The following is a 144,179-nucleotide window of genomic DNA, read 5'->3' as shown; positions in this document are numbered from 1 at the left end:
GACTGAATTTTTTTAAAGCTATGTTAAAAATCCAAATCACACACACACAAACACAATATAACCTACATGGGTTGCTGTGCCAAAAATAATCAAATCAAATTTCTATGTAGGGGCGATGCTTATTCTCCATAATATAGTTCAATTTCAACCTTAACTTTCACATCCAAATATTTGTAAGAATAATGACAAAATCTAGCTATGTCACTGTAACAACACTGGTACAACCAGTATCTGCAGTGTACCAACATTGTTACACAATATATAGCACAATACTGGATTATTCAGAATTTTCTGGAGGATATTTCTCAAATTTAGTACAGTATCAAATTATAAGTATTATCTTATATTCATCTGTTGTTGTCCACCCACAGAATACTGAAACAATACTGGGGACATTTTTAATAACCAGTGTGATCCACAAACAAGCATAGTAAAAGTAATTGTGTAAACTCCAAGGAAGTTCTTGATTTTACAATATTCCCCACACCCACTGAGAAAGAGTGGTCTAAAGCGCTCTCCATTACAGCCATCTCACCTCTGTCTGCGTGGGTTCGAGTCTTGGATTCGGCCAATGTGGGTATGTGAGAAAGCTTGCCAGTAGCTTCTCGTGGGTCAATGGTTCTTCCCGGGTTCTTGCTCCACCATTAATACTGGCCGCCATGCATAGCCTATCGTGTGCTGAAAAATGGCATTAAACCCCACAACAACAACAACACTGAGAAAGTAACACTTCCTAAAGTTCTGTCTTGAAATTTTGACTTATTCAATGAAGCTGCGTTATTGCTGTAGCAGTGCTCCAATTAATCACAGATCCAAGTGCTACTCGTGAACATACTGTGCTTCACCTTGAAAACCGGGACTATACATGAATAATTTATATTCTGCAATATGTCCATATGTTTTCAATATAAAACGCAGCAATTTTACTCTCTGAAAAGAATTCCGGGTGCCAAATATTCACCCAACAATCAACTTTGGTGAAAAATACGGCCACAACTACGTTATGACACCTTGCCAATAAGTTTTTCTCCGACAGTGTTTTTCTTAATGAAGTTTTTTCACTTCATTAAAATATGAAGAATGACAACATACCGTTGTTTCGTTAATGTCGAGACATCAAGCCCGCTTACTCCCCACACCCACCCCACTTTTTATAAGGTATCTTCAATAATTTGCATATATTACTTTTCATAATGTATATGTTCGTTATGGTCATATTTGTTTAAATTCAATGTATAAAAGTCTCATCTGGTTTGACTGAATGATTTCTTCGGCTATGTGGGGGAAATAAAAAGACAACAAAACAATGTTATGGCTCTTACACCGTGAACACCTCTGTCGGACGAACATGCTCTCGAGTAAATTATCGACTAGTTTTGTCTATACTCAGAACTCTAGGGTTGATTGCTGAATATACAAGTAGAATCCGGCTGCAAATTGCACAGACCCAGGTCTGCGGTCCCATGATCAAGTAACATATATGGATCTGTGCAGTTTGTTAGGAGTAGTCAGTAGAACAAGCAACATACACCCTGGCCTGCAGGCGTATTATGCTATAACAGAGCAGGATCTTTGATTTTGTGCAGTTTGGGTCGACTTATAAGCCAGTACATACGTTAATTTTCAGCCATGTAATATTGTCAAATCTTCACGTAAAATTAATGATTTATTGTGAAGCATTTGCATCAACGTGTAAGGATGCGTTTTTTATTAATGAAAAGAAAAAACTTAATCGTGAAGAAAGCGACATTTTTCACGATCATTACACATTTTTCACGGAGGAAGTAACTTTCTTGAATATTACACCCACCACTGCGGATACAGCGAGAAAAGTGCAATCTTCCTTAAGAATATCGTTTTGTCACAAAATTCCATTCTATGTTCATGCAAAATTTTCACTAAAATTATTTGTCATTAAAAAAAAAAGAAGATACTTCGTGAAAATGGTGACATGCCGATGCAAGCCATTTCCTATACGATTGAACACACACATACACACACACACACACACACACACACACACACACACAACACACACACACACACACACACACACACACACACACGCCCGCGCGCGCGGCGAGTACATACTGCGACAGCTAAGGTCGTGAATTAACTATTAATGTGTGTTACGTGTCAATGCTGTTAAAATAAGTAACAGAAAAGAGTGAAAGACAACAAGCTTTGTAAAATTTAACAAATAATCTATTTCACTAGAATACAAAATGAAAATGAGGGGAAAAAAAGAACTTACTGTATTGCGAATTAAATCCCAAAATAATCCAAGAATTACAGATGCAAGTCCTAATAATTTAAAGTCCTGAATAAAACTCAGTACAAGTCCCGAAGAAATAATTTTAAAAAATTTAAGGCGATGACGTGTCTGTTATAGCTTATAGAGTGTTGATGTGTCAACAGTATTTTATTAAATCACATAAATATAATATCAGGATTGAATACACTATACATTCAAGTGAATGTCTCTATCCAAGAAATTGTATCAGACCACTCTTGTATTTCCAGAGAAAATAATCACTTGAATACAATAATTTGAAGAAAAATCATTCATCCCAACATGACACAACATACTATAACTTCAAAGTGCTAGATGTTAAAGCACGAATGACCAAGTCCTCACAATTACAAGATTATATAGTTCTCTACTTGACCTCAGGTCACAATTAGCATTTTCTATAAATAAAATAAAAAATCAATTACCTAATGGAAAATAACCTTTTATAATGATCATGATGTTTACAAAATCAAAACCATAACCTGGATTACACTCAGGTAATTCCAAAAACATAGACCCAAATAAACATATTTCCTTCGTCTATTAATAATTATCATGATATTAAGCCCATAAACAGAGAGAATAATTTAGCTCTGTATTAATTGTTTACACAAAGCAAAATAAAAAACAGTCATTCAGGTGAAGCAGAAATAAACTCACCTTTGGACAAGGTCAAGTTCAGCATTCAATGTTACATTACAATAACATGTAAGGGATGCGGGGGGTAATGAGTTTATTCCCCAGGCGAGTCACACCAAAGACTTACAAAAATGGTACTAACAGCCTCGCTTGGCCCGCAGCATTAAGAGGTTAGTGTTAGGACTGGTCGGCCTGATATCAGGATAATGTGTATGGGTGGGGCATCATGCTACGTGTCTACGGCATGATACCCCAGTACTAGACATCGTTATAAACTGTCACACTTCAGACATCGTAGCGATATAAATAATTTTTTTTAAAGCTACGTTAAAAAAAATCCAAATCCAATAACATGTAATGAAATAAAAAAATTAAAACAACAAAGAAACAAATACAGTAAATATACATAACATGTGCCAAGGTGAGGTCAAAACTTTACTTCCTCAATCAAAGTATGTCATATGAAGGATGCACATGTACGTTGTTTTTGTTTAAACAGTGGAGATCACTGAGCTAAGCGGAAATTCGAAAGCTACATGCTCTTCATTTTCACCGTTTCTTATTTTCTTTATTTTTTTTATTGGGGTGTATATTTGTTTTCCATTTGGTTTGAAGTCTGCGCCACTGGAGATTGTGACTTTGAACATTACAAAACCGAACTTGCCATTGCAAAACCGAACTAGAACAAGCAAATATCATATTAAATCGAATACCAGGAAAGTATTTTTTTTTCTTCTTCTAATAATCTATCGGAGATTAATTTCTAATAACTAAGGGTTATATTGTATACCAGGAAGATATTATTAACTAAGCCAGAAAATGACTAGTATTCTACAAATTACAAAAACAGTTACACTAGGTACCTGAAAAATCAATACACATCGTTTGGTCATCGAGAACTTTGCAATAACTGCAAGTCATAGCAATTAGTGTGTTGCAGGTTACAGACTTGTCACGTGGTTTAACATAACTAATATCTAAGCATATATCTATATACAGATTAACCAGGTGTCTACAAATACCTATATACTTATCAAGTACAAATACATATAGAGAAACCAAGTGCCCATAAATACACGTGTCTCATAATAACGTTGTTAATGATAAATTTTATACACGTAATTGTTATTATAAATGCGCCTTTATTTAAAATGGTATGATAGGTAGTAACGTGTTCTTTCGTAGCCTGAATCCATATGCCATATTGTTCGGAATGTGACATCATTTAAAGAGTTAGTACAGACTTTGGCATAGACTGGAAATAAATGTACTCAGATGCAAAGTGGTAAAGAAAAAGTGGTGTTTGGTAATATAGAATAGGCAAGAGGTAGATAGTATTTAAATTTTCATTTCATACATGCCTAGTATTACGATTGGCAAGTCCTATCCTCAGATATTAATTTCTTTAATGAAGCATTAATCAACAGTTAATTCCCACAAAATATTCGCTTTCGAACAATTAAACGGGTCATGTGTTTTAGTAGAGTGTGTTGTTTCAAGAGAAAGTTACGATTAGTGTAAAGTTATTATGTTCTCGTGCCAGGAAATAGTTTATTCTCTCTCTCTCTCTCTCTCTCTCTCTCTCTCAAAAACCTATTAAATTTCTACAATGGTTATTTGTATTGTGAATGGAAAATACAACTAAAATGTTCTTTTAAGAAGTTTATTATCATGTATCTACATAATACTTCAACTTGTAAAGTATCACATGCGAATTTGAAGACACAGATTGGGTCATTCTCCTTGTTAACTCGAATAAAAAGAAGGAAAAAAAGAAAGAAAAATGAAACAGGAAAATGAACGTAAAAGAAAGAAGAGATCTAGTTTGGTATTAATGCTCGGTAGTCACACAGGGCAGTAGCTGAGATGTCCAAAAGCGACCTCAGTCTAACCATTGGATTTCGTCGGTAGCATTTGCATATAGAGCCAGATAACGCTTGTATAGTCAAAGCAAAGCGATAAAGAGAGTTGAGGCATTCGGAGTATCCTTTTCTTTGTTCCGATTAGGTTCAAGGTTCACTGATTGATCGATTAAAATGCAGATAGGACTGAACAAACGGAAACTTTAGCTTCCGGAGAATTCTCTTTATCTAATTGTCCTTTTATGCGCCTCATATGGATGCAGGGTACTAAATTACACGCATTTATGGACAAATTTTACTTCTTTTTTCATTAGAAGTTTCCAATACTTATAGTATTGTTTAAAAATATTGTTGTAAGGACTAGAAGAGTTATCTCTAACGCACTTTGTATTCCTGTCACACATTTTCGAGGATACTCCATATTGATTAAGTTGTAATGTCATTGTTGTACCAATTATAAGATAGGCTGTTTTTGTAATGAATATAGACATTTATGTCAACATGCAGATGCTGATGAGCAATTTGAATCCGAACAACTAACTTTACTTCAGAAATGCGACAAGTTATGAAGTAGACATAACCGGATGCAGTCGAAGGAATTGAGCGAGTCTGCCATGAGATAGAAGTAAATCATCTTGTATTTTTTCAGATATGATTTTTCCCCACCAGAGTACTGTGTTTGTTTAATTCGGTATTAATTGAACTTTAAAGAATTTATACTTCGACCAACAAGTTCTTCATCTTTTTCTTTGTTGACATGTAACCAATACATATGTATTGTAAAGGATGTATGTACAAAAGTATAGTGTGTGGTTAGATTCATTAGTAATTGAAATTTAAAAGTATTTATACTAGACGAACAAGTTCTCCAACTTTTTTCTTTTAACATGTCTGGTATCTAGTGGTCAATACATGTGTATTGTAAAGGGTGCGTGTGTGTGTGTGTGTGACAGAGAGAGAGAGAGAGAGCATGTAATTCTTGAATGACACCATTATATATCAGATATTTAATAATACATGATATTGCAATTGTTTTATCCTTTAGTTGGACGAAGACATTTGTGTGTGTTTTTAATTTTTAACACAGCTTTGGCAATTTTTCAGTCATATCGCTATGATGTCTGCAGTGTGACAGTTTTTTATAGTGATGTCTTGTACTGGGGCATCATGCCACAGACATGTAGCATGATGTCCCACCCAGTTATATTATCTTGACACCAGACCAACCAGTCCTAACACTAACCTTTTAATGCTGAATAAGAATTAATGTTAATGAATTACCTTATTGTTGGAATTTGTGGAGTTAACCCTTTACCTCATGCAGCGTCTTTGGATGCCTCTACTCCATTAACATGGAAGCGCCTTTTGACGCCTGCTGTAAACATCAGCCATTTTGAGCTGGTTTTCGTAGCGCCACCTTCAGGACCCCCCCCCACATTAGATACTACATTCATTTCTGCGAATGACAATTACATCAGATCACGTGGTCACTATTTATGCACTGGTCGATATCTGCTATTTAAAGTAACTTGGTCGTAATCTCCACTGTCCAAAATGGCGGTTGCAGATTTCATTCAGTACATATGAAGTTTTCACGATTAGAATCACAACCATGAAAGATTCAATAACTTAGGTAAAGGCTCTGATATTGATGTAGGCAGCAATTAATTTTTATAAATTATCAAATTCAGATGATTTAGTGATGTAGATGCAGACGAAAATCTTGTAAATTTCGAGTATGGGAAATGGCAGCTACGGTTGGTCACGCGGCCTCACTGACATGACGGTGAACAAGTTCTCTCAAGATTTTAAAGCACATACAAAATTCTTCCATGAAAAATAATTACACAGCTATAACAATCGGACTTTACTCTTAAATTTTTCCACATATAATAGATGTGTACCAAAAATGTAAAATGGTTAAAACTGCTGTTAAACATAACATACACTACATTGCTTAACAGTACACAGGCAGGCCTATGTGTATGCTGTCGACTAGGTAACAGGTGTTCTGTTTATAGCACGCTGCACTTTGTCACTATGCTTTATGAGGTAAAGGGTGAAAGCAAAAAATGTTATTAGTAATAAAGGGATTAAAGGGTTCCATGGTATTTTCTTAGCATTTGGTGAAAATTGGCCAACCTTTGGCAGAAGGGAAATAAAATGGAGGGACTTGATTTTAGAAACTGATTTTGGGAGACAAACATTAGTAAGTAATCTGAATTCTTTTTGTCTTGTTTTATTGTTATTGTATTCTTCAAGATGTTTTACAACGAATATTTGAGGACGGCTCTCACATTTTTGTTCAGTTCATATCAAATTGCCAAATGTGCACTGTTTCTCAATGCTAAGAAACTAGCCACTAATAAATATTACAAGTTCAACAATACATGTACGTGTACTTGGATATCATAGTTAAAAATGTACATGCAAGTATCAAGGTTCTAAGTTGGTATTGACTGTTTCAAAGGTGTAAATTAAGTTCAAGCCCTAGATAAAGTACACTACGAGATCATTCATTTGAAAGTTTGGATAAAGTATTCATAAAAACAAAATTAAATATTGTAGTTTTTTATTGTTTTTTTTCTTCAGGTCTAAATCAGTTGTTTACATGTGTGTGTGTTTGTGTGTGTTTTTTACAGTGGTGAAGCTTGCCAACAGATTTTTGGATGTAAACCATGAGGAGAACGAAGCCCTTAAGGATGAGTCTCATGAATGCATCTTAAGTCTAAGTTAGGAAATTCCTCCTTAGGGTGAACATAACTTGAAGGAGTATTGCAGAGCAGTTACCATCCTTATGTAGAACTTCTTTGCAGGCTGAGTGTGGTTGTTCTGTCATTAATCATTTTAATAATTCTTAATTATATACAAAATTCAAAGTGATTCAAGGGGAATTCTGGACCAGAAAAATATTGCTAACCTGTTAAGCGTGAAGACAAATAATCACAATGAATGTCATCAATGGTCACAAGAGTTCAAGATAGTGATCTAGTGAAGGAAACTAAAATTGCTATTGGATTTTTTAATAAAAAAGTCTTTTCAGTGAACTTTAAGATAAATAACTCTTCTTTTTGCATTAAGTGAAATACCCTGACTTGTATTTATTAATTATTATTGTAACATTATCCACCAGAATTTGAATCAGATTGATGTTCGAACCTTGCTGTTTTAGTATGGTATGAAGAGAATACATATTAGAGCAAAAAGTGCACTTGTTTTGTTTTCAATCCCTTTAAAATGTAAATGTAAAACTTACACTGACAAAAGATCTACTGGTTTAGAGGCCAATTTTCTGATAATAGTTTTCTGTAAATCAACTGGCTTGAAATTCAGGTTGTGTCACAAGTATGGAAAGGTGTTATTCATAGTTGGTGGAAGCACTTATGGAATGGTATGACTTATTTAATAAAGAATTTGCTGCTTTCCTCTGGATCTATTCCACCTGCTTGATCTGGGTCTTTTGTTGAGAATACCAGAAGATATCTGCATTTTCCAGCTTTGGTCTTATTAAGCCGAAGTAGACCCTCTCTTTTCTTTGGATGGATGACTTTTAAAATACCAGCACACTTGAAGCTTTTGTTGGTGGTATTGTTAATACATGTATGTAGGTTGTACTAAAAGTTGTAATTCTACTCGACAATGTGAATGGTGTTGCACAATTTCAAGCTCTTGACCTCCCAAGGTATAGGTAAACTGCTACTTGGATGTTTTACCAGAGACCTGCACAGTGGCATATTTCTTGATGTTAAACTCCATTGTCATGAATGGTTTCATTTAACTAAAGTGTCTACATGTTTCTGTTGAAACAGGTGATCAGTGTAGTCATTGATCTGTTGGTAGGCCATACAGTGGCAAGTAGTTGCATGTAGGTTTTTGGCAATGCCATTTATATAGATCAGACACAGTTTTGGGCCAAGTACTGCCCCCATGGGTATGCCATGTGGCATGATAGCAGTTATTGATATGCCACTGTCTAGCAAAATCTGTTGCCTCTGACCTTGTAGGAGAGAATCAATCCACCTTTGACTGTGTTGTGTGCCTCCATATTGTGATAACTTTCATGACATGTTCTGGCATGGGACATGGACAAAGGGTTTGGAGATATCTAATATGGCCATATCAACTCTGGTACCTTTGTCCAGGTTTCTGTCAATGTCATCAACAGTCATAATGATCTGGTTTCACAGGACTTTTCAGCTTAAGTCCATACTAGATTTCATTCAGGATGTTCTGTTTGCTAAGGACCACTCCGGTGGCCTAGTGGTTAGGGCGTCTGCCTCGAATGTGGGAGGTCATTGGTTTGATCCCCGGCCGAGTCATACCAAAGACTTACAAAAATGGTACTAACAGCTGCCTTGCTTGGCACTCAGCATTAAGAATTTAGTGTTAGGACTGGTTGCTCTGGTGTCAGGATAATGTGACTGGGTGGGACATCATGCTTCATGTCTGTGGCATGATGCTCCAGCACTAGACATCACTATAAACTGTCACACTGCAGACATCATAGTGATATGACTGATTTTTTTTAAAGCTACATTAAAAATCCAAATCACACTCACACACACTATTTTCTAAGGTGGTCCATTATATAGGAGACTATGGTATGTTGTAACGTTTTTGATACAAGTGCAGTTAGTGAAACAGGGTGACAGTTTTCTGGTTTGAATATGTCTCCTTGCACTGAGATACATATGAAGTAGACATTTTTCCAGTGGGATTGTACCTGTGATATGTCTAGAGAATGCGGATAGATTGACACAAAGACTGGTCCTCACTCTCTTCTCTTTCAGGACTAATATTAGCAGCTTATTTGGAACACTTGCCTTTTTGAAAAAAGTCTTCTCATGTATATTTATACTTTTTTGATAAAATTACAGATCTTTGACATAGGTTCACATAGATCTTTGACATATGTTCACATGGATCTGACCTAGGTTCATATAGATGATTGACATAGGTTCATATAGATCATTGACACAGGTTCATAAGGCTCTTTGACATAGGTCCATGTAGATCATTGACATAGGTTCATATAGATCATTGACACAGGTTCATAAGGCTCTTTGACATAGGTCCATATAGATCATTGACATAGGTTCATAAGGATCTTTGAAATAGGTTCATATAGATCATTGACATAGGTTCATATAGATCTTTGACATATGTTCATATGGATCTGACATAGGTTGATATAGATCATTGACATAGGTTCATATGGATCGTTGACATGGGTTCATATGGATCTTTGATATGGGTTCATAAGGATCTTTGACATAGGTTCAGAAGGATCTTTGACAGGTTCACATCAGTCTTTAACATAGGTTCATATCGATCATTCACATAGGTTCATAATGATCTTTGACATAGGTTCACATAGATCTTTGGCATAGGTTCACAGATCTTTGACATAGATTCATATAGATCATTGACATAGGTTCATATAGATCTTTGACATAGGTTCATGTTGATAATTTACATTGGTTCATATAGATGATTGACATAGGTTCATATTGATCATTGACATGGGTTAATATAGATCATTGACATAGGTTCACATAGATCTTTGACATAGGTTCACATAGGTCTTTGACATAGGTTCACATAGATCTTTGACATAGGTTCACATAGATCTTTGACATAGGTTCATATAGATCTTTGACATAGGTTAATAAAGATCATTGACATAGGCTCACATAGATCTTTGACATAGGTTCACATAGATCTTTGACATCAGTTCACATAGATCTTTGACATAGGTTCATATAGATCATTGACATAGGTTCATATAGATCATTGACATAGGTTCATGTTGATAATTTACATTGGTTCATATAAATGATTGACATAGGTTCATATTGATCATTGACATAGGTTAATATAGATCATTGACATAGGTTCACATAGATCTTTGACATAGGTTCACATAGATCTTTGACATCAGTTCACATAGATCTTTGACATAGATTCATATTGATCTTTGACATAGGTTCATATAGATCATTGACATAGGTTCATATAGTTGACATAGGCTCATATAGTTGACATAGGTTCATATGGATCTTTGACATAGGTTCATATAGTTGACATAGGTTCATATGGATCTTTGACATAGGTTCATATAGTTGACATAGGTTCACATGTATCTTTAACATTGGTTCATATAGATCATTGACATAGGTTCATATAGTTGACATAGGTTTATATGGATCTTTGACATTGGCTATTAACCTTCACTTGGGATGATATGTACTTCCTCCATTGTAAAAAATGATTTGAAATGTTCACTCAATGTGTCTGCTTTTGTTATGATCAGCTTCTGCAACTGTGCCATTTGATTTTTATGTTCCAGCACTCATGGTGTCTTGCTGCCTAAATTTTATTGTACCTGTTAACTCTCACACTGAGAGAAAAAACCTCCCAATTTGTGTGGTCTTTCCACACCTACCTCCCAATCTCACAATATCTCCCAATATTCTTCAGAGAATTTCTGACTATTACATTATGCCTGTCAGTGTTCATTTAAAAAAAAAATGATTATATTAAAAGATGCAATGAAAAACAATATACCAAGCAGTATATGTGCCCCCAAAGAGCTAATTCAGAGTAAATATTTTATTTAGTAAATAGTGTTACATGTCTTAAGAGTTGACCCTAAGGAAATAAAATGGGACATAAAATGTGGGTAAAACAGTTGTCACATGTAACTTGCGACTGCACATTTGAACTGTCAAGATGAAGTCCTAGACACCACTAGTCACAACAAAATAGGGCATTTATTTGTGAGTCAGTTGCTGGTGCTTACATACACACTATAAAACATGGTTTCTTTGAAATATGTCAGAGAGGCTTTCCATTTCACAAGATCAATGCAATAATAAGGATTAACTGTTAATTAGTCACACTGGTTTTATTGCTTGTGTACTTAAGTCTAACCTTTAGCAATTGTGCAGTTTAGCCACAGCAGACCAGAATATGAAAATGGGGCATGTCTTGGGGGGAAATAAGGCATGTCACAGGGAGAAATGGCACGTCCCATGGGCACTTGCACATTGGGGTAAGAGGGTTGGGGCAATAGTCCCGTCCGACAGATTCACCTTTAAACATGTTTAGGCTTGCATGTGTAAAATCTGTTGGCTGACCACTATATGCCCACCCCCTATGTCCCAAAAAGTTTCTGCGGGTGCCCCTGGCACATACTTTGAGAATTTCATGCATATTGGACCTGGAAGATCGGTCAGTATTGATTGAAACCAGTGCTTAGAAAATGCCACATAAAAACCTCCTGATTTTAGGTCCAAATCTCCTTATTTTTTATTACTTAATCTCCCTACTTGGCTTTTGAAAAGTTGACAGGTATGATTTAAATATTTCTCAAATTCTTTGAGTCAGAGTCTAATCCTGTATTCAGTAGGTCATTATGATTGCTGTAATAAGATGCATGTGCTTAATTCCTTGCCTTGTGGTGAAGGTCTTGAAATTGTTCTTTTTCTTTATTAGTTTCTTGTCTATGGTATATCTAGTATTCATGGTATACCTGGTTTACTTTTGATTTTCTTCTTTGGGATACTTTTTTCCATACTTTGGAAGTGTGGCTGAAAAGTCATTAGCCAGTAGCTTTTCCACCTGGCTTTAGCATTAATATATACCCATAGTTTGATGGTTGTGTTGAGGAGATTATATTTTCCAATAGATAATGCTGTCATCAGCAAATCACCTTAGACTGCTATATTGATGGTTTCACTGAAGTCATTTATGTTGACGAAGAAGAGGATTGGGATGAGGACCCTGCCCTGAGGGACAATTAGAGTCACACTGATGTAGTGTGACTGTTGCATTTCTAGAACAGTCTGTGTCCTGCTCTGTAGAAAGTCAGATACCCATGATGTTACTTTGGAAGTAATGAAATTAAAATGTAATTTATATAAAAGTCTTTTGAGTGTTGTTGTTGTTGTTGTAGGGTTTAACACCATTTTTCAGCACACAATAGGCTATACATGGCGGCCAGTATTAATGGTGGAGGAAGAACCCGGGAAATCCCTGGAAAGAACCATCGACCCTCTAGAAGCTACTGGCAAGCTTTCTCACATACCCACATTGGAAGAATCCAAGAATCAAACCCATGCAGACAGAGGTGAGATGGCAGTGATCCGTAATGGAGAGCACTTTAGACCACTCAGCCACTCGGGGACCCCCTCTTTTGAGTGAAGTACTTCATCAAATATTTGAGCAAACTCCATAACTGTAATATTTGTTTGGATATTTGAATTGTTGATTTTGGCAAGTGGAGTATAAAGTCAAGTTGTGTTTCATATGAACATTTGGATCTAAAGCCATATTGTTGTTATTGTGGGGTTTAACGCCATTTTTCTGCACACAATAGGCTATGCATGGCGGCCAGTATTAATAGTGGAGGAAGAACCCAGGAAGAAATCCATATTGATTTTCATACTGGATTTTCTTCATTCCTAAGTGAATTAATATGGAGGTAGGTTTTATATGTTCCATAAGTTTGTAGGTCATATATTAGAGAGATAGGTATAGAGTTAATAGGGTCATACATTTCACCTTTTTTGAACACAAGGCTGATATATGCTTCTTTCCAGTCATCTGGTATAATGCCTGTATTTATTGATTAAGAAATCAGCCTATCCAAAATTAGATTTTTTCTAGAATGCAAGCAGTGTTTGTTTTACCAAGTTTTGCATGCAAAATATCTAGAAGGCTGATGTACCCATTCCCCATGGACACATATGTAATTTTTGTTACAGTTTATTTAGGTCTGTGGTACTGTCATGATACTACTGCTTCAGTGGCCCAAGTGGTTAGAGTGTTTGCCTTGGATGCAGGAAGTCGTGGGTTCAAACCCTGGCAGAGTCATACCAAAAACTTATAAAAATGGTACAAGCAGATGCCTCGCTTGGTGCTTAGCATTAAGAGGTTTTGTTAGGATTGGTTGGCCTGGTGTCAGGATAATGTGGCTGGGTGGCATCATGTCTGCAGCATGATGCCCCAGTGCTAGACATTACTATAAACTGCCACATTGCAGACATCATAGCGTCATGGCTGAAAAATTGTTAAAGCTACATTAAAAATCCAAATCCAAATCACAACTGCCACACTGCAGAAATCCAAATCACACACACACACACAGAGTCATAATACTATTGTATCGAAGACAAATATCATGATGTATTTTTGTTACAGTTTATTTAGGTCTTTGATACTGTCATGATACTATTATATCGAAGACAAATATCATGACGTATTTTTGTTGCAGTTTATTTAGGTCTTTGATACTGTCATGATACTATTGTATCGAAGACAAATATCATGACGTATTTTTGTTACAGTTTATTTAGGACTGTGATAATCTTGTATTGAAGACAAATATGACAAGTACTGTAATACCTAACTGTTTTTAATACATGTACATGTTGGTTTTTTTACTTTAAAAAAAAGAATTCTGAACGTTTATTTAGAGATTTAGATTTAGAGATATCATTTAGGCACTCATAAGGTGAGTTGTATGAAAGCAGCAAATATGTGGTTTCAGATAAGAAGATTTTCAGTTATCAATTAGGTAGTCATCCGGGGAGATTTATGAATGCAGCGAATATGGGGTTTTCACATAGGGAAGATTTAACATTAAGTTTAAACAGTAACCTTCATATTTGATTCTTAGTATACATTTTCTGGAATTTATAATATTATGATTTTGTGTTTTTAATTTCAATCAGATAGATTTCCAGTATGGAAAGTGAGGAGCAGAAAGAACCAGACATTATCAGTACACATGCGGTGAAAACCAAATGTTTTGAGGGAAGTTTTGTTGATGATGAGGGAGGTTCTTTAAATGTCAGAAGGTCCTGTGACAGACAAGATGTACTGAATAAAAATGGAAAACCAGATGTTATCAATTCAGCAAAATTAGACAGTATGAATAAAGATACTACTGAAGACAGTAGAAAGGAAGATAAGTTGAGTCCTGACGGAGATGTGTTTTATGATGGTGTTACAGGTCTCTTTGTTCAAGAGGGACATTCTCCACATGGAAATACCATGGTTGTATCACATGGAGAGAGTGGATATTTAACAGATTCTGTCCATTCTGTTACACCTAGGGGAGACAGGCTTGAGTCAGTAGACTCCACTGAAAGTTCGGTCACCTATCGAGATTCTCGTTCACCAAATGACTTTAACAGTAATCGTGAGGAGGGTAGTTCGGATGAGAAGAGCACAGATACTCTTGAATATTTAGAGAGCAGTGATAAAAGTCCGGCATCAAAATCTAATCATTCAGAAAATTCAGATTTTATTCCAAGGCCAGATAGTCTTTTGCTCCCAAAATCTCTTCAAAATTATGAACAACCAAAAGAAAGTCCTGTGCAATCATTAGCCAAAGAAGCAAAGACAAGGAAACACCATGACAGACAAAGGAGCCAGAGTTCGGCCATTCCAATTTCACGGAACAAGGAGGGAGTTGATATTTCTGAGGAAAATCTGTCTAGAAGTTTGCCTCATGGCATGATCATGAGGAAAGGAGACATGATAGAATTTATTGCAGATGATCTTCAAGAGATGATTCGGAGAAGCAGTCCAAGATCCAGGAGAGGTTGGTGTTTTTCTAGTGGATACTTTGTTTTAGCTTAGTTCTTTCCTTCATGAATGCATTGATTAGGTATCATTGATTGAGTTGATAATGAGATATAAAGCATACTGCTGTTATAATTTCTGTGCAGTTTAAAAATGTTTGGACCTTTGATTTTGTAGTAAAATTAAAAGCAAAACTTACATGGGTCACATTGTCATTTTCAGCGTCTTTCATGATCTGTCCAGTCGGTTTTGCACAGCTGAAACTACTTGTGTTATATTCAGGAAAGTTACATATAGTTCACATGTTCGTACAATTTGTTTTTGTTGGTTTTAATTACACTTTGGATGCCTTATTAGCTATATCGTGCCAAGAGAAGTGGGAGCTAAATGTATTTCCATGGACACCAAGGAAGCTGACCCAGGCTTGCTTGGATGGGTATTGAACTCATGCCTCTTGGATAAAGTGCCTGATCCTTTACCAGTTGAATTGGGATGGCTGTCATGTTCTTAAAGAGTACAGATATGCAGTATACTGTCATATTCATTATTCTTAGGTTTCTATGATTTCCAACTTATAATGTAATAAAGACCCAACTTATATTATTAGGTGAAAATTGATAGAAACTATGAATGATAGGCACAAATAACAAAAAGTGTTGCTTGTATGTTATGTAGATTCATGCTAGGCACAAATAACACAAGACACACTTGTATGCTATGCTGAACTCATGATAAGTACAAATAACAAAAGGCTTAGCTTGTATTCAAACTCATGATAGGCTCAGATAACAAAAGGCATAGCTTATATGCTTTACAGAACTCATGAAGGCTCAAATAACAAAAGGCATAGCTTATATGCTATGCAGATTCATGATAGTGACAAATAACACAAGGCAAAGCTTGTATGTTATGCAGGCACATGATGTGTTATAGTAAATTCAGTAGAAAAATTTTCTTTCTAGGTTACCTAGAGCTATTAGAGGTGCAAGTTATGATAGTACTCCAAATGTCAGTACATTTATAGGAGTAAATACATATGAAAAGACTCACTGTATCTCAATCATTCTTTTTCTCCTTGATACTAAACAACAGTTTGTAGTGGGTTTCATGGTATCTACCCACCCACCTGCACCCATAGTGGAGGAGATTATAGGGGCAAACTTTGTACATACATTTACATTAGCTGTACAAGTTTTGTATAATTATTTTTAATTAAGCTGAGTTTTTTTTGCACGCTGTAAACATAGTTATACCTAGAATCATAAACATGGTCAGAGGATGCATTTGATGAGTATTACATCTTTATGACAAAAGCAGGTTGCTGTAACCCATATTTCATGTGTACTGACATTGGTAAAATTGAGTTTTAAGTTTATTTCCTAAGCTCTCTTCACACTAAAATCATTAAATTAGATAAATTGTAGGTGTTTCTTACAAGCACACCCTGAAAACAAAGAGTCATTGTAACCTACATTTCTTATTTTGCTGGCTTCATCAGTTAAGTTTTTTCTTTGAGCTTATGACCAAACATTGTGGATTTTTTTAGCATCCACTATAGATGAAATTTGGTGAACAGATAAATCAAAAAAAGGCCAATCACTGAGTCATTGAAATAAGTTTTTGTACAGTAACCAAAATGTGACCTCTTGTCAATCAGTAGGTGACAGTGTTTGCAAGAGAAAACCTGAATAGATTATTCAATGAGCATGAAAGGTCATGATGGGTCAACCTTTCAAGAAAATTGTACTATGGCTTGCAATGATTGATTAAGTAGGTTTATGCATATTTATGAGACATGGGGAAGTCTTACTGTGGGCAGCCCCAGGTGAAAGACAGCTTAATGGATTTTGACCTTGGCTTGCATGCATTCATATCCTCGATTTTCTGCATCAATACCTGTATTCAACTACAACAAATGGTTGGATATTACAATTATGTCATTTGTACCCTGATACCTAGAAGATCTGTTCCACCTGTGTAAACACAATCCACAGGTTAAACACTGTTCTGTGGAACCTTTATGCTCTTTTAACTTTGTGGGGAAATTTAGTATGACCTTTATTTTAATTTTATTTTAATTTTTATTAGAAGTTATTCTTCCAAAGTTAATATCCTTGACTCGTGTATGCATAATTACCAGATATATTCATGCTATTTGTTTGCACTAGAATCCAGTGGTTTGAGCAGTAGTACATCAAGTTTGAGAAGCATCAACAGCACTTCTAGTTCTGCCTCCTCTGCTATGGGAACATCCTTTACCTCTGGAATGTCAGGGTCAGCCAGCAGTTTTGTTCAGCAGAGTCCTGATTCCATTCCCCCAATTGACCCCCAGGCAGTGATAGAGTTGGAGAACAAGGCCAGAATGGTAGCAGATAGCTTGGACTTGATGATGGGAAATCTCAAGTCAAACTTACACAAGGTAAGTTCAGTGAATCATGTTCATTAAAGGACAGCAATTTGAATAGAATGTTTTTAATTTAAATGTTGTGTATGTGCATGCATGTGTTCACCTAGCAGGCCTATGATGTTATCCCCCATCATCATAAAGTTTGAAGAATTAATTTTGATTTTGAATCTCTGAGAACTATCTTTATATAAAGGAAAATGAATTGATTGGTTGACAGACCATAGGAAATTTGAATAAACAGCATTTTCCTGACAGATCATGATTATTACAGTAGTTGGGGAATGAGGATTTGTAAGTTGGGAAAACTGTTTTTATCTCTCTCTGTTTTTCAGTCTGTATGCTTAAGAGTGTGTATGCTCCATTGCATAATTTTGTCTACCACATGAAGTATTTCAGGCTTTATGGTATGATTCAACTGGTTTTCTTGATGTACAAAATTATGATGTAATTTTGACCTTTCATGGATGGACAAGGGATAAATATGTATATATATATATATATATATATATATATATATATATATATATATATATATATATATATATATATATATATATATATATATACTTTTACATAATGCACTGGTAGATCTGGGTCTATGCAGTTTGTTAGGAGTAATCAGTAGAACAAACAACGTAGACCCTGATCTGTCGGTGCAGTACACGATGGTAAATCAAGGTCTATGATGTGTATATTTGGACATGACTTTTAAGTGAGCATATACTGTATATGAAGATATAAAGATGGATTGTGGAACTGAGAGAACTGTTAGAACAATGATGCCTTGCTATAGAGATTTAGTGTAAGAACTAGATGTACTTTGCTGCAATTGTTCCAGTACATATTTAACATAAAGGTCACCTGCCACCTATATTGTACAAACGTGTGATATTATTATAGTTATAAACAAAACGCATTGGTTATGTATGCACACCATAAAAATGTTTAATTAGACTTAAAACTCAACTTTATAAAATGAAAAAATTATTTGGCATAAACAATCGGTAGTTTCTGCATGCCAAAACCGGATATGACATACATTTATCCCTTCTATTCAACCTAGCCATTCAAGTGCTTAATTCCCCATGTAAATGTCTGTGTGATATAGCATACGATTGTGCTTTTGTACAGCAAATATGGTGCACTGTGTTGCATATGGATGTAACCAAATGAGTAAAAATGGGGAAAAAGCATTCTTTATTTTTCCGAAAAACCATGTTTACCAGAAAAAAGCTTATTTAATCTGTGGGATTGAATTAGGGAGGGATGGGAAAGTTGTATCATTTATGCAGAATTATAGTGAATTTGGCCCAAAGACAATTCGGCCCAACTCGAAATACAACTTGGTCAAACTTAACAATAGTTTGTACATTCTTTTTCTTAAACAAAAAAGTAGATGCTATTTAAGATAGGTTTTAGGAAGAAAAAAACTAAATTTAAACAAACTATTTTGATATTCTTTGAAAGAAAATAATCATACTTTGTAACGTACATATTTATGAGAGAAAACACAAACTGACATATCTTGCTTGTCCTAATTAAAATATTTATATACATTTTTTATGCTAACAAATATATGCATCTGCACAACGACATTCTCAATTTAAGTCTTCCAGTCAAATTATCAATGATCATTTATAAAACAAAAACACGTAACAGATAATATTCTACATAATACGTATACATTTTGCTAAGGGTAGTGTACATGAGATATTATAACAAATACACTTAATTTTAGGCTTCACGTTGTAACACAGCTGCATACAATACATACTAGATTACACATGAGAGAGAGAGAGAGAGAGAGAGAGAATAATGTTGAGCATTTTGTCAGTATTTAGTTGCTGCAATATGAAGCTCTTACCAGTTAATTTTATTGTTTGTTTTTATTTTTCAAGTTGTCTTAGTCTTTGCACGTGTAAATTGAAAGCTTGTCATTACTGGTCAATATCATCAATCATGTTTGCTCCATTTTTCAGTACAAATTAGAAAGGAAATAATTTTGTATTTAATTTTTGCCCCCCCCCACTCACGGTACAAAATAAATTGATAAACATACCCTTGTTTGAAAATAAAATGAAAGAAATTTACCTTACATTGTTATCATATATTCCTTCTTTTTTCATCATGCGAAAATTATTTTTAAAAAATATATATCCATGAACTCCGTATATGTAGCGGATGCCGGCTTGCATATGCATCCTTAGTGTAGTGTGTATTGCTTATGTCAAATAACAAAATTGCAAATGAGACGAAAGTGTCACCCGATTGTTTGAAGGCACCTGCCATTTACGCATGATAAGTTACTTATTGCAAACTGACCCAGATTGTATTGTATCCAGGTTAACTATAAGTCGGTATCTCGCAAATAAAATAAAAAATTATTATTTTAAAATACATTCAATGTGAGTGCAAATGTTAATCTTTTTGCTAGCATGGGTTACAAAAGTATTATTAAAGCATGTTATTATTGTGTATAATATTTGCCCTGCAAACATCAATTATGATTACATATGGCAAATGAATAGAAGCCTAGGTGATAAGCACAACTGGCATGGAGCAATAACTCATTGTTTAAACTTACTGACAGGATATCAAATACATAGGTTATTTTATTACAATGCAAACCAACCTTGGAAATTGACTTTGGTATCTTTTTATTGTGCCGATTTTTTTCTTCTGAAGTTGGTTGACAAAAGGAAGTCAAGTTTTGGTTCCTTTGGATTCTTTAAGTGTGCCGATTTCTTTCATCTTTTTTTTTATAAAGTCTGCCGACACAGGGAATCCAGCATTGATTCTTTTTACCTGTATTAACAGGAATTTTCAAAATAAATTGAAACAATGGAACAGTTTTGAAAGCGACACAGTATAGTCCGTCGTGCACACATACCGATATAAGGCTGAAGAGTAAATTAGTTTTCATTTGTTTCATCTAAAATATTCCCTATCCATAGTTTATAGTGTTTTATTTTTCGACAGTAAGAAGCATGTACTTCATCTTGTAGGGATAAATGTACATCATTTCCAGTTGCGTCCTTTATAGGTGGGAAATGGTAACTAAGGGGAAGTAACAGTGTTGTATACTTCTATTTCGAGTAATTAAATTATTATTTCTTCTTTACCCTTGATAATTTTTAATCATGTAATGCAAATCTGATATAAATAGGAAAATGTTGGAGTATGGCCGGTGACCTTAAGTAAACATAAAGGCTGTCAGGAATCTCCTATCAAAAAGTTCACAAATGTCATGTATACATTTTTAGAGAAAGAAATATATTCTATATATGCAGTGTATTGAGTTTGAAATAAAACATATATGATTTAATAACTTACTGAACAGTAAAGTGTTTTTGTTTTTGTAATTAATGTCAGTTTGAATTGCAACTCTTTCTTTAAATCTTGAAATTTTTCTTTCAGATGTCAGCTATCACTGTTGGTTGTTTAGGAGCTTACAAGACATCAGTTGACCTAACTTGTGATTCTGTAGATGCGAGTATAAAGGTACTGATACCATTTTAAACAGTTAGCAGTCACTTTAATCACCTCTGCACATTCTCTAATTTTTCTGATACATCCATGATTTTAATACTGGATAGATTTTTAGAGGTTTATTTCTTAGGCTCTTGTTTTATTTTATTTTGTTTGTGTAAGGAAAACATTCCATCAGAACATTTATTAATAGTATTAGTGCATTCATTTAAAGCCAAGCAAATTACCCATTTAACTGTTGCTTGGTCCTGGCTACATTTTTAGCAAACATTCTTAAAATAAATGACATGACTTTTATCCTGATCCGAGTCTTTGATAAATGGTGGTTAAATATCACAGTGGCAGGACATCATCAGCAAAATAAATATCTTTATGTATGTTTGCTGTTTATAGTTGTTTACAGTTCTGTTGAATCCACTTGGCAGTATCAGTCATTTAGATGATTGAACAGCTGTGCTGGTGTTACCTCCCTTTACTCTATGATGTCATTCAAGATCTGTTGTCTCCATTGCAGCCCTCACTTGTTTCCTTACATTATTTTGAATATTGTAAGGGAATAAGTGAGGGCCTTGGTGAAGCAATGAATCCTGGATGTAAATAGGAACTTGATTTACTTTATTTTGAATATTGTAAGGGAGTAAGTGAGAGCCTTGGTGAAGCAATGAATCCTGGATGTAAATAGGATCTTGATTTACTTATTTTTTGAATTTTGTAAGGGAATAAGTGAAAGCCTTAATGAAGCAATGAATCCTGGATGTAAAGAGGATCTTGATTTACTTTTAATATTTTGAATATTGTAAGGGAATAAGTTAGGGCCTCAAGGGAGCAATGAATCCTTGATGTAAATAGGATCTTGATTTACTTTATTTTGAATATTGTAAGGGAATAAGTGAGGGCCTCAGTGAAGCAATGAATCCTGTATGTGAAGAGGATCTTGATTTACAATATTTTGAATATTGTAAGGCAATAAGTGAGGGCCTCAATGGAGGCAGTGGATATTGGATGTAAAGAAGATTTGATCATGATGACAGTGATTGCAATTTATTATTCTGATCATGTGATGTTAGAGAGAAGACTTTGTGAAATGCAGGAGAAATTAAATAGAAAAACTTTAACAGAATTTTTTACCATAAAACAATAAATATTATTATTCAGACTTCTTAAAAAATAAGAAAGTTTTAAACTTTGCTGTTATTTATGGAATGTTACATATAGAAATTCATCAGGTTATTGCCTTAATAATTTGTATTTTCATATTACATTTATATTTGTTAAAAAGGCAATAAATTGATGAAATTAGTACTTAGAACTAATATAGTAAATATCATAATTTTTCTGAGAGATTATTGAAATGTCTATGAAATTTCATAAAACTTTTTCAATAACATGGGTCTTGACAACCACCAATCCCTCCTTTTACTTAGTCCATTTTACCTTTTACTTCAGTGTTTATGGAATACCCTGATTACATACTAAATAAGTTTTCCATTTATCCTCAAGATAAAATATAAAGAAATATGCTTAAGAAACAACTTTTGGGGATGGCAGGTATTATTTTATATAAATATAAAATAAATTGAATATGAAAAAAATGTGCAAGCCCATTATTTATGAAAGGAGGAATATAACATTGATTGCATGAGTAATAGTTATTTGAATCAAACTGTAGAATTTACTTCCCTTGTATAGAACGTGCCTAGGTATTTACCATCTGATTTGTTGGTGTCCAGTAGGTTTGGATCTTATTGGCTTAAGTTAGATTCATATATTATACAATATGTAATTTTAATAACCAGTCAAGTGGTATAAAATGAAGGATATGATACCATATGTACTTGCTTATAAGTCAAGTCCAATTGTAAACTGTACAGACCCAGATCTGCCAGCATATTGAGTGCTGGCAGTTTTAATTCTGTACAGTTTGTTAGGAGTAATCAGTAGAACAAACAGCTTAGACCCAGATCCGTTTGTGGTTAGACTCAGCATGTAAGTGACTATATACAGTAAGTTAAACCATATATACTCATATATAAGCTCATTTGCATATAAACCGACCTCCCCAAAGGGGCCCAAAGTGGTGGAGTGGTCTAAAGCACTCATTATTACAGATCACTGCCATCTCACCTCTGTCTGTGTGGGTTTGAATCTTGGACTCTGCCATTGTGGGTATGTGAGAAAGCTTACCAGTAGCTTCTCATGGGTTGGTGGTTCTTTCTGAGGTTTTCCCTGGTTCTTCCTCCACCATTTATACTGGCTGCCATGTATAGCCCATCTTGTGCTGAAAAATGGTGTTAAATCCTACAAAATCAACATCAACGACACCTCAAACTGAATAGATATAAACCCTAAAAAGTGCATGCCCTGTGTATAAGCCGACCCACACTTCAAGAATAACAAGAGGCACAGGGTAAGTTCTAAATGCATTTATTTAGGCAAACTTATATTAACAAACATTACACATATACTTTTCTTGGGGTTGGCATGTATGATTATTAAAACGAAATGGTATAAACTTGTTTGAATAGTAATTTCATTTTCTGTTTTCTTATTGTTTCTGCCTAATTTAGATTTGTGTATAACTTGATTGAATGATGACAATACTTGAGCTTACTCAAGTTGCTGTAATGCTACCTCACCCTTTTGACTCAAATAATGCTTCAAAAATTATGCTAATACTGTAAAAGTTGTGTTGTAGTTTTCTGTGATGTAAGCGACCTTACACCATACCTGTCAACTCTCATGCCAGGAGGGAAATAAAACTCCTGCTTTTTTGGGTCATTCCTTAATATCTCCAGATTTTTGCAGAGAACTCCCGATTATTACATTATGTCTTCGATTTTCATTTCTCCTAAAAAAGAAATGTCCTACATAAATGGATATAGTGTATGCAATCCATCGAAGCCATGTTCTGTTTGTATCATCTGTGAATATTATTGTGACGAAATGCTTACTAGAAAGAATTTGCTTATTCACTAAATAGAATTTTAAGTTTAAACATTATTCATGGAAATTTATGTATTTTGTTTTACCTCTACAACAATACAAAAATCAGAAAAAAAGACCAGAATAAAAATAACCCACAGCAATAAAAATGTCGAAATTAATTTCAATCCCAAGAATGATCACTATGAATGCTATAACTCCATATGCTTGAGTGTGATTCCCACCAAAGAAACTTACACGAGTGAACATCTGGCATTTTTATACCATATATACGAACATTAATTACCATCATTAAATTAAAAGAAGGAATGAAAATCCATACCATGCATCATGTGTCCTCAAAAACTGATTCAGAATACATGTTTTATAGTAAACAATACTAAATGCCTTACGAGTTGACAAAAAGGAAATAAGGTCAGATATACACTGAATGGAAAATAGTTGCCACATGTGAGGCTGCCTATTTAGGTACCTTTAGTTCAAAAAAATTTTGAATTCTTTATTTGCCAATCAGTTGTTAGTGCTTGCATAACACAATAGTGTAGAACATGGTTTCTTTGAATTATGACGGAGAGCCAATCATTTTCACAAAATAGTTGCATCGATAAGGATTAACTTTTAATTAGTCGCACTGGCTTTCTTGCTTGTTAATTTAAGAGTAACCTTTAGCTATTGTGCAATTTTGCCACATCTGACCAAAATACAAAAAATAGGACATGTCCTTGAGGAAAATAAGGTGCATCACAGAGAGAGATGGTGTGTCCTTTGTGAATTTCGTGCGTATTGGACCAGAAGATCAGTCAATATATGGTGAAAACAAGGCTTTAAAAATGCCACGAAAAATCTCCCAATCTCCCTTTGCACAATATAGTTCAGCCTGGTTTCCTGGGTAAACTCATCTGGCCAGTGAATTATGAAGTCTGTATTTACCTTTATTTAATTTTGTGTTGGAGAAATCAGAAAATATGCACATGCAAAATAATAAGAAAATCAATCATAGTACTTTATAGCAGTTTCATGAGTGTCGGGATACCAAATTTTTTTTTTTTTTTTAACATGCATATGTGTTAGGAAACAGAAGAATCATTTTTTAGTGTCCCAAGATTTACAGCTAGTAGTCAACAAAAAGACTTAAATACTGTCAAGTTTAGACATTGGCTTGCAGATTAGCCGACCCCCACCCCTTATTCCAGGGTTTTATTTTTTACTAAATTATTTGGCTTATACGTGAGTATATACGGTACTAAAGTTGGTGTATAATAAAATCTGTTAGTTCTTAAGCAAACAGCCCTGTGATCAGGATGAAATGCATGGAGTTTTGCTCTGACACAGAATTTATAACAAATACCATACATACTTATTTTTGAACCTGTGAATACCATGTCTAACAAGTAAGGAATTAAGTTTGAACAGACTTATGATGGATAACAAATCTTGGTATCGACTTGGTGCTGGGAGGAGATTGTGTAATAATAGTGTTATATCACAAGATTTGTTGCTAACAAAATAAGATAGCCCAATGTCCAGTGACCCTCCAATTATTGATTGGATCCATCCTGTATTTTAGTTAGTTGCATGTTGGGCTTGTGTTTGAAGAAAAAAACCCCACTTCTTTATTTATATTAGTTACTTGATTAAACCTTGAGTGATGAATTCTGCATGTTTGTTTTGTACTTCCAAAATGAGGTTAGTTAAGTGATTAATCTTCAGCCCCCATTTGGGGCCACTGTGTTTAGTGATTAATCTTCAGCCCCCATTTGGGACCACTGTGTTTAGTGATTAATCTTCAGCCCCCATCAGGGACCACTGTGTTTAGTGATTAATCTTCAGCCCCCATCAGGGACCACTGTGTTTAGTGATTAATCTTCAGCCCCCATCAGGGACCACTGTGTTTAGTGATTAATCTTCAGCCCCCATCAGGGACCACTGTGTTTTGTGATTAATCTTCAGCCCCCACCAGGGACCACTGTGTTTAGTGATTAATCTTCAGCCCCCATCAGGGACCACTGTGTTTAGTGATTAATCTTCAGCCCCCATCAGGGACCACTGTGTTTAGTGATTAATCTTCAGCCCCCACCAGGGACCACTGTGTTTTGTGATTAATCTTTAGCCCCCACCAGGGACCACTGTGTTTAGTGATTAATCTTCAGCCCCCATCAGGGACCACTGTGTTTAGTGATTAATCTTCAGCCCCCATCAGGGTCTACTGTGTTTAGTGATTAATCTTAATGCCCCATTTGGGGCCACTGTGTTTAGTGATTAATCTTCAGCCCCCATTTGGGACCACTGTGTTTAGTGATTAATCTTCAGCCCCCATCAGGGACCACTGTGCTTAGTGATTAATCTTCAGCCCCCATCAGGGCCCCCTGTGTTTAGTGATTAATCTTCAGCCCCCATTTGGGACCACTGTGTTTAGTGATTAATCTTCAGCCCCCATTTGGGGCCACTGTTTTTAGTGATTAATCTTCAGCCCCCATTTGGGACCACTGTGTTTAGTGATTAATCTTCAGCCCCCATCTGGGACCACTGTGTTTAGTGATTAATCTTCAGCCCCCATCAGGGACCACTGTGTTTTGTGATTAATCTTCAGCCCCCACCAGGGACCACTGTGTTTAGTGATTAATCTTCAGCCCCCATTTGGGACCACTGTGTTTAGTGATTAATCTTCAGCCCCCATCAGGGTCCACTGTGTTTAGTGATTAATCTTCAGCCCCCATCAGGGACCACTGTGTTTAGTGATTAATCTTCAGCCCCCATCAGGGACCACTGTGTTTAGCGATTAATCTTCAGCCCCGATCAGGGACCACTGTATTTAGTGATTAATCTTCAGCCCCTATTTGGAACCACTGTGTTTAGTGATTAATCTTCAGCCCCCATTTGGGACCACTGTGTTTAGTGATCAATCTTCAGCCCCCATCAGGGACCACTGTATTTAGTGATTAATCTTCAGCCCCCATTTGGGACCACTGTGTTTAGTGATTAATCTTCAGCCCCCATCTGGGACCACTGTGTTTAGTGATTAATCTTCAGCCCCCATCTGGGACCACTGTATTTAGGTTCCTTCAAAAAATATAATGTTTCATCCACACAAAAAACAGCAAAAAGTTTAGAAATACAAGCCATCTGTGTTCTATCAATATGTGTTATTATATTTATAATAAGGAGACTTGTATTCTGCTTTAAAAATCTTTTCTTGGTCTTTATGGACAAAACATCAAACCCGAGTGATTCCTCCTGCACAAGAATATAGTCTCAATATAAATATAGTCTCAATATAAATATAGTCTCAATATAAATATAGTCTCAATATACAAAAGATTAAGTTTTTGCACAAAACAATGCATGTGACCCATGACCTACGAATGGTATTGATATCAAAAGATCATCATGTATGTCATAGATATAACACAACATTTGCTTTACTACCTTTATACACCCTTCTTAATAATATATAAACACAATCTTTTAAAAGGAGAAAGAGATAAGGGGTATCAGTTTTAATTTTATTTTGCACTTGAGTTTATAGTTTATAATAAGATGTTAAAATTTCCAATTTTTATTGGTGATTATTCTGTTACTATACAGGATCAGAAGTCTGATTTTTTTAAAACATGAAAACATCCTGCAAGCTGTAATATATACATTGCCAGTTTTCCTGATAAACAACAACAAACAACAGATGAAAATAACTGATCTTGACTCATCTTTTCACAAAATTATGTCTGAAGTGGAATACATTCACAGAGAGAGATTGAAATTTGTGTTGGATTTGAAATCTTTATATTTTTTATTGTTGCAGTTTTTCATATGATAGGATAAATTTCTAGAGTATTTCAGCTATAGAACACGATCACTTTTATCCATTAAAAGTATATAGGATGCTGTGTATATTGTGCCTGAAATATTTTATCAGTTTTCCAAACTAATGTTGACGAATAATTGTTTTGAAGGAGAGATAGATAGATGTTTCTGTTGAATTTCTTTTAAAATGCTGCAGTACCAAAGTTTCTTGAAGGATTCTGCTGAAACTTTGTAGACTTCATCTCTGTGGAGTGGGGAATGCTCTTCAGACATGAAATTAGTGTTTCCCTTGATTTGTGTTCACAAAACTGTACATAATTACACACTGGAATATTTTCTGCTGTGTGAGCATTTTGAATGTAGCTGCACTTTTATCCAGCACTGGTTAATTGTTTTGATATGTGCTTCAACACATGTGATAGATTTAAATAAGAATCCTACAATGCTGATCCCAATCTTTATTGAAGCTATTGAGAACAAATTGATAAAAAACCAATGAATGGGTATGTCAGACTGGGGTTACTTCCCTTTCTTGATTTCCCTATGAACCATAATGGCATAAACTTTGCTAGTAATTTCAGCATCAAAAGTGTGAAAGACTCTACTTTTGAGGTATTCAGTAAAAGTTATTTCTTTGCATGATAGTCTTTCAAATGCATATTGAGTAAAGTCAGAACATTTTCTTGTGTAAACGTCTTAATTTAGTTTAATGCCTGTAAATGTTTACAAACTCAGTAACCATGTAAACGAACATACATGTGGCTGTCAGTCTCACAGTAAATACCAATTCAAATTAAATGATAGATTGTCCACGTCTTGCTTGATTGTACTGTTTGGTGGGACGTTTTCTTAATTCTATTCTTAAAGGTTGGGTCAGGTACAGAATAGATATTGTCAGTATTTTAGATATAAATTGATGTACACTGTATCACAGGTAAGTGGGTGAAAGGTAGAGTTGTATCACAGGTGAGTTTGTGAAAGGTAGAGTTTGGAATTGTTTGATAAAATGGCATCATTTTGCTTGGTGTATACAATAAACCATATATACTTGATAATAAGTTGTGTCAAACTGCAAACAACAAAGATTCTGATCTGCTTTAGCTTAATGCACCTGCAGATCAGCGTCTCCTAACAAACTGCACAGACCCAGATCTATTGCACATTATGAGCCAGCAGATCTGGGTCTTTGCAGTTTACAGTTGGACTTGATTTATATGTGAGTATATATGATACACATTTAAAAATTTTGGTACACATTGCAGCCTGACGATTAAGTGACATACTTGTTAATCTTTTATGTAGTGAAACACCATGTGACTCTTTTCATTTTTGTTATCATCGATATTGATGCCAAATTTTACAAGAGGATTTGCATGTTCTAAATAAAAATATGACACCATAGTTCATGTCCCATCAAATTTCCATGGTGTCTAGGTTGTAAGCCTTTCACGAGATCAGTACCTACTCATCAGTTAAAGTAGACATTGTCGATATCTTCTTTACATTGTTCGTTGATGTAATATTTAACCATAGAAAACATGCAAGAGCCATGTATGACATTTAACCCATGTTGCCAAGGAACTAGGCTTTCATATACACACAGGATCTAAACACAATTAAAACTCTGATATCAGTTTCATTGATATAATCATGTACTGTATGCAACACATTATATTTCTGATGAAATTACATATACTGAGAGAGATGTAAAGTAGATAGGGTTCACATTTTCACACTTCAGACAATGCATATTTATTACAATACCAACTGCAAACAGCGTGGGTCCAGATTTTGGAGTCGCATTATGTACCACCAGTTGAGTGTCTTTGCTATTCATTCTTATTTTTTCACAGAACAGTACAGACTTTGCTCCACCATGTGATGGCAGATTCAGGTGTGTGCATTTAAAGTTGGGTGCAGGCTGTACCAAGAAATTCAGTAAAGTATTTTACTTTTATTTTAGTCTGAGTAAATGTATGGAACCAGTCTACAATACAATACATTTTTCTTGTTTCAGTCAATGTACACCACAATTGCCAAATGCGAATAGCTGAGAAAATCTATGGAGTCAGTCTACAATATTTTACTTCTATTTCAGTCAATGTATGCCATGATGGCCAAATGTGAAGAGCTGAGTAAATCTATGGATCCAGTCTACAAGCTTGCAGATCAAGTGTATCCTTTTTAAATGCAGCTGTTGCTAAACAAAGCGTTTGGTACAATATTGATACTTTTCTCCAAATTGTCATGTGTTTACCTTAAGAAGATGGGCATATTATGTCAAGGAATCCAGTGTCTGACCTTATGTAGTGTTTATTTTCACAATCATGCCTATACCTTACTTATTTGAACTCCCAGGGATATGACAGTGGTCCCTCACTACCATGCCTCTCACTATACTACAGAATACACATGACATAGGTTATGGTAGTTGACCTTGTCAGATTAGCTTAATTCGGTTTTATTAAAGCTGCTTATTGCAGTCATTTTAGCTCTCGGCTAAGATGAACCAGCTGTAGTGTAATTTCACATATAACATGCCCTGCTTTTGTCAAGCCTGCCTGAACCTGGTGGCTGTGTAGTGTAATTCCACATATAACATGCCCTGCTTTTGTCAAGTCTGCCTGAACCTGGTGGCTGTGTAGTGTAATTTCACATATAACATGCCCTGCTTTTGTCACGTCTGCCTGAACCTGGTGGCTGTGTAGTGTAATTTCACATATAACATGCCCTGCTTTTGTCAAGTCAGCCTGAACCTGGTGGCTGTGTAGTGTAATTTCACATATAACATGCCCTGCTTTTGTCAAGTCCACCTGAACCTGGTGGCTGTGTCGTGTAATTTCACATATAACGTCTTATTTTTGTCAAGCCCGGTAGCTTAGTTGGACTTAAATTCAAAGTGTTATGGGTTCGATACCTGCTTACCTGGGCTAGTTGCCATAATATGTCTTTGTGAAAGGCATTTAGTTCCCATTTCTTCAGCATGGTATAGCCAATAATGTGTAATAGTTTTTTTTAATAAAATGCAGTTAAAACACACAGTTTAGGTGATGCTTGACACAGCTGTCACTGTCATTGTGGCATTATAGGCATGCTGGCATTCATATGCATGTTTGTATGTTCTTCTTTATATCTGTGTGTCTGCCTACACCCTTGTTTAAGGTCAATGTTAAATCTTTCTTTATATTTGGAGCTCATTGTTAAAGTTTTTTATACTTTATATGTAATATGTAATAAAATCTGGCTTGACATAAAGAGGGTGTCTTGTAAGATATTATGACCAGATTGTATAAGTGACAAAACCTAGCTTGGCATATGGTTTACTTCACTGTAAACTGGTCTCATGTCTATTTTGGAACAGTTGTATAGCCTGCATGCATCATCAATAAGGAGGGAAGATTGTATTATTTATTTAGGAGATAACTACTTTCTAATTGTAACATGATTTAGGATAGCGATTGTATGCTATTTGGGAACTACTGTAATAAACTTGACACATATCATGGTTACATCGACATCTTTCTCTAAATATTGTTAATGGATATAGTGTTAAAGTTTTGTTTTATTATTATTATTTTATTAATATTATCTTTGATTCTTTTTTATGAATTATTCTGTTACATATGGATAATTTTCGTAACTGAGTATTTTTATCTAACTCAAGAATTTATATCAATTGACAGCACATTCAAGTTTACTTTCATCAGTTTTATATAAATCAATATATTTAAGGACTTCTCTCATTTTGAAATTTATGTTCTTAGTGGAGATAATTAGAATGTGTGCCTCACACCTCACTTTAAATTTACAGTAATAACAGGACAGAGTTTATTTTTGGGACTAAAACATGTAACCATATATAACTCAGTGACATTTTGACCACAAGAGATAGTTAAATAAATCTTTATCCAGTTGTGTATCAACAATAAATGCACAAGGTAGATTTCAGTATCAATATACTTATGCTTGGTCATGTGTAATTATTAGGGAACAAATAAATTTGGAGTCAATGATATTAGTCAACAGGAGGAAGTGATCAGAATATATTCACATTTTTATACATGTTGCAGAGTTTTCCTTAATCCAATCCAGAAAAGAAATCAAGCGACTGTTGGGCATATTTGAAAGTCAGCTGACTGAAAAATCTCCATAGAGGAAATAACATTGAAGAAAGGATATTTTAATGGTAACTGAGGAATTCAGAATACAAAAAATGTGTTATGCTAGTGATCCTGGAGCACATCAGTTGGTACATCTTGAATCAAGTACTACCTTTGCCAGTGCTTCTTTAAGTTCTGTTACAATTTTCAATGAGCCCTGCTATTCAGTTGTCTAAATCCTATTTTCTTATATTGTATATAATCTATATAAGTGATCAGGTGATAAATACAAAATTTAATTTATTTTGTTGTTGTTTGGATGCAAACTATTCAGTCATTTAATAATTGTCTTTTGGGAAGATATAAACCAAAGCTGTAGAATATTATTTTGTACGTTATGAATACCTTTTTGGGAGACCAGCTATTTTCAGGTGCCTCAGTCTTAAGAAAACTACATGTGATTTGAATTCTGATGTTTTTTTTGTAGAATGCCAGGCTGTAGGTTTATATTTTTATTTTCTAATCAATATTGCATATGTGCTGGTGATGTAAGCATGATGCAGATTTTAAAAAATGTTTATATGCATCACTTAAATCAACGTTTCGTAAATCAAAACTTGAATAACCTATTACTCCAGAATTCTGCCAAAATTCATTCTGCTTTTTTCTCCATTGGGTACAGTTTGGTCTGATTTCAGTTAAAGCTGATAAGAGGCATCATTTCAAAATGTCTCAGCAACTTGGATTTCAGCGATAGAACAATTTAAGGGCACAGGTAAACAATGTATGCAACTCCTTGTGCAATTTTGCTCCACTGAGAGCAGTTTTTAAAAGAAACTAAAAACTGAATATAATATCTGCCTAGCAGTAAAAGTCAAAATACATTTTTAAACATTTGTTGTAATTACTGTTAATTAGGGATAGATATTCTGCTAAGAGTAGCACAATACAATGCACACCAAGCTATACAGTTTTAGTTGGGGGGGGGATTATTTTTTTACCATTAGCTATGTAAAATAAAAACTTTCAAAATGTTAAATTTCCATTTCACAAGTGATCATATTGTATCAGTGCTGTTCACATCTCAGTAAGCATTATAGACATGTAAATAGGGTAACTTCTTGATAATCAGTGCTGTTCACACTTGAGTGAGCATTAAATACATGTGAATATGGTAAGTTCTTGATAATTGCAGTTCTCACTTGAGTGAGCATTCAATACATGTGACTGTGGTAAGTTCTTGATAATCTGTTCTGTTCATACTCAAGTCAGTGTTTTGCACATATAAATATAGTAACTTTTTGTAATGCATTTCAACCAGATAATTGATAGAACAAGATTTTTGGGATGTAAGCTCCCATGATCTCTGTTTAATTGTTTTGTACAGTATATCTCAGTCGTGTACATTTTCTGAAATACAGAGAATATTTTCAAAATAAGAAATGTGCCAAACTTTTTATGAGTGTGGATTGGTCTATAATAGAAAATCCATCAAAGGCACCAACTAAGGATTGAAAAACTCCACTTGAGGGTAAGAATTTGTTGCTGTGTTCCTGTCCTCAAATTCTGATTTCAAAAGTGGAGATTTTTGCATCACATTCAAACATATATGCTAGATTATTTTTATCATATCTAACCATAAGGAGTGGGGGGGGGGGATGCTGGAGCATCAGTGATGATATAGCTATAGAAATAAAGAATAATTTTAATTTATTTCTCAGAGCATAAAAAGTGTAGTTTTCAACAAAGAATTTTTTGTACACTTAAAACTAATATTTCTTAAAAACTTCTAGATATTTTTCATAGGTTCTTGATATCATCAATAGTGTTGCTAGGTTCACTCATGTGGATCAGTATAAGCTGTGTTATGGTTTGCACCGAGACAAGGAAATTCCAGTCAAGGGGTTACATTATTTGCCACCCATGAGCATGGTGACAAATAATGTAACCTCTTGTCTCAGTGCAAGCCCCAACATAAATTATATTTCTCACTCAAATTTCCTTCTTTCAAATTGAAATATCCCTTTAGTTTTTCAAAGTATTGTTTAGCATATTGAACATGTACAGTATTCATCTGGTACTATTTTTTTCTATTTGTTTTCTTCTATATTTCATTCCTTTTTAATATGCTTTATAAAAATCTACTGGTTAATAATTATATGAATAGATAATATCTACTGCTCTTTCATCCTAAATTTGTGTAATTTTTACATGTCTGTATTGTGCCACATGCATTCTAAGTCATGTGCTATTGTTTTGTAAACACAGTGCATTATTATGAATATATAAATGAGGGCAGTGGTGTGGCTGGTTGATCCAAAGTACACAAGTTCTGTGCATGAGAAAATAATAAAAAACATGGTAGTATTGTGATACTTTCACATTTAATCAGTGGATGTCCTTTGAAATAACATCAAATTAGTTTTGTTTATAAGAAAAACTGTTAATATTCGGAAAAATTACCGTATAAGGGATAACTTTTAACTTTAGAAGACTAGTTCCCACAAGTGCTATGGCTAGGGCATGAACACTATAACTGAAATAACCATACTAAGATAAGAGTAAGGTTAGCGAATCAGGTAGATGTCTCAGATGGGTGAGAAAGGTCTATGTAAGCTGGTTTTATCACATGGGCAAACTCTTTCACCTTAACAGAGGACTTTGACAATTTATTGTTTATCATTTTGAGGCTGATAGTGTTTAACATTTTATTGCCTGTAAATTTTTACAGCCATCAAGGTAAGCACTGCAAGTATTTTCAAAATCAATGTATCTGAAACAATGTTGTATGAAATTCCATTGTCAGTTTTATGTGAGTGCAGGAGATACCTATTGTTTGTGGGCATCCTGCAGTTGTTCTAAGAAATGTCTTTTATTCCTATGTTTATTAGTAATCATGTAAACTCAGATGGGGGTGGGTTGGGGTGTTAATATGGTAACATTGCTTATGTTATTATACAAAGTATGGCTTTTTAGAACCAATATCTAAAAATAGTCCCAAAAAATATTCATTTTTAGAACACAGATTTCTGTATGATTAATTTTTATATACTTTGCTATTGTGTAGTCCATCTGTCCTTTAATAGTTTTGCTTGTCTGACACCAACTTTTCAAACCTGGAGAAATTTTGGATGAAATTTTACCCCAGTATAAAAGATTACAATGTATTGCATGTCATGGCCAGATTCTTTGCCCAAAGGTCATGGTCAGAGCTAGGAAAAATGTCACTCTGTAACTAGTTTCTTTGTTCAGAAGAAACATTGCAGATATTTTAATGAAGCTTTACATAGATGTACATGTACATCATGACTTTATGTGTTATATACCAAAGTAATGATGCCTACCTAACGATCAAGGTCACAGCAAGAGAAAACGGACCTTTTTGACCTGTTTACTTATCAAGGTATTGACTTTAAACCAATGAAGACATGTTCATGAAACTTTATACAGATATACATTATTACTAGGCCATATGTTGGATACTACAGTCATACCTCCTGCCTTAAGGTTAAGGTCAGATCGAGAGTAAATGTTGTGACCCATTTCCTTGTCTAGGCTTTAACTTTTGACACGGAAAGATATTTTTATAATATATGCATTGTTTATTCATGTTCATAATGTCATAAATTATAAGAGGGCAACTTTGTCCAAAACTGCTGACATCAGATGGAATAACGTAAAGTTCATTTTATTTCAGTAACAATTTTTTTTTTTTGACTTCTGAAGCATAAATGAGACAGGGATAATTTTTCTGATGGCATTATCATCTTTGTTATTGATATCGGCATTAACATTTAAACTTTTGCACTTAACTCGGTTTCTCTGACACTGTTTACGTACAATTTTGAGATGTAATGAATGTGTGCCTTCTGGAAGATACTACTCACTAGGAGAAAGGGTAAGCCACAGAGCAAGTCACTCTTCATGATCCAGTGATGATGTATATTTGTTGTTGCACAGTTTCACTGACACTTTTGTTTTGAAGCAATGAAACTTGATGGGTGTGTTTGTCTTCGATGGCATTACTTACAGACAAAAGTAGGTTACAGTGACAATTTTTTCAGGTCAGAGTTACATTCTTTTCCTGCTTCTGTCATTGGTTTTATTTTAATTAATGTCAGTTTCTTAGACACTGTACATTGTACTGGATCTTCATCTTGGAGGGCACTACTCACCATGACCAAAAGTAGGTTGCAGTGATCTACTTTCCACACTTCTATGATTATGTTACATTTTTGCATTTTGCTCAGTTTCTTTGATAATGTTGTCATGAAACTTTGATGGGTGCAGTCATATATTTACCTACTTTTCAGGGGGGGGCCGAGTGGTCTAAAGCGCTCACCGTTCCGGATCACTGCCATCTAACCTGTCTGCGTGGGTTCGAGTCCAAGGCGCGGCTAGCATGGGTATGTGGGAAAACCTGCCAGTAGCTTCTTGTGGGTCAGTGGTTCTTCCCTGGGTTTTCCAGGGTTCTTCTTCCACCAGTTATACTGGCCGCCATGTATAGCCTATCTTGTGCTGAAAAATGGCATTAAACCCTAGAACAACAACAACAACAACCTACCTTTCATGATTGTATGGGTTTTTAAGGCTTTTGGATTATGCTAACAAGGCAAAATGAAATAGTTAATATTGTGCGGATATGACATAAAATGCTACAACATACATACATGGCCTTCTATGGAATTCCTATTTTACATTTGATGTCTTTAGGTAAATCATACAGTCTTTATATTTCAGGAATGAACAACAGATCTGAATGAGTGGATACCCATGGATTGTACTCTTTAGTGTATTTAATTTTGGTTTTGTTGGTAAACTTTTGACATCTGTCATAAAAATATGTCTGCCTTGTTTGTACAAGACAATAAATTGTAATATAGAGGTGCATTGTATTTTGTTTTGGTTGTAACTACCATATTTTTTCACCATACTAGTAATTCAATAGTTTATGTCAGTAAGGAATATACAGAAATTCCATAGTAATCTTGTTTCAAATATATTAACAGAATGTTTTCAGGTCTCATACAAAATAATTCAATGTTTTTTTTATTTTGTAAAAATGTCTATTTGTCAAAAATGAATTTCAGATGTTACAATCTAATTATATTAAGATCATTTACGTGTTTGACTCCTGTCAACATCATGGCCAAACTGGGTGTTGTGAAAGATATTCGGGCCAAATCCAACTTTTGGACCATTTTCAAGTCTAAAAGAAAAGGTCATGTTTTTAATAGTTATTTAATTGTGCAAGTTAATGTTAAGTACCTGTATTACTTTCAAAAACTGAATCATCCTGAAATTTTCAGGAGAGCAGTTGATTTGTATTATGTATTTTCTAAAGTCCACTATATATTTTCTCCTTTGTTGAGTATTTGTGTTTTATTATGTGTACTGGCCCATTTTGATAAAGATCTTTTATATATTAATATTAAAACAACAGAAAGATTTGTATTTGGGAAGTGATGAAATTGACATCAGTACCTTTATAATATTATCCATTTTTTAAAAACTACTTCCATAGTAACAAAGCTCATTGCTATCAACTTGAGCTACAATATTTATCTAATTACAAGCCCATGCTTGATGACAAGCCCATTGCTTGATTATAATGTAATATTATCCATTTTTTAAAACTGCTTCCATAGTAACAAAGCTCTTTGCTACCAACTTTAGTTACAGTATTTATCTGATTACAAGCCCATGCTTGATTATAAGCCCATACCTGATGATAAGCCCATTCTTGATGATAAGCCCATGCTTGATATGCCCATGCTTCATTATAAACCGATGCTAGACAAATGTTTACTAGGATACCTTTTTCTTCTAAGGAATTCATGCCAACTTTTCTGAAAAAATTAATTAGTCTGGCCTCATTGTCTTATGATAGGGAAAATGCTGTATAATATTTAAAGATAATTGTTCTGTATTTTGTAAATGATAATGATCATTTCAGTATATTAAAACAAAACACATAATATAAGGCAAAAAAAACCTTAAGATTTAAGTGTTCGACTTTAATAAAACTTGGCCAGTCTATGCCAGAAAATAAAAAATATTGTTTTCCTAATCATAAATTGAGAATAATAAAAGCATGATTATTTTGGTGGTTGTTGTTGTTGTTGTTGTAGGGTTTAGCGACATATTCAGCACAAGATGGGCTATACATGGCAGCCAGTATTACTGGTGGTAGAAGAACCCTAGTAATCCCCAGGAATAATCACCGACCCACAAGAAGCTACTGCAGCCTTTCTCACTTACTCATGTTAGCCAAGCCCGAGACTTGAACCCACTCAGACAGAGGTGAGATGGCAGTGATCCAGAATGGTGAGAAACTATTTTGGAATACAAAAAGAAGACTTAGTATATAATAATTTTTTTAAAGACATAATTTTATCATGAATTTCAGAAATTTCAGACAGGATTCGGGTGCTATGGCAATTGTCATCTCTTTTATGATGAAATAATGCATTCAGATTTTACAACAAATTACCCATTAGAAAGAACATTATTGTATATGAAGTAAACAAATACGCCATGCTAAATTAGTTACTTTTTGTACAAATTTGTGCAAATTAGGTAGTGCACCTGCGAACAGATTTGCATAGTTAATGGTCAAATAATTGCAAGGGAAAATGTAACAGGATGGGTTAAGATGTCATTCAGTTTTTGATATTTGTAGTATCATGAAGCCAAGGCTTATTGTCAACAAGAACAAAATGCATTTATAACAAGAAATAGCTTGAATTGTATATATATATATATCAGTGGCATTATGTTAATGAAATCTTGCCTTGTATAGTAATGTAATTAAAGTCTGTCTTACAAGTGTTAAATATTTCTTTATATTGTCATACTTTATTTCTTTTTACTTTTTTAGACCTTTGATTTTATTACATTATTTGCTGTTTTTTCTATTTGTTATTTAATATATATATATATATATATATATATATATATATATATATATATATATATATATATTTGTTATTTAAACTATTTTATTCAGAGATGGAAATAGCCTTAGGGTTTGACAGAGACCGAACTGAAAAATATGACTCCTATGACAACAACCCACATCAAACGTCAGTAGTGTAAACGATTTTAGACACCATGTGCCCACCTTCATTTGGGTGGAAAAAGCGTTAGTTACCTTGAATATTTGAAGAATATGAGAGCTTATGTAGTGACCACAGTGAAAGTATCCACATCCCACTTTGCAAGTTTGGGGCAATCTTTTATTTCACCCTCATTTATCGATTCTTTTGTAGTGTTTGGTAAGAATATTGCTAAATATCAGCCTCTCAGTCTTTTAACCAACCTAAACTATATCATATTATAACTCTATTAGGCTCGTAAAATGTATACACTGGGATTTTGTTTCAGATTGAAGTTTGAAGTCAAGTTCTTACTCATAGCTGTAAGAGGTTTCCTTTCATTTCATTAAATCACTAAGTTATTTGCTGCATTAATGAACATGTTGTAACTTGGCTAAGGAGTGCATAGCTTAGGCAGAGTTCAAAAACTAGGACATCATTATAGTTTGGGGCGAATTTTTACTTAAGTATGACTATGAGACTTTTCATCCCACTGTAATTTTATACATGAATATATTAGAGGCAATATTACATTATCATATTTAAAAAATACTTTCCATCACTTTCTTTTTATGCTCAATGATTTATGAACAAAATGTAGCAACTGTTGTCCCTGTAGAATTTAAATTTACATTTATATTATAAATGCGTTTCTTGGCAACCATAGCAATATTTATTTGGAATCTTGAGATACTTTCCTAGGGAGTAATATCTGGCTCAGGGTTAAAAAAAGAAACAAACCCCAAACCAGGATTTGATACTTTTTTTTTGTTTTGGGGGTGTGTATTAGAAACAACAGGATTTGATTCATTTTTTGAGGGTGGGGGGATTAGGAACAACAGGATATGATGCATTTTTGAGGGAACAACAGGATATGATGCATTTTTGGGGTATAAGCAGGACATCATTTTCTGGGGTACAAAATACTAGGATATGATAAATTTTTGAGGCAGGCTTTTAGTTACATATATCTCTGTATCATGTGACTCTTGATCCACTGGTCAATTAACATTTTATATGGATTCATCTGGAATTGTTGATACTATTGTCCACCAATATAAGTAATGCCCACCTTTTGATACAGAATGTTCAAATGTATATATTATATAGTAGTTTGAGTAACATACACTTTATTCTTGATATAAACCCTTCAGTCACCCTTGTACCCTTCCAATTCATATAAACCCTTTACTCACCCTTGTACCCTTCCAATCCATATAAACCCTTCAATCACCCTTGTACCCTTCCAATCCACATAAACCCATCAATCACCCTTGTACCCTTCCAATCCACATAAACCCATCAATCACCCTTGTACCCTTCCAATCCATATAAACCCATTAATCACCCTTGTACCCTTCCAATCCACATAAACCCTTCAGTCACTCTTGTACCCTTCCAATCCACATAGGGGCCCCGAGTGGCCGAGTGGTCTAAAGCGTTCTTCGTTACGGATCACTGCCATCTCACCGCTGTCTGCGTGGGTTTGAGTCTCGGATTCGGCTAATGTGGGTATGTGAGAAAGCTTGCCAGTAGCTTCTCGTGGGTCGGTGGTTCTTTCCCAGGTTTTCCCGGGTTCTTCCTCCACCATTAATACTGGCCGCCATGTATAGCCAATCGCGTGCTGAAAAATGGCGTTAAACCCAACAACAACAACAACAACCAATCCACATAAACCCTTCAATCACCCTTGTACCCTTCCAATCCATATAAACCCATTAATCACCCTTGTACCCTTCCAATCCATATAAACCCATCAATCACCCTTGTACCCTTCCAATCCATATAAACCCTTCAGTCACTCTTGTACCCTTCCAATCCATATAAACCCTTCAATCACCCTTGTACCCTTCCAATCCATATAAACCCTTCAGTCACTCTTGTACCCTTCCAATCCATATAAACCCTTCAATCACCCTTGTACCCTTCCAATCCATATAAACCCTTCAGTCACTCTTGTACCCTTGCAATCCATATAAATCCTTCAGTCACTCTTGTACCCTTCCAATCCATATAAACCCTTCAGTCACCCTTGTACCCTTCCAATCCATATAAACCCATTAATCACCCTTGTACCCTTCCAATCCATATAAACTCTTCAGTCACTCTTGTACCCTTCCAATCCATATAAACCCTTCAGTCACTCTTGTACCCTTCCAATCCATATAAACCCTTCAGTCACTTTTGTACCCTTCCAATCCACATAAACCCATTAATCACCCTTGTACCCTTCCAATCCATATAAACCCTTCAGTCACTCTTGTACCCTTCCAATCCATATAAACCCATCAATCACCCTTGTACCCTTACAATCCATATAAACCCATCAATCACCCTTGTACCCTTCCAATCCATATAAACCCTTTAATCACCCTTGTACCCTTCCAATCCATATAAACCCTTCAGTCACTCTTGTACCCTTCCAATCCATATAAACCCTTCAGTCACCCTTGTACCCTTCCAATCCATATAAACCCTTCAATCACCCTTGTACCCTTCCAATCCATATAAACCCTTCAATCACCCTTGTACCGTTCCAATCCATATAAACCCATTAATCACCCTTGTACCCTTCCAATCCATATAAACCCTTCAATCACCCTTGTACCCTTCCAATCCATATAAACCCTTCTGTGACCTGTGTACGTTTACCATTCCAGTCAGTCATTCATGTACCCATCCAATCCATATAATTTTAATGGGTTTCATCTTTAGACCCTTCAAAATATAAACTCATTGCTGCAGTCATTAATCGTCATAGTATTCAGCACTTCAGTCATCCTTCATATTCCCTTCTCTTTGGCATATGTTAATGGGTCAGTTGAAGGGTGTTTGTACATTGTAAAAAATTGACCAATGAAGGGCATTTGCATGGTTATGAAAGATGGCAGATGATGGGTGACTGAACATTATCTGAAAGTATGTCGTTTTGGCATGGGAAACTTGTGCTTTTCCAGTCACTTATATAGCATCTGCCTCTCTTTTTTTTCCCCATGTTACTTAACTGTATTGAGATGACAATACAGGAAATCAGTAATAAATGATCTTTGATCATGCCTGCCTTGCAATAGAAACTGAGGGAAAGTTAGACAAGGTAACCTCCAGTATAGGTCACATGTAACTCCCATCAATCAGCATTATAAAGATTAAGCAATGTAGACCTGTCAGTCATAATAATGTCCTTCAAGGGTGCATTTTAAAGTGGTATGTTTTAAGTAGTATTTTGGTAAACTGTAAGAAAACTCCAAAAGAATATGGTATGTAGGTAAGAAAACCCCACAAAGATATGGTATGTAGATAAGAAAACCCCACAAAGATATGGTATGTAGTGAGGTCAGACCATATTCTGATTGGCTTTTATTAGTCATGAACTAAAAAATTGAAAAATAATAAGTAACAATGACTAACCCAAGTCAGTTTAGTGGACTGATCATACATGCATTGTATGAGGGGCCAAAGTACACAGAGGGAAGAACCATTGTACTTGGACTTGATTACAGTGAAACACTCTGACAATATTACAACCTGAACAGTGATGTAACCACACCATCAAACATCCTTGAAATGGGGTCCACACATTTTGTGCAGACTATTGCTGTAACAGTTTCAGTTTTGGATAGTTTAAATAATTAGATAAGATGAGGCAAATTTTACACAGACTCCATATTTTATGCTGCACTAATAGTGTTTTTGCTTAGTTTTATCATTGTTTTTATTTATGACCAATTGCAATAATTTTCTTGTAATGTATGTTAAATTGTTTTTTGTAATTTTCTTTATTACTGTTTACAACACAGTGTGATTAAATATTGTTACAGTGCAATTTTGTTTGTTTTCTTTCCTCTTTTTTCTCAAATCTAACAGTTTAAAATATGCATTGTTTTGCTGTTAGAATTTCTCACTTTTAGTACTAATTATGAATTAAGACTTGGACACAGCTCACATGTTATAAAGAATGAATTCCATATTGTCTATAAGTATTTATAAAGTAAGACTTGGACGCAGTTTAAATGATCCAAAGAGTCAATTCTGTAATTATACTTTTAGATTTGAATACAGTTCACTTGATACAAAGAGTCAAATCCATATTACTCTATCTACAACAATGCATTAAGACTTGGATACAGTTTATATGCTACAAGGAATCCAATCATCCTGTAACATGTTACAAAGAGTGAATTCCATATTGCTCATAATTACACACAGTTCATATGCTACAAGGAATCCAATCATACTGTCACATGTTACAAAGAGTGAATTCCATATTGCTTATAATTATACATTAAAACTGGGACAGGGTATATATCCTACAAGGAATCCAATCATCCTGTAACATGTTACAAAGAGTGAATTCCATATTGCTCATAATTACACATTAAAATTGGGACACGGTTCATATGCTACAAACAATCCAATCATACTGTCACATGTTACAAAGAGTGAATTCCATATTGTTCATAATTATACATTAAAACTGGGACACAGTTCATATGCTACAAGGAATCCAATCATACTGTCACGTGTTACAAAGAGTGAATTCCATATTGCTCATAATTATACATTAAAACTGGGACAAGGTATATATCCTACAAGGAATCCAATCATCCTGTAACACGTTACAAAGAGTGAATTCCATATTGCTCATAATTACACATTAAAATTGGGACACGGTTCATATGCTACAAACAATCCAATCATACTGTCACATGTTACAAAGAGTGAATTCCATATTGCTCATAATTATACATTAAAACTGGGACACAGTATATATCCTACAAGGAATCCAATCATACTGTCACATGTTACAAAGAGTGAATTCCATATTGTTCATAATTATACATTAAAACTGGGACACAGTACATATCCTACAAGGAAGCCAATCATACTGTCACATGTTACAAAGTGTGAATTCCATATTGCTCATAATTATACATTAAAACTGGGACATAGTATATATCCTACAAGGAATCCAATCATACTGTCACATGCTACAAAGAGTGAATTCCATATTGTTCATAATTATACATTAAAACTGGGACACGGTACATATCCTACAAGGAATCCAATCATACTGTCACATGTTACAAAGAGTGAATTCTATATTGTTCATAATTATACATTAAAACTGGGACACAGTTCATTTGCTACAAGGAATCCAGTCATACTGTCACATGTTACAAAGAGTGAATTCCATATTGTTCATAATTATACATTAAAACTGGGACACAGTATATATCCTACAAGGAATCCAATCATACTGTCACATGTTACAAAGAGTGAATTCCATATTGTTCATAATTATACATTAAAACTGGGACATGGTACATATCCTACAAGGAATCCAATCATACTGTCACATGTTACAAAGAGTGAATTCCATATTGCTCATAATTATACATTAAAACTGGGACACGGTACATATCCTACAAGGAATCCAATCATACTGTCACATGTTACAAAGGGTGAATTCCATATTGCTCATAATTATACATTAAAACTGGGACATAGTATATATCCTACAAGGAATCCAATCATACTGTCACATGCTACAAAGAGTGAATTCTATATTGTTCATAATTATACATTAAAACTGGGACACAGTTCATTTGCTACAAGGAATCCAATCATACTGTCACATGTTGCAAAGAGTGAATTCCATATTGCTCATAATTATACATTAAAACTGGGACACAGTACATATTCTACAAGGAATCCAATCATCCTGTCACATGCTACAAAGAGTGAATTCCATATTGCTCATAATTATACATTAAAACTGGGACACGGTACATATCCTACAAGGAATCCAATCATACTGTCACCTGTTACAAAGAGTGAATTCTATATTGTTCATAATTATACATTAAAACTGGGACACAGTTCATTTGCTACAAGGAATCCAATCATACTGTCACATGTTACAAAGAGTGAATTCCATATTGCTCATAATTATACATTAAAACTGGGACACAGTATATACCCTACAAGGAATCCAATCATACTGTCACATGTTACAAAGAGTGAATTCCATATTGTTCATAATTATACATTAAAACTGGGACACAGTTTATATGCTACAAGGAATCCAATCATACTGTCACATGTTAAAAAGAGTGATTTCCATATTGCTCATAATTATACATTAAAACTGGGACAGGGTATATATCCTACAAGGAATCCAATCATCCCGTAACATGTTACAAAGAGTGAATTCCATATTGCTCATAATTACACATTAAAATTGGGATACGGTTCATATGCTACAAACAATCCAATCATACTGTCACATGTTACAAAGAGTGAATTCCATATTGCTCATAATTATACATTAAAACTGGGACACAGTATATATCCTACAAGGAATCCAATCATACTGTCACATGTTACAAAGAGTGAATTCCATATTGTTCATAATTATACATTAAAACTGGGACACAGTACATATCCTACAAGGAATCCAATCATACTGTCACATGTTACAAAGAGCGAATTCCATATTGTTCATAATTATACATTAAAACTGGGACACAGTATATATCCTACAAGGAATCCAATCATACTGTCACATGCTACAAAGAGTGAATTCCATATTGCTCATAATTATACATTAAAACCGGGACACGGTACATATCCTACAAGGAATCCAATCATACTGTCACATGTTACAAAGAGTGAATTCTATATTGTTCATAATTATACATTAAAACTGGGACACAGTTCATATGCTACAAGGAATCCAATCATACTGTCACATGTTACAAAGAGTGAATTCCATATTGCTCATAATTATACATTAAACTGGGACACAGTACATATTCTACAAGGAATCCAATCATCCTGTCACATGTTACAAACAGTGAATTCCATATTGTTCATAATTATACATTAAAACTGGGACACGGTACATATCCTACAAGGAATCCAATCATACTGTCACATGTTACAAAGAGTGAATTCCATATTGCTCATAATTATACATTAAAACTGGGACACAGTATACATCCCACAAGGAATCCAATCATACTGTCACATGTTACAAAGAGTGAATTCCATATTGTTCATAATTATACATTAAAACTGGGACAAGGTACATATCCTACAAGGAATCCAATCATACTGTCACATGTTACAAAGAGTGAATTCCATATTGTTCATAATTATACATTAAAACTGGGACAAGGTACATATCCTACAAGGAATCCAATCATACTGTCACATGTTACAAAGAGTGAATTCCATATTGTTCATAATTATACATTACAACTGGGACATGGTTCATATCCTACAAAGCGTCATATTCTCCATATTTATTTATTATAATATTTTAAGACTCCAGCCCAGTTCACATGGTACAAACAGTAAATTCTCTTTGTCTACAATTATACTTTAAAACTAAGACACAATTCACATGTTACAGCTTAGTCTAGAGTTATACTGTGAGACTGGGACACAGTTCATATGCTGCCAAGTTTCAATTCCATATTGTCTGTAATGTTCAGCACACTCTAATGTTTCATATATCAATCCATAACAATTATACTTTTTTCTTTTCTCTAAACACTGTTGTAGAGAGTTTTTTAATATAATTTTATTTACCAAAGGAAATGTATTTACTCTGGGAAATGACCATACAAATTTTCTTTTGATTATTTGTGCACCTAAAAATAATTCATACAAGGTGTGTGTAATTTGATTTGGATTTTAATGTAGTTTTAACAATTATTCAGTCATATCGCTACAATGTCTGCAGTGTGTCTAGCACTGGGGCATCATGGTCAAACCATGTAGCATGATGTCCCACTCAATGACATTATCCCGACACCATGTGGACCAGTCCTAAAACTAACCTCTTAATGCTGAGGGCCAAGTGAGGCAGCTGTTAGTACCATTATTATAAGTCTTTGGTATGACTATGCTGGGGTTCGAACCTGCAACCTCCTGCATCCAAGGTGGATGCTCTAATCACTTAAACCATGTGTGAGGAATGAGACAATACAATAGCATTTTGGTTTTAATTTTACTAGACTACAGACATGTTCTTCTTAAATAAATTTTTTGAAATAACACACCTTTATTTCACTGATGATTAGGAAATTAACACTGGATGCAGGTAAGATTTTTAATTTGTTTGGGTGTTTAATGGCACACAAACACATGTAAAATTAGATCATACTGTGGTAATTGGATTAAAGTACCTTGCCTGGGCAGTGCTGGATTAAACCCTGTGGAGGCTAAGGGCTAAGGGCTGTTGAGATCTTGGGGCCCCTCTTGCAAATTTTCTCCTAATGCATTTTTAATTTTACTAACCAACAATTTTAATTAACCAATTTTATTACACAAAACAAAAATGATTAAATATTATTAAACAAACATTGTCGCAGGGCCCCTAAAAGGCATGGGGCCCATATGCTGTTGCCTACTCTGCCTATTTGGTAATCCAGCACTGTGCCTGGGCACCCTTCACAACAGCCGACTTTGCTTGGTCTTGGCAGAAAATGAACCTCTTTCTAGTTGTGAGTCTTGTGTGCTAATAACCTTTGGGTCACAGTTGCTTTCTGCAGATAAAACAGAAGTGCTCCAAGTAATGCAAGCAATATTGGACTGATTGCCCAATTTAAGTTGAACATGCCTGGACTCCCATTTAAATATTGATGTTGATGTAGAGTATGTAACTGGTGTATCCAATCAAGTTCTCTATCTTTTCATTTATGGTGCTACTGGAGAGCTCTGGATTACTTTATGAATTTTATATCTAATAATGAACAGTTTTTGATGTTTAGACATGGGGAATTCTTTGGGTTATGGATATCCCTAAAGTGTTCCGTTATTGTCATTTTTAGTTTCATTTACGTATTGTTTGCCACATGGCCACTAAGTAGATCACATTTCGTGTATTACAGTATCCTCATAATTTTAGTTTATATTTGAGGTTACTAAATGTACTTATAAATATTTTAGATTTATCCATTTTCATGCAGAAACTGCAATTAACAATCTTGTAATCCTGTACTTTTAATATGCTATGGGTAAAGGAACGGCTGGCTAATTTCTTTGGGGTCTCAGAAATGATATCATTCCATGAGCTGACAAATTCAATGCAATTTTTAAATCTTGGGCGCAGGTTAATTTCTAGTCCTTGAGCTATTATTCTCTTTGGCTACACTCTTAAAGATAGTTACCTACCTTTTGTGATTTTACAAAATAGGAAAATTGTTTCCTGCCTTCTTTGTATAGAGGGATCAAATGGTTAGAGTGCAACAAATGCTTGGCTTCAGGGCATTCTCTGACCAGGTTTACCAGTTTTATCTTTTTGGTCATTACTGCACCTCTTCCAATGAGTAGTATTCACGAAAGAGCTGGATAGAAGTTATGATGCACTTCCATAAAGACTCATCTGGTTCTCAGTGGATTTGGGACCTACCGGATCCGATTCCTGCAGAGGGTTACCTTTTGAATAATTACTTATTATAAAATGATGACTGATGGGATGTGGAAGTGTTCCCTCCCATCTGCTGGGGTGGTGCAGTCACCCCCGGTCCCTGATCAGTTTCATTATCTTTGTAACTCATCAGAGTGAATTGATTTAGTTGATTCATTTGACTGACTAATCACCGTGTCCTGTCGATGAGAGGTTTATATACCCCTAGCTGCCGGAAGAGCTGCAATTTTGGTCATGTGACATATTCCTATTGTCAAGACCTAATACTGCAGCTGGAATATTAAGTTGCAAGCTCAATTGTTACAGCCAGGTTTCGAATTATACAAATGTCATACAGCTGGGATTCTGCTAAAAAGGAGGTAAAAACATAAAAACCAAGAAGTCTTTGGCAATTATATTAATTTTACAAATACTTTATTTTTTGTTTTAATTTGTTTGTTGTAGTAAAACAAAGTTACATTTTGTAATGCTAAACACAAAACCACCAGTCTATTTTACAAAGTAGTGGAAATGTTGATTATCCAGTTTACACTAATACAAGTGATGACATTTCCATGAGCAGAATCATTTCTTAATTTCAACGTAAGTTTATGAAGGATCCCAGAGTTATCAGATACTTTTGAATATTCATTTCTAATTTCATTTCTGTTGCATCTACATTAATGGGAAGTAAGACACTTCACTTTTTCAGAAAAACAGCAGTTTACGGTTTTGCTTCAAGTTTTAATTTTGTATGTTTCCTAAACCCCATAATAAATTCATACTTGGCACAAATCATTATGAAGCCAAGCTAATTCATTCAATGAAAAGCTATCTTGCCCCATAACCTTGGGATCAAGGTCACAATCAGAAAATTTGCATTCGGGTTTTCATAATAAAAAAATTCATTTGCTTACAGTTTCTAAACCGATTAATGGATTCTTTTCATACACTGGATGTCATTATGAAGCAAGGATGAATTCATTCAGTGACATGCTCACTCAAAATTTTGACCTGGGATCAAGGTCTCATGTTTTATAGCAACGCTTTGATTGTGGTCTCAGCATGCAGGCTTTCTCTCTTAGGCATGTGGAAGTTTATTCCAAAATAATGACAGCATCTGAGATGCAAATATTTAGGTTTAATAGTTGCCAATTTGAAAGATAATGAGACTAATTTGAAAGATCAACATCTAAACAAGTGTATTCCATCTTGAAACAGATTCAATATTAATCGTTTCAGAATTAGTATACATCTAGCCATTTTAATTTCAGCAATTCAACAAACATGCACTTCTGAATTTAAAAATCTGAAGTGTCATTGAGGCTACTGAAAGAAATCTTACAACCAGAAACCCCACTGATTTAAAATATTAAATTTATGGTGCAGACAAATTCAATGTTTCAACAGTAAGACTACAAGAACCCCATTCATCATGCACACGAGTGTCAGGAAGCCTACTATGACACATTAAATTTTAAAACATTTAGTCACAATGTTTCAGAGACATTTTATAGAATAAGACAAATCTGACAGTTATGTTATTACTGATCTTGAGATATGTTGGATTTATGTACATACTGTATTTTATTAACATCAGGGTAAAGAAAAACAAGAAGAAATTGCAGGAGTGTAAATATTTGTTTAAATGGTATACTACAAGACTAAATATTACCATTGTTTAAATGGTAGAGTTCAAGACTAAATATTACCTTTGTCTAAATGGTACTGTACAGGACTGTAAATATTACCTTTGTGTCAATGGTATTGTACAGGGCTGTAAATATTACCTTTGTCTCAATTGTATTGTGGGGCCCCGAGTGGCCGAGTGGTCTAAAGCGCTCTTCGTTACGGATCACTGCCATCTCACCTCTGTCTGCGGTGGTTCGAGTCTAAGATTCAGCCAATGTGGGCATGTGAGAAAGCCTGCCAGTAGCTTCTCGTGGGTCGGTGGTTCTTTCCGGGTTCTTCCTCCACCATTAATACTGGCCGCCATGTATAGCCTATCGTGCTGAAAAATGGCGTTAAACCCCACAACAACAACAACAACAATTGTATTGTACAGGACTGTAAATATTACATTTGTCTAAATGGTATTGTACATGACTGTAAATATTACCATTGTCTCAGTGGTAGAGTACAAGATTTAATATTACCTTTGTCTAAATGGTAATGTACAGGACTGTAAATATTACCTTTGTCTAAATAGTATTGTACAGGACTGTAAATATTACCTTTGTCTAAATAGTATTGTACATGACTGTAAATATTACAATTGTCTCAATGGCATTGTACAGAACTGTAAATATTACCATTGTCTCAATGGTAGAGTACAAGGCTAAATATTACCTTTGTCTAAATGGTATTGTACAGGACTGTAAATATTGCCATTGTCTGAATGGTATTGTACAAGACTAAATATTACCTTTGTCTAAATGGTGTTGTACAGGACTGTAAATATTACCATTGTCTGAATGGTATTGTACAGAGCTGTAAATATTACCCTTGTCTGAATGGTATTGTACAGGACTAAATATTACCATTGTCTCAATGGTATTTGTACAGGGCTGTAAATATTACCTTTGTCTCAATGGTAGTGTACAGGACTGTTAATATAACCACTGTCTCAATGGTATTGTACAGAACTGTAAATATTACCTTTGTCTAAATGGTATTGTACAGGACGGTAAATATTACCATTGTCTCAATGGTATTGTACTGGACTAAATATTACCTTTGTCTGAATGGTATTGTACAGGACTGTAAATATTACCTTTGTCTTAATGGTATTGTACAGGACTGTAAATACATGTACTACCTTTGTCTGAATGGTATTGTACATGGCTGTAAATATTACCATTGTCTCAATGGTATTGTACAGGACTAAATATTACCTTTGTCTATATGGTATTTGTACAGGGATGTAAATATTACCTTTGTCTGAATGGTATTGTATAGGACTGTACATATTACCATTGTCTCAATGATATTGTACAGGACTAAATATTACCTTTGTCTAAATGGTAGAGTACAAGACCAAATATTACCTTTGTCTAAATAGTATTGTACAGGGCTGTAAATATTACCTTGGTCTAAATGGTATATGAATTGTACAGGGCTGTAAATATTACCATTGTCTCAATGGTATTATACAGGACTAAATATTACCATTGTCTCAATGGTATTTTACAGGGCTGTAAATATTCCCTTTGTCTAAATGGTATTGTACAAGACTGTAAATATTACCATTGTCTCAATGGTATTGTACAGGACTAAATACTACCATTGTCTCAATGGTATTTGTACAGTGCTGTAAATACTACCTTTGTCTAAATGGTATTGTACAGGACTGTAAATATTACCTCTGTCTCAATGGTAATGTACATAACCATAAATATTACCTTTGTCTCAATGGTATTGTACAGGACTGTAAATATTAGCTTTTGTCTAAATGGTATTGTAAAGTACAGGACTGTAAATATTACCTTTGTCACAATGGTATTGTACAGGACTGTAAATATTAGCCGAGTACTCCTCATGATCCAAGATCTGTGGCTTAGCTGGCAAGACTGACCAATCTGACAAGACTGACCAAGTGGCAAGACTGACCAACTGGCAAGACTGACCAAGCTGGCAAGACTGGCCAAGAAGTCAAGCTAATATCAATATTTAATTCCTCAAACACAAAATACCACACAAACCTAATTTAGCTGCATTAACTGATGAAATCTTAGCTGTATGCATTGTAATGAAACCGGAGATCTATTAATAGTTACCTTACAACACCCTCAAGGGTCAAAGAGATGGCTCAGATATGCATAGTTATATATTAACTAATATTGAACTCAAATGTACCTATTGTAACCAAGGAAACTCTAAAGCATTCAACCATAAATTATGATTTGGATACTACAGCGTATTTACTCCTGAATATTATTACTATGAATACTCCCATGACCGATTGAGATGGGATAGTGTTCAGCTCAAATAATAGGTATTCTTCCATGAAAAATAATTTTTATCATCTTGCTGGTTAAACTTCCTTATTGGATCTTGATGTCGCAAAATATATGCTCAGTCATTCAGTCTGTCCATTTGTTAGTCAGTCAGTCAGTCTAGAGTTTGATGGCACATCCCTGGCTATATCATGTTAAGTAAGTTTAGGTATACTCCACCACCAACGCATACAACACAAAGTAAAAAAGAGCAAAATCCTTTTAAAAAAACAATATATTTTTTTTTTTTACTTAAACCACCCTCCTAAACAAACCAAATAACCTTCTCAGCTGTAACACAATCAAAGGATGCATCCCCGTGAAAAAACATTGCCTCCCTTAGTTGTCAGTACATTGGGTCTATCTACATCCAGGAGGGTAGGAGAACCAAAAAATATATCACAGATCTAACTTGGTTGGTAAAAAAAATAAAGTTTGAAGTAAACTGAGCAATGCTTTACCTGTACTAAAAACAACCGATTGCACATACGGGCTATAAGACTGAAACTGCTTTGATTACCATAATTATCATGTGGATTAACGGATTCAGAAGGTGTCATTAATGGGATGAACTATGCTTCACAACATGTGATCACAAAGTTCCCTACACAACACTGTCAACATCTGACACAAAATTCTTGTCATCTCAGCTTTATTAAATAGCTTATTTCCCCTATAACAACCTCATTTTGGAGTTGTAATAAGACTGGTCTTCAGACCTATAGTAACATTCAAGTATTCAGTGATTTAATTCCTGAACTGGTCAAAAGCATTTATTTGTATATTTGAAGAAATCCTCAAAATAATTGCAGTTGTCCTAAGTTTTCATTATGAAATGAGGCAATAAATTCTGTTGTCATAATCTTTACATGATGAAATGGGGTAATATATTCTGTTGTCACAGTCTTTAAATGACCAAAGGGGGCAATACATTTGTTGTCATAATCTTTACATGATGAAATGGGGTAATATATTCTGTTGTCACAGTCTTTAAATGACCAAAGGGGGCAATACATTTGTTGTCATAATCTTTACATGATGAAATGGGGTAATATATTCTGTTGTCACAGTCTTTAAAAGACCAAAGGGGGCAATACATTTGTTGTCATAATCTTTACATGATGAAATGGGGTAATATATTCTGTTGTCACAGTCTTTAAAAGACCAAAGGGGGCAATACATTTGTTGTCATAATCTTTACATGATGAAATGGGGTAATATATTCTGTTGTCACAGTCTTTAAATGACCAAAGGGGGCAATACATTTGTTGTCATAATCTTTACATGATGAAATGGGGTAATATATTCTGTTGTCACAGTCTTTAAATGACCAAAGGGGGCAATACATTTGTTGTCATAATCTTTACATGATGAAATGGGGTAATATATTCTGTTGTCACAGTCTTTAAATGACCAAAGGGGGCAATACATTTGTTGTCATAATCTTTACATGATGAAATGGGGTAATATATTCTGTTGTCACAGTCTTTAAATGACCAAAGGGGGCAATACATTTGTTGTCATAATCTTTACATGATGAAATGGGGTAATATATTCTGTTGTCACAGTCTTTAAAAGACCAAAGGGGGCAATACATTTGTTGTCATAATCTTTACATGATGAAATGGGGTAATATATTCTGTTGTCACAGTCTTTAAATGACCAAAGGGGGCAATACATTTGTTGTCATAATCTTTACATGATGAAATGGGGTAATATATTCTGTTGTCACAGTCTTTAAAAGACCAAAGGGGGCAATACATTTGTTGTCATAATCTTTACATGATGAAATGGGGTAATATATTCTGTTGTCACAGTCTTTAAAAGACCAAAGGGGGCAATACATTTGTTGTCATAATCTTTACATGATGAAATGGGGTAATATATTCTGTTGTCACAGTCTTTAAATGACCAAAGGGGGCAATACATTTGTTGTCATAATCTTTACATGATGAAATGGGGTAATATATTCTGTTGTCACAGTCTTTAAATGACCAAAGGGGGCAATACATTTGTTGTCATAATCTTTACATGATGAAATGGGGTAATATATTCTGTTGTCACAGTATTTAAAAGACCAAATGAGGCAATAAATTCTGTTGTCATAATCTTTACATGATGAAATGGGGTAATATATTCTGTTGTCACAGTCTTTAAAAGACCAAAGGGGGCAATAGATTTGTTGTCATAATCTTTACATGATGAAATGGGGTAATATATTCTGTTGTCACAGTCTTTAAATGACCAAAGGGGGCAATACATTTGTTGTCATAATCTTTACATGATGAAATGGGGTAATATATTCTGTTGTCACAGTCTTTAAATGACCAAAGGGGGCAATACATTTGTTGTCATAATCTTTACATGATGAAATGGGGTAATATATTCTGTTGTCACAGTCTTTAAATGACCAAAGGGGGCAATACATTTGTTGTCATAATCTTTACATGATGAAATGGGGTAATATATTCTGTTGTCACAGTCTTTAAAAGACCAAATGAGGCAATAAATTCTGTTGTCATAATCTTTACATGATGAAATGGGGTAATATATTCTGTTGTCACAGTCTTTAAATGACCAAAGGGGGCAATACATTTGTTGTCATAATCTTTACATGATGAAATGGGGTAATATATTCTGTTGTCACAGTCTTTAAATGACCAAAGGGGGCAATACATTTGTTGTCATAATCTTTACATGATGAAATGGGGTAATATATTCTGTTGTCACAGTCTTTAAATGACCAAAGGGGGCAATACATTTGTTGTCATAATCTTTACATGATGAAATGGGGTAATATATTCTGTTGTCACAGTCTTTAAATGACCAAAGGGGGCAATACATTTGTTGTCATAATCTTTACATGATGAAATGGGGTAATATATTCTGTTGTCACAGTCTTTAAATGACCCAAGGGGGCATAACATTTGTTGTCATAATCTTTACATGATGAAATGGGGTAATATATTCTGTTGTCACAGTCTTTAAATGACCAAAGGGGGCAATACATTTGTTGTCATAATCTTTACATGATGAAATGGGGTAATATATTTTGTTGTCACAGTCTTTAAATGACCAAAGGGGGCAATACATTTGTTGTCATAATCTTTACATGATGAAATGGGGTAATATATTCTGTTGTCACAGACAATCTTTACATGGAAACAATCTTGATATCTGAACTTGCTCAGCAGTTGTATACATTATTATAATCTGTGTCATGGTCATGGTAAGAGATATGTTTCATCCACAATGATTGAGACTTAATGGAATTGGTTGATTTTGTTAATACTAGATTATATTCAAACAGATTAAAAAATGCAATATCTGCCACAGTTTGTAAACTTTCGCAGAGTTTACAGAAATTAAAGTAGCTGTATCTTTTTAGGCTGGTCAATGGTGTTATTTGGGTATTGTGCACATTTATCACCAATAGCAGTATATTTTGTACATGTACAGCAAAACATTCTCCATTTTGAAGCAAAGATATAATGTAACCTATTTTACCTGGTACACTTTCAACAAGCACTGAATTGATATTACATTTTTTTGGGCAAGATACTCAAGAAAAATGATCATTTTCATTAGCAATCATATTGACGTGGTGAGAAAAGTTTTAATAATTTCCAAATATTTTGAATTCATAATGGTAACATATATCTAGCACCCTTGATAGTTCTGATGTTGTTGCTGTGTGTTCTTTGTGGTGGAGAAAACTAGTGAATCACAAGAAAATGTAGGACTTTGACCATGTATGAAAACCACACACCATTGCCATTTCTTGAACAAATGATAAAACCTCGGAAATGAAAGATATAAATCACATATTATCTTGAGATGTTATGGTTACTTGAGAAAGCCATGTAATTCAGAAACAGAATTAGCACCACTGGGTACTCGTTACAGTTTGCCTGACAGAGCTGGAATAAAAGAAGTGATATTGCAAGAGATTGAAAAAGACAGGCATTTGGGGCTAGAAGTCTTGTAAATGATAATGTGGAAAGCAGGAAATCCAACTCTTTCAAGGTTTCATCAATACAAATATAATAACTTAGTAAAGTTAGTAGGACTGGCAATTAGGGGCTATAACTCTTCTAAATAAATTGAACAGTTGAAATTAAAATTCATTCAAGGTCTCATGCATATAAAGCTTCATGCCAAATTCGATGGAAGTCCAACAAAGCTTAGTAGATTATACTGCAATAACCAAAGTCAGGAAGATGGGGCATCAGGGGACATAACTCAGATAAATGATGTCTTGTAAATCTGGTAATCAAACTTAAGGTCTCTGACAACAAATGCCAAATATGCTTAAAACTGAAAAAAGTTTTGATGACGTTATCTCGTAAAAACTAGTCAGGATGATGAACAATTATGGGGTCATTACTTGATCAAAAATGGAGTAGATAACAACAACACAATCGGCCATATTCTAGGTTTTCAGCCAACATACTCACCAGACACAATCAAGACACACTGAATTGTTTTGGAGCTGAGTCACTTACAACAAGATCCTAGCTAACTGTCAAGAGCTATAACTATACTAAAGATACATTGATGAGACAACCCCACCAAAGCACATCTTGGTCTTGAGACAATGTTCACACCGAATCAGAACATGTTGAATGGATTTTGCTTATTACATTAGACCTGAGAAGATAAAACCATTAAAAGGCACACCTACATGTGCTAGCAAATTTACCCACCAAAAATGTAAAAAATTATGTGTAATAGTCACAGAACAATACTTGTTCCAAGAAACAAACCAAGTGAAGGTATGAAATTAAATTGTCCTGAGCCATATCTCTAAAAAGAAACAATGGAGTTTACAAGACAAAATGAATAAAAGGCATATCTAAAAGACAATCTGCTTCCACCATCACATAAGCTGGTATCAAGGATCTGTTGTAGTGGAGATGTAATATTGATACAAAAAGGTCAATAACTTGCAAAAAGGGTCATAAAAAGATAAAACCTTTAAAAGGCACATCTAATTATTATAGGCAATTCACCAAAATACATCCAATTAAGTATAATTGGTGCTGAGCTATGCTGGTCACAAACACATTCCATGTAAAGCTATTAGATTATTTTTCAAAGGCCATAAATCTACCACATCATGGCCTATGAGACAATGTACACACAAAATTGCACCAAAATGTGTTGAATAGCTCCTGAATTATTCTGATTACAAGGATGGACAGATGCAATACTGATAGAAAAGGGGCAATAAACCTGAAAAGAGGAAACCTTTCAAAGGCACGTCAACATGGGATACTCAACTACCACATGACATCTAAGACGTGAAATGGATAGAGAGATAAGCTGGCTGCAAGAAGCATGAATGGACAGAGAGATGGAAGAATGGAAAAGGTGATTATGATTGGATTCCCATGTCTTGATATGAGGACCCAATTAATATCTTCAGAATGTTTATATGCAAGTTAAATTCAAGCATGTACTTGCATATCACTTCACTCCTGTTAGCTGATCTTGTCTCAAGATTTTGTTCAATATCTTCATCTTTGTTTCTTAATCTAAAAGGCAGTTTCTTCAAAAGACAACAAAACTGGGCTGATATCATGGCAGGATTTGAACCAGCCCCCTTCCTTTCTGCTCACAAGTCCAACAGTCAAACCACTGAATTATCATTACCTTTTCTTACTGTGGATACTTGAAAATTATTTACATATCTTTTGCCCTATAGTTACTGCAAAAAAAAAGATCCACGCAAAACAGTCTTTATAGGCCAATTCACAGTAGATTTTTGAAAGAATTGACTATCATAAGACTTTCCAATAAAATTATTTCCTCCAAAATGGAATTTGGGATGAGAAATAAACAAATTCTGTTTTAGAAAAACACAATTTATTCTGAATGAAAGCCCTCCTTCTTTCATCTGAACTACTCAGTCATCTGTGAGGAATCGTCTCTTCTTGGTTGTATTCATGTATGGCCTGTACACCCATTCCACATCAGCACTGTCTGCTGTCTCTATAGTTCCAAGTATAATCTGGTATGCTGCAAAATACAAAATGAGAAAAACATCTGAGTCTACAAGAAATACATGTTAATTAGGTATACCATATTTCAAGATACCAAGTCAACTTGTCATCATTAATTTCTGAAAACAGTAGAGAGAAATAAACTTATTTTCTTGGATGAAATTCTAAAGCATAATTTTATCAAAGAAAAATTTGTTTTATACCTGATTAGTATGAGAGGAAATCACTTAATCATCAAAGGATAATACTGATCATCAAAGGAAAATACTAACATGAAAGCAGCAGCAAATTCATAACAGAAATGGCACATTAATTAGGCATATCAATATTTTCTTCTCATTCATCTTGTTTAAATGTGTTATATTAAATTTCACAACCATATTTGAGGCATGTATTTTTGTGAGGAAAAAATGTCTGGCAAGAACCATTCAAATTTCAGGATATATATCTATCTTTATCCTCAAGCACCTCAGTCAAGAGACATAGACTGAAAACTATTGAGATGTTCACCTTAAAACCATTTGTGTACTTGCTGCACATAAAAGGAAAAATGTGCATACCCAACTGACATTTGCTCTTGGGCCAACCTAAGAAACTACCTAAGATGCTAAAACTTCAGGGTGGAGGTCATATGAATCAAACAGTAGTTTCTTTAGTAACATGGTCACCACATCTACATATATAAGTCTATGTTTTCAAGCAATAGATGTGATGTTTACTGCCTGCAATAATGTCAATAATTCAGTCATTTTGGGATCTGCATCTCCTTGAACATGTATACATGTGTTCCTCATTTTTATTTGTTCATTTTTTTTAGAATATTAAAACTAGACATTGTAAATACTGGATGTATATGACATTCTTTTTTTTTAATGAAATGAACTGTTTAAAATATTCAACTGAATAAAATAAAAAAGGACAGTAGGCAGTCTGCTTGTTTACAACGAGAGCTTCTGTTTGGTTTGAAATGCCAATACACTGACAGTTTTAGGGACTCCATGGTGATTATCAGGTTAGAAATTATAAATTGATGAATGAAATGACATAGATTTATGCTTTTAAAAATAATATCCTTGATGTATTTCATTTTTAAAATTGGTAGGGGGTACAAAAAAATAATGAGGGCATGCAAATACTATACAAGTGTCTGTATGATGCAGACTACCTGCAAGTTATTTATTTTCTCATCTCACCCAGATTCACAACTGGTCACCAGAAACAATTCACAATTATTTTTTTTAATACTTGGTTTCCACTATTTCATTTATTATCATAAAATATCCAATTTGTATTTGAAATTTACTCGATATACCTAAAAAATCCCACTGGCCAAGTAGGCTAGCTACTCATTTTTAAACCCAGTCCACAATGAAATTAGCTGTCAGTGGTGGTAAGTTTGCTTGCTGAATCCACCGACAAAGCAGTTTAAAGAAAGAATATAGTCTAAAATGAAAGTTATTTTGTAGAAACCACTATTTAAGTCACTATACCCTTGACATCTGACCTTTTCTTCATCCCGAAACCCATATTTTTCTATCTTATGTAAGATACAAACCATCTGCAAAATCTGGTCAAGGTACCGAGTCAAAGTAGTCAAATTAGCTTTAACAGTGAACCTTTTATTCCCCAAATCTAACTTTCTTCCTCATCAAAAAATACAAGCCATCACAAAAAGTATGGTCAATGTGCATAGTTTAAGACTAAAGTTTTTGTGCTGAAACCACATTTTTCTTCTCAAAGCCAAATTGATCTTGACTGTGGACCTCAGACCACAAAATTGGCAGATTTCTTTCCTATCCCAAATGAAAGCTATCTACAAAGTTTGGCTGACATATGGGTTCTTGAACTAAAGTTAGTATGAAGACCAAAATGGATCGGATGAACAGATGGATATCAGAACATGATATGCATTGCCTTACAGCGAGTGTACCCCCCCACTTAATGAACTCAGGGATAAGTGATCGTGTTGTGAAAAAGAACATTATATGCTCTGCCAAATTTTCATTATATCAACATTTTAGTCAAAGGGAAAATAACCTTTCTATCTCTACAAGTGTCCTAGACTAAACAATGGCTATTCTATGACATTACCTGATTCTATCTCTACAAGTGTCCTAGACTAAACACGGGCTATTCTATGGCATTACCTCTACGAGTGTCCTAGACTAAACACTGGCTATTCTATGACATTACTTGATTCTATCTCTACAAGTGTCCTAGACTAAACATTGGCTATTATATGACATTACCTGATCTTTTGGGGACTTGAGCACCATTAATTAAGATGTTTTTGAGCTGACATGTTCTGCTTGTGTATTAGTCAAAGTAGAAATCGTTTTGAGACAACTGATTAAAGAATGACTTTAAACATTAAAAGCTTGTACATACATTTCATTTCAAATCTTGGTCCAACCTCCTTCATTTCTATGTCTCTTCCATTTTCTGTTTTCTTGAATGTGTGGTGTCTGAAGAGAAATTACAATTTCCAATGAAATATACTCACCAAGGGTTAATTAAAAACCTGTTCAATAATATTGCTGCAAGTTGTACTTGAAATGAATGTGTAACACAAAGGACATTCCATGGCAGTGAATGTTTTTAAAAAGTACACAGTTTGGGTGGGTTTTAGGTGAAACTTATACCGTACTAAAATGCTTGTAAGTCAAGTTCAACAGCAAACAACATGGACTCTGATCAGCAATTGCATAATGCACTGGCAGATAAAAATCTACATTGTTTGTTCTACTCATTTATCTGTAAAATCTGCTGACCCAGATATGACACTGCATTATGTGACAGCAGTTGTACTTGGGAGTATATATGGTATTGTGAATTCTGTTTCTATTAAAACACTTACCAGATCAAATGAATATTAGGAATATAAGCACAACTAACTCCCAAATCTAGCCCTCCCAAAGATCAAATCTGTCTATGACATGTAAACAAAGGACAATAACTCTTGCCCATTACCTTCCCCTGCTGTCTACATATGGCACCAGTTTATGTTGAGTAGAACATCATGTAATCAGATGCATGCATTGCAGGGATAATGAGAGGTTATTAAAACAATGTGTCTGATCAATTAAGCATTCTAGGTGAAACATAATTTGCTAAAATATTTGTTATGTCCTTCGAATATGTTCCTAATCACATTAATGACTGGAAATTAGGTAATAGGTGGCGGGATGTTGAGCATCTAATGTTCATCTCAGGTAAACTCTGAGGGGAGAATACTGGATTGAAGGTTAACCGATTCTCCTAATTGCCATCAATGGAGGTGATGTGGCTTACATGTGGAAAGCAGAAATAATGAGATCTTTGTACCACATACAATTTTTATGGCAAATTCACTGAAGACTACTCTCAGTGCTCATCCTGAGGTTGTGATTGTATCAATTGGGTCTGGTAGCCACTTACGTGACTGGGACTTCCAGATAGAGTGTTTATCACTGTGCAGCCAATTGTAGTAAACAAAACTCTAGAAGGTTGACTGCACACCAACCTATGGCCATGATGGAGATATAAAGGACAAGGCAAGGCTCTCATAAATTACTCTTATCTTGCGAGCTGAGATCATCATGAGGCAACTCTGTTATAGTGATATGTCAAGAGTATGCAGTGCATATTACCCACTTAAACCACAGTAAGAGGGCTTGAAGGGTTATGTCCTCTTTCCCAGATTCAACTGTGAGAAAGAGGTGTCTTTGAACTTCACATAGGGGCTCAGACTGCTTCAGATGAAGTCTGAGCAAAACATACCAAGGCCTTTTTAACAGCCTCCTGGGATGTGTCAATTCTGGAGAGAAGCCATATGATGTTTTGAATGCCCATCAACAGCAAACAATTTCTAGTGATGAAACTGGGTTGTGCCCTAATGACGACCAAGCTATCTGACTGAAACTGAAGGTAGTCCCATTCAACTGAGACGGAATGTAGTTCACTGACTCTGCAAGCCGAAGCAAGCACTATCCTGAACAAGGCTTTGTATGAAAGGAAGGTCCTGTCAACTTGACAACTTAGCCATGTCAGAACCCTGGAAAGATACCATTTAGGACAACGATGTTAAGTTAAAACTGAAAAATGTGTTGGTGAAGTTATCTTGTAAAAACTAAAGTCAGGATGATGAACAATTATGAAGCTAAAGTTGGACAACAGTCAGATATGTCTTTGTTATGATCAAGATCCTCCCTACCATAATAATGGAACATAACCTTAATAGTACCTGGAGCCAACCCTTTCTCCTTGAACAGGCAAAGAAAAGATCAGCAGCTTACGGGGATGAGGCACCCAAAAGTGATGATGTTCTGACTTTGTGCCAGTCCTAGAAAAGGTGCCACTTCTCTTCACAAATCTTTCAAGTGGAGGGCCTTCTTGCTCATGCAATTCATTCAAAGGCTGAAGGGTTGAATTGTTTCTGCTGGAAGGCTCTCTGGACAAGGACTAAGTGTGAAGGAGAAGATGGTCCAGGATTGGATGGAACATCAGGGTTTGAGGGTATTTGAGACGTTCTGGTCCCACCAAGATCTTTCTGGATAAATCTATCACTAGATTGAGAAACTTGGTTTCCTATCCCCATGATACAACTGTCTCATATACTGAGTAGCAGACTGTCTTCATGCATATGATTGGGATCACAGCTGGCTTTAGGGATGAGCAGTGATTGATCAGAGATGATGTTTAAAACAATGGTTGCTGTGCAGAACAATTGAAGGTCAGTTCTTGGACTGTCAGCAATCCAAAATGCCTCTATCTTGCCACCGCACAGCAAAGACATTCCAAAGTGAGGCTCATAGGGGTCAAGGCGGATGTACATTGCTGACCTTGAATGCATGTCAGAAAAAAACTGCCATAGACACCTAGTCCAATAATGAAGATGTGACCACTATATTGCAAACAAGCTTCAAAGTGGTGTGCAGAAAGTATTTATCCACCATAGAAGCAGACGAAGCTAGAATGATTGCATTGTAGTGTCTAATGCCTGGAGATCTGGGAAAATGTTGTCAAAATGGGTCTTTTACCAGTGAGATTGCAAAGAATGCTGGAAGCTGACTCTCAGAGTAAAGAAGGCTTTGGAATTGCATGGGTCGCTGATCTTGGCAGATAGATCCAGCATTTTTTTCACTTGACTGTAGGAAAATACGGAAGGAAGGACTAAACTCTACATTGTTATAACCAAATTAGGCCTTGCCTTGTATGCTGGTCTGGAAGGGGATGTGTGTCTGTGGTAGACATTCTGACTTCGACAACACCTCACAAAATCCTCTACTGCTGCCTTATAGCTATAATCAGTTGAGGGATCTGAGTAGGAACTATCATCATCCCGACACTCAGTGTGCAGGCTGCCCTGGAGAAAATCAAGATCAATATCCAGATAGTACATTCCCAAAGGCCTTCGTCTATAACAATGATTTGCCACATCTAAAGGACAGAGTTCTCAAGTTGATATGGATGGTTTGTCAAAATCAAATTAACCAGTATGTGTCAGGTGTATGGATGGCAGTGCACATGGCTGTGCTGTAACTGTAATGTTTGGCAGATGGATGGATCTATAAATCTGATCCCTGGCAATGTGAATGATTTATAGCTCTACTTGATAAAACACAGGATAATATGTAATGGAAGCCATATGTCAATGAATAGTATGAATCAAGAACCAGTTGATTGGATGGTACAGTTGGTAGCCAATATGGCATCAAATCTTAAGTGCGGCTAGACGGTATGGAGATCCGAATGGCTGGACGGTATGGTCAGCAGCTGAGATGTTATCAAAACTGAGGACAGCATATGTTTATGTCAGAAAACACATGACACATTGTTTATTGACGTGAACATGGAGAAACAAATTGTGCTTGGTTGTACTCAAAGGTCTGAATATGTTATGGGACTGAACAGTGGCTCCAACAAAATTGCAAATGAGATGGAAATAATTAACTGACTGCTTGAAGGGATCTGCCATTCACACATGTCACAGTGTTATGTGCAAAATAGCCAAGACTGTATTACATTCAGGTCAACTATATGACAGCATCTCGCAAATAAATATGTTCTTTGAATATACATTAACTTTAGTGCAAATGACAATCTTTTCGCTAGCATGAGTTACAAATAATATTATTAAAGCTAATCACATCTGTGTATACTATTTACCTTCAGACATTGATGTCCGTTTGCATTAATGATGACTAAAGATGCCAAACAAATAGAAGCCCAGGTGATGAATAAATACAACTGGCAGCGAGCAACAAACTTGTTGTCTGAACATACCAACAGGATATCAAAGACAAAGGTCATTTGTATTACAAAGCAAGCAGATTTTGGAAGCTAACTTTGGAATCTTTCAAGTGTGCTGATTTTTGTTGTTGTTTATTTTGGGGGAACATACAAAGTCGGCCAACATAGGAAAGCTAACTTTGGTTCCTTTCTTTTTTTTCGTTATTCACAGGAATTTTGAAAATAAATTGAAACAATGGAACAATTTATAAAGTGACACAATATAATGATTTGTGCAGACATCAATGAACCAGCATCGCCCAAAAGATTTTCAGAAAATAAAATGATTTGATGAATTCGTTAAGGCCAGAAAAGAAGATGATTTTGCCAAAAAATATGAACATTAATGTGGTTGAAATCCAGTGTACTATGATCTCATTCCTGGAGAGGCTGTCAATAAGATGGGGGTCAAAAGCATGAGAATCAGCACAACTGGTGAAAATTTTTTAAAAATCTGACTTTAGTCCTTGTAGTTTCTGCTAATTTTTCACAACATGAGAAAGCTATATAAAAAAATCATGCACCAAAAGAATGGATTGGAGAACGGTTGGGTTGATGAAAAAATGCTGCAGTGGATTAATGAGTTTTATCTCAAGTTCATAGTTTTACATTTTTTTAAATAAAGTTTTTGTTTGGAGCGTATTTTCCAACATGTAATTTTCAAATAATTGAAGAAGTGTCCCACAATGTACAACTTGACAAAAAAAAACAAACAACTGATGTGTCCCAGAACAAACAGTACACAAATTACTTTAAAATTGTCAGAACAAATACAGTGTCTCAACATATACGGTAAATAGGTAACTGCTGTGAAAGATCCATTATCTGGATTCACAGAACATATTTTAATGGCTGCTGAAAATAAGGCATAATGCCTTGGTGAAAACTAGGTGAAAGGTGACAAAAATACAACCAGATAATGTGTGTATGCTTAAAGAATTTTGTTTGTACTAGATGGGCATTTACATAGACGAAATAGAAGCAAGCATTTGTGTGTGTGTGTGTGTGTGTGATTAAGATTTTTAATGTAGCTTTAACAATTTTTTAGTCATATCGCTACGATGTCTGCAGTGTGGCAGTTTATAGTGATGTCTGGCAATGGGGCATCATGCCGCAGACATGTAGCATGATGTACCACCCAGTCACATTATCCTGACACCAGGTCGACTAGTCCTAACACTAACCTCTTAATGCTGAGCACCAAGCGAGGCAGCCGTTAGTACCATTTCTGTAAGTATTTGGTATGACTCGGCCGGGGTTCGAACCCGTGACCTCCCACATTCGAGGTGAACGATCTAACCACTATTTGTAACATCTGTGAATACCAGTACCTCAAATATAAGTGAATTTAAAACATAATTAGAATTTCATTTAAATAAAACACATATCCCCAAGCTTCCCTGCTCTGCCCTCCATCCTAAAGTTTTGAGCCTCTTGGGCTGGTCCCTGAGAGCAAGGGCTGCTCCATGGTCATATGTCAGCCAGTTGCTTGCATTTGTCTTTTAATGCCCAGTAAGTATATGTATAGTTATATAGTGCAGTCTCAATAGTTTCCAGGCTAAAACTTGGGGGCTTAGTCCCTTCAGGATGCAATGTGTCAATTAATCAATCTTCCTGGGCGCTATGTCAGTTGCATGTATCAATATTACTCTTCACACCCAGTAAATATATATATGGCTACTGGGTGGGGATCTTGACTGTTTCCAGTTTGTGACCCAGTATCTAAATCCCTGAGGTAGGGATGGGATTTGGGGTCAACTGCCATCTAGGGGTCACAAAATGAAGGAAATCTACGAGGAACAATCAGTGCTGTAATACCCCAAACAAGGGTCAAAAGTGGTCAAAATTTTAAAATCAAATTCAAAACCAAAAGTTTAACTTTACCTAGCAACAAAATGACTGCAAAAGCAATTATGATTGAACTCAACCAATATTCTAAGAAACATTAAAAAAGAGACACAAATGTGACATGTGAGTCTGTGTGATTTGATTTTTAATATAGCTTTAATAATTTTTCAGTCATATCGCTACAATGTCTACAGTGTGGCAGTTTATAGTGATGATTAGCACTGGGGCATCATGCTGCAGACATGTATCATCATGTTTCACGCAGTCACATTATCCTGACACCAGGCCAACCAGTCCTAACACTAACCTTGTAATGCTGAATGCCTAGTGAGGAAGCTGTTATTGCCATTTTTATAAGTCATTAGTATGACTCAGCCAGGAATCGAACGCATGACCTCTTACATCAAAGGCAGATGCTCTAACTACTTAGGCCATGGGAGTGTTATCATAAATCATAAATGTGACATAAATTTTAACTTGTGTAAAGAAAAACAGTTGCTACAACCATAACTCTCTGTGATTATTCAAAATGATACAAATAATTTTTGCATCAGTTCTATCATGCAAAATGATCTAAAGGAAAAGTAAGCATATGTAAATAAGCAGATATCTGGGTACAAGAGAATTTACTAAGTAGGTTTAAAAAAGTTTTTACCTGAATGATATAAAGTCATTATCATTAGCAAATGTGACAACTCTCTTGGTATCTTCCTTAGGTACTGGAAACAGGTATTTCAGAATACTTTTGATCTGAAAAGAAACAAAAGTACATTGACAGTTATTGATTTAATCCTTCACATTACAGCCATAATATTGAATGAATTATGCTTATATCCTGTCTCTTTAAAAAGCAGGACCTAAATCCACATATACATCAGTCAAAATGTCCCTGGCACTCATCATTAAATATTAAACAAGGTCCGTTTATAATAATAATAATAATAATAATAATAATGAGGACTTTGTATATAGCGCCTAATCTTTAGAAGCTTTAAGCGCTTTACAACATTAGACAACACCTATAAGATAAGAAACATAATAATACTATTACAAAAACAAACAACATGAAATTAGAAAAACATTAAAAAATAAAAAAAACAAGCTGAGAATATTTCAGGTAGGAAACATTATTAGGTCATTAAGTTTGTTCTTGCAGTTGAAATAAGTGAGTTTTGAGAGCCCTTTTGAATGTGATAACTGTGTCTTTGTGTCTAAGTTCAGTGGGCAATTCATTCCATGTTGCTGAGCCCTGGTATGCAAAAGAACGCTGTCCATATGACTTTGTTTTCGTAGTGGGGATGGATTTAATAGCTTTACTAACTGAATCCCAATCTGAATCCCACTTTCAATGACTATGGAATAGGCAAATTTTGTATTTGTTTCAGCTCTATTACCCACCAAACCAATCAATAACCAATTTACCCACCCACTTAACTATGAAATTTACCTTGAAGGAAAAAGGTTGAAACAAAAGTCAATACTGAAAGATCATATCAAATATGCAAGTAAAAACACACTGCTGAGCATAATGTCTCTGGAATAATGAAATTTTACCAAAACAGAAGTCAAAGAAGTTTAATATGTCATAAAAAATAAGTCTTCACCTCAATATTCTTCACTTTCATCCAATAATACCGATGATAAAAACATGCATCAGTGAAATGAAAATACTGTTTCCATTTATTCAGTTTTGGAATTGTTGATTCCTCATGTAAATTTTAAAGAAATCACTACTTCTGTCTCAACGAAGGACACTAACAACTTTGCATACATTAAAAGTAAGTAATAATTTTTAAAAATTGTGGAAATTTAATTTGTAAGTTAAAAGTGAGCAGGGCCTTTAAACTGCAGTGAAATTATATTTGCCTACTGTACTCCTACTGGCTGTAAAATGGTAACGGGTACAAATTTAGTACAATTAAATTACTCAAAAAAGCATTAGTTCTAAGCATTTTTAATTACAATTTTATTATCTGTCTGCCAGAATAGTCTACAATTAGACATATGTGCCCAAAAATTACCCTGTTTCCCAGTTTTGAGGAGAAGTTGTGGAAAATGAGGTGTGGAAAGGCTTCTGACATGGTTCCTACATCTGGTATGTCATGTCGCATCACTACATTTGACAAGTTGAAGTATGCCGTTGGGCCATATGGAAGATGACTCACAACCAGTCCATCTGAAATCAACATAAGATATTTGTAAATATAAACATATTCAAAGTTAAAGTCAAAAGTCTCTTTATCTGAGCATGAGAAAATAAGATAGCAAAAGACAAATGACCATCCATCAACAACTTTACACTGCAGCTTTGCAATCTTGAATGTTTTCATTGCTAGATACACAATTTAAAATGGATATTCACAGCCATCTTAGTTCTTTTTTCTCCTTAGCACCTCTGTCCACTGTAGCAACAACAAAGACATGGGCAGACATCCAATAAAGAAAAGTTATAGTTATTTTCTTTTTTTGTTGATAAAAAAGCATGCTTAAAATTTAATGACAAAAAATATTCCGGTGCTCAAGATGCAAAACTGCAATATTGTAAAAATAAAAAATAAACAGATGCTAAACTTTTTGGAAGTATTACAAAATATGGTATTCTGATTGGTACTTAGCTCTGAGGAAATGCCTCAGATATGTGTGTGTGTGCGTGTGAGTAATATGTCTGTACAGGGTAATCATTTCTTGCGTATCTTTAAATGTATGCAAACATTAAAAAGCCATGAATATTGGTACTTTGCAAAAAATGTTAATCCACATTATTCCAATAGTTAGTTTGCTTTTAAAAGCACTTGCAACACATTATTTACTATATCATGCCTTTCCTTGCACACACTGACGGAAATTTACCAGTCTGACCTGGGCAGGTATCTGACACAAGACTTGTGGATAACAAGTCCAATGCTCTATCATTCTGAAAAAGTCAAGTATGTGTCCATCTCTATCATTCAATCCTTCAAAGATTATATTCTGTGTAATCACATTTCATAATCTGTCAGCTAGTTTATTATGTATATGGCTTTTTCCAAACAACTAAGCATTTTTATTTTTCTCAAATGGTAATATAATGAAGTTTATGCTTTAAGGAGTAACAAGAACCATTGGCTTAAGTTCTGATGACACATGCTTTAAGGAGTAACAAGAACCATTGGCTCAGGTTCTAATGACACATGCTTTAAGGAGTAACAAGAACCATTTGCTCAGGTTCTGATGACGCATGCTTTAAGGAGTAACAAGAACCATTGGCTCAAGTTTTGATGAAACATGCTTTAAGGAGTAACAAGAACCATTGGCTCAAGTTCTGATGACACATGCTTTAAGAAGTAACAAGAACCATTGGTTCAAGTTCTGATGACATATGCTTTATGGAGTAACAAGAACCATTGGCTCAAGTTCTGATGACACATGCTTTAAGGAGTAACAAGAACCATTGGCTCAAGTTCTGATGACATATGCTTTATGGAGTAACAAGGATCATTGGCTCAAGTTCTGATGACACATGCTTTAAGGAGTAACAAGAACCTCTGGCTCAAGTTCTGATGACATATGCTTTAAGGAGTAAGAAGAACCACTGGCTCAAGTATCTACAAGATTTTCTGACAGTAAGAAATGTAAGAATAATAACAATTCTCAAAAGCTGACAGAAAATTGAAGGACTGCATGCAGTACAAAAGTAATAAAGAACCATGAGCAAGACATTAAGAACAATACTCCTGAAAGCAAAAATACCTACTGGCAAGATACAGTGGAACACATTAGCACAAGCATTATGTTTTCAAAGAATGCAGGCATAAATGTAGAAATATTCCTCCAATATAATGTAACTTCAGGTAAAATATGATACTAACAGGTTTATTGCACATCCTAAGACAGGAATAAAAAAGTATAATTTTTTAAAATTAAAAATAATTGGGAGGATCAAGTTTAAAAGAATGTTCTGAACATAAAAATACCAAAAAAATAATTTAAAAAACATGGTGATTTCATCACAAGTTTTGAATTCATGGTCTCTAGTTTGGCATCCAGATTGCCCATCCTAGGACAGGAGTGATAAAAGAAGACATGAATAGAAAAAAATTGTTTTTAAACATTAAAAGAAATATTTTCATCATCAAGTTTAAAAGAAAGTTTGAAAATAAAAATACCAAAAAGTATTTAAAAAATTGAGAGTCTGATGTAATTTTGAAATGCACAAACTCTTGTTTGGTAAGTGGGACACACAGAAAGAAGAAAAAAAAAGACAAATATGAGTATCTATATACAAAATGTCAATTTTTCAAAACTTGTAAAGAATGCATTTTATTTGCAGGATGGATGATCTCATATATTAGTGCTGCACATTATGCAGACCACCCATTGAATGACCATCCACTGAATCCCCCATAGAATGACCATCCACTGAATCCCCCATTGTATCCAAAACTAGCTGTGAAAGAGCAAGATGGAAACAGGTAAAATTTGGCCTGAAGTCAGTAATTGTGTCACAATCTCCTGCATCAATATTGCTAATTGGCTGGCACATCCATTTGTGACTAAAACATATATGCATCTACCCCCCCAAAAAAATCTGACAATGTCATAGTAGTGGAATGAGTCATCCTTCTCATGTGGAGTGGGGCATGGTAGCATCCCCCACAAGGCTCAAATGATTCTGTATTCAGATGAATACTGGTCTTGCATGATTTTTGTTTCTTCTTGCCTTTTGCCAATTTTTTTTTACAGTACTACAGACCAGGTGTCCTTGGAGCACAAACTGCATATGGATTTAATGGGAGGCTTATTCCATTCTGTGTTTTCTATGGAAGTGAAGTCTAAAAACTGGCAACACCTAGTGGTGGCAAATGGACATGTGCTACTGCCATTGTCTATATAAAAAAGACAGAAAAGAAGAATTATCATTTTTATTTTTTTAGTAGTGCTTGATTCTGGTAGAAGCAGGCTTATCTCCAAATGTTAATGTAATTGGGGAATGTATTCAAAGGAGAAACACTGTAATATCCATACTATTATATAAATAAATGAATACACTATGTACCTGGAACACCCCTATGCTCATGTAGTAGAATGAGATCTGTTACATCATTGGCTCTGCAGGCATCAACTAGCTGCTTGACTTCATAGTTACCTCGATTTATCCTCTGACTGTTCGGGAATATCAGCCGTATTTCCTGAAGAAGCACGATACTGGCATTGATTATTAAAATAAATTAAACATGCCTTTTTTTATAGACCTAACTATTACATAATGGTCAGGATTTTGAAAAAAGCTTCATATATTTAATTTCTCAAAAAACTGTAAAGTTACTTTTTTCATAAGTTAACAATTTCTGTAGATTTATTGCTGCTAGAAATCAAACTAAAGATATCAAGACCCCCTTCTCAATCCAGAAAGTTATGTACCAATGAAAATGTAATTTGGTACTTAAAAAAATTAAATTTATATTAATTAATGAAATTAGATAATAAAATAAGTTCTTAAAAAGAAAAAATTAACAATGAAATGTTATACATTAATGCATTGCATTGTAACCGATAACGAATGACACTCATTAAATACTTGAATTCAATACTTTTTCTTCATAAAAAATTTGGTAGACATGAAAACTGCTGTTTAAAATTGTGAAACTGCTGTACTTTAAGTTCAAGAAATTCAGCAATTTTTGAGTATTATAATAACCTGACATCTGATCATGTGAATCAAATCTATCAACTATATTTTGTGTGTTTGTAAAGCATGTATGCAGACAAGAAAGGTCTCAAGTTAAACCAATTAAAAAAAGCTATAAATATGCTCACAAACACTCACATCATTTTTCATACAAGTGGTGTCTATTTACTTATGCTAACAAGGAATTTTGTCAAAAGAATTACAAAAACTTAATAAATTTCCAGTAAAATGTTTTTTTGATAAAACGAACCAAATCATAATACCTCATGAGAACTACTAGCTCACAAGAAAAGCCCTTCTAAGCTAAAACTTTTTAACTAAGGCCCTAAAAGTTAAATACCCACATAGGTGATACTTTGATATAGTAATCTCCCCTTGATATAGGGATTGTGACCGAATCCTGTGAATACTTCAGTTACTAGGAGCAGACTGTATGCTCTCTAGATGATGTAACTGTGGGGAGACTAGAGAGTATATGTACCTATAGCCTAAAGCTACAGTAGTACCTATACTTGCACTTTCCAAGACCCCATCTGAAGTGCTTACTGACAAGAAATTCACCCTTCCCATGATTGCTGTATCTCTGTAATACTCTCCATATCAGCCATGTGACCTGACATTGATAACAGTTGAATGCTGACTGGTCTTTGTTGATTAGCATGTTAACAGGTGAAGAAACCCTGGACGAACCTGCTGATGGAGAAGGAGGAGAAAAAACTCTAGTGACAACAAACCCAAGACTTGCTTGACTGATACTTGGTAGGGTGATTCTTGAGATTTAGCAAAAACAATTGAGCTTGTGTGTAGACACACTTCATCATCTCTAGGTGAATAAGTGACACTCACACTTCCTGTTGAATCTGAGATGAAGCTGACAAAACTGTCTAAATGGGCTTAGCACCATGCTAGCAGAACATCTTGATTTGGGTACAGTTATTTATTAACAATCACTAAGTACTCCCTTTGAACTGAAAACTATCATGCAGTGAATCCATATCCAATATCTACTGTGGCACTCAACTGGGCACTAGGGTTCACTGAGTGTATTGTCTGAACCAACAGAAAGCTTTGTGGTGTGAAGCAGGCAATCTGTAAAGATCAGTGCCTATTGTAGATGCTGCCAATGCAACTGTAAAGTGACTAATGTTTCCCATCATTCTTATGCAAGTGAAAAAAAAGAAGAAAAGAAGAGGAGTACAAAATTGAAAAACTGTTGGAATGGCCATACAATTTAATTAGGCAATTTACTTATGACCATAATAAAAAGTAAAACTGAAAGGATCAAAGTTAAAACGTTTTAGTTTTATTACATTGAGAGCAAATTTTTCAGTAAAGTATGCTCCTCCAAGAATACTTACAAAATCACTTTATGTTAGGAATACCAGACTGCTACCTCATGAATCAAGCCCTACTAAAAGATGAAAATCATCTTTTCCTGTCTATCCCAATAGGCAAATTGCAATAACTCTTGGTAACTACCTCCCCTTGTCACTGTCAGGCGTCGCTAGCTTTTGTCAAACTAATAAGGATGCTCGCGTGATGGAGAGTGGTTGGGAGGGTTTTTAAGTAATGTGATTGAGTTAAGTATTCTTGGAGAAACATAATTTACTTAACACATTAATCCCTAGCTACGAGTTAATGTGGCAGGAGGTAGTAGCCTCCTGCAGAGCTCTGTAGCATCATGGTCATGCATGATACACTAAAGTGGGTGGTATTATAGAAAGGTAGACAGATGTAGCTCTACAATGATAGCAAATAATCTGGAATTTCTAGCTGCACTACAAAATAAAGAGTGAAAAACCTAAATGTTTGGAATCGATTTATTTCTATCCAAAACTGGCCCTTGGTCAGAATCCGATTTTGTGTCTGGATTTTAGACTTTTTGGTCTCAGATATAAAGCAAACCAGTATGAACTGCAAACAGACATATGAACCTTTGCAAAAAAATAGGACAAGATGGGCATTTGGAATAAAGAGTGGTCTCGATACAAAAATAATGGGTCCGTTTAGCACAAAACAAAAAAAAAAAACTTCAACTTTTACCCTTCTGCTCATGTGCGAGTCAAATAGCCAATGAAAAACGATGTTTCTAACACAAATAGGCAGTATGTGATTGAAAGATCACCTGGGATTTTGGTGTTTTCGGATGCATTCAGAAATAGCTTTCAAAATGTGTTTCCTACTCGAATTTCAGGCGAAAACAACAAAAACCTCCAGGGATTAATGTGTTAAAACTTTGCTTTCTCCTTCAAATATGATCCCCAATCACATTACTTTAAGAGAAAGTAAGTAATATTAGGAGGGACTGCAAGCATTCGACCTCTGCCTTGGATATCCTTCTAGGGAATGATGGTTGGCTTCCCCATGTGAATGATAACCTGTTCTCCTAATCCTCAATGAAATCAAGTTTTGTTGGAAGCTGACTCAGCACATTTGATGATCCTGAGTATGAAAAAGGAGGAAGTTGTACCAGATTCAGGTAAGCGATGAACTCCATACCCAGATGGGCAAAAAGCTGAGATGGACGAAGGTCTGGCTTTTTCAAGTTCACTAGAAAACCTATATGATTAAAAAGTGAGAGAAGATCATTTCTGCCTTGGTGTAGAATAAAACTTACCATATGTTTCTGTTGGATGTTGTCCTGGTAATCTATTGTTGTTGTAGATAAAGTCGACTCGAACAGTGTAACAACAAGATTCATAACCTTAGTAAAGCCCAATGGCTGATGTTGAGGTCAATGGGTAGGATTTGAAACTGACAAACGGTGTCATCGTAAGCACACACACTTCCAAGAAATTCTGAGGAACATGAAAGTATGTATCAGTCAGATCAAGACTGCAAATTCATCCCTTTGGACAGAGAGACAGATTGATCTCACCGTCTTCATCTTGAATTTTGGTGGGGAATAAATTTACTGAGGTGACTCAAGTCAATGACTGGCCTCAACATGCCATTCATTTTCTGAATAAGAAACAGCTTTGCATAAAATCTTTGCTACTGTGGCCTGTGCACAATCTGCACTGCCTGCTTTTTGATGAGTGACCATGTTTACAGGAAGGAGGCATGAAATCAGTGAAATTTGGTTTCTCACTGCTTCTGTATGATTGCCTCTTAGATTGGTTAGACTGTTTTCTCCTGGCACAGGGTTGGGATCAATATTGGTGCATAAGATCCCTTTCCCTAAGCCATGCAATGCCCCTTCACAATGGCAGGGCTAAGTGTTTCCAAATGCCTGCGTGGGTTGAGCAGTGAGCTGTAGAGGCAGTTCCTGAGCTGCCTTCCTCCAAACTTCTTTGAGTCTTCCCACAAAAACAATGGTGACCCAAACAGGGTTGGCCATAAAGGGAAGGTATAATGAGGTTGAGTGATCTGGGCAGCAGACATGTGACATGGTATATCAGGTCTTAGTTTGCTGAAGCTGTCAAAGCATTGGCCATATTATGGTCAGCTGCTCAGTTAATGACAAAAACAATCCTGGCTGTTACATCCAAGCATGGCTATTGACAGATTTCTCCACAAGTGTTAACAAATGCCAATGAGGCCATGGAACACATTTTGTCCACTTTATAAAACAGTGGAGCAGACATATAACAGCCACTATATTCTTGTCAAGAGCCAGGAGATCAGCGTTGACGGTATCTACATTTTATACCAGCGAGATGAAAACATCTCTGGAACATGGTTTTCAGAGAAGAAAGCCTTAGAGTTTACGGGGTCACAAATACTACCTGAAAGCCGGTAACTGATCGCCTTAATTCTAGCAGACTGGGGAAGGAGCCAGAAAGATGGTGTCTTTTCCTCCTCATCAAGATCAACCGATTCTTTAACTCTATAGTCTTGAGTAGTAGTACGGAGTGGAGGTGGAGGACATTCCGAAACAGCCAACACCCTATAAATGTCCTCATCCTGAGTAATGGCTGATTTGAAAGAGTTTTGTTGCACTCAATGTGTGTCGAGTCCCAATCTGGGTCTGCTTGCAGCTCTGGAGAAGACATACCAGGTGGCATTCAAAACTCAATTCCATCTCCTTTGAAAATGTCACTAGCTCTCCCTTGTGGACAAGCAGTGAGTGAACATATGGAAGTCTGGCATATACACCCCATTACTAATGGAGTAATCCCCAAAAAAGTCAGGTGTTGCATTCCAAACTTAGACTATGCATTTCATACATTTAGTTGAAATATCTACTGAAATGACACAAGAAGGGAAAACGACAGCATAAATTAATAATGCAGCATGTTAAAAACTCACTAAACCCATTTCCACTACTAATGGAGCAAGCGAAAATAGTTAAAGCATGCTAACTCATAATGACTTAGCATGAGGTCAACAACAGTGTGATGTGATGTGGTCTTAAAAAGATTAGGTCTCTAAAGGTGATCAAATGAAAAATATATGATAGAAATTGTAAAAATAATGTATACAACCTGCAGTAGAATGATGAACCCACAAAACAGATCCAAAAGGACTCTTGGATGGTTCAGATGGAACAAAAAAATGGCTTGGATTGTCAGAGGATAAACTCTATGATGTTACCAGTACAGCTGCGAAGCTAAAATCTAGCGACATCTGGTGGGGCAAGGGGAGGTAAGGGTCAAAAGTTATTGCCGTTTGTCTGTTGAAATAGACAGATAAAGATGATTTTTGTCTTTAAGTAATTGCAGTATGTGTATGTATGTGTTGGAGTGGGTGGGGTATATTATTCATTAATCTGACCCTGACCTTGGCAAACTGTTTAAGCTTTGAACTGGGATCCCTGGAAGTGGTTATCATTATCTTTGGGTCTTCCACCCCTGCCCATTTGTACTCATCATCCACATGTGTTGTCAGGCCTGTATAAACCCAAAAAAAATACTAATATCATTGAAAAAATTTCAAGAATGTTTATGCAAACAATGAATTGTGGATATAGTAAAAATACAGTAAATACAATACCTATGTCTGAATTTGTTTTGATGGCACCGTAGCACAGGAAGGTTATTTAGTATTGAGGCCATTAGAGTGAAGTACCTCTCCTTAGGACACCATAATTGAATTAGGTTGATCAGATGGTAAGATATAAACTCTTTTTGAGTCCAGGACAATAACACTGACCAAACTCACACAAACTCAATGATTCTCATTTGCATAAGAAACAATATGAGCAGAGACTGGAATATGCCTCAGATGTAATACAATTCAGTTAAATGTTGGCTAATGGTATACAAAGGGCTATTTTAAATAAATCTGAGTGAGGACTGGGTCATCCAAAAGTGCTTATTTTTAATCATACATGAGTGATTAAGAGTAATCAACACTAATTGAAGTGTTTGAAATCAAACATTCAATACAAATTTGATAGGTGCTGAAAAGTGACATCTGACCCACAATGCATACACTTCATTTTCTGGAAAACCCTAAATTTTAATTATTTCCTAGTAATATAGTTTTCTTATCTTACATAAAAGAATTGGAAAATCAATTTATACACCCATATAAATTTTCACAATGAGGGAAGAAAAATACAGACAAGAGATGTCATGTAAGGGTTACTCCACATGAACAGAAAGTTTTTAACTAATAAATACTTGTAACACTTGGTATCAAAACAAATAATGCAAAAGATGTGCATCTTATAAGTAGCAAACAAATTGTACAAAATATCTCTGCTACAAAGTATAGCTGGCATAAAAGAGATGTTACTAAAACAATCATCTGATTTTGCCATTTAAACTGAATTTACTTTCCAGTATTGTTGTTGTGCCATTCACATAAAGCTTTTATATTTCAAAATATACCAACTCCAAAATTTTCCCTTTCATTAAATTTTATTAAAGTCCAATTTAAAGGTTATTCATTACTGTCATAGCTGATAGTGAGTACTGTTAACTTGTTTCCAAATTTAAGGTTTATTCCAACTTTAGCTGTTATTAGTAAATAATGAGTTTTTAAACTTGAATATGTAACCAAGTTGAGATATTTTAAGAAAACTTCTATTCTTACCATTCATTTCATACGTCACTTGTGTGTGTCTCTACTTACCATCAGCCCCTTCATCTTCCCAGTCTAAGGTCTTCTGAAGACTTATTGCATCATCTCTCAAATCTGAGGGAATTGTTTTATTTTCTGAAAAATAAATTTAAAAGCTTTAAATGTTTATCTTACAACTAATATATCAAATCTGACAAGACAAAACCCAAGCCTGGAGACCACAAAACTTGAGCTTGAGTCTGTGATTGTGTTTCTACTGTTAGCTAATCACAAATGACCTTACAAACACAACCCAACTTGAGATTAAACTCTGGCTAATGTGCTTTTTTATTTTATTTCGTAGTCAGGTGTTTAAAATGATGTTATCTTTGAAGTGGAGGAAGCCTGAAAACATGAAGTATGTATGAATATAGCAACATTTTACAACATATCAGCAAAACAATTTTGGACAAGTGAAAATAACCTCAACTGCACCAAAGCACCAGGATTCAATCAGACACTCCAATAGTTTAAAGTAATTGTGTCTTGACAGCACATGCTAGTCCCAATGGTGTTGAAAAAGAAAGAAAGGGTACAAAACTTATGTTCTAACTGCCATATGGTCACTCATACTATACAAGAAATGATGTAGTCCTTGTTTGAATACAACAAAATGGCAATGGATTACAAGCTCCAAGTCAAACCAATCAAGAATTGTAGATACAGCAGATCCAGAATTTAAAATAAATCAGGAAAATACTGGTTATAATTTTTGAGAAATTTCTGCTTATCCTAGAGTAAAGCTGGAAGTGCCAACATTGGAATTTTAAGTATACAACAGACTTTGGATCTTGTTCTCCATTATTAACCCTATGTATGATAACTTTTCATGCACATAACATGACTCATTCTACTAAATTCCACTGTTATCCTTGATAACATCTGTGAATGATAGTAATGATTTAAAAATGTGATTTCTTATTAAAACTTATGAATTTTATGATGCTGATTCCAAATGCTTGCATACTGCCATTTCCTTTACTGTTATATAAGTGATCTGTCAAGGTTTCATTTATTAATTATGATTGCTTTTATTCATGTTAAAAAAAATATTGGTCTACTTTCCTTGTTTTCTGTAAGATAAAATGAGATCAACATGTTTCCATTGTTATGAATGTGTTGCAATTTATACAAGCACACTAAAATGTGGGAGCAGTGTACACAATTACCAATTTTCTTATACAGTACCAATCAAATGTAATAATTGTGTTTAAACTAGTTTTCATTTAATATGCATCTATTTAACTTTGTAATTGCAGCATCAAGTCCTTGAGTCTGTACCCACCACCAACTCCTATCTAATACATGAACTGGATACATGTGTAACACTTTCTTAACTTAAATATTTTGTCTTGAATTTGTAAAATATGTTACATAACACAATGGTTGGACCTATACAGTCATGAAATAGCAAGAGTTTTCAATTAACCAGAATTGGAAAATTTCAGTAAGAGATTGAGTTATTGACAGATAAATGATAGCATGATATCACACTGTTAAAGTGTGAAGATAAAAAATGACAATATATCAAGAAAGAATTTATTCAGCTCTTAAAAACAAAAATAAAGTCAACTGAACCTTTTACTGCATATCAGTCTGGAGGTGTAACTTCCTGATTTGCGCAGGTTTTATCCATTATTACAATAATTTGGCATTATATTTGAGTTTAATTCTTGTGCAATAATAATTTTCTTTATGGTGTGAAATTAGTTGTGGACACTGTATGAGTGTTCAGCATGCTGGAAATGAACTGGTTGCCATGGCAACCAAATCCAATCTACAATGTGTGAAAATCATGACAAAATTAATTATTTTTAAAAATATTTATCTATATTAAGCTAAATACTTTCTTGATAATTTATGATTTAAAAAAGTGAGATTTTCTAATTATTTGGCTTGGATTGTCAAAGTTCCACCAAATTTACGCACAACAGGTGTTTTGTTTTTGGTGAAGTGTTAAGACTGAACACTTAAAACAATAAAGTTTTAGCTGTATATTCTGTTCTTATATTTTTCTAGAATATACTCAGATGGTCTTAAACATTTCAAAAATAAACAAATGGCTGAACATTTAATTTGTTGAAACTCACACGAATAGCTTGGTTACTATGGTAACAATAAAAAATGCAGTGGTAATATTAAGACAATTTTATACCATATCTCCCAAATATGAATGCCTGTGTTCAGTTTTAACAAAAACTTTAAAGAAAACTGAAGAATGACAATTTATAAAAAGCCAAATGATAACACAAGTATAATCTTTTTTATACATATTTATTCACATATGCATTATTTTGATCCAGACATTATGAATATACTGTAGTGACCACTAATGACGAATCAACCTTTTGTAGCCTAAAATCAGAATTTTATCAAGACAAACTGAGAACAGCTTTCAAATGTATTAGATTTTCCTGTTAAAGCAAACTTTACGTAAGTGGGGATTACTAAATATAATCATGGATTTTTGTATTTTGCATTATGGAAGCAAGCAGAATTTATGACGAAATGCCTTAAGTTTAAATGAAAATCCCAACTTAAATTTACTGAATAATCCTCAAAATCCTCTCTTAATCTACTGCTTATTCATAAAAACTCTACAAAATAAATTTGTTACTTAAACCAACACATTTTAAATATGCCATTCCATTTGATCTTGGGGCCCTGAGTGGTGTAAAGCGCTCTCTGTTACGGATTACTGCCATCTCACCTCTGTCTGCGTGGGTTCGAATCTCAGATTCAGCCAATGTGGGCATGTGAGAAAGCTTGCCAGTAGCTTCTTGTGGGTCAGTGTTTTTTCCAGGGCTTTCCCAGGTTCTTCCTCCACCATTAATACTGGCCGCCAAGTATAGCCTATCGTGTGCTGAAAAATGGCTTTAAACCCTACAACAACAACCATTCGATCTTTCTGTTCCATGTACAGTATTTGACAAGCTTGCTGTCTTGTAACAAATTTTTCTATGTATTAACCATTTAAATGCATTTGTACTCAAATGTATGTGTGAGAAAGCAGCTCAACCCAAGTTTTAATATCCTGTCATCAATACTAATGATTACATAGAGGTTTATAAAATCGGCAGATCTAAAGCAATTTGAAATCAAAGATTGGAATAAAAAAATAAGTTTTGGGTATAAACTAACTAGGTAAAAATGCAGGAATTTTTCGCAATAGGATTTAACTGAATTTGGTTTTAATATTCTAGCAGATTCAAAGAATATCATAGGAAACATATCTCTGTAGTTTGCTGTTTGCAAATGGTTGTAATATTCGTGGGTTGGACAAATCAGAAAATAAGTGTGTCCCCTTTTGAATTTGGGATAAAAAATAATGCACCAAAACCTGGCAGTTTTCCATTGTCCAAAGACAAAAACACAACAACTTGACTTGCACAGTTGCTGAAATACATATTTAAATATTGGTATTCAAGATAGAACAACAGTATATATATATACACACACACACACACACATACATACATACAATGTGACTCCACTATAGCATGCTCCATTATAACACGAATTCAGATACAACAGGGTTGTGGTGTGGTTCCTGATATTTCATATACATGTATTTTTCTCATATACAAAAAAATTCTTTCTTAAATGTACGAAAAAATGTAAAATGGTTATTATCATTTTGGGGAAGAGATCGTGTATGAATAATACAAGATGATTGTGGTATGGCTCCTTAAATTTTAAATGTATTCGTCTCATACAAGAAAAATTAGTTTTTCTTCTTAAAAGTATGAAAAATAACATAAAAAGTGTATTCTGGGATTGTGTAGGGCCCAATGTTGCAAACATGAATTTTGTTCCCTTTATTGGCAGCAAAATTAACCATCTGGCAATTTTTTTAATTGGCGACATTGTTGGCTATTTAAACTTGTATATACAACTACTGGTTTCGAGTGGAGAAATTCATAGGCCCCATGAATGGAAGCTGCAAACTTGATATAAATTTATCTATTGTTACGTAAACAAATTCTTTGTCCATATTGACAAACAATCTGAACAGTGCATTGTTGTTGACATTTCTGGTCATGAAGATCAACCGATGATGCATTATCTCGTAATCTATCTTTTGTCGGATTTTTGGCCGCTTGCTAGAATTAAAATATTTACATAGACTATCCTTTAATGGTGATTTCAATAATGCATGCACCCTTCATCAAAGAAAGCCAACTACAATCTTCAATTTAAACAAAGAACTTTTCTTCAAAGAAAGTCAGTACCAACCTTAAAAAAAAGCAATAGAATCTGATGGATTTTTGCATTTTCCAACATGACTGGAACACGTTAACTGTGCCGTGAACGTTTTCTTTTTACAGGGAAAAAGTTTATGCTTACAAACGCTACCAACAGTGGCTTAAAATGCAAACGAACTTTTACCGACTTGGGACGTACTGAAAGTAATGTGCTGTGTCATTCGTTAGGTTATTATGCTGTTTTTCCACTGAATTCATACCAATATGACCTGTGACAAAACTATTGAATATTTTAAATCTCTGTGTGTGCATATTTTCAATGGAATTACTTATATTGTGGATTCATTGTATGTGATGAGATTCGCGGGTGAGTACACGGTGTTGATACTCTAGTCATGCTATACATCAGACACGTATATATAAACAGTATACATGTAACAATTCATGGTTCTCTAAATAAAGTAAAATATTATATATGCCTTTTTTGTTTTCACTACAGGTGTATTTCTAACTTAATATGCATAGATTTAAGATGGTAACTGAAGCACATATTTTATGGCCCGCATTTATTACCTATCCCCCCCACATCTGGTGGGGGTACATACATCATTTTCTTCAGCTAACCGACTTGGTTGTTTATAACAAGGTTCGGTCTATAACAAGGTTTGGTTCATGGCTCCAAACTACTGTGTTATAGTGGGGTCACACTGCATATGTATATAAAAGATGCCAATGGGTACTCAGATACTCGGGTACCCTTCCAACTGATAATAACCTGGGTAGTAAAATCAACAACTGTGTATCCTTTTAAAAAAAGTATTCCAAGCTCAGATCAAGACACAAAATAACGATTACAGTTTGAGGCTCATGTCATGTGCACATTTATTCATCATTGCTGGGACTCGTCTTGCTGCTTACAATTTACATGTCATATATGTACTATATAATAATACAAGGGAGGACACTTATCTCCGTTCTAGCGCAACCTATTTAAGAATCAATGATGATATTTAAAGCTGGACTGTCCTAGCTTCATGCCTATCCATGGTTCATGTGCCATTTTCTTATGACTTAAACATGCTTTATTGAGATCCTGATGACATTAACTAAGTCGATATCTTTCGTCAACAGCGACAGTACATACTGATTAAGAAATATTTGACAAAATAAAATTTAAACACATACTACAATTCAAATAAAAGGAAGCTCAATATAAATGTCTGGTTTAACTAATGCCATTTGTGCCTCAAGTTTGTGGCCCTGGAGCGGGAATTAGGCATTCGAGCCAGGGCCACTGTTCACATGTTCATTTACTTGACCTTTTTGATTAGCGGAAACCAAGACAGATATTTTTGTCTGGGCAAAGGCAACATAAAAACTTGGTTGCTGCAACATGCACTTCTTATACCATGTTAGGAAATGGACAACTATATAATGGAAATCTTTGTTCTTTAATAATACTGAAAAAAATAAAAAAATCTAATAAAAATTGACCACATGTGTAAATGGTAAATTTTGCATTAATTTTACATGAATAGTTCCCAGAAAACAGAGGGGAGTCTTGTATGTGAAAATAACTGTCACAGATTCATTCTATTTTGATACTACATTCGTAGCAGACCAGTCTAAATTAAAAATAAATGGTGCCAGATATCATTAAAAAACAAAACAAATAAAACCCGGGCTGTATTGATGTGACTGTTGGATGTTATATGACTGAAAATGTTCGAAGAGAGGAATTTTGTTAACTTAAAAACATGTTGCACCGGACCGTCATTAAGGGATGAACCATGGCAGGTTGAAGATGCTACAACAGTCATCATTTGTGGACTTTATGACTATTTGCAAAAGTTACTGTAGACATGTAGACTAGTTCAAGTGAGTGTTATGCATGAATAATTTATCAATTTTGTGTGTGTATATACTCTTGTATTAACTACTAATCTAATTTGATTTATCCGATTTGTGACAAACACTTTAACTGCAGATCCAGGTAAGCAGCAAAAATAAATGTATGTTAAATAAAATAAATATGTTTTTCATATAGTTTTCTGTAAATATGGCATGTAATATATTGATTGCTCTTTTTTTGCTCAGATTCTGCTTTTTTGCCACTTATATTAGGAATAAATTATGCTTATACCTCTCTTGGGTTGGTGTGTGTGAACCTACAAAAATGCAATTCAGGTTCACATTTAATACATTTCCCTTTGATCAGGTACCCAATCATTAGGACTGACGGGTACCTGGTAGAAATTTCCCCAAATTTTGACATCTCTAATCATCATCGTCAGCTCAGTTTTGGGAGACCATGTAAGTAGCACCCTTTGAGTGTCATCTGTCTCTGGGGTATTGGCATCATCTGCTGTGGCTGTGCAAGCATATGCGTAAGTGACAGTCCCTAATGCAGTTGGTGCAGATGTACTGGGAAGTCTGAGTTGCTGGGGTTGCTGCCACACTCTTCTTTCTGTCACATTTCTCTGCTGCTAGCTTGAATCTCCACACATCAGTGACTGCTATGCCTTTATGGACCGTCAGTCTCAAGGCGAATCGGTCCCTGGCAGGCACTTCCCAGCTGTTGGGTGAAATGTTGAATGCCTTCATGTCCCTCTTGCACACATCCTTGAAATGGAGTGATGGGCTGCTGACTCTTCTGGTGCCAGTGGCCAACTGTCCATATAGTATTTCCTTTGGCAGCCTCCCATCCTTCATGTGTCAAACATGTCCCAGCCATCAAAGTGGCACTTGCTCAGCAAGGAGTACATGCTGGGGATATTTGCACAAATGCAGGATCTCGCTCCAGGTCTCACTTCCATATAGGAGGGTGCTGGGAATGCAGGCCTGGTAGTCTTGGATCTTGATGTGCTCTGTCAGTGCATTATTTTCCCACACCCTCTTTGTTAGCCTAGCCATGATGGTGTTTGCCTTTCCAAGCCTTCTGTCCAGCTCCACACTGCGCAAGAGAGTGTTGCTGATGGTTGACACCTGGCAAGTAAAGTTGTTGACGGCTTCCAGGGAAACAATATCAATTTTGATGGAGGGTGCAATGGTGGCATCTTGCACATTGATGTTTGTCTCTTTCAGGCTGATGGTGAGTCTAAACTGCTTGCAGGCATCAGCGAAATGGTCTCCCTTGGTATGGGTCACAAGAGCAGCATCATCTGCAAAGAGCATCTCCCTGATGAGCACCGACCTCACTTTGGTCTTTGAGTGCAGTCATGCCAGGTTGATCAGCCTCCCGTTGGACCTGGTGTGCAGATATATGCCATCAGTGATTGAGTCAAAGGCATAGGACATGAGCAGGGAGAAGAAGATCCCGAAAAGGGTCGGCACCAGCACAGTCTTGCTTCATGCTGTTGATGTGGAAGGAGTATGAGGAGGATCCATCATGCAGGACTGTTCCCTTCATATTGGCATGGAAAGAGATTATCATGCTTCAGAGTTCTGGGGGGCAGCCGATCTTCTTGAAAAGTTCAAATAGGCCCTTCCTGCTGACCAGGTTGAAGGCCTTGGTGAGGTTGATGAACATCATGTAGAGTGGTTGACCTTGCTCTTTGCTCTTTTCTTGGAGTTGATGGAGGAAGAAAATCATGTCTGTTGTTGACCAGTCTGCCAGATTCTGGGTACACATGGTCTGCCAGCAGATGCAGCCTGTACACTTTGTCAATGATGCTCAGGAGCGAGATCCCTCTGTAATTGTTACAGTCACTGTGGCTGCCCTTGTTTTTGTACAGGGTCACAATGGTGGCATCATGCATGTCTTGGGGGGACTGCTCCTTCCTCCCAGTAGCTCATGCAGCGGCTGAAGCAATGTTGGTTTCCCATGTTTGATAGCTTCTGCCAGGATGATGTTGCTACCCATCACTTTGTTGTTTGGCAGAGGGTTGATGGCTTTGCTGAGCTCCTCTAAGGTGGGCACTTTGTCAAGCTCATCCGTGGTGGGCAGTTTCTGTATGCTGTTAAGGGCCACATCAGTGACTGATGTTTTTTGGGAGAACAGCTCTTAGTAGTGCTACACTCATCTTCCTCACAGTCTGATCCTCTCTCCCTTCAGAGATTTCAGGAAGTCGACCACTTCCATTGTAGAGTCAAGGCCATCTTGATGCCACTGTACATGCCTTGGATGTTTTCAGATTCGGCACTGCGATGGATTCCTTCACACAGCTGCTGCCAGTACTCATTTGCACACTGTCTAGTGATGTGTTGGGTGGTGCTTCTGGCACTTCTGAGGGCATCAAGCATCTGTTCATTGGGGCATTTTTTGTAAACTATGAAGGCTTTTCGTTTGTTCTCGATTATTTGTTCCATCCTTGAAATGTGTGCATTGCACTGGTCCTGACTGGGCCGTTCCTTCTTGCCAAATGTGGACATGGCTGTGTTGTAGATGGCACCCTTCACGGCATTCCACTTGGCTGTGGCATCATGGTCTGGCAGGTCCTCAAGAGTCTGGTCTTGGGCAGACACACACTCCTCCACCTTGGAGAGGACAGACATCTGCACAGTTTTGATGTAAGGGTGACCTTTCAGTTTGGAGTGGTGTAGTTTAGTGTGGCTGTAGGTGCACCCTGCTGCTCGTGAGGGCGTGGTTTGAGTAGTAATCTGCACTGTGGTAGTTTCTGGTGGAGATGATGCTGTTCTGGGAAGAGTGCTTGGTGATGACCAAGTTGAGCTGGTCCCAGCAATGTAACCTGGGGGTGTTTCCATGACACTTTGTGTTGTGGCTTACACTTGAAGGTGCTTGTAATTCACAGGTCATGGTAGTGCACAGCTCCAGCAGTCTTTGAATATTTTCGTTGGTCTTTCCAGTGCCATGTTGTCTGAGGCAGGTAGGCCATGACTCTTGGTCCGCACCTACTCTGGCATTAAAGTCGCTGAGGAGGAATAGTGGCTCATCTTTAGGGCATCCTTTGATCTGTTTGTCCAGTTGCCCATAGAACTAATCCTTTTGGTCTTCTGAAGACGTGAGGGTTGGGGCGTAGACACTGAGGATGTTGACAGGACCTGCAGCAGTGGCATGGTGGATAGACAAGAGACACTCAGTGTGCCCCTGAGGGAGGCTCAACCGAGGTCAGGAGGGTATTTTTGATTCTGAAGCCAACTCTGTGCTGGCGGGGTTTATCAGGTTCTTGACTGTTCCAGAAGAATTAGTTTTCCTCTCTGAGGGAGCTGCTGGAGGCGAGCCTGGTTTCCTGGACGGCAGCTATGCTGACATTTAGTCTGGTTAGGTCTCTATCGATTATGGCTGTCTTCCTGGTGTTGTCCACCTCCCTGAGGTCATCAGAGATGCCTGTGCACATGGTGAGCATGTTTCAGCTTGCGATTCGAAGAGCTGGAGTCTTCTTTGCTGGTTTCTTGTTTCTTTTGTCCTGTGCAGAGTTTCTGTCTGCCTGCTTGTCATGCTGAGCAACACACTGAGCTCCAGGCACCCACTGGAGCAGGCAGACATTGACGGGCCAACACCTTACTGACCATTGCCTAACCAGCTTGAGGCAGGCAGTAGTTGGGCAGTGAGACAAGATGATCCCTCCCACTGACGCAGCTGACCCATGACGCTCCTTCCCTATGTCAATCAGGTGGGACTTATAACCCACAGACTGCCAACTTATGTGTTGTTTCCTCACTCAGGAGCGAGGCTAGAGTGGCCATTCCATGGCACAAGCCTGGGCATGGAGTATGGAGATCCTGGGCTGCCCAGATGTCAGGATCCCCCTCTTGTCCTTGCTGGTGAGGTCCAAAGGAATGCTGAGCATGACATATGGCACCAGTTCGAATGCAGGAGCTGCCAGAAGGAGATCATAGTTGACACCCTGCCGCCTATGGGACTCCACTCCATTTTCTGTCTGGGTTTATTCCAGTTGCCTTTCCTTCTCCCGAAGATATCCACAAGGCAGCGGAGCCATCATCCAATGGCTGGGGCATTTCATGGGTTTGAAATCAAAGTTTCCTTTTCCTAGACATACTGCCTGACAAGGCTAACGAGCTCCATCTGCCCGAGTTTGGAGTCAGAGCTTTCCTTCTTTTAGACTGGCTGTCTACCAAGGCTAATGAGCCCAGTCTGCCCACTCAGTTATACTGCCAGGTACTCAGTTGTGCCACACCAGACTTTCTTTTTCATCTCTAATATATATATATATATATATATATATATATATATATATATATATATATATATATATATATATAGACACACACACACACACACACATAATGACATGGGTAATGCAAAGAATATCCTTACACTCAAGGCATATAAAAATAAAATTGTGTGAAAATCAAATTTCAAAGGGTTATACAAGAGAGGCATCTTCTGTATAAGTAGCACATTTCTGGATGAAGGGGTAATTTTTCAAACAACAAAAAGGGCATACTGCTACAAGTATTTGTCATCCAAACAAAAGAGGGATACTGGTACAAGTATTTGTTTAGAGAAAGAAAACACGTTCAGTCAAAATGTTATGGATGTCCAAGAACAAATAAGTTTCAACTCATTGTAATATTTTATATTATCTAAAACATTAATCTATGAAGATTAATATAACAAAGCAGTTTTAAGAAGGGTTTTTAGTGGTCTGGATGATTTGGAGTGGTGGTGCTAGAAAGGTCAGAATGGGGTGCACTAGAGACAAATATGGTTGGAACACTCCTTTATTTATATCTTCTTAGTGCCAAAGTCTTAAGGATTATTAAAAAAATAAGCTGCTGTATAAAAGATTAATTTTAGAAAATGTCTTCACAAACCATGAAATAGCCCCAAAGATCATTGTCTGCATAACACTACCCAGAAGCATTTAAAGGAACAATGGTACATTCATCTTTGTTTTCACAATGTCATTTTGTGGATTAAGAAGAAAATTAACACATGTACTTATGATATATTAATCTGGCATATAAGATGCTTTGCCTTTTGGGAATCATGAAGCATTATGACAAAATGATAAAAAAGCTGAATATTATCATTACTGAAACATGAAATAAACATTATTAAGTAATCCAGATGAACATTTAGAGGAAGAATATCTTAATGACACTTTAAATATATGTCTCTGAAATCATGACAGATAAAAAGTTGTGCAACATATTTGACTACTAGCAATATGAAATGCATTCAGTTGGTAATTGTGTCACTATGGTTGTTGTTGTTGTTGTTGTTGTAGGGTTTAACGCCATTTTTCAGCACATGATAGGCTATACATGGCGGCCAGTATTAATGGTGGAGGAAGAACCCAGAAAAACCTGGAAAGAACCACCGACCCACGAGAAGCTACCGGCAAGCTTTCTCACATATCCACATTAGCCGAATCCGAGACTCAAACTCACACAGACAGAGGTGAGATGGCAGTGATCTGTAATGGACAGCGCTTTAGACCACTCGTCCAATCGGGGCCCCATGTCACTATGGTACTTTTACTAACTTGTCACATCTTTGAAAAGGATGTCAAAAAGGGTATAAACTGGACATCTTTAAAGAAATATTTATATCTTAAATATTGTACCAGAATTTGTATTTCACATTAAATAGGCTTTGCATAGGTGAAAATTACTATAAATTCTGTGAAGTAAAGCTTGAATAAACAGGACATAATAAATATACATGTATAACGAAATAATCAACAACAATAACGTTATAAAATGCAGCCAAATTTAACTCAAACTATTTAAATGATTACTAAAATAGTAGGTGCCCTTTTGCATCTGTGACAGCGAAAAAATCATTACTTAAAATTGTCCTCTTTCACTAAAATTTTTATTTGCTGACCAAATTGTTATGCCAGCTGCCAAAAATGATATCTCTTGATTGCACAAATAATTCTAGTGTCTTGTTCAATTCTCAAGCTCTCCTAATTAGATTGTTTAAAATTACTTGTTTGTATTAGTTTGTATTACTGTACAAATATTATTATACTGTATATACTGTACATGTATTCTATAAATCTACCAGACATATTTTCTGTTAAAATCATGAAACTGAAATTTAAATGATATTTAGTATATATCTCACTATATTTTTACGTATCTCACTATATTTTACATATCTGTACTATGATCATTATTGTAAAGTTATTAAATGAAGTTAATTTATCTCATCTCTGTATCCATTATCAATGAAAAAGTATGATGTTACATGTAGCTTAGGTTTATGCTTACATGAATTTTCTGTCAAAATAGTCAAATTAGACGTATATTTCAGTCCTTAATTTGTACATTTTACCATGCTGATTAGTATTGCAATTTGCTTATAACTGATATACAAATACAGAAAATCCACAATTTGAGAAATTAGCGATTCTTGGTCCTATCTTTTTGCTGAAATGTTGGATAGTAACTTAAGAAGTGAACACATAGCAGTAAGTTATATTTAGTTTGAAGTTTGCTCTAATATACCACCTTTTATTTGGTGATAATAAACTTGACTAGTTTAAAGATTGGCATATTCCCATGTATATTAAAAAAATCTTTGAACTGTACCATTTAAAATTCAAATGACTTCACATCACAACCGCAATATGCAGAGCGCATTTACAAATGGCAGACAGGCTGTTACATACAACTGTTGCAGAGCGCGTTTACAAATGGCAGACAGGCTGTTACATACAACTGTTGCAGAGTGCATTTACAAATGGCAGACAGGCTGTTACATACAACTGTTGCAGAGCACAATTACAAATGGCAGACAGGCTGTTACATACAACTGTTGCAGAGCGCATTTACAAATGGCAGACAGGCTGTTACGTACAAATGTTGCAGAGCACGTTTACAAATGGCAGACAGGCTGTTACATACAACTGTTGAGTGTAAATTTCACTGTGCAGCTGCTTTAATCCTGCAAATAAACTAACGATCTGCTTCATATTTATTTTCTATATTTAATTCTTTCAGCCATATAACTGATAGTTATGTGTAGACAGACTGCATTTTGGTAGTAATGGGAGTAGTAATAGTCATCATGCAGCGAAGGGGTTGTGTCCATAGGTGTCATCATGCAGTACAGGGGGTGGTGTCAAAAGACATCATCATGCAGTAAAGAGGTTAGTGAAAAAGGCATCATCACACAGTATGGGGGCACTCACGAGTTATTATGTACTTTTGAGAGAGTGAACTAGGTGAGGTGAAGTTTTCTGCATTTAAAACATGCACAATGGAGAGAATGTTGGTATACCTCTATGCTACATTAATATAATGTGGATGATATTTCTTTGGATATTGTACTTTGGGAAATTGTGTATGATCTATGCATACTGCTAACTTAATGACTGCTCCCTTGTGCTAATAAAATCAGCCTGAATTAGTCTAAAGTACACTATCCATAGCAGCTAATAAAATAGGGAAAATGAATTTTGCCAAACTAGACAATACCAGCTTCTGAAAGTGCAATGAATGAATTACCAAATATATAAAATGTAAAAAAGTTACCTCTGAAGTTCAGGAAGTGGAAATGACCAAGTGAAGCTAGCACTTTTTTGAATGGTGCACGTCTGGATCAAAGCCAAGCTGTATACTCTATAACCCATAGTACACCCATCAATCATACACCAAACTAAAGCGAATTAAAGGTTCTTTGAACTATACCTAAGATATACAATGTCTTTTTTAAATAGCCAGTGAGGAAAGCTGGGAAATTCTTTTTATTTAAAACCCTATGCAAAATACAAAACTAGAGCATCACCTAATGAAGTTGGTGTCATCATGCAGTAAAGGGGTTGGTGTGAAAAGGCATCATTATTCAGTAAAGGGGTTGGTGTCAAAAGACATTGTGCAGTAAAGAGGCTGGTGTCAAAAGGTGTCATCATGCAGTAATGGGTATGGTGACTAAAAGCAGGGATCGTCCTGGGGTTCGCCAATGTCGCAAATTGCGATTTTTTTTCCTTATTGGCGACAAAAATATCCCATCTGGCGATTTTTTTGGCGACAGACTTTTTGGTTATTTAATTTGTACATACAATCATAGATTTGGACTGGATAAATTAAAAGGGAGAACGAAAGGAAGCCACAAACTTGACTAAGCAATGCATTGGAATCAATCTGTTACACAAACAATCCTTTGTTCGTATTGACAACCCCATCTTTACAGTGCATTGTTACATCATAATCTGCTTATGCTGACATCTGGGCTGAGTACTGTATGCTGCGATACAGTCAATCATGCTACCGCACTATACCTACAACTGACCGACTTCTGAAGACGTGAATAGAACAGATACAATTAATTGAATGGCTAAATCTTCTGTTGTTTTTTTTTTTTTTTTTTTTTTTTTTACATATACCAGTACAATAGTTTTGCTGAACCTTCATAGAAAACCGATAACCTTTGAAGTACCGACTACTGTGTATAAATACAAAGCAAATGGAAAAATCTCAATCACAATTATGTCTGTCGCCAGTGCAGCATTTTACTCATTGTTCTTTTCCTTTGGCCATCAATCAGTGTTACGGCTGCTGAGACTTAAACTCCGAAACAAGAAATAGCACAAAAAAAAAACAACCAGTTTTGCATCATTAATAATAATTATTTATTTCTCAAAATACAAGAGTGAAAGAATCTCTAAATTGGGTGTGAATTTATGCTTATATATACGGTCCAATATTGCCAGGTGTTGACTCGTGTAAGTTTCATTCGTGGGAATGGAGATCATATTTTGTTTGTCGAGAAAATTTATACAGCATTCAGTGATCATTCTTGGGATTTAGGAAGCAATTCACTACAAGCTTTGTGAAGCTAGCCATGGGGGGGGGGGGGGCTGCTGATAGACTACTGGTGTCACCTGTCAGTGCTGTGGACTGTGAACGTAGATTCAGTAAGATGAACCTCATAAAAACTGACATCAGAAATAAACTCTGCATCTCGTCTCTCGAGAATTTCATGAGAATCAGCACGTACAGATGTGAAAAATTAGACTTTGAAACTGCATTCAACAAGTGGGCAGCCCTAAAATTGCGACGGATCTTCATGTAACACTTTGTAACATTTTGTTAATGCTTGTTGTAATTAAAGAATTAAGTAACCCATCTTTTGTAATTTTCATTGCCTGTTACATTAATAGACTAAATTAACCCTTGGAAAAATGTACACTACTTGTTCTGGCGACACTTTTTGAAAATTGGCGACAAAATATTGAGGTTGGCGATTTTTTTGGCGACAGCTTTTTAAAAGCCAGGACCATCCCTGCTAAAAGCATCATTATTCAGTAAAGGGGATGCTGTCAAAAGACATCAATATTCAGTAACTGGGTTGGTGTCGAAAAACATCATCATGCAGTTGTTGTTGCTGTTGTTCTAGGGTTTAATGCCATTCTTCAGCAGAAGATAGGCTATACATGGTGGCCATTATAACTGGTGGAGGAAGAACACTGGAAAATCCACTTTAGACCACTCAAGGACCCCTCATCATGCAGTAATGGGGTTGGTATCAAAAGGTGTCATCATGCAGTAAAGGGTTGGTGTCAGTAGAAGTTATTATGCCATAAAGGGGTTGGTGTCAAAAGGAGTCATTATGCAGTAAAGGGTTAAATACTTTATGTGTATAACAACAATATACATTAACAATTTAATTTTGTTAATATTAGTTCTACAGACACTCAAATCTGATTTCCATCAATCTCACCATCAAGTGTTCTCTTGAGTTTCTGCTTCTTTTCTAATATGGTGCGTTCTCGATCTTCTATTGATTTTTTATATATGTACTCTCTTCTTTGCCTTGCTAAGCGACGGAGCTGAAAATATAGTATCAAAATCTTACAATCTGAGCCTGAAACCCAATTATTTCCAGACAAGTAAATGCAATTCATATTTGTAAACAATGCGGAAAAAAAAATCAGATTATATGTAACAATCACTATACTAACATAATAAGACAGTAACACCATGATCTACTATTGATGTTCAACTGTGACATGAACAACCATGAAGCTGCATTTCCAATCAAAAGTACTATGATGGATGACCCAGTGCTAATGCATCCATCTGACAATTATCTCACCACATGCAAGGTTTTAAAGTTTCCCAAGTAACTACAGTGCTCTTATAAAGATATCATAATGATTAGGATCTGACAGTATCAAGTTACTTTCTGACATAATGATTTGGATCTGAAAGAACCAAGTTACTTTTTGCCATAATGATAAGGATCTGACATTACCAAGTTACCTCAGATTTTTTTTTACCATAATGGTTAAGGAAAGTACCAAGGTTTCTTGGTTTGTTTACCATTAAAATTAAGGACCTGAAAGTGTAGTGAAAATGAGAAAGAAGAAACCCCACATTATTTCCAATTTTGCACGGTTCTAAGCTTGCTACCCACTTAAAACACATCAAATGGAACAATTATGTGTATTTCGGTTTTTGAGTGTGTTTCAGCATTTCTAGTAACTTTCTGAGTTGTACTATTGTAACTGATAATTTCAACTTTTGAAACCGGCAAGTTTATGTAAGTCAACCTATTCCATCTTTATTTTAGCTAATTCCGGTACATTATGTTCATTGTGTCTCTCGGTTTTTTTATAATTACAATTTGCCTCAAAGTTCATTATAAGTATTTGTTTTTCACACGCACACACAGAGAGAGAGAGAGAGAGAGAGAGAGAGAGAGAGAGAGAGAGAGAGAGAGAGAGAGAGAGAGAGAATACCATTTTTATTTATGCACGTGGAGTGGACCTATATAACAACAGAACATCAATTTTAAATATTCGTAAATAAAGGTAAAAACTATCGTTTCATTAAAACCATCCAGAAGGAGATAAAACACGTGCAATGCTTAATATAAACATGCCATCGACAAACGTTGATTCCGGAACTAGGTTATAAGTCATGGATAATTCAAGTCTTTGCTTACAAACTTGTTTCCTTATGTGAAATTGAATTGTTATTATTAAGTACAATATAATGTCGAATTATAATAAATACTCTGAAAATATAATTACAATTTACGATAAATTTGCAAGCATTATTGGTATATATTGGAATAATTGTTATCACTTTCTTTTGCCATACACAGTACCGGAAACAGACGTCCTATGTACAAAGCTTGCCGTTAACAACAAACAAGTCAGAATGGTGGGTTTCTGATTGCGTTTCTTGGTGATTCAGTGTTTACAAAACAATGACACAGTAGTACAACCTATACTACAAGCGTACACATTTTCTTGACACCGCATATAATTTCAGAAGCAACAAACTAGCTTTACTATGTCAGTAACATGTATTCGAGGATGAACGTGTATTGTGTGCCAAAAATCATATTACAGTTTGCACTGTTGTATGCAGTTCAGACTAAAACCAGGACAAAGGTCCAGAAACTTTCCAAAAGTTCAGAAAAATAATGAAATTTTCACGAAATTGTTGTGAACAGGAATTGTGATATATTTAGAGTCATGTAGGGTAAAGATGAAACTATAGTCTGACTACATGCCCGTTTGTTTGTACCCCCCCCCACCGATTTCAAAAACGAGATCGTTTAATGTGATAAGAAGTTCACAGAACTAAGTCAATTGAATCATTGACTTATAATTTCTAACCTGACTGACCAGAATGGCACTAATGATGGCATCCCCTGCACCATTTCATGCTTAACGGATTTTACATACTAACACGACGTCATATTGTGTACACTATAGGCTAGTTTATTTCCATCAGACAACATAATGACATAGTTCATCCTGTTCTGCAAATGCTTAATAATTGCGTAAATTACATAACATGGAGAGTTTGGAATTATATCCCTCTGCATACATGAACATAGAAATTAAACCGCTTGTTAAATCCACATGAAAACCGTAGTTATCATTTTTCTTTGCTTGATTTGACATTGTAAATATTGGAAGCAGACGACTTATGTATGTACATCTGTAGTCGTGATACACCCCTTTGCTGTAAACTTAAAATGGATCTGAGCATGGCTGTCTATTGCACTGAAAACTTCCGTTAAGCATGAAATGTGCATAAGATGATGGTGTTAGGGCCACTTTATTCAGAGTCAGCTTAGAAACTATAATTCAATGAATGAATTGAGTCAACTAAGTTCCTTGCACTTTTTTCACATTAAAGGTTTCCATTATTTAAACGGTAGGGAGTACAAACAAACGGATTTGTATTATCAGACTATATTATAGTAGCTATGCGCTATGTGTCTTTTAAAATTTCTGCTTTTAAGGAGAACTATTAATTTTTGAGATTTATCGGGGCATCATTATTATATATTTATATTTTTTACCCCCTTAAACCCAAAAATATTACGACGTGTTGATTACAAATTGAAACCTTAAGATAGCATGCATTCAGAGTTCCAGGAATATGGTGAACAGCAGTTTTCTTGTTAACAAAAGGAAATTTGCAAACATGTCAAAAATTGGAAACATTTGTTTAGTACCTTAACCCTTTACCTCATAGAGCATTGTGACAAAGTGCAGCTCGCTGTACATAGAACACAGGTTACCTAGTCGACCGCATACGCATAGCTTGCCTGTGAACTATTAAGCAATGTAGTGTATGTTACGTTTAACAGCAATTTTAACCATTTTACATTTTTGGTACACATCTATTACATGTGGAACAATTTAAGAGTAAAGTCCGATTGTTACAGCTGTGTAATTATTTATCACGGAAGAATTTGTTATGTGCTTTAAAATCTGGAGAGAATTCGTTCACCGTCATATCAGTGAGGCCGTGTGACCAACCGTAGAGCTGCCATTTCTCATACTCGAAATTTACAAGTTTTTCATCTGTGTCTACATCACTAAGTCACCTAAATTTGATAATTTATAAAAACTAATTGCAGCCTATATCAATATCAGAGCCTTTACCTAGGTTATTGAATCTTTCATAGTTGTGATTCTAATCATGAAAACTTCGTAAGTACTGAATGAAATCCGCGACCGCCATTTTGGAGAGTGGAGATTACGACCCAGTTACTTTAAATAGCAGATATCGACCAGTACATAAACAGTGACCACGTGATCTGACGTAATTGTCATTCACAGAAATGAATGTAGTATCTAATAAGGGGTTTTCCCCGAAGGTGGCGCTACGAAAACCGGCTTAAAATGGCCGTTGTTTACAGCAGACGTAAAAAGGCGCTTCTATGGGACTTTTGTAGAAGCGTCAATAGTCGCTTCTATGCGACTTTTGTAAAGGCGTCCAAAGACGGTTGTATGAGGTAAAGGGTTAAGCTACATAAATGTGTGATATCCTTATAATGCCTTTAGATAAATTAAAAAGACTGGAAACACATATCCCCATGTTTTTCGACTCTGTATTAATTTGACTGTAAATCATCCCTGATTGTTCATTATAATTCATGTAAATCATCCCTGATTGTTCATTATAATTCACATTGCACTGGTTTATTCAAAAACAAAAATATAATCCACTCAAATCAAAGAATATAAATTTGTGTTACTTTTCATTAATTCAATTGCACCCTTGTACAATTGAGTGATAAATTAAAGGTCAAGACAATACTTGACAAAACATCCTCAAGAATTAGGTATTCCAAGCACTGTTAGGATATCTGCAAATACAATTAAAAGCACTAAGCTGTTGTTACCATCCTCAAGACCTTAATATGAAAATAAAATGTTGAAAATGTCATGTAAATTGGTGAATTACTTTTCAAGATATGACCTTAGTTTTTGAGGGACTTGGGAAATTTGCAATCCCCACTGAAAATGCAATTACCATCAACTTCAGAGGAGTAAAAAATAAATAATTTGAGGCTATGCAACAGTGGCATTTACTGCAAAGCGAGACAAATTCCTTGTTATTCAAGAAATGCAAGCACTATAGCCATACACAAAAAATTCTTTTTATTAGGTTCACCCTAAAACAGTAAAACTACAGAGGGTGGCCTTACTGGAAAAGCTGGAATTTGAGCTTTTCCATGACTCTGCAAACTTGCTATAATAAGACTATGACATTTAAATGCAAATTAAAGTATGTTCCTGTGAGAAAACCTGAAAGCAAAGCCCAATTTTTTCTGGGCCAATGAGTATTAAACTTTTGCCATACCAGATCATAGAAATCGTGAAAATGAGCAAAATGTGAATGTCCAAAGAAAAAAATGCAATTTTTTTTTAAAAAGATCGCAATTTTTTAAAATTTATTAACAGATTTTAATAATTCTTGTACCAGAATGCAAGCTATTATATGAAGAATTCATGCAGCATACAAAGAGTGTCAACATTAGTGTGAAAGTAGGTTTTAAAGCAGAAGCAATATCTGAAAATAGATAAAAATGGCAAAAACAATAATTTTAACAAGTTTACAGCTTCATCAGTTAGTAACTGATTTTTATAGGCTTTGCATCAAAATGGAGCATATTATAGCCTAAATGCATACATACTAATAATGCAAACATAATTATGATAAAGCAAAGATAGGTTACAAATCAAGAACCATGGACAAAGTATCAAAATCTTTCATTACGACTAATGTTTTGAAGATAATGTACACTTCAAACAGTAGATACAATTATAAGTGTCATAAAGGACTGCTTTGTTTAAAATAATCAGAAAAGTAACAGCTTTAACAACATTTTAGCTTGAGAATTTTATTCTGCTGTATTTTGCTGGTCAATAAGTCCAATATTTTTAACTTTCCAAGTTCAGCCATTGCTTGAAACTGGTTGTACATTTATGTTTCAACCAAACACAAACACGACTTAACCTCGGCAGTGTCATCACTGGCTGGCCATTTGAAACGATCGGTTTTGGTTTTCATCTGGCATAACAACTGTATGAGTGCCAGATCAGGTTGGTGTACTTCCAACACTTGTTCAATGTAATATTGGTCATCGTAATACACAGCTACCCCTGTGAAGCAGTATGAGGATAGGATGTCTCAGGACAGTTTCTTAATCCACTCATAAACCTGAAATGTATTAGGTTAGAAAGAGTTAAGTCAGATGCACTTGAACTGATGAATGCAACAAAGCAAAAGAAACATATTAAGAAGTAAAAGAATTTTAATAAATTCGTGTAGTTTATTTGTTCAGCCCAAAAACAGTTTTTTGTTTTTAAAAATGGTCCAGTTTTATGGTTGAGCACTGTTTGTTCTTTGATTTCCTAAATGAGGCCGAATTCATTTCACACGAAGTATTTAAAATGAATTAGGTACTTTTAGCTACATTTAATGATGATGACCTGAAAATGTACAGAGTTGTTACAGACTGAAAAAATTAGAAATGCCATGTACTATGATGTAGATATATAAAAATTGGAAATTGGGGATAGGTCTCGTTTTAACGTACTAAAATTCCAGTCTGTAGCTAGCTAGATTTACAGTGCTCTTTCATCGTTACTAAACACTTATCCCAAATTTTGGACCTTGCTCAAAATTAAAAAACTAAAGAAACAAAGCGAAAAGAAATAAAGAAGGGTAAAGCCCATTTTCCTTTTGGTGAATTGTGTTTACAAACAGAAAGGTCAAAAGTCACAATTTTATTGCTATCCAGTTCAAGCATTTTATTATTACTTGCTTGGTCACATACAAGAAGAAAAAAAAATATCAACAAATTTACTTTAAATATGTAAAATAACATGCCAAGCTTCATCTGAGACCATTTTTGCATGCGTATTTCATGTATAAAAATGACTTAGCTGAAGAAATCGGACTCAAACGTTTTTCCTGGAACTGTAGAATAGGACCTCCAATTAATGACTTCAAGTACTCAAAATACAAATATAAAGACAAAAAAAATATAAACATTAAAAACGAATCAATTTACGTACAAACTAGTGATAGATAATTCATGGATGGAATATCTGAGGCCATAATGCATCTTGGATTTACAACGAGTCGTTTAGCATAAGTGTTAGGCCAGCCATTGCATATGGCTTATTCCCAGCATACTTTAAAAAGCGCAGTGATCTTGTGTGATGTCATGGAAAACTCTGCTGTTCATACAGAAATATAGTATAATGAACATGCTTTAAAATGATATCAAATTTGTATTTTTAAATTGAGATTTACCTGAAAAATTGTCATTTTGAAGTTTTCAAAGTGTAAAATTTGAAGCAAGAACAAAACCAATTTACACAGTAAAGATATCAAAATGTAGGTCATTCTCTCTGCTTTAAAGTGGTGCTAAATATATTAACATGGGAAATGCCATGCATAATTCCAAGCTTTACAATAAACATGTATGCAAAATTTCAACGTTCGGACGAACCGCCACTGCACAAATTATGTCCATTACATACCTCAAACAAACATATTTTTAAATATGAAAATAAAATAAAAACACAAAGATTTATGCATAAAATGATAGAAGAAAAGTAGTTCTTGTGACATGCATATATTTATTGATTTTATGAATAGTGATGACATAAAATTTATTGTTCAAAATGTGCACAATTTTAACTTTTGCCCTGCTGGCAGCCCATTGACCTGGTCAGCTAGGGTAGCTTACAATACCTACAAGAATATGAAGGGGTTAATCTGATTTTATAAGTATGTAGGTTGGCACTAATAGTCACCAAATGAACATTTCAGAAGTTCATACCGCTTAGGCATGTGATTAGACCTTTTAAAATTACATATCTAGTGTTTGAAAAGTTATAAGTTTGTTATATGTGTGCCGATTTTGATCCAAAAGTTGACATACATTTGCTGTATAACATGTTTTCATACCTTTAAAATGATGTCAGTATGTGTCATACCTGTCAACTTGTAGGGTATACCCATAATTTGTACGTTTATTTAAATAATTTTGTCAGTGTATGGCTGTACAACCATTTTGTAGTTTTTTCTTATAAAAATTCATGTTTTTAAATATTTTTTAAAAATTGATTTGTTTTTGTTAACCCCAGGAGTCTGGATATATTTTGCTTTTTAATTAGAGCATGATCCAGGATCTTTTTTAGTTATTCACAAGTAGCATGGGGATATTATCAGCTAGACAGTTGATACTGGTTGCGTCCGCTTACCATTCTGCAATTATTCCATGACTTCTCACCTGGCCTCACAACAATGCAAACTGTGAGAGATTATTTTCTATGATAAAAAATAGATACAGATAGTAGAAAGTCCCTGAATGCAGTGTAAAAGTGTAAAATAAACGCTGGCACCTGCTGCATTGACTCTAAAATCCCTGGTTGCATTTTGAAAAGTGTAAAGGGTGCATGTGTTGCATAAAAAAATGTGTGTGTGTGTGTATGTGTTACAGCACACTCAAAATCAAAAGAATAAAATAAAATAAAGTTTCAGAGATGTAAATAACACTGGTCAACAGTGAAATCATTACTGACTTGAAAAGGCCCTAATCTGTAGTATTTTGGTGTGCCGAACACGAATATAACCGTGAAAAATTTGTATTGGCTCTCGTTTTGAAGATATTCATATACCTCATTTTCTATGTTTCACTGTGTAAATTTCTCCAGTAGGACTGCAGCAACATCCGGAATAATGATGTAACATTGCATAATACCATCATGCTCACATCATCCACAGTTGATTGCATCATTTTCTGATGCAATGCAATACTAATGCCATGCGGCTGCTGAAGTAAGTTGACGTCAGCAGTGTACTAGACATGTGTAGGCCTATTATACTAATGCCAGGCGGCTGCTGAAGCTGACGTAAGCAGTGTACTATATAAAGCCCAATCAGATAGGTTCAGCATTTAAAATATTTTAGACGTTGTGCGAGACAGTTCAAGCTACTGTTACATAAAACTTATTATTTTATCCATTTACGTACAATAAAGAACAGTAATGCCTCGAAAGTGTGTTAATACCGCGGACAATTTTTGCTATATTTGTGGGGAAGTGACATTTGCCAACCAGAAGAAAAGTATCAATTCTCAAGTGAAGAAGGCATATCATCTTTACTTCGGATGCAAGGTTGGTGACCAAGACAAGCCTTGGGCTCCGCATATATGCTGTGCTACATGTACAACACAGCTTTCACAGTGGTTGAATTGCAAAAGGTCATCAATGCCGTTTGCAGTCCCAATGGTGTGGAGAGAGCCAAGCAACCACCTAAATGACTGTTACTTCTGCTTGGTTCCTCCTCTTTCCGGCGGAATAACGAAGCGAAAGAAGTCGAGAATAGTCTACCCAAACATTCCGTCTGCATTGAGACCAGTTCCACATGGTGAGGGACTTCCTATTCCAGAACCTCCAGCAGAATATTCTCTTGATTCATCTGACGAAGACAAAGGTGAGTCGACCTGTTCTTCTCCTGGTCCATCAGCATGCAGTGATCCAGATTTTCACTGTGGTGCATCATCAACCCCACACAGAATAACACAGGAAGAACTAAATGACCTGATTCGTGATTTGGACTTATCAAAGAACAAGGCAGAATTGCTAGGATCAAGACTCCAACAATGGAATCTTCTAGAAGAAGATGTCACAATTACTGCATATCGAAAGCGCCACCAGCAATTGGAGCCTTTCTTCAGAAAGGAAAGTAATCTGATATTCTGTTCCGATATTGAGGGCCTCATGAATGCTTTAAAAATCACTCATGACCCACAAGAATGGAGACTATTTGTGGACTCTTCGAAACTGAGTCTCAAGGCTGTGCTTTTGCACAATGGAAACATTCTTCCATCTATTCCAGTAGCGTATGCTGTCCACATGAAAGAGACATACGATAACTTAAGGCAGCTACTGAATTCCATTGAGTATAACAAGTACAGCTGGCACCTCTGTGGTGATTTGAAGGTAGTTGCCCTTTTAATGGGACTGCAGCAAGGATATACAAAATACATGTGTTTCTTATGCGAGTGGGATAGCCGAGCAAGGGAAATGCACTACATGAGGAAGGAATGGACTCACAGGCAGAATGTAGCCATTGGAGAGAAGAATATCCAACACCCAGCTCTGGTTGAGGCTCAGAAAATCTTGCTACCACCCCTTCACATCAAACTAGGTTTGATGAAGAACTTCGTGAAAGCCATTGACCGGACTTTGCCAGCATTCCGATACCTGCATGAAAAATTCCCTCGACTCAGCGAAGCAAAGATTAAAGAGGGAGTTTTTGTGGGTCCTCAGATTCGAGAGCTTTTCAAAGATGACCGGTTCAACAACTTGCTGGAAGGTGACGCGAAACAAGCATGGAATGCTTTTCGCCTAGTTTCTACAAACTTCCTCGGAAATGTTAGGGCAGAAAACTATAAGGAACTAGTAGAAGACATGTTGATGAAGTATAAGAAACTTGGCTGCAATATGTCTCTAAAGATTCACTTCCTTCATTCCCATTTGGATTTCTTTCCTAGCAACTGTGGTATTGTTAGTGATGAACACGGCGAACGTTTTCATCAAGATATCGCAACAATGGAACAAAGATACCAGGGAAAATGGTCCACTACAATGCTGGCTGACTACTGCTGGACACTCCTCAGAGATGCTCCCGAACAGCTGTACAAGAGACAGGCGAAGAAATCTAAGATGTAGTCAATGACTTGATTTTTTATAGGTAGGCTATTACAGTTGACCTTTTACTATTGGAGTGCATTTCGTTATGTAAACATTAATTTCTTGCAGATTACAAAAAAACTAGAGCCAATTTTGCAATTTGACTGTCATATTCGTGTTCAGCACATAAAAATTGATAAGAATTGACTAATTTTATTTCAGTAACATGACTTTTGTAAAAATTTGTTGTCCAGTGTAATTATGTAAATTTGTGTAAAGTGAGTGTTTATGGCATTTGTTCTAAAACTTGATCTTATGTGTATGAATACATTTTTTTCATGTAAGTTTTATTTGGTCATTGTAAGGTTTTTATTGGTCTGGCTTAAGGTTTTCATCTCAAGGGGTTGACATGTATGATATATACAACTGTCTGTAGTTAGGTTCACCTTTTATAGTTTTTGAGCATATACCATGCACTGAATGCCATTATCATTAATTTATTATTATTATTATTAGTATTATTATTATTATTATTATTATTTTTATTATTACAGATAGAATGTGACATAACTGTTATTATTATTTATAGATTTAACTTGGTGTACAATTGAATAAAATCATAAAATAGCCATACATGTTCTCTCCCAGAGTTAACGTTCTTCACAGATTACTATATTCTGCTCACTTAAATACATCCTGTAAATTAAAAAAAAACCCCACAAAATACTGACTCTTTAAAAATTTTTACTGACTTTTGCACTATGCACAATGAAAAACACTCACTTCACTACTGTATTTTAAATTGACAGCTTAGATATGATTGTGAATAAATGGACTGACTCTTTGTTTGACCAGCTTAACAGGTGTTCTCATTTCAAAACAATATCTGGATTAAACAGTTGCTCAGCTCCCTGAGCTCAACAGTCATCCTGCTTGTTGATGTTCTTACCATCAAAGAGAAGCACAAGCAAAATATAGCATTTAATTATTTCTTCGTATCCAGATTTTAACTGCTTTAAGACATTGAGAATAAGTTTCCAAAGTATTTTGTGTGATAATCACATATAAGTAATACATTTTGTAAAATAATCAAAACACTTTTCTATATTTTTTTCCAGGCAAGGAACAGTGAGAAGGCAATGTAAGTAAAACTCCAGGTGTTATTGGTATACATAGGAAAATAATTATTGGTTTGATCTTTCATAAGCTTTCTAAAGTCACAATATTTTATGGTGTTTTGTTATGCTTTTTATTTGACAAAGATGTTTTTCTTCAGGCTATGGCATGTGCATGGGTTAGATGCCTGACTTTTAGTGTAGTATCTAAAACCTTTTTAAGCAGAAATATTATCTTTGTTTTAAATTTACTAATTTCATTCCTTACAAAAGATGTCAGAATTTTACATTGCCTTGCATCAGTCATAAAAGTCTTAAGGGCAGGCAGCATCACCTTAGGCAGTGTTGCATCTTGGTAAAACTCTCCTTTCAATGAATGGGGATTAGTCAATCAGGGCAACACTGGCAGATTGGTATGGGAGAATGTCTGTTGGGCTAACTTGCAATGAACCATTCTCTGTAGTTGTTTTTGTACAACCACAGAGGAGCTAAATACTATTTGTTTTATTGATGCAAAGTCAGTTCAGAATGTAAAAACTTAATGGTTCTATCATTTCAGGACAACACTAGCTCGATGGAGAGCTGCCCATTTAGAGCATAAAGAAATAGTAAGTAAAAGAGAAACTTAAAGCATGATTTCATTTAAAGTATGCAAAAAGAAAGTTATATTTACCAACATAACTTTATTATCATGTAACATGAGACATATACATCAAAATGTAAACGCAAAAGAATATTAAAAATCTTGTAGTGGTGGCCAAGTGGTCTAAAGCGCTTTCCGTTATGGATCAATGCCATCTCACCTTTGTCTGCGTGGGTTCGAGTCTAGGCTTCGGCTAATGTGGGTATGTGAGAAAGCTTGCCAGTAGCTTATCGTGGGTCGGTGGTTCTTTCCAGGGTTTTCCTGGGTACTTCCTCCACCATTAATACTGGCTGCCATGCATAGCCTATCATGTGCTGAAAAATGGCATTAAACCCCACAACAACAACACAATCTTGTAGCATATCGATTTTTTGCACACTTTTGGCAATTTACATATACATAAAGTTCTACAATCCAGGTATGCTTAAGTCTAAGGCTTGGCCACATTTTATATGAAGGCAGTCTTGTCAGGTAGCATTCATGCTGTGCATTAAATGGTATATAGGACTACTGATTTATCTCAACATCCCCGGGCCTGAGGCAATAATGTTGACAAGATAAGAGGAGGTAGTGTTGGGGCTTTTAAAAATATAAGATTTTTCTTTAAGTGAAATTCATCTGTACATGGTGTACCTGTCTGTAAATGATTTACACTTTGAGAAAATAAAAATTGGAATTTTGATTAAATGAAGGCACACTGGTTTGCAATAGAATTGTATATTGACAAGTTAAATTTGTGTTACCTGTGTGTAGTACAATTCATAATTAAATTTGTGTTACCTATGTGTAGTACAGTTCATAATGCATTAAGTTCTGTACTGTTTATGGAAAATCCATGAACTCGAGTTTAGGTCACATAATAGAACATTCATATATTAGTCACATCCTGTTAGAAAATATAAATAAAAACACATATATAAAAAATGGAGGACAATAATTTCAACAATATGAGATGCCAGTTCAGATAAACCATCAAAGAAGAAACAAAATCTGATGTAAAGTTTCAGAAATGTTGACTATTACAGCACGTATAGCTAAAGCAGGGTATGGAAACAGTGAAAAGATTGATGCTGATACAACTAAACAGGACATTTTATGAGGATTTTGATTTTAGCAGAGACCGATGAGAGTGCAGTAGAGAGAGAGATGGACATTTTAGTGATGGTAAAAAAAAAATGAATATGACAGTTTCCTCCCCTCACCCATTATTTTCTATTTCCTTGTTTCATTGACAGGAGGGGAGATGCTCAATTAGATAAAATCCTGAAAGCATCTATCTATATCCATGTGACCATTAGGGTAGGCTTGGTTCGACTAAGAGACTTGGAATGTTTACCAGAATTTTATTTAAATCATCACAGCAGTTTTAAAGATAAAGCGAGTTAATTTCAAACATCAACATTGATTGTCTGGGCTTTGAAAGTTACCATGATGATGGTTATAGTTGTGATGTCACTAAGTCATATCTGGTCAATGACTAATACATCAGCCCACCAATTCACCTTTGTGACAAAAATAATTTTGGAACTGTTTAAAAGATTGAAATGGATCAATTATGTTGAACTATATAGTTAATAATAATTATTGAGATACAAAAGGTACCAGTTTTTTGTAAGGCTGTCAGATTTGTGCTACCAACTCTTAAGAGCCCACTGCTTTTCCCTAGTACAAGATAAATATAAATAATTCATTATGTAAACTCACAATTTTATCAAGATGTTCTGAGATACAGCTAAGGTATGTACTTTTGTCTTTAGATTATATAAAATTATCTACAAATGCAAACTTTTCTAGTAGCTATCAGAATTTTGACACTTCCATTTCGTTGAATAATTAAGCAGAGCAAACTAACATTGTTATAGGTGCAGACAGTTAGTGCTTTTGCAGGTGAAGAGCTCAGAAATATGTTCTTTGAGTTAATCGCTATTTATCTACAGGAGCGGCGACCTTTTTTAGCCTCAGAATGTGATGATTTAAAGAAAGCAGAGAAATGGCGGAGACAGATCATTGGAGAAATCTCCAGGAAGGTTGCACAGATACAGAATGGTAAGAATTATCATGTAGAGGACACATGCAGTTTTTGATTTTGATCCATTGCTACATACTTTTATTACAAAAGGGTTCAGATATAATTTTCCACTTTCAGTTTTTTTAAACACAAAATAATTATTGTAAAATAAACAGAATCTGTTAAGTTAAAATCCATTTTCCGTGAATTGAAACTTATTTTTTATGATTTTCAATGATTGGAAACGGGAAGAAAAATAAATCAGTTTTCAGTTTACACCAGTGTGAAATTTACATTACTTAAAATTGTCAAAGGTAAAAACACATTTTGATTCTGATGTATGAACAAGCACTGTTACATATTTTTTACATTCTGTCATACATATGTATCCTTTCATACTTTGTTTATCTTTCAATCCTATCATATAATATTTATCATTTGTTTCTTCTGGCAGCTGTTTATTAGCACATAGACTTTACAAAAATGTCCTTGTAGCCAGAAGGAATAGTAGATTAAGAAATTTACTAGTTCTGCTGAATATTCACCAGTACTTCTCACTAAATAGTGTCAGACAAGTATCTAAATTAACAACACTTTTATTTCTTAAATATCACAATCATTTATAATTCTGAACTACAAAGGTTACTTGAAAATATTCACTGCAAGTTGACTGGAAAAAACAACTATTCTCCAGAAATTAACTAAAACAAGATAACTCGGTAAAAAGAGTTTTAGAGCTATATCAACCCAACAAACAAAAAAAATAACTTATAAAGAGAGAAGGGCAGAGACCTCATTCACATATCGTAACTCCACAGATAGACGATTTATGACAATACCTGTTATGCAGCAGTGAAAGCAGGGTGGGAAGGTTTCTCATTAATAAAGTGTAATCATTGTGTGGGTTTTCACAACTGATATGAACCTTTCAACAAAATATGTCTTCATGATGCTAATTCTTTTTTATAAAGACTTTGTTTTATCATAATATGGATTTTGAAAACCATGTGCGGTTTTGTGAATCCTAGATTTTCATGGAAAGCGCTTTGACATCATGCCCAACATAAATGTCAAAATAGCTAAAATGGAGTAGAAAAGGTCAGAGGAAACTTGGATACACAGTCTCTGACATACAACTTTACCTTATGAATCTAACAAAGTTGGTAAATATTTTTATAAAAAAATATGATTTGTAAAATTCTCATTTGTTCTAACTCTCTAAATAGCAACTGAATCTTGGGGATTTATGTGATTAGCTCCAAAAGAACTTGGACCACTCTGGTGGCCTAGTAGTTAGAGCATCCGCCTCGGATGTGGGAGGTCGTGGGTTTGATCCCCGGCCAAGTCATACCAAAGACGTACAAAAGTGGTACTAACAGCTACCTCGCATGGTGCTCAGCATTAAGATGTTAGTGTTAGGACTGGTTGGCCTAGTGTCAGGATAATGTGACTGGTGGGACATCATGCTACATGTCTGCAGCATGATGCCCCAGTGCTAGACATCACTATAAACTGCCACACTGCAGACATCGTAGCGATATGACTGAAAAATTGTTAAAGCTACGTTAAAAATCCAAATCACACACACACACACATCCAAAAGAACTTGGATGTCATCACTATGTATTAGCATAAATAATCGCTGACTGGTGACAGTTTAAATCTTACTAGCTACCGAACTAATAAAATTATGAAAACTACTTGTCTGACAGGAAATTTATTAGCCTTAGGTTTGCAGACTACCTTTCAAGCCCTGTATTACGTCATAACATACAAAGTACCAAGAGTTATTAGATTCTGTTGCAAAAACAAAAATGCTAAATCTAACATAATAAAGATCTGACTTTCTGAAGATGCATTTTTTAAAAAGTTTTTGATACGAAGCAAATACCATCTTTTAAAAGTTTTGATAATCTGCCAAATAAACTCTGTCCAAATACATTTTTTCCTTTTTTATAGTGATTCTTGTTATATGTCTCTTAAAATGGAGTGTATAATGTTATGACATTTGCCTATCATTACATTCATCCAGCTGCTACAAATTTTGTTTGAACGCAATAATTTTAGTTGTACAAATACAGTATTCATTAAACTTTGTGGATAGTTTGCACATGGGTTAATGAAGAAGCCTATATAGATTGGGCATTAAATGTCCAAGGTCAGGGTAATTGAAACAGAAAGAAGAAGAATGGTTTTTATGCTATAACTGACATTAGTTCTGTTATCACAGACATGGAGCAAACCATTTTGATGGCTCACAGTTCAGGTTAGGAAGAAGTCTATTGATTTGGTGAAAAGGTAAAAAGATAAACATTGGCCAACATTTGTGGATGGCTTCCACTCTTAGTAAGAAAAGAGTCTGTTTATGATAGGGTCAAATGTTCACTGTGATTGAAAGAAGAAAATGGTATAATTACATTTGTTCTAGACCCCACTCCATGGCAAAGATTTTGGAAGGTTTTCACTTAAGTAAGAGAGAGGCATATTAATTTTGGGATCAAGTGGTCACAGTCATTGAGACGCAAAGAAAAAAAGGATTTCAGAGAATAACTTTCATTCTAGACCTGCATGTGCTTTTTATGCCTTTTATCTCATGAAATCCTTGTTTATTGGTTAAACCCTTCAAAATTAGCTTTGTGTCATCACAACAGGTGTTTTATTTTCTGCAATCCTTCACATAAATGGATGGCATTTTTTAGGTAAATTGCCAATTCATGTTAATGCATCTATTAAAGGTTTCATCTTGTCTCGTCCAGACTTGATGGAGTTACTGCCCTTTCCCCATCAGTATTATATCTTGACCACAGTCGATCCTTATACCCAGTATAGCTGAAGAACCATTTAACAAATTCTGATGCAGTTTTGGTGGAAACCTTATTTCATGACCTTGATGTGCCTTTTATGGCGTTTGTCTCATAATTGCCATTTTAGCCCTTGACAGTTTCATTTCATCAAAAATGGGATGCTCCTTCTAACCAGCATAAGTGGATTCTCATTCAGCGTATTCTTATGCAGTTTTGTATGAAGATTGTCTTATAGCCTTACCTTTGTCTTATATGGGTTTAGTCATTTAGAAGAGTTATGTTTCCCTGATTAATCATCTTCCTGATTTTAGTTTCTTTAAGATAAATTCACCAAAATTTGTTCAGTTGCAATCAGATTTGGCATGTGACTTCAGATTGATGAGTACTTGCATGAGTTTGATTTCTAGCACACACTGGAGTTGTGGCCCCAGATTGTCTTAATGCTGGTTCTTGCAGCACAGCTTTAAAAGCTTTGTTGGATTTGAACCAAATTTGGCATGCATTATTATAATGATCAGTCTTTTAATGAGTTTAATTTCAATTCTTCAATTTGAAGAGTTATGGCCATTAATTACACACCTTCTAAATTTGCTTTCTGCAGCATAACTTTACTAATGAATGTTGCATTTCAGCCAAAGTAATAACGCATCATTATACTGAAGAAACCTTGAATGTGCTGGAGTTCAAGCATTCCAGCATTCATGTGTCATAGATCATCATCCAGTGTCTCACCAATTGTATGCTGATGACACCCAAATATACAAACCTAGCCACCCAATTGAAGTTGATGCTACCATCCAAGCTGTAGAGAGTTGCATTTCTGATGTGAAATCATGGATGACATGCAACAAGATGCAGATGAATGATGATAAAACTGAGGCCATTCTGATCACAACACAAAGACTTTCTCATTCACATCCTTTATTTCAGACAATAAATATCAGCAACACCAACATTAAATTCACACATTCAGTACAAAACCTAGTTGTTACTCTGGACAGTACTTTCACATTGCACCAACATGTCATGAACATTTGCAAGGCTGCATATCTTGAGCTGAGACGCATCAGCTCAATTCGCAAATATCTTTCAGTTGATGCCTCTACAACACTTGTGTGTTCATTTTACTTTCAAGACTGGGCTATTGTAACTCAGTTCTGTCTGGTTCATCTCAATATCTACTCCAGAAACTTCAAAAAGTTCAACACAGCAATTCGGATCATACTTAGAGTACCACAGTCAGAGCATGCCTCCCCCCTGCTCTGTTCCCTACACTTGCTATCCATTCGATCCAGAATCAAACACAAAATTTGTTCTCTGTGCTATGTTTCACTGTTGGACTCTAATCCAACATACCTATCCGACCTCACCCATGTGTATACACCAGCAAGATACTTACACTCCTTTTCTGACAGTCGTATACTCATTATTCCCACTATGAAAACAAAGTCATATGGACAGCGTTCTTTTGCATACCAGGGCCCAGCAACGTGGAATGAATTGCCCACTGAACTTAGACACAAAGACACAGTGATCCAATTCAGAGTGCTTTCAAAACTCACTTTTTTCGACTGCAAGAACAAACTTAAAGACCTAATAATGTTTCCTACCGTCAGTATTCTCATTATGTTTTTTTTAATGTTTTCTAATTTCATGGTGTTTGTTTTTGTAATCATATCGTTATATATGTTTTTTGTCTTATAGGTATTGTCTAATGTTGTAAAGCACTTAGAGCTTCTAAAGATTAGGTGCTATGTAAAGTCCTCATTATTATTATTATTATTATTTACTGGAGAACATTACAGGTGGTGATGGTGGTGGTGACAGCATTAATAAACAGATGTATGTTTTCACTTTTTTTATTCAGAGTTTCTGGTATAAAAAATACAGTTCCTCCATTACTTAGTAATGTGTGTTCAGTTTGTGTTGCTAGGAAACGATTAGGTATTTTGTGTGTTGCTAGGAAAAGATTAGGTGTGTGTGTGTGCATATATATATATATATATATATATATATATATATATATATATATATATATATATATATATATATATACACACACACAAAACTTTGTAGGTAGATATTAAAATATTTATACAAAGATCATGATTTAATTATCTTGTCAAATTAACTTCATTAATAGTATGGTAAAATAGTCACATTTGTGACTAAAATTCCAATGATTAAAATCAGATCTCCACTGTCCTATGTGAAGATCGTTCAGCGACTACTTAGAGGGTGATGTTTTAGTGAGCTTTAAATTAGCTGATGGAAATGCAGCTTTCAGAAATCTGAAAGTGAATCAGATTGTTTTGCATACATTGACATTCATTCATTCTGATCAGTCTCCCATACACTGATATAGCACCTCATCTGGTTGGCTGATAAAATTAGTGATTGTGCTAATAATATAGATCACCAGAACATGACCCCTATGCTGTCTGTGGTCGCTGTCAGATCTTCATGTAGGATAGATGAGATATAATTTTAATGAGATTGACTAAAATTTAAAAATTGATCAGTGAAAATGGTCAACTGTTTGCACTCTGGTATCCTTCAGAATCATAATGTAACAAGTACAAATTATGTTTTATGCTAAAAGTGTTTAACAAATGCAATTAAATTCACAGCATTATCCCGTTTTGATTGTGAGACTGCTGGCTCCTACATTAAACCACCATCTTTATGTGGCTGGTATTTCTTACAGCCACAGTTGACAATGGCCAGTCTGATACTGATATTTGTAATCATCCTCAATTAATGGTATGGATCCAGAGAAATGTGGAAAAGACGAACATTACAGTAAAATTACTGTGATATCACCTACCATAATTTCACATAAAACAGAGGCTATTATGAGTCATGCTACAAGGCAAAGTGAGCAACTAACTTGCTAAAAAATGTGGACTTTGCCTTGTTCTGTTAATGTAATATGTTTTGAGATGGTGTAGAATCACCCAATAGTGAACTTTATTGCCTGACCTAAGTCTGAAGCTGATTGCGACTAAATAGTTCCATCATAACTTGGTTTAATATTGAAAATAACCTTATTCTTTTGTATAATTACTTTTTAATTTGCAGTTTCTAAAACCTTGACTTTTCATTACCTTCCACCATGAAATTCCTTCTCAATGGATTTATGCTGCCATTGTCTAAAGTGACTAAATTATTAGGACTTAGTAATTGAAAAGTCAAAATTGATAATAAAATTATGAATTATGGGTAAGCTGCTCACTGGCTGTCAAAGTTGATAGGTATTTAGAATGCTGAATAGATGTAGAAAAAAAGAAAATATTTTTGTAAATTCAGAATTTGTTCTGTAATAATTTTACATGAAAATTGACTTGGAAAGGGAAGTGTTTGTATTTTCTTTGTTACTTAAAACCCATTAGCATGTAATAAATTCCTCTCAGGACAACTAATGCTTAGCTCTTAACCAGAGGAGTTTATATAATGGCTTCATTCATCATCAGGATTCCAATATACATTTGCACAAGTTAGTGCTTCTAGGATTAACCTACTTTGAGGATTGCTACCAATCTATCAAGACACATGCATCCCAAGGTCTACTTAGGTTTTAAATAAAAATAGTGCCCCTTGGACATCCAATATGATTGACATGGCAGCCATTTTAAAAATCCTGTTATTACCACAAGTAACTGCATGGGGTTTTATCTAAAAGATATTTTATGATGTCCTAAATGAAAATTATGCCAGTCTGACATTTATGGTCAGCATTCTGGCTATCTTTAAAATGTTATTGCTGACCATGGTCATAATGACATTTGGTTTCACTGAAAGACTTTTTGTAGTTCTGAATGAAGATACTCCTGATCTGACCTTTAATACAGCTGCCATAGTGGTCATCTTCCAAAACATGTTATCACTATTCATCCAGAATGAATGGTCATATCATATGGTCTTTTCAACAATAGACTGATTATCATGTCTAGCTGGTCTTAAATAACAATGGTGCTGATTTTTAAAAATCCAATATGGCCACCAGATGGTCTCAGCGTTAAGCAGTTCAAAAGGATCTTATCTTGGATTCCAAGAAATTCTATTTTATTATGTTTTTTATTGCATACATCTTTCTTTGAATAAAAATACCACATGGAAAGCTTTACATTTTTTAACATCATATACGTATTTCTGATCAATAATCATTGGGGCATATTGTAGAAATGGAATCATTCATAGTAGGATTTAACAAAGTTCCCAGAACTTTAACAACGTTCCTAGAATGTTTCATTTAAGCATGATGTATGTTTGTGATGGTTCTTTAATTAAATAAAACTTGACAAAAGAATGCAAATGTACAGTAAGCTGCTGAAAAAATGAAATTCTATTCAGAAAATAGATATAGTGTAAGGAAATCATATTTATTAGCAGCCATGACGGATAAGAAATTAGCTCAATATTGTAGACACGGGAACAGAACATTGTATAGGTGAATATGTGTTATTTGTATTTAAGTTTTGAAAACTATGTTGGTTCTGGACAGTGTTTATTGGCTTAATTTTTCAACAAAGAGTTTGCAGTTATCTGATAATCTTTGCTCTGTTGGTACTTTGTTGAGATGCTGGTGATAATCTCCTCAACATCTACTGTCATTTTCTGTTAAATTAAAGACATATGCAAAACCAGGTATGGCTAGAATTTCATTTTCCTGTCATTCATGATCACTTTTCAGTTAGCTTAAGCTTTTTGTGTGATAATCATAATGTAAATTGTTCATAAATTTGGTTCGATATTTCCTGAAAATGAAATTTTGTTCTGCCTTTTAGCTGGTCTAGGTGAATTCAAGCTACGAGATTTAAATGATGAAATCAACAAATTGCTTCGAGAGAAAGGTCACTGGGAGGACAGAATCAAGGAACTGAATGGCCCTGATTACAAGGTTAGATAACTGTGATGTGATGTCAAAAGCCATGATACATCCTTTGACATCATCCATTTTATAGGTTAGAGGATTCTTAGTAGATTCCAAAACTGCTGTCATTTTGACCCTTGATACCTAAAGTATCAAGTGTTAAATAAAAAATCTCAAGGTTATTTGTTTTCGAGTCATGAGTTCATAGCCTTGATTGTTTCATATTCATGGAGCAAACTGATGCTTTAGGTTTCTTATAACTTTAGGAGATTTATTCTTGTACTTAAAAGAAATGTTATTAACTTATTAATTATGTTTCTTGGAGTCAGAGGGTCGGAATGATTATCACTGTCAGATTATTGCTGAGGCTGAGACAGGGAAGACAATATGCTTATTTGAGTCATTGTGATTAATCAATATGAACCAATTTATGACAGTTCAGTAAAAAAGGAAGAGGTGTATATTTTGTAGTTCACTTCCACGAGCATTTTTTTGCTTCCTACATATGATCAATGACTGGTGACTGCTGATGACATTAATTCAGTAATTATTAAATTTAACACTTAAGAGAAGCTCAGTCGTTTTTTGGTCCAGATTTCCCCATGAATCATTTTATTTTGAAGTGAATGGAAAATGTCTTCTCTTTATAATTAGAACGTGGCAGTGACAAAACAACATGCTCATCCTGCCAGAAATTTGAAACTTTAATTTTCCTGTGACTGGGTTTTTAAGGTTGCTGACTTAATTTCCACATTTTCACTTGCCTTCCATTGAGAAGTAACCATTTGTAATTACAAAAGAAATACATTTGATTGATTTGAAGAAATCAAAGTTTGGATCACAGTTTTCGATTGAAAGATGAATAGCTATAAAAATCTCAAATTTCATACAGAACATTATAATATTATTTTATTACATTACCTCACCTGGCCAGATGAACTTATGGAGAACATCCTGGCATGATGGGCTTTCAAAATGAACTTACGGAGACCATTCTGGCATGATGGGCTTTCAAAATGAACTTACGGAGACCATTCTGGCATGATGGGCTTTCAAAATGAACTTACGGAGACCATTCTGGCATGATGGGCTTTCAAAATGAACTTACGGAGACCATTCTGGCATGATGGGCTTTCAAAATGAACTTACGGAGACCATTCTGGCATGATGGGCTTTCAAAATGAACTTACGGAGACCATTCTGGCATGATGGGCTTTCAAAATGAACTTACGAAGACCATTCTGGCATGATGGGCTTTCAAAATGAACTTACGGAGACCATTCTGGCATGATGGGCTTTCAAAATTAACTTACGGAGAACATCCTGGCATGATGGGCTTTCAAAATGAACTTACGGAAACCATCCTGGCATGATGGGCTTTCAAAATGAACTTACGGAGACCATTCTGGCATGATGGGCTTTCAAAATGAACTTACGGAGAACATCCTGGCATGATGGGCTTTCAAAATGAACTTACGGAGGCCATTTTGGCATGATGGGCTTTCAAAATGAACTTACGGAGGCCATCCTGGCATGATGGGCTTTCAAAATGAACTTACGGAGACCATCCTGGCATGATGGGCTTTCACAATGAACTTACGGAGACCATTCTGGCATGATGGGCTTTCAAAATGAACTTACGGAGACCATTCTGGCATGATGGGCTTTCACAATGAACTTACGGAGACCATTCTGGCATGATGGGCTTTCAAAATGAACTTACGGAGACCATTCTGGCATGATGGGCTTTCAAAATGAATCAAAATGAACTTACGGAGACCATTCTGGCATGATGGACTTTCAAAATGAACTTACGGAGACCATTCTGGCATGATGGGCTTTCAAAATGAACTTATGGAGACCATTCTGGCATGATGGGCTTTCAAAATGAACTTACGGAGACCATTCTGGCATGGTGGGCTTTCAAAATGAACTTACGGAGACCATCCTGGCATGATGGGCTTTCAAAATGAACTTACGGAGACCATTCTGGCATGATGGGCTTTCAAAATGAACTTACGGAGACCATCCTGGCATGATGAACTTTCCGAGTTGTACAGATGCTGCTGATCCACATAAAAAATGGCTAACATTATTGTGACCATAATTTTAAAAAATATGACTTAGTCTCCAAACAGAAAGCATACTGGTTATAAGACCTTTAAAGTTTATACAAACACTGCTAATCTGCCTTCAAATAATGGTGCAGTTACTAAAATTTTAAAAACTAATCCATTGTCAATCTACAGCTGCTAGTTTTAACTTTCAAAACCCCCAGACCAGTTTCAACCAGACTTGGCACAGAGCATCATGGAATAAAAGGCCTTTCTAAAAACAAGGTATGATAGGACTCATTCCTGTCTCTAGTGAGATTCAGATGTAGTTCATATAGATAGGAGCCTCTTTCATCCTTAAATATGCATTTAATTTTTATCCAAGGCAGCTTTTTATGGATAGTGGTCATAAAATAGCAGGGCCTCGAGTGGCCGAGTGGTCTAAAGCGCTCTTCGTTACGGATCACTGCCATCTCACCTCTGTCTGCGGCGGTTCGAGTCTAAGATTCAGCCAATGTGGGCATGTGAGAAAGCTTGCCAGTAGCTTCTCGTGGGTTGGTGGTTCTTTCCGGGGTTTTCCGGATTCTTCTCCACCATTAATACTGGCCGCCATGTATAGCCTATCGTGCTGAAAAATGGCGTTAAACCCCACAACAACATAAAATAGCTGATGATTTTGTACTCTTCTGTGGCACCTATTTTCAAATATTACAGATATGATGGAATTCAAACAGTGTTCATGTTCTCATCAGAGGTATGATTAGCTGACATAGTTTTGGTAATTACAGTTACGGTAGACTGTTATGGTAACACTGTATAGTGAAGCAAACTATTCAGTTAGTGTATGAAGTCAGAAAACAATTTTTGTGTCTTTTGGAAAATAAACTTGGTTTGTGGTTTTATTTGTCATCTTAAAATTAATATATTTGATATATATCTTTGTGACTATACAGTCATCATTGCTTCCATTGACTCATTTTGGTCTTTTTGTGGTAATCATTGATGGGTAAATTTTGATCTGCTAAATATAGTCATCTTGCTTTGTCTATATAAATGTACAATTTTGTTTTTTCTTCAGAAATTAAGCTTGGTTTTATTTATCATCTTAAACCATGGGACTTATTCCTTCTTTGTTAAAATAGAGGGAGCAATATTTAATTGACTCAGCACTGTTTAATGGTGAGTAGTGTTTCACTGACTCAGTGTGGTCTTTTCAGGGCATTCAGTACTGGTTAAAACTGATGTTCTGAACATAGTCACATTGCTTTCTCTAGGTAGAATTACAGCTTATTTACTGTTTTTCCAGAAAATCAATTCGGATCTTTATTCATTTCTCATTTTAAACCATAGTACATACTTCTTTATTACAGTACAGTGAGTGACCGCTCCGGTGGCCTAGTGGTTAAAGAGTCCACCTCAGATGCAGTAGGTCATGGGTTCGATCCCCGGCCAAGTCATACCAAAGACTTACAAAAATGGTACTGACAGCTGCCTCACTTGGCGCTCAGCATTAAGAGGTTAGTATTAGGACTGGTCAGCCTGGTGTCAGGATAATGTAACTGGGTGGGACATCATGCTACATGACTGCGGCATTGTCCCAGTGCTGGAGAGTTCTGTAAACTGTCACACTGCAGACATTGTAGTGATATGACTGAATTTTTATTTTAAAGCTATGTTAAAAATCCAAATCTCACACACACATAATACAGTAAGCAGTGTTTAATTGACTCATTGTGGTTTTTTTAATAGCTGATCAGCACCAGCTAAAGCTTTGATATGCCAAGCATACTTAGAATGCATTGTCTTGGTAAATTCTTGCTTGGATATGGAGACATATTTTAAAGGCATAAAAAACACTGTGAAACAAGCTAACCATCATTGTGTGTGCAGAAGCACATGGTAACAGCTGCTGGGAGGTAGAGAGTGTTCTCTAAGGCAGTGGAAAAGAATGAAAGAAAGACAGAAGAAGCATTAACAAGACCAAGAAAATCATATTCAGAAGAAAATGGAATGAGTGGTATGCTGTGTGACCAACATACATTTACACCATGTGGAAACAGGAAACCTGAGCTGACTGATGTCTGCCAGCGAGTACCGGATGTATTATCCAAGTTAAATCCAAGCGTCATCATCATCATCATTGTTCTCAAAATAAACTGCATCTCAAAGAAAATGATTGGCATGGAGGCTGACATCTTCTGGGAGGACAACATTAGCATGAAGAGAATGAAGATGAAGATTGGAGCTATTATGTAGCAACTAAAAGTATAACAGACGAGGACATGCAGTAACTTTTCAAGAGTGATGACAACAAAGACGATTTTGAGAGATTTGATGCAGTAGACTGAATTCCATCAACATGGCTATCATAAAATAGCCCCATTGAGAGCCTTCCGTACAATCGAAAAGATATACTTTCAATATTGCCCCTTTTTTCATTCACTGTCCAAAATGGCAGACTGTTTTCACAGAAATAAAATGAAGTGAAATTATCAAGATTGTAAAATGTATTTTGTCATACGAATGTTATATGGCAGAACTATGTGTTTTCCCCTTATTCTGAGTGAATAATTGGGGTGCACATTATATGTCAGTGTGCAGTATACAGACCAAATACAATATATAAATTGTGAAGACCACACATGTTCTCGGCATGTATTTATTAACTGGCACCTGATTGACTACCCTTTACCACTATGGAAGCCTTATTTTTGATCCAATTTTGATTTATAAGATCATGATCTTGAATGGGTTCAATAATGAGTGAGATCCACACGTATTTTTATGATAAACTAGCATTCATTTATTTGAGCTTGTTACTTCTCTAGAAGTTGTATTTCTGATTGGAATGTGATGAAACTTGGAATATATTGTTTATACAATTAGAGCCTCTGATGAGTTCATTAACTTATTTTGGCCCCAATCCGTCTGTAGGTATGATCCAGTTTCTGCATTCATCTGCCGATCATGCCTGTAGTTGTGGATTGTTTACTGCATCTAGTGGCTGATCTTGTCTTCAGGCATGATGAATGTGTGTTGGATACAACGTCTCTGATTGGTTACAAATGTTTGTTTTAAAAGAATAAAACAACTATTAAACCAATCAGAAATGATTTTACTTTCATTTGTGGAAATTTGAATTGTTCAGAAGCCAATGGTTACTGTTTTGAGAGCAGTTTCACTACACATGTTCTGTTCATGAAAAATGGTAAATGATGGCAGACATAAGAGTGATTTTTGATGAGAGCAAAAATTTAAGAGTTTTTCGGGGTTTTATCTCTAAATATTGAGCAAGCTGTGAAAAGATATGTTCGGCAGGTAGATAATTTGCGAGATTTAGATTCTGACATAGAAGTTTCTGAGATTGAATTGTCAGAAGATGAGGATGCTGACAGTGATGATGATAGAGTTCTTGCGGATAAATGTTGCACATAATTTTGTAAATAGTGTATAAATAAGTTGTGAAAGACTTGGACAAATAGGATTTCTTTTTACATTACTGTATAGACAAATTCATTTGGAATAAATAGTGAACATTTTGTGGATTTTAATTGGATATAAGAAGAGAAATTAAGAGTGAATGCATATGCGCAGTGTTTTCAAAATATTTCAAATAGGTAAAAACTGGGGCACTAGTAGCTAGTCACAGCTTAGTGCTTCTGGGGCATAGCAGCAGAGATAGACAGTGCTGGGGTTGAATGAGTTAATGAGTAAGATAAAATATTAATTAGGTCATCTTGCATCTGATTAGCAGAGCTTATTACCATTCTGGAGGCCGAATTTCAAATCCAATTTTGATCCAACTTGGAATATATACTTATATCATCAGGATCTCAGATTGATTCAGCAATCCAAAATATTAATGGATTTAGGAATGAGCAAGATGTACAAGTATTAATGAAGTGATCTCGCATTTGATTGGCTAAGCTTGTTACCACTCAGATGGCCATATTTCTGGTTTGATTTTGATCACACTTGAACTATATGCTAATATCACCAAGGTCTTTTCCAAGTTTGATAATGTGTGAGATGTATGCATATTAATTAGTTGATCTTGCATCTGATTATTCTCACTCTGGAAGCCATATTTCTGATCAGAATTTTATAAAATGTGAAGTATTGGCTCATATTATCAAGTTCTTGGATGCGTTTGACAATTAAAAAGATTCAGACATATTGATGAAGCAATCATGCATTTGATTGTCTGAGCTTATTAATACTCTGGAAGACATTTGAAATTTGATTCTGATCAGATTTGGAATGTGCTTATATTATCAGGATCTTAGAATATTTCAGTAAAGAATGAGATCAGTGCATATTAATGAGGCAATCCTGCATCATATGCAGTCAGCAGAAAGTGCCCTATTGAATCAGATTTCTTGGTCAACTTCTCTTGTTTACTTTAAATAAAGGCTAACACCCTTGTGACAGCTTGCTCCTTTGCAATTTCACTTCAAGACAAGACTTTGTGTATAAAACATCAGAAGAATGTCCCTAATGCAGTTGATACAAAAATTCTTGGAAGATGGTTGACATGTTAACAGCTGTCTGTCAAGTGCTAAATTTCTATCCAATACCTTTTATCAAGGATCTTCATGGACTGCTGACCAATTTGACATTGAGCCAGCTGACAGGTGTTATTATGATATTATGCTAACTGAAACTCTGACACCTGGACATTTTTAGAAGTTCATCTCTTGATATGTCTTTTCAAAAATCAGTCATACAGATTTTGACACAATTTTCAAGAATCTCTCATCAATGTTGTTCAAGTATGAATGCAGTTCTGTCATGACAAAATATTTAATTTGAATAAGTTGAAATTGAAATGTGTAGGTAGAGGGTAGTTGGGTTGAAGAGTATACATTGATAGGCGAATTTTGTACTTGTTACAGCATTGCTCACAGTACATGAACTTGATGCTCATTGTTTTGTCTTAAATGAAAAACCTAGTTATAATGCTTACAAAGATGATGGGGAAACACACACAAAGCCATATACTTTCTTTGTTCCAAGTTGGTGGAAAGAATGTTTGATATGTCTTTGTATCAAGAACATCACATTGAGATGTGTTCATATTCAATATCAGATGATTTCCTTCTATGACTTTGAACAAACCACAAATGCAGTTTTGTATTTATTAATAACCACCACCACCACCCTTAAGCTTTCCAAATATTTCCCACTAAACATTGAGAATGGAAACAATATAGACTCCTAAAGGTTTTATTTGGTGTATCAAAGCATATTTTCAGATGAACATCAGTGTAGACTCATAAATATATTAGTTCCAGTCTGGATGTGTAAGTTGCGATTGAACACTGTATTGCACATTAGATCAACCATGTAAATTAAATGATTTGCAATAAACTGAGAGTTTATACACTGTGTGCCTTGAAATTCAATGTGTACTTATGGATTTTTTTTCTCCTCAGAAAGTTGGACCAAAGATGTTGGATCATGAAGGCAAGGAGGTGCCAGGGAGCAGAGGATACAAGTAAGACAAAAATATTAATCATCTCTCAATCTCAACTCATTTAGGTTTCACCCTACAGCTATTAAATGAGGGACAGGTACATGATGAAGTTGTTTGCATTTACAACATGCACACTGTCAAGAATGTTGTCATACCTCTATGCTACTTAGATGTACTGTGACTGACATTTTTCTTTGCATGTGGTAACTACTGAAATTATGGACTATCTAAAACAGACAGCTGATAAGATTGTCTGCACCGGTGAATTTGATAGTCCAAAGAACACTAACTTTAGCAGTTATTAAAATAGGGAAGACAAATTTTTGCCAGAGTAGACAATACCGCTTATGAAAGGGCACTGAAAGAATTACAAAATATATGAATTGTGAGAGAAAAAAGCAATTTGCTCATTTTTTCCCAATTTATCTTTAAAGTCCAGGAAGTGAAAATGACCAAGAAGAGCTAGCAGTCTTTGAATAAGTGCACATGTGAAGTAAGGCCAAGCTGTATACACTTCAACCCAAATTACACCCATCAATCATAGACCATAATAAATGGAATTCAAAGTCCTATTAATAGTTCCTAAGATATAGGTTTTTTTAAAATAGGTTTACCAGTGGGTAAAATCTTCAACATCTTAACTTGGAAAAATATTTCCATAATTTTAAGGAGCATATTCTATTCATTGCTCATTGCCATTTGACCTTAGCTCTTGGTCCAAATGGTACACATTTTTTCACCAAAGATTAAGTAAAAAGAAGAAGAAGAAGGAAAAGAATCTGGACCTAATTCTAAAATCTGGTTTGAAGGACTTTATTGAAGTCCTAAGAACACTTAACATGGTTCAGAAACTATATCACTAGCACAGGAAGTATTTCATAAGGTTTTAGCTCACCAGGTCATAAAGCCAAATGAATCTTTTGTTGTTTGTCATGCATTCAGCTGTTATTTGTTATTACTTCAGAGTCAATATTTCTGTTTGGTTTCAGTCAAATTTGGCATCCAAGTTTATCCAAAATCTCAAGCAGATTTAAAATGAGATGTATCCTAAAGAGGTCATCATGCATGTGATTGGCTGAACATGTTGGAGGCCACATTTCTAATCCAGTTTTGATGAAACTTGGAATCTATGCCTATATAACTTGGATGAGTTTAATGATGAGGATGAGTTGTGTTCAGTAATGAGTGGCATCTATGATGTTAAATGTCTTCTATCCAATTAGCTGATCCTTTACTTTGAGGCAAGATTTCTGATCTGATATTGATCAGACTTAAATATAGACTTGTATCATTACAAACTCATCATTTAACGTTAAATAATGTGTGAGATGCAACGGTATTAGTGAGTTGATGTTGCATCTGATTAGCTGTGCTTGTTACCGCTCTGGAGGTCATCTCTCATTAAATTTGATAAAACCTGGAAGATATTCTTATATCATCAAGATCACACATACAAGCTAGATAATGAATGATATACATGCATATTGATGATTTAATCTTGTGCCTGTTTAGCAGACCTTGTTGCCACTCTAGAATCAGTATTGACCAAACTTGAAATATGTGTTTATATCATCAAGATGTTAGACTAGTTAATGAATGAGGATCATGGATATTAATGACGTGACTGTGGATGTAATTGGTTTAATTTGTTACCACTCTGAAAATCATAGCAGCTGAGGTCTGATTTTGATCAAACTTGGAATATATACATATACAAACAAGATCTTGGAATATATAGATATACAAACAAGATCTTGGACTTTTTTAGCAACAAGTGAGATCCATGCATATTTGTGATATAATGTTTCATTTAATTGGTTGAGTTTATTACCACTCTGGAAGCCAAAATTCTGATCCAGTTTTGACTTAGTCATTTCACTTCCTGAACTTCAGAGATAAATAGTGTTTATAAAAAAAAAGAGTCAATAACATTTTTACGTTTTATGTATTTGGTAATTCATTCATTGCACTTTCAGAAACTGGTATTGTCTAGTCTGGCAAAATTAATTTTGCTATTTTAATAGCTGCTAAAGATATTGTACTTTAGACTAATTCAGGCTGATTTTCTTTTAGAACAAGGGAGCAGTCATTTTAGTTAGCAGTGTGCTTAGATCATGTGCAATTTCCATTAAGTACAGTATCCAAAGAAATGTAGTGGCCAAATGGTCTAAAGCACTGTCTGTTACGGATCACTTCCATTTCACCTCTGTCTGCGCCGATTCGGGTCTCGGATTCTTCCAATGTGGGTATGTGAGAAAGCTTTCCAATTGCTTCTTGTGGGTCGGTGGTTCTTTCCTGGGTTTTCCTGGGTTCTTCCTCCACCATTAATACTGGCCGCCATGTATAGCCTATCGTGTGCTGAAAAATGGCATTAAACCCCACAACAACAACAAAGAAATGTGAGCTACATAACATCAAAGTAGCATAGAGGTAAACCAACATTCTCTCCAATGTGCATGTTCTAATGCAAACAACTTCACTTTATATATACACATCACTCTATCAAAAGTACATAATAATTGGTGAGTGCCCTCTAAGCAGACTTCTGTTGTAGTCTAAGAAAATACCCTAATTGAATGATCTCCCAAAACTTTATATCATGTTCATTTTACTGCTGATAAAACTTCTTTCTAGAGATAATTAATATCTAAGTCATCCATATCTTGATGATAACATGCCCAAGTGATAAAAAATATACTTCTAGAGTGCTACCAAGGGCAGCCAATTAAATGCAAGAAAACCGTATTAATATTTTTAAAATTTGCCCAAGATCCTGATGATACAGAAGCTCAAATTCCAATTCTGATGGAGCTAGCAGTATTTGAAAGTTGCACATCTGGAGTAAGGCCAAGTTGTATACTCTATGACCCATATTACATACATGAATCACACACCAGAGTAAAGGGAATTAAAGGTTCTTTGAACAATACCCAAGATATACAAGGTCTTTTTTAAATAGCCAGTGTAACCAGTGAGGAAACCTGGGGAAATTCTTTTTATTAAATATTCTAACCTTTTGCAAGATATGAAACTGTAGAACACTACCTTAGTGAAATGGTCAGCTGTTATGTATGCAGGTAAGCAGTATCAGGCCCACTTTGATTTTGTCTTTTAGTTTCAATACCCTTGTATTCCATATCATTCAAGCTGCTCAGTTTAACATGTTTAGTTGGCTTCATAAATAAACTTTTTAAATTTATATCAGTATTGTGTCAGCACTATCTAATTTGTATTAAACTATTCATATAAAGGTTAAATTTATTTGATTTTTAGAATTGCTAAAATATTTCTTAAAAAATGCTTTGCCTTTTTACTCTGCACAGTGCATTTTCTTCTGTAAAATAGCCTTTTAAACATATTACGCCAATGTCTGATATATCAAGCAGATTTTACCACATACCTGGGTGAACACAAGCAGTTTCCTTACTTGCTTTAATAGAATTTATATGTTTTGGCTCAGTATATGAACATCTTAGGTTTCATGATTATCACTGATTCAAAACTATGTTTACTAAGAAACCAATTTTTCACTATTACTAGACTTGATAACTTAATTCCCAATATTGAATGGAAATTATGACATCATACATTTTTTTAACAGATACTTTGGAGCTGCCAAAGATTTGCCTGGTGTTCGGGAACTGTTTGAACAAGAACGTAAGCAAATCATTCCTCATTCACTCTCTTTCTTAGCAAAATGATTCCCCCTCTTTTAAGACCACCCCTTCTGCAGCAGGATATTGGCGTTATGACAGGGGAGCCTTTGTAGAATGGATTACATACATGGCTGATCAAATTTTTAATGCAAGTGGAAAGTGGTTTCAGAAAATCCAATTGTGTCACCTTACTTTTCACTAGTCTCAAACTTTTAATCATTTTCCATGATTAGTTGAGATGTATGCAATTTAATCCATAGAAATAACAAAATAATGAACAACAAAATTTATTAAAGAATTTGCATTTGTCAAAAATATTGGTTGATACCACTCATTTGGCTACTTCCGATATATATATATATATATATATATATATATATATATATATATATATATATATATATATATATATCTTAGCTTAGCTGCTGGATTTGAAAAGAATGTCCTTGTACATGTTTGTCACCAGTACCAACTAATCCAAGAGTTGATAATTGTGTATGGGTTGAAGCCGTCAATGGTCTATTCATTAGAATTTATAAAATCATTTGGTTTAATAAATTTCTTAATGAAGTCTTGATTAAGTTCATTGAACTGGATTCTTATAATGGTCACATGATACGAGGAGACTGATGGATGGTAATTTAAGCCCCTTATCCCTGTTTAGTGGTGGCATCTGCTGTAATATTTTTATTGCCTCCTTTACCATCCTTTTCTATATCTTGTCCTCTGTTGTGAACATCTTGCTTTGTTTCGGGACTATGGTATGTCCCATATTCCTAGTGTTTGTGTATGACCAATGACTCTGTACTGATATGTTCCTTAATCCTGGTTTTAACACTCTGCCTGTTTCCCTAATTTAATCCTTGTTACAATCATTACATTTGATGTAATAATCCACACCACATTTTAAATAAAATTAAGGTTTGTCCTTCACATGTTTATGTTGCTGTCTCCTCGTATCACATGATCATTATAAGTCATATGATCAACATTAGTCACTGATTAAGGCAGTGTGATAGTGCAGAAAATTTCAAACTCTTAAGATATTTATGCTCTGAGCAAGGGAAATTAATAATTACCATTGTTATCACTACATATCATAAATGGGTGGTGGGGCCCCGAGGGGCCGAGTGGTCTAAAGCGCTCTCCATTACGGATCACTGCCATCTCACCTCTGTCTGTGTGGGTTCAATTCTTGGATTCGGCCAATGTGGGTATGTGAGAAAGCTTGCCAGTAGCTTCTCAAGGGTCTGTGGTTCTTTCCATGGATTTCCTGGGTTCTTCCTCCACCAATAATACTGGCCGCCATGTATAGCTTATCATGTTCTGAAAAATGGCATTAAACCCTACAAAAACAACAACATAAATGAGTGGTTCTATTGAAAGAGTTTTCCACAGAAATATTTCATATTACATCTAGTTCATCATAAATGATAATGGTACTAATCTGACATCCAGTATTGCCACCATAAAAAAAAAAAATCATCTTATTGTTACTTATCATCAATGGCTGGCTATAGCTACATGAGGTTGTAACCAAAACTCTTCTTATTCTGTCTGGTTTATCCTAAATGAAAATGATGCCAGGCTGATATACAATATCGACAGCTTAATGTCCATCTTGACAGTCTTGTAACGGTTACTTATCCTAAACAGATGGCCCAAGTGACATGGATTTTGTGATAATGACTTCTTATGATGTCTAGTTGGTTCTAAACATGCTGAATGAAAAAGGTTCTGATCTGACATTTAGTATGGCCACAAGGTGGCAATCTTGAAAATGGTGTTGTATCTGCTTGTCATGAATGGATAATCGTAGTGAAGTGTTTTCACTAAAAGAGTTCTTGTGATATGTTATTGTTCCTAAATAAAACTTGTACCAATCAGATGGCATCTTGCAAAATAGTTTTATTAGGAAATTTAGTATACTGAAGTTTCTTAAAAATATCTGATAGCATTTCAGTGGCTGGCAGTTGAAAAGAAGAAGAAGAAAAGGGACTAAATAAGGCATTTCGGGATTTTTTTTTCCTCAGCCAGCAGATTATAAGGGATTCGATTTAAGCCATCTTTTTCTTAATTTTATTGAAATTTTACGTTGCTTTAGTCTTTATCTACCTTTACCTTGCAAGCTTGGGAAATATTAAGAATGAAAATTAATTTTTTCAGTACCATATAAGCTGCGTTCAAGAGGGAAGATCTTAAAGCAGGTCTGATTGAAAAATTGTGCACCACATTTGTCAGAAATAGCTAATGATGGCATATGACCACATTAACAATTCTTTATCTTTGTTTGGAAACAAAGTAGACTTTTATAAGATTCTAGATGCAAGTGTTAAGTCTGTTTATCTGGTAAGTCCATCTGATTATTCATTTTGATTCTTCAGCACCACCTGCACCTCGCAGGACACGTGCTGAACTGATGAAAGATATAGATGCTGACTACTATGGTTACAGAGATGAGGATGATGGGATTATTCTTCCTCTAGAGCTAGAACAGGAAAAGAAAGGTGAGACTGCTCATTAAATTTTAGGTTGATTGTCTTGTCCAAGGCCAAGAGAACTCACAGTTTGCCTGTCCTGCATCATCCATCACCCATTTATACATCAACATTTGTTTATAAAGATTCAAGAGGATTTATTTATCAGATTGGAATCAACTGTGGTATGTAAGTTAATATTATTAAAATCTTGGCTGAGCTTGATTATCAGTGACATTCATGCTTATTAATTAGGTGATCTAGCATCAGATTGGTTGAACTTGAACATTCTAGAGGCCATATTTCTGATCAGATTGGGTATGTAAGCTTATATCAACAAGACCTCAGATGATTTTCATTGTGGGTGACAGGCATGCATATTAATGAGGCGATCTTAATTCTATTAAGCTCAGTTTATGAACACTATTTTTCTGGTCAGATTTGGTATGTAAGCTTATATCATCAAGATCTCAGTTGAATTTGATTTTGACCAACTTCAGTGCATATTAATAAGGTGATGTTACATCTTAATGGCTTTACTTGAAAAGACTCTAGATGTAATATTTCTGAACAGATTTTAATCAGATAAATTTATTATGTAAGCTTATATCCTCAAGACCCCAGATAAATCCAATGCTGAATGAGTTGGTGAACACTCTACGGGCCATATTTCTGATCATTTTTGGTAATGAAGCTTGTATTATAAAGAGTTTGGATGAACTTGGTTATGAGCACCATCAACACATTTTAAGGTGATCTGATTGACTGAGGTTGACCATAATTTGAGCTTATAATGATCAGATTTGATTTTGTAGTCCTGTATCCTTAAGATTTCATATCAGTTGCATTATAAGTGATATCCATGCTTATAAATAAAGATTTAGGCATAGTGGAAATTGAACAAGTAACCTTAAGAAGATGAATCCAATACCATAACCACTAAGCCACCGCAGCTCACTCAGGTGAGGATCTCAGTGGTTTTCTGTTTGTGACTCAATTATTGTGGTTCCAGGAAACAATATTGACTGCACAGATCCCCCCTTCTTGTAAAGCCAGTGAGTCTATATATTTTAAGGTTTGGGCTGTGAACAGTTTCTAAGTGAATTGGGGCTTATGATCAAGGTTAGGAAGAGATCCAGGAAAAAATGCTAGATGTATATATGACTTGTCCTTTTTGTGACAAGAAAGCAATTCTGTATATGTGGTGTAAGAAGAGGCACATCAACATTATTAGACAATTTAGCAAGTATGTGTTTCACGCTTCTCTTACCCCTATACACTTTCACTATGTATGTAAATTGTTTTCTTCACAAATTCATCAGTGTCAACTACCCACATGAGCAATATCAGGCCTGCTTTGGTCTCTTATTCAGGAATAAGAGTTAACTCAGATCAGGAAACTGAATACTGTAAATTTAAATATCATAAAATTAATATATCCAAATTAAAATGAGCATGAAAAGTGCTTCATATGCCCAAAATGTTTTTATTGAAAGAAAGAAATACATTCATATTATTTTTTATAGCCATAACAGCCAAAGTACGTGAATGGAAGGAAAGGCAGGAGGCAATAGCTAGAGGGGATTTACAGCCAGAGGAGGAGGAGGAGGAGGAAGATGTACCTCTCTATCAGGGAGAGAAGGTTCTTTATTTTATCTTATATGAAAACAGAATTGTTAAACATTGTGGGTCTTACCCTCATGGTGTTTTTTTAACTGATACCATCAGGCCAGACTTGTAATTCTTCTTCAAAAACGTTACCTGATCATAATACTTCTGGAGTATTACCACTACATTGCAAATCATGTCCCAAGAGTCAAAAATTTTAGCTATAAAAGCTAAATATTGTCTCCCCACATAGGTTAACACATTATCCCCTAGCAACGACTTTACGGGGCAGGAGGTAGTAGCCTACTGCCGAGCTCTGTAGCGTCATGGTCATGCATGATACACTAAAGTGGATGGTATTATAGAAAGGTAGCTGACCGGAGATTTGGTGTTTTTGAGTCGATTCAAAAATAGCTTTCAAAATGTGTCTCCTACTCGATTTTCAAGCAAAAATGGCAAAAACCTCCAGGGGTTAATGTATTAAACAGTTCATTTTGATAACGTCACAAAATTTGAATATTCCTTGCGTATTTAATCACTTGTGCATCGATATTGCTCATAAATTACAAATTTAGCAATTCCCAGACAAATTGTAAAAAAAATAAAAAATTCTTGTTAACACATTAACCCCTAGCGACGACTTTACAGGACAGGAGGTAGTAGCCTACTGCCGAGTTCTGTAATGTCATGGTCATGCATGGTACACTAAATTGGATGGTATTATAGAAAGGTAGACAGATGTAGCTCTACAATGATACTAAATAATCTGGAATATCCAGTTGCACTACAAAATACAGATAGAAAAACCTCATATTTTGGACCCGACTTTTTTTAACGCAAAATTCGCCTTTGGTCGGAATCCCATTTTGTGTCTGGATTTTAGACTTTTTGGTCTCAGATCTAAGGCAGACTGGTATGAACTGCAAACAGACAGATGAGCCTTTGCAAAAAGTAGGATAAGATGGGCATTTGGAATAAAGAGTGGTCTCCATACAAAAATAATGGCTCCGTTTAGAAGAAAAAAAACAAATAAAAAAAACCAAAGTTTAAATTTTACCCTTCTGCTCATACGCGGGTCATATCGCCAATGAAAAATGATGTTTCTAACACAACTAGGCAGTATGTTATTGAAAGATGACAGAGGATTTGGTGTTTTCGAGTCTATTCAGAAATAGCTTTCAAAATGTGTTTCCTACTGATCATAGTACTTCTGGAGTATTACCACTACATTGCAAATCCTGTCCCTAGAGTCTAAAATTTTAGCTATAAAAGCTAAATATTGTCTCCCCACATAGGTGGCAGTGTGACAGAGTGATGTCCCATTCATACAGGGATTGGTGCCAAATCCTCTCTGTACATTAGTTACTGCTTCCCCTCATACCATGTAGCCAACTCTCCTGATCAGACACCTCTCAGACTATTTTCATGAATTTTGAGGATAGATATTTGACTTTAGAGCGAAGTGGAGGAGTTTTGCTTCTCAGGGAAGTATCATCAGTTCTTGACAATTTCTTGCTCTTTTCTTTTGAAGACAGAATCTTTCTGACTATTGTAAAATTAAAACTTTGTTGTAAATGTACACATATACACCTTTTGGGACTTACCTGTTTGGGTCACTATTGCATTCTCTTGCCTCGGGACTCTGGAAGCATGTTTGATAGCTTTATTTAGGGTTTGTATGCATTCATGTACATTTATGTGGATAGTAGATATAGAGATCGTATGTGTTCACACATGTTTGTGTGAATAGTAGATAATATGTAAAGTTAGTATGAGGAATGTTTTCCTTCACGTCCGTGCTTGACAAATATAAAGTCAAGCATTTGTCATTTGCGCCATTCAACATTGAATAAATAAAGATGGCAAGTAACCACCTTGACAAAATGAATAAGTTGCAAGATGTTCTGGATAATTTGGGAATGATTGAAGAAATGTTAGTCAAACTGGATGAGGATTTTTAGTATTACAGTCCTGATCAAGTCAAGTCAGAAATAATTAATCTAAGAAAATTTGAGAATATTCTTAAAACGAATACTTCTTTATTTGCTATTTATAGCAACTGTAGATGATCCATATCATTGAAAACAGATGGGTTTCTTCAAATATGAATTTTCCCTCACAGATTCATTATATTGATAAGCTAATGAGTTAGCAGACCAGTCTCTACTTTTAAACAAAATGGCATTAGATGTTATGTGAAATGCTTTATGGTGCGAGTTGTGGATGTTATATGATGGAAAATGTTAGAGCAGATGTTTTTTCAAAGTTCAAAACATGTCAGATCCAAAAAGGATAAATCAACATCACCTTAAAACTTTAAAATAAGAATATGAGAGTAATGTACTGCAGCACTGAGTACACCATTATGCTCATTGCGGAATTCCAGTTTATGATGATTCAGTGAAAGATACACATAAAGACAAATTAAAGTGAGTTTTTCAGTATATTTTGTGTTTGTATTCTGATTTTAATCAATATGGATCTTGCCCTTTGTGAAAAGAATTTATGACCAGCGACAGAACCAGGTTAGTAACAAAAATAAATGTATCTTTTTTATACATGTAATTCTGGCATAGTATATAGATTACACTTTCTACACTCAAAGTATTCTTTTTTGCCACTTATAATAGCAATAATTACACTTGTACCTCTCGGGGTTGATATATGTATATCTGAGTGAAAAGGGTGCCTTTAAGTCTGCATGTTGAAGTCACCACAGTGAATGACATGTTGGAGGGGTCGCTACAGTCTAACTCCACCTTTACTACTACAACTTGACAAACTAGTTTCACTGGAACCAATCAGTCTGGTACTGCATGGGTTTGACAACCAGTTGTCTCTGTTGGTCACATTTCAGTGAGATCCAGATCAGATCAAACCAACTCAGATGTTGTCTCACACAATGTAAGCAAGTACTGGTTCTGTAGATAAAACAACCCAAAACCTGTCCCATCATAATGAACTGGACATTGTCATGAAAGATAAAATGGTACTGTTCCATTCTCAAAGATCAGCACCTGGTATACTGCTATATGATATTCAGTTTAGTGCACCATATAACCACATGTATGTTGTCAGCTAGTTCACATGTCACTCAGGAAAGCTAAGACTTGTTTAGTGGGGGGCCCCGAGTGGCCAAGTGGTCTAAAGCGCTTACCATCCGGATCACTGCCATCTCACTTCTGTCTGCGTGGGCTTAAGTCCCAGGTTCAGCCAATGCGGATATGTGAGAAAGCTTGCCGGTAGCTTCTTGTGGGTCAGTTTTTCTTTCCGGTGTGTTCCTGGGTTCTTCCTCCACCATTAATACTAGCCACCATGTATAGCCTATCTTGTGCTGAAAAATGGGGTTAAACCCTATAACAACAACAACTTGCTTAGTGATTATCCGGAAGATACCGTATCCCAGTCTGAGTGATTTACTAGTATGGTTAGCTGCCATTTTAGACATTCTTAACCAGCTACATATCAGATTATTCTGTTTGCAATATGCAACCCTACCAAGACTAATGTTATTTGGAGAAACACTTCTGACATGAACATTTCCAAATTATTCTGTTTGCAAAAAGGAGATGGCAGACTCATCCTGGATGATACTAAAAGTGCTTGAAATGCAAAATTGATATGAAAACGTTAATTGTAAGTGAATGAATATTTTTGTGAAACCTTAAGTGCATACAATTTTTAAACAGTATGGCCCCATTATATATGAAAGAACTATTTCATGCTAGAAAACAAGGTAACACTCCCAATTTAAGATCAATTTAAGCTAAACATCTAATAATTCCAAAGCCAAATAAGAAAAGTTTTCAATATTTAGGACCACTAGTTTGGCATAGAATCCCATGGGAAATTAGGGAAAATGCAAATATCAATGCATTTTGTAATGATATAATTCAGTGAACATAATGTGTAACCTGTTTGATTTGACAAACACATTACAACTTTAAGCATACATTCTTAAACCTTCTACTTTGTTGTCTCACAGTTTTTGTGCTGTATATACACAGTGTACCTAATTGGAGCATGTTTATATAAAATTTTCTGTATTATGTCCTCATTTTAGCTTATTATTATTGGAATGTTTGGGATTTTTATCCAGTTTGAAGTTGTGTATTGATATATTTTTTTTCTAATGAAAGATTAAGGCATTGTGTATGCCTTTCTTTATTATGTGTTCAACTATGTACTATGTATGTAACTATGTACTATGTATGTAACTATGTACTATGTATGTTGCTATGTACTATGTATATATAGCTAATGTACTATGTATGTAACTATTAGGGTCCCCAAATGGCCGAGTGGTCTAAAGCGCTCTCCGTTACAGATCACTGCCATCTCACCTCTGTCTGCGTAGGTTCGAGTCTCGGATTCGGCCAATGTGGGTATGTGAGAAAGCTTGCCAGTAGCTTCTCGAGGGTCGGTGGTTCTTTCCATGGATTTCTCGGGTTCTTCCTCCACCATTAATACTGGCTGCCATGTATAGCCTATTGTGTGCTGAAAAATGGCGTTAAACCCTACAACAACAACAACAACAGTGTAACTATGCACTATGTATGTAGCTATGTACTATATATGTAACTATGCTTATACATGTAATTGAGGAGGATTAGTTCCTTGCAACTAATTGTGTTACCCTCATTAAATAAAGTTATTATTATTATTTTTATTATTAACAATTTAAATTTTTGTCATTTCCAAAACTTCTTAAACAATTGAGGAAGTTAAAGACATTTCAAGGCTATTTTGAAACAACCCTTATAAATGTACAGGAGAGCACATGCACAGATGTTTTTACAGCATAGTGACCATGTATTCAAACTACTGTATTTACTGATGTTGTGGGTGAGTATCTCAACTTCTTAATTAGTTGTTTAAGGGGTCAAGTAAAAAATGAATGGTAATGTTTCGGATCTTTAGTTAGTTTTTGGTGAACAAAAACTACCACTGAGTCCAGAATTATCCAAATACTTGTCATCTACCCCGCCTCCCATTTTGCCTTTTTGTTCACCCAGCACTGGGTAAAAATATAAGCCATTGTACCCTCTATTTGAAAAGCTAGTGCAAACACTGATTATGCAAGCACATACAAGACTTTTGTTTCAATTTTATTGATTCATTCTGATAAGTAATGGATATGTTGCAAATGAAAATATTTATCTGAAAAAGGAAATAAATTAGGTGGTATTGTAAAAACTAGAAAAGAAAATTATGTAATAACACTATAGAATTATCTGGAAAGTGATTGCATCAGGTACTGTTATTCAGTTTATTTTGGAGGGTACCAATTTTCATGTTTATTTTGTAATAAAAATGCATGGATTGAGGAAGGGATCCAGTTGTATCCTGTGATAATTGTATATTTGGTCTTCAGGATTGTGCTTTGCAGTAACCAAGCATGAAGAGAGGAAGGGATCCAGTTGTATCCTGGGATAATTGTATATTTGTATGTTTGGTGTTCAGGATTATGTTTTGCAGCAACCATTCATGAAGTGAGGAAGGGATCCAGTTGTATCCTGGGATAATTTTGTATATTTGGTCTTCAGGATTGTGCTTTGCAGTAACCAGGCATGAATTGAGGAAGGGATCTAGTTGTATCATGGGATAATTGTATGTTTGGTCTTCAAGACTGCTTTGTAGTAACCATACATGATTGAGGAAGGGATTGGGTTGTATCATGAGATAATTATATGTTTGTAATTGAATGTTTAGTCTTCAAGATTAAAATTTATACCCACAAAAAATAGTGAATTAACAGTGTACTGCCTTCCCCACTATGCAGAATTGCTGGAAGACCTTAAATTACAATGTATGTTGCTTCATGTTTTGCTGATTGTCCCCCCACCATTTAACTAAACTGCTTTCATTTTTATAAAAGGCTATCTTTTTATTTCATTTTCAGGATGATGATGATGATGATGTTGCAGAAAATAAGCATCAAGAGTATATACCAGAGGTGGAAAATCAACATTTTATAGCTCATGTACCAGTGCCATCACAGAAAGAGGTTTGCATTTACCCTTACAAAACTGTACAAGTATTGACACATAAATGTGTGCAGCATAAGTTGTTACTTGTATATGGTATATCTATGAATAACCATATGAGTATTTGTTAAAGTTTCACATTGCAAGCTCGCTTGTTTGCATGTACTCTGAATTGATCAAATTGTTTTATTTCATGGTTGCTGATAACCATAAATTCAACAACAATGCAAACAAAACCCATCTAAATAATATATGTGAAAGCCCCAGGACTGTTCCAAGTTTTAAGGAGAATTTCTTGATGTTTTCATATTTGAGCTGTTATACCAATAATTCCCATACTATGGGATTTTGTTTAAGTGCCACATTAATAGAAATGGACTACATTTTAGGCAAAGAAGATATGGTAGGGAAGTTTGTTATAAAGAAACATCACTTACCTCTAGGGATGGCATGTTAAGCATGGCAATGGCATTTTGATATGCTGTGAAAATAATAGTTATTGTGGCTTGAATGTAGAGCAGGTGCCAGATTGCAGGGATGGGGGGGGGGGTGCTAGTTTATATAGTGTAAAGAGTATCAAGACAACTGCTTACCCATCTTTTCCCATTAATGAATTTAAGTGTCAATACAATATGTCAAGTTTTGCAAAACCACAAGATTGAAACTCACCAAAACTGAATGTTCTGTTCTTTTTGTTGTCTTTTTGTGGCTTTGGCAGAGGCAGAGGCATACATGTTATATCTCACAGAGCAATACAAATATCACAAAACAAGGGGCATTCTCAGTGTCACTATGACAGTGCCTTCAGTCTTAGGTATTACCTAAAGGGGCATTCTCAGTGTCAGTATGACAGTGCCTTCAGTCTTAGGTATTACCTAACCATCTGCAGATCAATGTAATATGGATCATTTCATTTATTTTTGTATGCATTTACCATGCAATCTGTAACAGATATATGTCTGGCTACAGTCAACCTAGATAACATTTTAGCATTTTGAATCAATGCACAAAGAAAATCTTAGAACAAAATTCTATAGACAGTGTCTGAATGTTCCAGAATATGTTGTCTAATCCTCCAGACTAGTGCTTGGAATATACCGGGAAGCATCATGCAGGAAATATAATTTGAAATTTGATTATCCAGGTGATAATCTATCCAAACAAACACCATATCCTTTGGACTGAATTGTTCTTTAGTAACTCTTTTTTTTCCCTTCATATCACATGAACTACTTTAGTTTACTGTTTTATCCATTTTTATATATGATAGTAAGTTTAAAATGATCAAGTTTATTCCTTTGCCTAGTTGTTTTTTTAAATTTTGTTAAAATACCTGCACCATATTTATTTGATGGTCCAGATAGTTGTTACCTATGTCTGTACTGACCGGTAATGTCTTGTCATGTCATCAAAATTTAATTTGCTTATAATGTTTGAAAGACTTCTAGGATTAAAACCAAATGTTTAAATTGAGAAGGTCTAGGTAAAGTTCAGTTTTCACTCTTATGAAAAAAATTTGAAGGTTATTGCCCCCGTTTGACTAAATCTTTGCTCATCTATTTCCTCGTAGTAACTTTGAAGGACATGGATTGAACCCAATTTTAGTATGAGATTTTACATAAAGATGACCAAGGTTAGGCTTAGTTTTCATCATTGTCCGGCAAATTGAATTCCTGTGGAATTTTGGTCTTGTTTGACTTTGACCTTTTTTTTGTATGAAGCTTTACATTAAAAAGTCTCAGGTCAGGTTTGATCTTCGCCATTTTTCAGAACAATTTATGGAGTTATGGCCCCTGTTTAATTAAGAATTTTGCTCATCAATCATATCATGATGGCGGTGTATCAGTCTCATGTATGAACTCGTTTAGCTTTCCCATTGTTTGAAGTTTTCACTTCATATACTGATGCAAGAACTGTGGAGGATAAGATAGAAATGTTTGATATTGATCTCCTAACATGTTCATGACAAGCAGGTTCTTTTCAAAGATCTCAGTAATTTGTATTTTTGTCTTTCGCTTTGATTAGATTTCTGAACATAATGCTCTTTTATTTCAAAATGACTTATCTTTAATACAGACATAAAATATTTTAAACTTACTTGAAAAGAAATCTGAGTCATCATCCCACAGTAACCTTTCTGTAAGTTGGTATTGTGTGCAAATGGTTTGTTAATTAGGTCAAAACATTTCTATCATTTTCACATGCACATCCTTCCATTTTTGTTCACTTTAAATCATTCCAGCATTTATAAAAACATTTGCAATGACGATTTCTGATTTTTCATAATATTCTTGCTTTTTATAAACATTTAGGCTTTTGGACCAATTCATAAGGATTTGCCCAGATTATATTTATATATCATCTTTTACCTAAATTTGCTAAGATATTATATGTGTGTCATACCTAGCTAATGATTAATTGTTTTACAGATTGAAGAGGCATTGTTACAGAGGAAGAAGTTGGAACTGTTGGAGAAATATGCTAGTGTGGCACTCCAGGCAGAGGAAGGAGAGTCCAAGCAGTTGATGGGATTGTGACAAGGTGTAAACCATGTCTTATCTTAAGGTCATGTAGCAGGTCCCTGCCACAAGTGATAAGATCTCATAAATATCATGGTAGTCCAGATAAAAGGAATGCCTGTGAGGATGACCACACGTCAAAATATTCAAGAGTCAACAATGCCCTTTGGATGTAGTTGAACAATTGTCATTGTGGAAGTTAAGATTTGAAGTATTCCTTGATTAGATGCAAATAGAGGAGAATCATCAAGTTCAAAAAGGTTCTTGAACAACTTAAAGTACTTTCATCTAGCACTCAAGTTGATGTATGAGAACGAGGCTCATTGAGTTGGACTGCATGATATACCATATAAAATGATCAGTAACCTGCCAGATTTAGGCATATTTATTGTCACTGGGCATCCAAGTTATTAAAGAATGGTATTTGTACTTTTCTTTTCAGGGCATGTCAACACATAGGTTAATTAGTGCCTTAACAATTGTAGTAAGGTGCCTTGTCCAAGGCCTTACCATTGTTGAATGCCCAGACTGATCCGGTGGTAGGATTTGAACCTGCATCCTTTCAGTCATCAATTTGGCATGCCGACCACTGAGCTACCATGTCTCCATTGGTCACATTTTATGGCATGTTGGACATTGGACATATAATACATTCCCAAGTCCACAGGAGATTAGTTATTAATTTTTTTAAAATAGACAATATTGGCAGGTACTAAGTCCAATAAACAAAATGAGTATTGGGTTGGTGAATTGATTGATTGATTAATTGATTGATGTGTGTATTATATATATGTAAGAAGATGAAGAGTGGTTATCACAATTCATTGACTGTTTACAAAGGTAGGCAGTCCTGTACCATGTGTCATATTACATTTTAATAAAGCTTTTTTATGAAGTTTTAAACACTTTGCGGACTTTAGATATTTAAAAAATATTCCTGTAATGTAGTTAAGACCTTAAAAGTTTGACAAAATAGATGGTCTCAAAAGTAATAGAATGCAGATAACTTTTTTGTTTTTGGTTGTTCCCAAATAGAGGTTGCCTTCAGGAATTTTTTGGGTTATAAATTGTGATTAACAAACATCTGTGTGTGCTATAGTGTAAGAAAATAACAAAAAGTCTTAAAACTGGCGTTTAAAAAAATCTGAAAAATCAGTTTTTCTTATTTTATATTTGAGTTTCATGCTCACAAGTTGAATGAATGTACTAAATTCTTTTAATAGTAAAAAAAAAAGTAACTGAAACCAGATTGCCAAATTATTAGGGTGGGGGTTGAGCAAGATTGACTACATGTTTGTTTCTGGAGTGATTTGATTACCAATTTTGTTTGCATGTACATATATCATTTGTTTTTGACATTTCTCATGTAGTGCTATTGTTTCCAAATGAGTTAATACAGACATTGAAAAAAAAGTTCACCGTTGTCAGTAAGGTTCAAGTTAAGCTGTCATAGCTGCCACTTATTTCATCCAACTGTGTATAGTAAACTGTCAGAGCTGAAGGGTATTAAGCCTTCATGGAAAACAATCTAAGAAATTTTGCTTCCTTTATTCACATTTCCTCTGTAAAAATCTGATGTTATCCCCACTGTGAATGTGCAGCCCCATGTATTCATCTGATGAAAATATATTTTTTGTTTATATTTCCAAAATTTCAACAAAAGATTAGATTGCTTCAGGGTTACTTGGTCATTTGCAGACAGTCAGATTGGCTCTGACTTGAGGAATGTATGACTGAAAAATACCTGGATATTACAAAACTGTATTCAACAAATTTTGTTGCTACCAATTTTTTTAAAAAAGAGTATCTTTTATTAATTGAATGTCTTTTGAGCAGATAAAATTGTGTTTATGGCTACTGGCAGGACAGTCAGTGAATACAAGTTGCTGTATCTAGTTAAATAAATTCTTTTGTCATCAAAAACATGAGGGCCTACGTCAGTGCTGTACAATTACCCATTCAATTCTTGCTTTGTAATAGGAAGTTAATAATGTATAATGTGTGCAAGTATTATTGCAGTGTTTCATGCTTACATCTCATTGCATTGCTGGGCATTCAGGAGGTTAACATTAATAGTGTTTGAGCTCCACTGTCACCAGCTAACTCCCTCTATACATCTTACTTGAATGTGAAGGAATCTGCTTTCAGTCACAAATATAAAGCCTAACATCATATACTTAAAAAAAGAAGCAATATATTTACTCCACCAGTATTAAAGAAAATGAATAATTAAATTCTAAACGTCCAATGCATGCCAGGGTAAATATTTAATGAATTCTGTAATCTGCTAAACCAAGATTTCTGGTGAGGATTGATTTACAATATCTTATAATCTATAGAGGAGCAAAAACATTTAATATTTTCTTGATGTAATGTATTGATGGAGCATCAACAATGTTATTTATAATGGGCTGAACATCTGACTTGGCTTGCATAGGATAAATTCAGATTATTTTCAGCACTTTGCATTTTAATTAAAATAATGGTATCAGGAACTAAAGTTTATGCAAATCCATTTTATCATCATTTTTTGAACTGAAGCTTTTGTTTCTTCTCCAGGAAAACCGTTTCAGAATGGAACTTTTTACTGTAATGAATGCATATTTCTCTTTATCCTGCACATTTATTATGTTTAAAAGCAAATAATAACTATGTAATAGAAATGTGAAATGATCATTTTGAAATATGTTCCTCGGTTTATATTCTTAAAGTGGCAAGTATTACTACAAGTCTTCTGTAGGCACCTTACATTATAATGGACTTTTTCTTTAAATAGTCAAACATGTCAATAGCTGCCATCCAAGGTAAAAGGCAAAACTTGTCATTGCATGCAGGTGACCACTGTACACAGTTTCACCCTTCAAAATTCATATGGGGCCATCCATTTAGTACGTATGCATGGAGAGAGGTTAACCCAAATACATACGCTTGTGTATGTGGGGGGGGTCTACTGATAATGTACATACACATAGGAAATGGGGATGGGGGTGGAACTTCAACAATGATTTGCCTAATACATAACCTGTTTGACTGTGTTCAGTAGGCATTGGAATTTTAGCAGACACTAGACAAAATTTTTAAAGCTACACAGTTTATTTCTTTGATGCAGCCAGACATTCAACATTGGTGGACTATTTGTTTTATTAAACACATTAATATTATTAATCCTTGATCATTTCTGCGTGGATTAAATATAGGCCGTTCTATAGAATTCAGGAGTGGGGTGCATCAAGCGTACGTAGGCAGGGGTGTGTGTAAAAAGTATGCAGGTGTACAGGGAGGGGTCAAGCTTTGCCAGAGTTTTGCGTACATACTAAATGGATGGCCTCTGTTCGAACAAATACCATTCATTGAATATTACGAATATTACTATTATTATTATTATTATTTTATGTGCACTATTAAAAAAACATAATATGTACTACTTGTGTTATTCTCTTTGAAATTTATGTTCCACACAGAAATGCATTATCCCTCTCATTTTAATCCATCCTAAAAATTCAATAATCACCAGCTTAAAATAATCACTTATCTTTGTTTTTTGCATCATGACAAAACACTAATTTCACAACTGATTGACAACTTACATATGACTGTAAAACAGAGTACTGATTGAACATTTTGTTTAAATTTGGCTTGGCAATTACTGGGACTTCTATTTGTGCTGTGATAACGTGACTACTGTTCCCACCATCTGGAAAGTGCATTGAATGATAAAAATTGCCTCACTTTCAAATTGGACATATTGATGCCATTGAGTCACATTGATAGTGTGAATGGAGTATGGTGAGTACAAGCAAGATAAGAAATGTTTGCACATCAGTTCACATGACATTTCTTTAATTAAACAATGCCTTCCTCATGAAGTAAAAGTCTAGTTTGCATAGATTGAGTAGCAGATATACTCCAGTGATCATTTAAGGCAAGGAGAAACTAATGTTACAAAACACCTGACTGCAGAAACTAGGTAACTGTTATAACATTTACATAGTAAATTTGCAGTGGAGGGGGAATTAGAAAGGCTGTAGTGACCAAGTGACTGCTGGTAAAAGTTTGATTATACTAGGCATGAAATTAAATTACCTTTCTCTTAATGCAGACTAACTGATTTTATTTAGTGTTTTCCAAAATATTGAGTAAAGAAGAAAATTTCTGAATCTGACTCTACAAAACTTGGGTGTATTAAAAAAGTTTATAGAGAAAAACTTAAGGGTCTCCAGAAACAGTATTTTTTTTACCCATAAAAGTGTATTGTCTAAACAAAAACCCTGAAGCTCTTGTATATTTCACATTTGTATCTAAAAAGGCAAGAGTTAATTATAACTGCTTCATCTTGTCAAACATGTCAGCCTGTGGGGCATTGCATAGATATTACTAATGTGACAAGTTCTGATTACCCAAATTTTTTCCACATGTTCAGCACACAATTGCAAACAGTATGGACAAAGATTTGCCATCAAATGATACACCCACTGATCAGGGTTTGCATTGTTTTCTTAAGATCATTAGTCTAATAACAGAAATCTGGATCTGCTGTTGTAGTATGTAATAGTAGATATTATTCTGTGCTGTTGGTTGATAGTCAGCAACAGTATACACCTGTGATGTGAGCCTTGGTATTTATTTCATTTCACTCCATTAAAATCTTTGTTGAAGTTTTAAATTCTGGTTAATTTTACATTTCATTGTGGTTTAGTCTTAAGAGCTCTTAGTGTTTCAAGGCATGTAATAACACAAGTATGTCATATAGGGGATCTTTTGACTTTAAATATTGTAATGTCTTTTCTTGGATGAGTACTGTACTGTACTATTTTGTGGAAAAAGACTTCAATTTTAATTAACTATGCCTATTATACCATCTTCAAGAAAGACAATATAAAAGCCAGTCTTGTGAAGGAATTGGTACATTCATGTCAACTTTAAAAGAAAAGAGGTATGAAGTTGAATACATTAATGTTTGAAAACAG

General features: G+C 35.1%; 4 protein-coding genes across 10 annotated transcripts in view; 2 read left to right on the top strand and 2 right to left on the bottom strand.

Annotated features, from left to right (window-relative positions):
- The window catches only part of LOC149789027 (polynucleotide 5'-hydroxyl-kinase NOL9-like), a 41,184-nt gene extending 39,819 nt beyond the window's left edge, over window positions 1-1,365 (bottom strand). For 2 of the 5 annotated variants that reach the window (XR_016424287.1, XM_089975191.1), the window contains exon 1: window positions 1,323-1,365. The gene's annotated coding sequence lies outside the window, so the exon portion shown is untranslated. Of the gene's footprint in view, window positions 1-1,000; window positions 1,148-1,185; window positions 1,294-1,322 lie in introns of those variants that run through there. The other 3 variants (XM_089975195.1, XM_089975192.1, XM_089975194.1) reach the window with 3 other exon arrangements.
- A 3,604-nt stretch (window positions 1,366-4,969) lies between these two features.
- On the top strand, window positions 4,970-43,047 carry LOC149789026 (uncharacterized). Of its 3 annotated transcripts, XM_089975190.1 has the most exons (7): window positions 4,970-5,058; window positions 14,532-15,406; window positions 17,556-17,806; window positions 21,212-21,295; window positions 30,126-30,202; window positions 32,120-32,213; window positions 36,868-43,047. In XM_089975190.1, exons 2-6 carry the CDS (start codon window positions 14,545-14,547, stop codon window positions 32,178-32,180), a joined length of 1,335 nt encoding a protein of 444 aa, XP_089831316.1. In that variant the 5' UTR covers window positions 4,970-5,058; window positions 14,532-14,544; the 3' UTR covers window positions 32,181-32,213; window positions 36,868-43,047. The 3 variants fall into 3 exon arrangements, with proteins under 3 accessions (XP_089831316.1, XP_089831314.1, XP_089831315.1); XM_089975188.1 differs by having other exon boundaries at window positions 32,120-43,047; XM_089975189.1 differs by having other exon boundaries at window positions 4,982-5,419; window positions 32,120-43,047.
- Window positions 43,048-58,483: 15,436 nt separating this feature from the next.
- On the bottom strand, window positions 58,484-95,404 carry LOC149789025 (U3 small nucleolar ribonucleoprotein IMP4-like). The gene is made up of 9 exons (XM_089975187.1): window positions 95,263-95,404; window positions 94,242-94,350; window positions 78,450-78,533; window positions 77,151-77,260; window positions 71,796-71,928; window positions 68,782-68,936; window positions 67,416-67,510; window positions 61,031-61,107; window positions 58,484-58,658 (listed from the first exon to the last, which is right to left on the bottom strand). The coding sequence occupies exons 1-9, from the start codon at window positions 95,263-95,265 to the stop codon at window positions 58,546-58,548; spliced, it is 879 nt and encodes a 292-aa protein (XP_089831313.1). The 5' UTR covers window positions 95,266-95,404; the 3' UTR covers window positions 58,484-58,545.
- A 114-nt stretch (window positions 95,405-95,518) lies between these two features.
- Window positions 95,519-142,633, top strand: LOC149789024 (pre-mRNA-splicing factor ISY1 homolog). The gene is made up of 11 exons (XM_089975186.1): window positions 95,519-95,689; window positions 105,111-105,133; window positions 105,667-105,715; window positions 107,688-107,796; window positions 115,350-115,462; window positions 122,925-122,986; window positions 126,567-126,622; window positions 129,006-129,128; window positions 130,625-130,740; window positions 136,609-136,713; window positions 139,123-142,633. The coding sequence occupies exons 1-11, from the start codon at window positions 95,519-95,521 to the stop codon at window positions 139,228-139,230; spliced, it is 1,035 nt and encodes a 344-aa protein (XP_089831312.1). The 3' UTR covers window positions 139,231-142,633.
- Window positions 142,634-144,179: the final 1,546 nt, after the last annotated feature.

Source organism: Sinohyriopsis cumingii, chromosome 11 (genome assembly GCF_028554795.1).
Source record: "Sinohyriopsis cumingii isolate HCF-2022 chromosome 11, ASM2855479v2, whole genome shotgun sequence".
In the NCBI taxonomy this organism is placed as follows: Eukaryota; Metazoa; Mollusca; class Bivalvia; order Unionida; family Unionidae; genus Sinohyriopsis; species Sinohyriopsis cumingii.
Note: the sequence above shows the minus strand (reverse complement) of the source record. Positions and strands in the feature narration are given on the sequence as shown.

What these genes read in the sequence shown, in the direction of transcription:
- LOC149789026 (XM_089975190.1), top strand. Translation starts at nt 14,545, where the DNA reads ATGGAAAGTGAGGAGCAGAAAGAACCAGACATTATCAGTACACATGCG. An exon ending in CTGTAGATGCGAGTATAAAG is followed by an intron (nt 21,296 to 30,125) that starts GTACTGATACCA and finishes CTTCTATTTCAG; the next exon opens with TCAATGTATGCCATGATGGC. An exon ending in TACAAGCTTGCAGATCAAGT is followed by an intron (nt 30,203 to 32,119) that starts GTATCCTTTTTA and finishes AATCCAATCCAG; the next exon opens with AAAAGAAATCAAGCGACTGT.
- LOC149789025 (XM_089975187.1), bottom strand. An exon ending in CCTCAAAACTGGGAAACAGG is followed by an intron (nt 67,511 to 68,781) that starts GTAATTTTTGGG and finishes GTTTCTTTTCAG; the next exon opens with ATCAAAAGTATTCTGAAATA. An exon ending in ACCAAGATTTGAAATGAAAT is followed by an intron (nt 58,659 to 61,030) that starts GTATGTACAAGC and finishes TGTATTTTGCAG; the next exon opens with CATACCAGATTATACTTGGA.
- LOC149789024 (XM_089975186.1), top strand. Translation starts at nt 95,519, where the DNA reads ATGTCGAATTATAATAAATACTCTGAAAATATAATTACAATTTACGAT. An exon ending in ATTTAGAGCATAAAGAAATA is followed by an intron (nt 105,716 to 107,687) that starts GTAAGTAAAAGA and finishes ATTTATCTACAG; the next exon opens with GAGCGGCGACCTTTTTTAGC. An exon ending in CCAGGGAGCAGAGGATACAA is followed by an intron (nt 122,987 to 126,566) that starts GTAAGACAAAAA and finishes TTTTTTTAACAG; the next exon opens with ATACTTTGGAGCTGCCAAAG.